Consider the following 144,179-nt stretch of genomic DNA (forward strand, 5'->3'; position numbering starts at 1 on the left):
TCCCAAATTTTGGCGAAATAGGAGAATAAATGCGGCTTTTATGGGCCCAAATCTTTAGATCGAGAGATCGGTCTATATGGCAGCTATATCCAAATCTGGACCGATCTGGGCCAAATTGAAGAAGAATCGGCGGATCGGTCTATATGGTGGCTATTGTATATCAAGATATAGTCCGATATAGTCCATCTTTGAACTTAACCTGCTTACGGACAAAAAAAGAATCTGTGCAAAATTTCACACTCGAACCTCGGTTTGCGAATTCTTCAGTGGTATTTGAAGATTTTATATGCGGTACTTACTGCCGGAAGGATAGTTATCACAACTACCGGTAATGGGAGTTAACACATCTACCGGTATGGCAGTTAACACATCTACCGGTAGGGTTAATATGCTGTAAGAGTGTTGTGCTAACTCTTTGGTGGTACTGCAGAAAATAAAACGTTGTTGATACAAATGGCAGAAGCAAAATGAATTCATTTTTTTATGGAAATGATTGATGGAACTGATATATCGCTAAGTAGCATCTTCTTTTTATCCTTTTTGTTGTATCGCGGTTAAGATAGCTACTGAACTATGAAAATAACCAAACTGTGGTTCAAACAATTGAAATTGTTTCGACATTATTATCTTTTTGTACTTATAATCGAATTCCAACCAATGATTTCTCTGGGTGTATCCGCCACTAAAGAATGGGGGTGATACCCAACCTGGGCAATATGGGTTTCAAATTAAAGTTGTTAGCTAGTAGGTCCCGTAGGAAGGACCTACGGGATCTTGAGAATTTTAGACCCTCTTTAACCCTAGGTAATATGGATACCAAATGAAAGGTTTTAAGAAGCGACTATGGCGCTTTTTTCTAATTTTTATTTTTATCCAAAATTTAGGATGAAAAGGAGGAGAATGATGATGAGTATGAATGCATCAAATCGTCGGTGTAAAGGGAGCCAACATTAAATTTTTATTCCTGAGGGCATTAAAATGTGATTGCCAAATTCACGCGGCAATCCCTTGGTAGCGCCGACGACAATGGGTCACGAGAGGATCGTGTGGGCTTTGCCCATTAAATGGACTTCAGAATCTCTTTCCTGTGCTCAGAACTAGGGGTGCGCCCTATAAAGTTATTTTTTCCCCAATTTCCTTCTATTTCATTTGTATCACATCGTAATATTTATAATAAACTAGCTGACCCGGGCCCGCTCCGCTGCTCCTTCTTTTACTTTATATAGAACAAAATTTTCCTTGGAATATTAATTTTCAACAATGAAAGAGCTTTTAGTGAAATACCATGCTACGAAAATAGTATATTGCTTGACTAACAGTTTAACAATATAAGTGCCTTTATCTGAAGCCCGTATGGTATTTATTGGTCTACGAATTTAAGTTTGGATATAAGGTGTACTCCATTCTTAAAATACTTCATTTCAGGGTGATATTCTCATGATATCTGATTTAGGGGTGTTTTCGGGGGATAGGTGGTCCCCCAGACACTTGGCCCTGAAAAAATATCAGCATCGTGCTCTTCTCTCAAATACCATTTATTTAAACCCCATTGGTTTAGGGGATTTTACACGATGAGGCGTCCACAAGCACCAGGCCCCAAAATAGGCTATTAAATTCGTTTTCTAATCTCAAATACCTTTCATTTGAGCCACATATTGGTATGGTCGAAAAATGTTTACACTTTGGGTGGTGTTTTGGGGAACACAAATACCTTCATTTGAGCCCCATATTGCAATGGTCAGGAAAAAATTTGCTGTTTGTCCGGTATTTCAAGAAAGGGGTAGACCCCTAGAAAATTGGTCCCGAAAGTGGGTATCAATTCTTGTTCTACCCCCCAATACCTTTCATTTAAGCTCCACATTGACATCGTCGGTAAATATGCCCGATTTGGGAGTGTTTTGCGGATTGGGTTGGTCCCCCAAACACTATTCCCGGAAAATATATCAGCAACGTATTCTATTCTCATATATCTATATACCATTATTTTGAACTCCATTTTGCCATTGGTCTCAAAATTGGATATCAAATTCGTTTTCTAATCTCATTTAAACTCCTTATTGCAAAAGTGAACAAATATGTCCGGTTTGGGGTATTGGGCCTAACAACTATAAATATTTAGTTCCACTCTCTTAAGACCCAAATTGACTTGGTGAGCAAATTCGTCTTATTTGGGGGTTGTTATGGTTGTGGGACGTCCCCTAAACAGTTGGTCCCTAATGTTGATATCAGATACGTGGTCTACTCCCAAATTTCTATTCGCGGCAAACATGACCAGCTTGAGGGTTGTTTTGGGGGGATGGGCGGCCACTCAGTGAGTTGGCCTTGTAAATATATTTCGGATACGTGTTCTACTTAAAAACCCTCTTGTTTGAGCCTCATATTGCAATAGTCAGCCAATACTTCCTTTTCGGGTGGTGTAGACACTTTTCCCGAATATTGATATCAGATTCGTGCTTTACTCCCAAAGACCTTTCATTTAAGCCCCATATTGCCATAGTCGTAAATTTGTCACCTTTGGTGGATGTTTTTGGAGAGAGGCGGCCCCCCAGAACACTTGGTCCCGTATTTCGATATCAAATTCTAATTCTACTCTCAAATACCTTTTATTTAAGCCCCATATTCCCATGATCAGTATATAAGTCCTGTTTGGGGGTGTTTTGGGGAAGGGGTCCACCCCTCAGAAACGTGGTCCAACATTTGAATATCATATTCGTATTCTACTCGCAAGTACCTTTCATTTGAGTCCCATATTGCCATGGTCGGTAAATATGTCCGATTTAGGGGTGTTTTGGGGTTTGGGGTGGTCCCCCTAGTACTTGGTTCGACAAATGGATATCAGATACGTTTTCTTATCCTAAATACCTTACATTTGAGTCCCATATTGTCATGATTGGTCTAAATATATGTTTGGTAGGGTGGGGCGGCCCCCCTAGGTACCCCATCCGAAATTTCGATACCAAATTTTTATTTTTAGGGTACTTTATGAGAGCACACAAAATTTCGCTTAAATCGCACCACCCATCTTTGAGATCTGGCGTTTTTGAAAATTAGGGTAAGGGGAGGGTCCGCTCCCCCTTCAGATATCAAAAAATGTAGTACCCTATTTTCACTACGGGATCATTATGCACCATCTGTGAAAATTGCAAGAAAATCGGTTCATCCGTTTCTGAGTCTATAGGAACACACAAACATACAAACAAACAAACAAACACAAATTGATTTTTATATATTGGGTTGCCCAAAAAGTAATTGCGGATTTTTTAGAAGTAAGTAAATGCATTTTTAATAAAACTTAGAATGAACTTTAATTAAATATACTTTTTTTACACTTTTTTTCTAAAGCAAGCTAAAAGTAACAGCTGATAACTGACAGAAGAAAGAATGCAATTACAGAGTCACAAGCTGTGAAAAAATTTTTCAACGCCGACTATATGAAAAATATAAGATATTCTCAATCGTCTGAGTACTCGAAGTCAACCTGGCAATATCCATCCGTTCAACAGGTAGACGACATCACGATACCGTCGCACAGTGGGCAAAAAAATTGGAAATGTGTCTACAACTTTTTATCTGTAGACCTAAGCGTATCAAAATGTTCTAGACATTTGTAGAAGAGGACAAAAGCTTTCAGGTACAGGGTGTCAAAGTTGACTAATTTGACTTCTCCGTCTTTCTGGGGGCTATGACTTTTGATCTACTGAATCGATTTGCACGATTTAGTACTCAAGATAAAGAGCTTGACGAGATCTACATAAATACGCATAATGTACCATGCTATCGTCTACCGTTAACGTGTTATGGGTTATATAATTTTAAAATATCAAAACTTCTACTTTGTTTTTTTTTTCGGTGTTTTTTAATAACTCCGTCAATCTTTAAACTATAAAGTTCAAATTTTATACAATTTGTGTACTGGCATATATGTATGCATAAAATAAAATCATAAAATCAATAATATCAATATTTTTAGTGGTTTAAAAACTGCATCGTTTTCAGTATGAACAAGTAAAAAGGCGTTAAGTTCGGCTGGGCCGAACTTTGGATACCCACCACCTCGGGTATATATTTAAACCATCTTTCATCAAAATTCGGTGAAAATTTCATACCTTATGCCCCATAGTAGTTGTATCGAAATATGTTCCGACAAATAAGTACAGTAGCTATATCTAAAAATAAACCGATCTGAACCATATACGACATGGATGTCGAACAGCCTAACGTAAGTCACTGTGTCAAATTTCAGTGAAATCGGATTATAAATGCGTCTTTTTTGGGGCCAAGACTTTAAATCGAGATATCAGTCTACATGGCAGCTATATCTGATCCGATTAAGGCCAAGTTGCAGAGAAATGTCGAAGAGCCTAACACAAAGCACTGTCTCAAATTTCAGCGACATTGGACATTAAATGCGCCTTTTATGCGCCCAAAACCTTAAATCGAGAAATCTGTCAATATGGCAGCTATATCCAAATTTCAACCGATTAGGGCCAAATTGAAGAAGGATGTCCAAGGGCCTAAGACAACTCACTGTCCCAAATTTCAGCAAAATCGGATAATAAATGTGGCTTTTATGGGCTGAAGACCCTAAATCGGAGGATCGGTCTATATGGCAGCTATATCCAAATCTAGACCGATGTGAGCCAAATTGACGAAGAATGTTGAAGGGCCTATCTCAACTCACAGTCCCAATTTTTAGCAAAATCGGATAATAAATGTGGCCTTTATGGGCCGAAGACCCTAAATCGGAGGATCGGTCTATATGGCAGCTATATCCAAATCTGGACCGATCTGGCCAAATTGAAAAAGGATATTGAAGGGCCTAAGACAACTCACTGTCCAAAATTTCGGCAAAATCGGATGTTAAATGTGGCTTTTATGAGCCTAATTCCTAAATCGGCGGATCGGTCTATATGGGGGCTATATCAAAATATAGTCCGATATAGCCCATCTTCGAACTTAACCTGCTTATGGACAAAAAAAGAATCTGTGCAAAATTTCAGCTCAATATCTCTATTTTTAAAGACTGAAGCGTGATTTCAACAGACAGACGGACGGACATGTCTAAAACTTGTTAGATGTTTATGCTGATCAAGAATATATATACTTTATATGGTCGGAAATGGATATTTCGATGTGTTGCAAACGGAATGACAAAATGAATATACCCCCATCCTTCGGTGGTGGGTATAAAAATATATATTTTGTCAAAAATTGCATTTTTGCTCAATTTCAGCGAAATCAGACAAAAATTGCGGCTTCCAGGGGCTCAAGAAGTCAAATCGGAAGATCGGTTTATATGGGAGCTATATCAGGCTTAGACCATACTCGCCACATTTGTTGATAGTCATAACAAAATTCTACGTGCCCAATTTCAGCCAAATCGAACAAACATTGAGGCTTATAAAGGCTCAAGAAATCAAATTGGGAGATCGATTTATATGGGAGCTTCATCAGGTTATAGACCGATTTGGACCATACTTGGCACATTTGTTGAAAATCATAATTGAAAACTACATGCTGAATTTCAGCCAAGTCGGACAAAAATTGCGGATTGTAAGGGCTAAAGAGAACATCGGACACGCTCTGATGGAGAAAATCAGCAAGGGCAAGATTCATATTGCCTTAATTCAGGAGCCATGGACGACCCGGAACAAAGTCTCTGGACTAAACCATATCAACTACCAATTATTCTATGCTAACACAGGTACTCAGCCGAGGACCTGCGTTATTTGTCATACAAATTTGAATTATATATTTTCCCCAGAGTTGCCAACGTCGGATGCAACAGTGGTGAGACAGTGAGACGGTGGAGCATACCTGGAATCACTTTATCTGCCTTTCGACTCTACGACACCTCCATCAACGTCGGAGCTGCAACTGCTGGTGAGGAAAGCGAAACAGACAGGAAACGAGGTGCTAATAGGGTGCGATGCGAACTCTCACCGCATTTCGTGGAGAAGCACCAACACTAATAAGCGGGGCCAAGCCCTGGCAGAGTTATTGAGTACTAGGTCGTTAATACTCTTAATACTATAACTTAATATTGGTAACACCTCTACCTTTGTTAATAGGATTAGGGAGGAGGTATTAGATGTGACGATATGTTCCGAAAATCTGATCGATGATGTTCAGGATTGGAGGGTCTCCATGGAATACACTTTCTCTGACCATCGCTACATTAGGTTTAGAATAGCACCGCCAGCGCCGAATCCGATAAGCTTCCGGAATAAGACCAACTGGACAAAATTCGGAAGGCTACTTAAAAGAAGACTTGGACAAGATAATTTAGATTGTCCAAGTATAGAAGAGATTAACGAGAAAGTCAGCAGGATTACGACTGCACTGGTGGAATCCTTCGAAGATAGTTGTGCTCTTCGGGAGAGGAAATCAGCCCAAGAAAAACCCTGGATGACCGGGGAGATTCGCAATATTGGGAAAGAGGTCCGCAGACTTTTTAACAGAGCACGTCGTAAAAAAGCGGAAATTTATTGGGATGTGTATTACACACGGCTCAAGGAATGCAATAAGATTACCAGAGCGGCAAAACGTGCCTCTTGTAAGCTTTTCTGCGAACAGGTCGATAGCGTTAATGATGCCGCCAAGATAAAAAAGTTTCTATCAAAAACCATGTCCAAACTGAATTTTTAGTAGACGATATGGGGGTGAGAGCAGAGACAACGGAGGAATGTTGACGCTTTTGATGAAAACCCATTTTCCACAGGATACGAAGGGACTCACGGAGACACCAGAATTTTGGAATAATGAACTTGATCGAAGGTTTATAATAACGGAATTTATGGAGAAGGAATCCTTGAGGAGCTTCAAACCATTTAAGTCACCCGGACCTGATGGGATATTTCCGGCGTTACTACAGAAAGAGGTAGACTATCTGGGGTCTCGTCTGGGCAAAATTTTCACAGCGTGCCTAGGACTTTCATATACTCCGAAAGCCTGGCAGGAGGCAAGGGTGGTGTTTATACCTAAGCCCGGCAAGGCAAGTTATGCGACACCAAAGGCATACAGACCCATAAGGCTTACGTCCTTTCTACACAAAACCATGGAACGTATTGTGGACACCATGATAAAGAGTATGACATCCAGTGAACTGCTCAAATACAAACAACATGCCTATGTCAAGGGAAGGTCGGTGGAGACTGCCCTGCAGTCTCCACCGACCTTGCCCGAGGTTGTGCCTAAAATAGAAAAATCGTTCGATGCCAAAACGTACACGCTGGCGGTATGCATTGACATCGAGGTGGCTTTTAACAATGAGCGGAGCGACACACTGATCCAATCCTTCGACCAGTACCGGGTGGACCAGGTCCTTAGGGACTGGATAAACCATATGCTAAGGAACAGGTGGATAAATTGTGTGTCCCTTGGCATAAATATAAGGGAGAAAGTGGTACAGGGCAATCCACAGACGGGCATTTTATCACCACTTCTATGGGTGACTACCATAAATGACCTATTACGGATGCTGACTGGGGAGGGATTTGAACCCGTCTGCTACGCAGACGATGTTATAATACTTCTAAGAGGTAAGGATCCGAACGAGCTATACAGAAGGGCCGAAAGGGTCTTGCATGTGGCATATGACTGGGCTAGACCCAGAGGTCTCATTGTTAACCCAGAGAATACTGAAATATGCCTGTTCACGAGGAAGACGAAGGTGGGCCAACTTAACGCGTTTCCTCAAGAAGACGATTTCGATATCTGACAAGGTCAAATACTTAGGTGTGATCTTGGACAGGAAACTGAATTGGAAGTGTCACATTCAGGAGCGTACTGAGAAGGCTCACAGATGTTGGGCACTATGTAGACGGGCCGTAGGCTCGAAATGGGGCCTGAATCCGAGGATAGTCCACTGGCTCTAGAGGAGCATGATTAGACCAATTCTTACTTACGCCTCAGTAGTTTGGTGGACTGCTATGGAGAAAAAGTGCAACATAAGGACCATACAACAGGTTCAGAGAACATGTTGTCTTGGCATAAGCGGAGCGATGAGGACCACACCCACTAGGGCACTGGAGACTATTCTAGATATCCGACCCATTTACATACAGATTAAGTGTGAGGCAGCCACTACGGCTATGAGACTCAAGGCGATGGGAGAATGGATTGAGGATGGGAGCAGCTCTTACCATCGCGGTATAATCGAGGCGACGATAGTAAACCTGGAAGGAAGTGAAAAGGTTTCCGAACCTTGAAATCGAGTGCGAGGCACTGCTGCCGTCTGCACAGTCTTGGATTGACAGAACCTAAGTATTGCCATTTGGAAGATCATGTTACACGGATGGATCAAAGCTAGAGGACAGAGTGGGCCTGGCGGTTTACATTAAAAACCGAGGGACTGAGATCTGTTTTAGACTGCCTGACCATAATACGGTCCTGCAGGCGGATATCCGGGAAATCACGGAATGCGTGAAGTGGTGTGGTGCTAACGCGAGGATGTCGAGTCTTAAAATCTTTACCAACAGTAAAATTGCCATAAGGGCAATAACAACCAGGACGGTAAGGTCACGAACAGTCTTGCAGTGTAAGAAGAAGATTAACGCCTTCTCTGAGGATGGGAAAATCCGCATCATTTGGGTGCCGGGCCATAACGGAGTAAGAGGAAATGAAAGGGCAGACGATTTGGCGGTGAAGGCCAGAGGACTGCCGTCAATAAACTTGGTTAACCCGAAGCCTTTCGGGTCGACGCAGTCCGAGTTAAGGGAGTGGGCGACGAACGCGCATGCAACATTGAGGAACAGCGAAACGGTCGGTAGGACGGCAAAAATCCTATGGGGGGATCCAGATCGCGAGAAGACGAGGCTATTACTGAAAGGAAGCAAGAGGAGGCTTTCGCGGCCAACAGATACAAGTACTTAGGTGGAGACACAATATCAAACATGAATCAACTTAGGGGAGTGGCATTGAAAACTATTAAGGATTTTGTAAGTAGCACGGAATTCCTAACTTAAAATGTTCTTTTTAAAGGTTACTTTATAGTTTGTAGAGCGCACAGCAAGCCGATTACTGGCTTAGGTGTATGTCCATAGTGGCATGGGGCGGATCAATATCTGCACCCTCTTTTCAACCTAACCTAATCTAAGGGCTCAAGAATTCAAATCGGGAGATCGTTTTAAGTGGGAGCTATATCAGATTATAGACCGATTTGGACCGTACTTAGCACAGTTGTTGAAAATCATAACGGAACACCAAACTCAAAATTTGTCATAACAAAACCCTACAGGCAATATTTCAGCCAATATATCAGGTTATAGACGGACTTGGCATAATTGTTGGAAGTCACAACAGAACACTTTGTGCAAAAATTTCAACCAAATCGGACAAAAATTGCGGTTTTCAAGGGTTCAAGAAGTCAATTCGGGAGACCCGTTAATATGGGAGCTATATCTGAATCTAAACCGATATCTAAATCTAAACCCATTTGCAATCCCCAACGACCTATATCAATACTATGCATCCGTGGAAAATTTCAAGCGGCTAGCATTACGCGCTCGACCTCTATCGTGATTTCGACAGACGGACGGACGGACGGACGGACATGAGTAGATCGATTCAGAGCGTTAATACTATCAAGAATATAAATACTCTATGGGGTATTAGACGAATATTTCGAGATGTTACGAACGGAATGACTAGATTAGTATACCCCCATCCTATAGTGGGTATAAAAAATCATCAGACAATATTTTTAAAGGCAATATTTCAAAGTAAAAAATTTACTGATATTTTCCCCAAAATGCCGATCAAATTTTCCTAAAAGAAAACAAGTAAAAGCGAGCTAAGTTCGGCCGGGCCGAATCTTGGGAACCCACCACCATGGATTTTGCTAAAAATGTATTCAAAATAAATTTTAGTTGAAGGGCAAAATTATATTCTACATATCAAACTTCTGTCAAACCAGCAAAATGTAAAGCTCTGGGAACCGAACAAGAATGATCGAGAGACCGGTTTACACAGGACAGATGTCAGGTTCTTGACCGATTTGGATCGTGGTAAACACATTTATTGGAAGTAACATAACAAACACTGTGTTTCAAATTTCAGCCAAGTCGGACAAAAATTGCGGCTTCCAGGCGCTCAAGAAGTCTAATCGGGAGGTTGGTTTATATGGGAGCTATACCAGGTTCTCGACCGATTTGGACCGTACTTGGGACACTTACTGGAAGTTGTAACAGAACAGTTTGTGCTCAAGAAGTCTAATCGGGAGATCGGTATATGTGGGAGCAATATCCAATGCAATGCCTGACGAACTACATCAATATTAAGTATCTGTGGAAAATTTCAAGCGGCTAGCTTTACGCATTCGAACGCCATCGTGATTTCGACAGACGGACGGACGGACATGGCTAGATCGGCTCAGAATGTCGAGAAGATCAAGAATATATATACTTTATGGGGTCCTGGATCAATATTTCGAGGTGTTACAAACAGAATGACTAGGTTAGTATACTCCCAATTTTGCATGTTGTGTTCTGTTATGACCTTCAATACACAGCATTGAACCTCCCATATAAACCGATCTCTAGATTTGACTTCTTCAGCCCCTGGAAGCCACAAATTTCGCCCAAGTGGGATAATTTTGCACATAGTGTTTTCTAATGACTTCTAACAACTGTGTTAAGTACAGTCTAAATCGGTCTTTACCCTGATATAGCTCCCATATAATCCGATCTCCCGATTTGACTTCTTGAGCCCTTAAATCTGTAATTTTTGTCCAATTTAGCTACAATTTGGCACATAGTGTATGACTTCCAAAAACTGCGCCAACTGTGATATAACCTGATATAGCTCCCATATAAACCGATCACCCAGTTTGACTTCTTAAACCCTTACTAGCCGCAATTTTTGTCCTATTTGGCTGAAATTTTGACTGCGGTGTTCTGTGACGACTTTCAACAACTATGCCATGTACGGTCCAAATTAGTCTATAACCTGATATAGCATATAAACTCAAGAAGTCAAATCGGGAGATCGGTTTATATGGGGGCTTACCATTTGAAAACACCAGAAAATGTTTCTCCCAAATTTTCAGTATACTTTCTGCTGTTACAGCAAACATTTTTGCTGGTTTTACAAACAAATTTCTTTTAGTGTACAGTATCAGGTTAGATGAGTTGCAGTCTGGAATCATTCTCAAACAACTTGCGAATGTTCACATCAGCTAATTCAGACATGTCTGCTAATAAATAATAAACCAAAGTGTTACTTTTCTGCTTTCAAATATCGGTTACTTCTTCCTCGTCACCCCTACATCTCTACGGACTGTAAATGGCCATAAGGGCAATAACAACAAGGAAGGTATGGTCACGAACAGTCTTCCAGTGTAAGAAGGAGATAAACGCCTTCTCTGAGGATGGCACAGTCAGCATCGTTTGGGTACCGGGTCATACCGGAGTAAGAGGGAACTAAAGAGCAGACGATTTGGCAGTAAATGTCAGAGGAGTGCCGTCAATAAACTTGATTAACCCGAAGCCTTCGGGTCGACGTAGTCCGAGTTAAGGGCATGGGCTACGAATGCGCTTGTAACACTGTGGAACAGCTTAGCGGTCGGTTGGACGGCGAAAATCCTATCGGGAAATCCGGGTTGTGAAAAGACCAGGCTATTACTAAAAGGAAGTAGAAAGGAGGTCAGTTTAGCTTTCAGAACCATAACGGGCACGTAGGACTACGAGCTCACTTATGCAAAATCGGAGCAGCTAGTGATAGCATGTGTAGGGTATGTGGGGAAGATGACGAGACGTTGGAGCTTTTCCTATATCATTGCTCGGCTTTCACCTAACCTATAGCTTTTGCAGAAATCGTTGCTTGCAACCTTAAGTCTAATAGCGTGTGAGCTATCAGGGCGGATATGAGGATGATGTAGAGGTAAACCTTTGAATGTTTAAATTAAGCCATATAACCTTCGAACGTTCCCAGCCCCCAATAGGTGACCATATGTCACCAGTTGCCCTTTGGGGCTTATATCTAAGAAACAGCTTACATGTCATTAGAGGCATACCCACAGATTGTTGTTTCCCTGGAATATCTAATATCGTACCTCGTAAGCCCATCCGCTCTGTAAACTTTTCTGATGTTAACGACGAAACTCTGGGTACCGATTAATCGATTTGCTTGCCTAGGCATCTTGGCCGCCCAACTCTTATCTGGTTTTGACAAAAATTTGGCATATTGCATTCCGTTATGACACTTATGTACTATTTATCCAAATATGGTCTAAATTTGACTTATTAAGCATTTACAGGGCGTAGAATAGACAAACGCGGTCCATAACATAGGGTAATTAGGATTTTGACCCGAACGTGTATGTTCTATTATTAAATGTCACAGTATTCGGTCTAAGATTGGTCCCCCACTCCCAGATAACATTCATTTGAGTAATATACATGTGCGTTTGGTTGGTGCGGCGGCCTTTGGGACATTTGGTTCAAAATATTAATATCAGATTCGTACTTTACTCTCGACGACCATTATTTAGAACCCTTCGAGCTACATGCCCAGTTTTTGGTTCTTAATAATAATACCAGATTGATATACTACTTCCAAAGACCATTCGTTTCATTTAATGTAGACCCATCCTTTACGGAGGTTTTTAGTTGTTGGGCGGCCTCCCACATACCTTGGAACAAATTTTATATGATATTCGCGCTATAAACCCAATCATCTTCCATTTGATACCCATGTATCCAAATGGGCTGTAAGGACCATTTTGGGTTATTGAAAAGAAGAGTAAAACTTATTTCTCCAAAAGCTCAATATTCAGATTGAGCAAACAGGTTGTTCGTATTAATGTACGGTCAGTGTCCAAGATACTTTTCCAATCAGCAATTACAATTTTAGAAAATAGTTCAGCAGAAAGTCACAAAAAAAGTTAACCTCCAACCAAAAATAAATTACTCTGATTGGAAGACTGATAAATCTTGGACAAAAACCAACTTTAAAAAGGTGGCAGCTTTGCTAATCACCTATATGATGTTTTTTCTCCAAATAGTTCAGATGAAATCAAACTCATCAGTTAGACTTGCCAATCAAAAAGTTTTCCAAATCGGAAGTCCTTTATTCTATAAAAGGTCTTAAACTAGGTAAGACCCTAGGGTATGACCTTATTACGACTTAAATACTAAAATAACTTCTTAAAGAAGCAATTGACTGCATAACGTTCATTTACATGGCTTATTTAGCAAGCAAGTTCATACCACCGCAATGGAAAGTGGCTCAAATTACAACGATCCAAACTCCAGCCAAAATCATGTCGAACCGATTATGTTGTAGAAACACTTTTTCTCAAAATATTATTGTCTCTGGTTGAGAAACGGACCCAAAGACCAAACCATTAATTCGGCTTCATATTCAAAACAGATTCTTCTATGTTCAAGAATCAGACGAAATGAGTGAAATAAATAGTATAAGAGCAGGTGTCTCCCAGGCTACTGTGATGGCCTATGTGCTGTATCTCTTATTCACATCCGACCTTCCTAAATCCAAGACTTCTGTGCTTGGAACATTTGGTGACGACAGAGCTGTGATGGCCGTGAAAAAATCCTCTTTAGGCAAGTAGTGACTTGCAAAGTTTTGAAACATTGGCGCGTAAAATTAAATAAGATGAAATCTGCCCAATGTCCCACTTACTCTAAACCAAGGAATCGGTCCACAAGTACAAAAGAATCAAATTGATCTTCCAAGTAGTGCCTTGCAAACTTTTTTAAACAATCTATGCATCTGGTTGAAACATTGGATCGTAAAATTAAATGAGACGAAATCTGCCCATGTCAAATTTACTCTAAACCAAGGAATCGGTCCATAAGTATAAAAGAACCAAACTGATCTTTTGTAAACCATCTTTCGTCAAAATCCGGTGCAACATTCATACCTTAAGCGCCATAGCAGATATATCACTATATGTTCCGATTTGAGCCAAATACTAATAAGTACAAGTCATTGTTCAATTGTATATAACAAAATATTGGTCTTTTTAGTAGTTATATCTAACAAGTAAAAGCGTGCTAAGTTCGGCCGGGCCGAGTCTTATATACCCTCCACCATGTATAACATTTGTAGAGTTCTTTTTCCGGCATCTCTTCTTGGGCAAAAAAAAGGATATAAGAAAAGATTTGCTCTGCTATTAGAGCGATATCAAGATATGGTCCGGTTTGGACCACAATTAAATTATATGTTGGAGACCCGCGTAAAATGTCAGCCAATTCGAATAAGAATTGCGCCCTTTGTGGGCTCAAGAAGTAAAATAGAGAGATCGATTTATATGGGAGCTGTATCGGCCTATAGACCCATTTAGACCATAATAAACACGTATGTTAATGGTCATGAGAGAATTCGTCGTACAAAATTTCATGCAAATCGGATAATAATTGCGACCTCTAGATGCTCAAGAAGTCAAGATCCCAGATCGGTTTATATGGCAGCTATATCAGGTTATGAACCGACTTGTACTTTATTTGACATAGTTGTTGAAAGTAACAATAAAAAACGTCTTGCGAAATTTCAGCCAAATCGGATAGAAATTGAGCCCTCTAGAAGCTCAAGAAGTCAAGTCCCCAGATCTGTTTATATGACAGCTATATCAGGTTGTGAACCGATTTGAACCATATTTGGCACAGTTGTTGGATATCACAACAAAATACTACGTGCAAAAACTCATTCAAATTGGATAAGAATTGCGCCCTCTAGAGGCTTAAGAAGTCAAGACCCAAGATCGGTTTATATGGCAGCTATATCAGGTTATGAACCGATTTAAACCATACTTGGCACAGTTGTTGGATATCATAGCAAAACACGTCGTGCAAAATTTCATTCTGATCGGATAAGAATTGCGCACTCTACAGGCTCGAGAAGTCAAGACCCAAGATCGGTTTATATGGCAGCTATATCAGGTTATGAACCGATTTGAACCATACTTGGCACAGTTGTTGGATATAATAACAAAACACGTCGTGCAAAATTTCATTCCAATCGGATAAGAATTGCGCACGCTAGAGGCTCAAGAATTCAAGACACCAGATCGGTTTATATGGCAACTATATCAAAACATGGACCGATATGGCCCATTTACAATACCAATCTACCTACACTAATAAGAAGTATTTGTGCAAAATTTCAAGCGGCTAGCTTTACTCCTTCGGAAGTTAGCGTGCTTTCGACAGACAGACGGACGAACGGACGGACGGACGGACGTACGAACGGACGGACGGACAGACGGACGGACATGGCTAGATAGACATAAAATTTCACGACGATCAAGAATATATATATTTTATGGGGTCTCAGACGAATATTTCGAGTAGTTACAATCAGAATGACGAAATTAGTATACCCCCCATCTTACGGTGGAGGGTATAAAAATTAACCGATCGGAACTATATACGACACGGATATCGAAAAGTATTACATAAGTCAGTATGTCAAATTTCAGTAAAGTCGGATTAAAAATGCGCCTTTTATGGGGCCAAGACTTTAAATCGAGAGATCGGTCTATATGGCAGCTATATGCAAATCTTGATCGATTTAGACCAAATTGCAGAAATATGAGGAGGGGCTTAACCTTACTCTTTGTCCCAAATTTCGGCAACATCGGACAATAAATGCGCTTTTTATTGTCCACAAAACCTAAAACCGAGAGATCGGTTTATACGGCAGCTATATCCAAATCTGGACCGATCTGTGCGATAATGCAGAACTATGTCAAAGGGCTTAATTTAACTGACTGTCCCTAATTTCAATAAATGCACAATAAATGCGCCTTTTATGGGCCTAAGACCCTAAAACGGATGATCGGTCTATATGGCAGCTATATCCAAATTTGGCCCGATCTGAGCCAAATTGATGGAGGATGTCGAAGGGCCTAAGAAAACTCACTGTCCCAAATTTCAGCAAAATCGGATACTAAATGTGGCCTAAATCGGAGGATCAGTCTATATGACAGCTATATTAAAATCTGTACCGATCTGAGCCAAATTAACGAAGGATGTCGAAGGGCCTAACATAACCCACTGTCCCAAATTTCAGCAAAATCGGATAATAAATCGGAAATTATTGACCTAAGACCCTAAATCGGCGGATCGGTTTATATGGGGGTTATATCAAGATATAGTCCGACTTAGCCCATCTTTGAACTTAACCAGCTTATGGACAAAAAAAAAAGATTCTGTGCAAAGTTTCACCTCAATATCTCTATTTGTTAAGACTGTAGCGTGATTTCAACAAACAGACGGACAGACGGACGGTCATGTCTAGATCGTCTTAGATTCTTACGCTGATCAAGAATATATATATATATATACTTTATAGGGTCGGAAATGGATATTTCGATGTGTTGCAAACGGAATGACAAAATGAATATACCCCCATCCTTCGGTGGTGGGTATAACAACAAGTTAAAGCGTGCTAAGTTCGGCCGGGCCGAATCTTGGGAACCCACCGCCATGGAATCTGCTAAACATTTATACAAAATTATTCAATTGAAGGGCGTTATTTTATTCTACATACCAAACTGCTGGCAAACTGGCAAAAATTAAAGTTTCTAGGAAACCAACAAGGATGAACGAGAGACCGGTTTATATGTGAGCTATTTTAGGTTAAAGATTGATTTGTACCGTGCTTAGCTCAGTTGTTGAAAGTCATAACAGAACACCGCATGCAAAATTTCAGCCAAATCAGACAAAAATTGCGACTTCCAGGGGCTCCAGGAATCAAATCGACAGATCGGTTTATATGGAATCTATATTAGCTTATAGACCGATTCGGACAGTACAGTTATTGGAAGTCATTCCAGAAAACCATCTGCAAAGTTTAAGCCAAATCGGACAAAAATTGTGGCTTCCAGGGGCTCAAGAATTCAAATTAGGGGAACGGTTTATATGGAAACTATATCAGGTTATAGACCTTCTTATACCGTACTGAGCATAGTTGTTTGAAGTCATAACAGAACACTATCTGCAAAATTTTAGCCAAATCAGACAAAATCTGAACCAATATGACCCATTTGCAATCCCTATTGACCTACATCAACTTTAAGTATCTGTGCAAAATTTCAAGCGGCTTTCTTTACGCGTTAGACCGGTATCATGATTTCGACAGACGGACGGACTTGGCTAGATCGACTTTGAATGTCGAGGCGATCAAGAATATAAATACTTTGTGGGTTCTTAGACAAATATTTCGAAGCGTTGCAATCATAATGACTATATTAGTATACCCCCATCTTATGGTGGTGCGTATAACAAGCGATTGCATGAAGAACTACACATAACAAGTAAAAAGGCGTAAAGTTCGGCCATACCGAACTTTGGATACCAACACCTCGGGTATATATGTAAACCACCTTTTGTCATAATCCGGTGAAAAATGCATAGTTTATGCCCCCATAGCAGCTGTATTGAAATTGTGTCCGATTTGGACCAAACTCGTTACCAACATTGAGTGGTCTAATAAGTACAAGTCATTGTTCAATTGTTCAATAACAAAATATTGGTCTTTTTGGTCGCCATATCCAAATATAGAGCGATCTGAATATATACGACACGGATGTGGAAAGGTCTAACATAAATCACTGCCACCGTAGCGCATAGGTTAGCGTGTCCGCCTATGATGCTGAACGCCTGGGTTCGAATCCTGGCGAGACCATCAGAAAAAATTTTCAGAGGTCGTTTTCCCCTCCTAATGCTGGCAACATTTGTGAGGTTCGCCGTTCGTACTCGGCTATAAAAAGGACGCCCCTTATTGAGCTTAAACTTAATTCGGACTGCACTCATTGATATGTGAGAAGTTTACCCCTGTTCCCTGTTCATGGGCAAAATTTATATTTTGTTGTAAAGTTTAAGTAAAATCGGATTAAGAATGTGCCTTTTATCGGGCCAATACTTTAAATCGAGATATCGGTCTATATGGCAGCTATATCCAAATCTGAACCGGGCCGAATTTCGAAATCGGACAATTAATGCGCCTTTTATGTGTCCAAAACCTTTAATCGAGAGATCGGTATATATGGCAACTACATCTAAATCTGGGCCAACTAGATGAAGAATGTTGAAGGGCCTAACACAACTCTCTGTCCCAAATTTCGGCGAAATCAGACAATAAATGCTCCTTTATGGACCCAACACCTTAAACCGAGGGATCGGTCTATATGGCAGCAATATCCAAATCTGGACCGATCTAGGCCATATTGCAGAAAGATGTCGAGGATCTTAACTTAACTTAACTCACTGTCCCAAATTTCGGCGGCTTCAGACAATAAGTGCGCCTTTTATGGGCCTAAAATCTTAAATCGAGAGTTCGGTCTGTATGGAAGCAATATCCAAATCTGGACCGATCCTCTAAAAAAAACCTCAGCATCATTAAGCAGATATCGCCGGAAAGTTAAAAAAAGTGAAAAATAGGTTTTTAAAAATGGTTTCATTGTATTGTTGTTGTAGTAGTATTTTACAATTTTCTTCAGACTACAATGACTCACTGGCTTTAAACCATAAAACTGGTCAAGACTGTTTGTTGACAAGAATTAAAGAACTACTTAATACGTATGCATGTATGGTACGTCTATTCGCTCTCTGTCACGAATGTAAGACATTCATTTTCTACATTTCCTTGCCATGGAGATTTATTGATCAATTAATCTGGGTGGGGGCTCCACAAATTCTTCATTTTTCGGCGTACAACGTTCCTCATATGATTCATTGGGTAGCACATCAGCGCTCAATTTTATAAGCCTATCCAGAGGGCATTTCCGATGACAATGGGGAACTCTCAATTGATGCAGGCAGCCCTTTTCATCGTTTCGCAAAAATATCTAAGGCAACATATATATACATATTAAAATTTTAAGAGATATGTATATTTATTCATTCTTACCTCCACATAGTATTCATTGGTGCCCTTGGATTTATGAAACTCTATTATGGTCATGACGGAGAAAAGAGGCATTTGTCTTTCCCATACCTTTAAAGCGGACAGAATACTGCCCACAGTCCAATCATGACCAGTATATATAAACATTTTCCTGTCACTGGGGCTCAGGGCATTGTTGCGTTTCTTTTCCATTTCGTCAAACATTTTCTTCAGAAACGGCCCTCCCTTGATTTTTTGCATTTCACTAGTATAGGCATTGTAGATGTAACTCATTTCGGCCATAAAACGCATTTTTTCGGGAAAATATTCTTTGGTCCACTCTGGCAAAGGCAATCCAAAGTCACGCTCGGCTTCTAAAGTTATATATAAGGAATTTATATGCTCTGCTTCGGTGATATTGAGACCAGTAAGAGCTGATAAATTCCTAAAAAGCTCTTTGTGCCGTGTATGCTCCAGCTTAACCTCTGGTAAATTCAAAACTTCTTGACGAGCCTCGAAATAACGAGGACAAGGCGTTCGCACTAAAAGTAACTAAAATATTCATAACATTATATTTTTTTTTTATTTCATTACATACTTCATTTCGGTCTTACAGAATCTTGGTCTAAAGGCTCGGAGAATATAGGTATGGGCTGCCAATTGAGCGATGAATGCCATGCCATAGGTGTATTTTTTGGTGGAAACATACTGGCCAATACCATTGCCAAGGTCATCATTGCTCTTGGTGAAGCTGTTGCTTGAGCATGGACTTTCTAAAAAAGATGATATAAAATAAAAATATTTTTATTTATACCCTACACAACTACTGTGGTACAGGGTATTATAAGTGCATTGGTTGCTAAAACCCAGAAGGAACAGAGATAGACACAATTATAAGCATACCGATCGATTCAGAATCACTTTCTGATTCGATTAGCTATGTCCGTCTGTCCATGTTAATTTCTGTAGAAACTACAACTCGCAATTTGCATCCAATCGTCTTCAAATTTGACACATAAATATTTTTGGCGTAGAGACAAAGCCTATTGAAATTGGAAGCAACTAAAAAGGCATTAAGTTCGGTCGGGCCGAACTGTGGATATTCACCAACTCCATTTCGTCACAATCCGGTGAAAATTGGATAACTTAAGCACCCAAATTCGGGACGGACATTGAGTGGCCTTATATATACATCCAATTATAAACCGATCTGAACCATATTAAGGTCGGATATCGTGAGGCTCAGAAAAACTCACTGTTTCAAATTTCAGCGCAATCTTGTATATAACATGTAAAAGCGTGCTAAGTTCGGCCGGGCCGAATCTTATATACCCTCCACCATGGGTCGCATTTGTCGAGTTCTTTTCGCGGCATCTCTTCTTAGGCAAAAAAAGGATATAAGAAAAGATTTGCTCTGATATTAGACTAATAAGAAGTATCTGTGCAAAATTTCAAGCGGCTAGCTTTACTCCTTCGGAAGTTAGCGTTGTTTCGACAGGCAGACGGACGGACGGTCGGACGGACTGACGGACGGACACGGGCAATTTTATACCCTCCCCATCCCATGGTGGAGGGTAAAGATCTCGGATATGGGTGGTGCCATTTAAGTGAAATTTTGTGTGCTCTCATAAAGTACCCTAAAAATAAAAATTTGGTATCCAAATTTCGGATGGGGTACCTAGGGGGGCTGCCCCACCCTAAAACCTACCAAACATATATTTAGACCAATCACGACAATATGGGACTCAAATGAAAGGTATTTAGAATAAGAAAACGTATCTGATATCCAATGGTTGGACCAAGTGCTAGGGGGACCACCCTAAGCCCCAAAACACCCCTTAATCGGACATATTTACCGATCATAGCAATATGAGTCTCAAATGAAAGGTAGTTGCGAATAGAATACGTATATGATATCCAAATGTGGTACCACGTTTCTGGGGGTCCACCCCTTTCCCAAAACACCCCCCAAACAGGACTTATTTGCTGACCATGGGAATATGGGGCTTAAATGAAAGGTGTTTGAATGTAGAATACGAATCTTATATCCAAATATGGGACCAAGTGTTTGGGGGCCGCCTCCCACCAAATCATCCCCCAAAGGGGAATAATTTACGACCATAGCAATATGGGGCTCAAATGAACGGTCTTTGGGAGTAAAGAACGAATTTGATATCAATATTCGGGAAAGGATCTACGGGCCACGCCACCCCCACAACGCCACACCCAATTATAAGTATTTCCTGACTATTGCAATATGAGGCTCAAATAAGAGGATTTTTAAGGTGGAACACGAATCCGGTATATATTTTCAAGGCCAACGCAGTGAGTGGCCGCCCATCACCCAAAACACCTCCCAAGCCGGTCATGTTTGCAGACTATGGAAATATGGGGTTCAAATTAAAGGTATGTGGGAGTAGACCATGTATCTGATATCAACATTAGGGGCCAACTTTCTAGCGGTCGTCCCACCAACCCCCAAATAGGACGTATTTGCGCACCAAGACAATTTCGGTCTTAAAGAGATTCATATGGGATTCTGATAAAGGCACTTATATTGTTTAACTGTTAATCTAGTTATCATGGTATTTCACTAAAAGATCTTTAATTGTCGAAAATAAGTATTCCAAGGAAACTTTTGTTCCACATAAAGTAAAAGAAGGCGCAGCGAAGCGGGCCCGGGTCAGCTAGTCGGGTTATAAATTAAGCTTTTATAGGCTTCAGTCCCCTTATCGGCAGATCGGTCTATATGGCAGCTATATCTAAATATAGTCCGATCAAAACCATATTTAGATCGGATGTTGGGAGGTCTTAACCTACTCACTGTTTCAAATTTCAGCAAAATCGGATAATAAATGAAGCTTATTTGGCCTTTAGACCCTTTATCGGGAGATTGGTCTATATGACAGCTATATCTAAATATAGTCCGATCTGAACCATATGTAGGGCAGATGTGGGAGGCTTAAACTAACCCACTGTTGCAAATTTCAGCGAAATCAGGTAATAGGCCTTCAGACCCTTTTTTGGGAGAACGGTCTATATTGTAGCTATATCTATATGTAGTCCGACGTGAACCATATTTGAGTCAGTTATCGGGAAGCCTTAAACTGCTCACTGTTTCAAATTTCAGCAAAATTCGATGAAAAATAAAGTTTTTATGGGCATTAGACCCTTTATCGGAAAATCGGTCTATATAGCAGCTATATCGAAATACGGTCCGCTTTGGCCCGTTCAAGAACTTAACCAGCGTGCATCAAAAAGAAGTATCTGTGCTTAATTTCAGCTCAATATCTCAATTTTTGAAGGCTCTATATAGCTCACATATATATGTTCGTGCAATTTGCAGAATTAATGCAATAAAATGATCATTTGTTAATATTACTGGTAAATTCCATAGGAATCGGCCCAGATTTAGATATAGCTGTCATATATGTATATTGCCCGATTTTCACTTCAAGAGCCACTGCAAGCGCATTTATTGACCAATCTTGCTAAAATTTCTTACACCGCTTTCCTCGACGACAACAACAATATCTGAGAAGTTTGCTCGAAATCGGTCCAGATTTAGATAAAGCTGCCATATATATGTTCGTCAGATTTTTGATCATTTGTAATAATGTTGTCATTTGTCAACCGTAGTTATTAAAGTTTGAACATACTTGCTCAAAATATGATACAGATTGTTTAATAACCCTAAGAGTTACAAAAAAGGAGATCAATGGAGCCGATTGTAAGAATGATGGTTTAATATTAATTATCTATAGTTATTTTCACGAGGTGTATTCCCCAGATATCCATTTTAATACCCACCAACATCGAATGGCGGCGTACTAGGACCCCATAAAGCATATATATTCTTGATCGTCTCGACAACATGAACCGATTTAGCCATATCCGCCCGTATATCCTTCTGTCGAAATCACGACAGCGGTCGAACGCATAAGGCTAGCCGCTTGAAATTTTGCACAAATACTTAATATTGATCTAGGTTGTTGGGGATTGCAAATGGGCCATAGATAGATTTAGATATAGCTCCCTTACAAACCGATCTCCCGATTTGACTTCTTGAGTACCTGGAAGCCGCAATTTTTGTCCGATTTGGCTGAAATTTTACATGTAGTGTTCTGTTATAACTTTCAATGACTGTGCTAAGTACGGTCCGAATAGGTCTGTAATCTGATATAGCTCTCATATAAACCGATCTCCCGATTTGACTTCTTAAGCACTTACAAGCCTCAATTTTTTTCCGATTTGGCTGAAATTTTGCATTTAGTGTTCTGTTATGACTTCCTACAACTTTGTCAATTACAGTCAAAATCGGCGTATAACCTGATATAGCTCCCAAATAAACCGATTTGACTTCCTGAGCCTTTACAAGCCTTAATTTTTATTCGATTTGGTCAAAATTTCGGTGTTCTGTTATGATTTCCAACAACTGTGCCAAATTCGGTTCAAATCGGTCTACAACCTGATATAGCTGCCGTATAAACCGATCTCCCGTTTTGACTCCTTCAGCCCCTGGAAGCCCTAATTTCTGTCCGGTTTGGCTTAAACTTTGCAGAAAGTGTTCTGTTATGACTTCCAACAAATTTGCTAAGTACAGTCCGAATCGGTTTATAACCTAATATAGCTCCAATATTATCCTTGTTGGGTTCCTAGAAGCTTTAATTTTTGCTAGTTTGACAGAAATTTGGTATGTAGAATAAAATAACGCAATTCAGCTGAATTTATTTTGTATAAATTTTTAGCAGAATCCATGGCGGTGGGTTCCCAAGATTCGCCCAGGCGAACTAAGCACACTTTTATTTGTTTATTCTAAAGATTAGTTGTCGGCTGTATCCACCCTTCTTAGTACTTTGTCATTTAAAACTTTTGCCGTCCACGGTATTTTCAGTACCTGGCGGAATATTCACATTTCGAAGGTCTCCAACTTCTTGATATCGCATTTTTTCAAATTTCGGCTCCATATAATAGTACAGACCATTCATAGCAATGTCGTGGCTTTTTAACACTTTTTATACCCACCACCGAAAGATGGTGGTATTCATTTTGTCATTCCGCTTGCAACACATCGAAATATCCATTTCCGACTTTTTAAAGTATATATATTCTCGATCGTCGACGATCTAGCCATGTCCGTCCATCTGTCTGTTGAAATCACGCTACAGTCTTTAAAAATAGAGTTATTGACCTGATACATTGCACAGATTCTTTTATTGTTCATAAGCAGGGTAAGTTCGAAGATGGGCTATACTAGGCTATATCTTGATATAGTCCCCATATAGACGGATCCGCCGATTTAGGGTCTTAGGCCCATAAAAGCCTCATTTATTATCCGATTTTGCTGAAATTTAAGATAATAAGTTGTGTTAGCCCCCTCGAAATGTTTTTACTAACGACCATGTATTTTGTCTCTTTTAAATCTATCTTTAGTCCATATGTCTCACTTGCTCGTGCAAGTTATTCTATTAGCTTTTGTAGTCCGGATATGTTACCGTCTAGTAGTATGACATCGTCTGCATAGCTTATGTATTTTTAAACTGGCCGTTTAGTTTAATGCCAATATTTTCGCCTACCCCGCTGCCTGACTCATTTTGAGATTTCGATTTCTCCGCTAACATTAGCTCGCGCCGACTGATTCCAGTACATGTTAATTAAAATTAAAAAGACTCTGCAGTATGACACTTGCTGATACGCGTGCCTCAGTAAAAATAGGAAAGCATCTCTCCGAACCATTCAATACCAAACGAGATTTCAAACGAGGAGATCACTCGATAGGTTGTGTGATCTCTTTAATATCCTGCTGGAGAAGATTATACGAGAGAAAGATGTGAATAGATATGGCACACTAATCACAAGAGAATACATGCTACTCGCGTTTGCCGACGACATCGACATCATAGGCCGGTCTGCCAGTAAATGGAGATAAGACGTAAGGGATGGTTTCAACTCCATAAACGCCTTGTAAAACCGATCAGATAAAGAAAATTGAGAAAGTTTGGACCCACAACTTTGAGATTGTCATCAACTTTATCTGCCTCGGCACCGCCATAACCGAAACGAATGACACCAGTTTTGAGATAAAGCGAAGAATAATTCTGGCAAACAGATCCTACTTTGAATTAAGTAAGCAGGTTAGAAACAAGTAAGAGCGTGCTAAATTCGGCCGGGCCGAATCTTATATACCCTCCACCATGGATCGCATTTGTAGAGTTCTATGCGCGGTATCTCATCAAGTTATAGTCTGATTCGGACCATAAATGAATGCTAAACATTGTAAAAGTCATTGTGTAATATTTCAGTTCATTCGGATAAGAATTGTGCCTTGTAAGGGCTCAAGGAGCAAAATCGGGATATAGGTTTATATGGGAGCTGTATAAAGCTATTGATCGATTCAGATCATATTAAAAACGTATGTTGAAGATCGCGAGAGAAACCGTTGTACAAAATTTCTGCCAAATCGGATAAGAATTTCGCCCTGTAGAGACTCTAGAAGTCAAGATCCCAGAACGGTTGATATGGCAGCTATATCAGGTTCTATACCGATTTAGGCCATATTTGGCACAATTATTGGAAGTCACAACAAAACACCTCATGCAAAATTTCAGCCAAATCGGATGAGAATTGCGTGCTCTATTGGCTCAAGAAATCAAGGTCCAAGATCGGTTTATATGACAGCTATACCAGATTATAAACCGATTTGAATCATACTTTGCACAGTCGAACGAGAATTGCGCACTGTAGAGACCCAAGAAGTCAAGACCCAAGATCTGTTTATATGGCAGCTATATCAAAATCGATTTGTCCCATTTACAATGCCAGCCGACCTACACTAATAAAAAGTATTTGTGCAAAATTTCAAGCGGCTAGCTTTACTCCTTCGGAAGTTAGCGTGGTTTCGACAGACAGACGGCTGGACGGACAGACGGACGGACATGGCTAGATCGACTTAAAATGACATGACGATCAAGAATATGTATGCTTTATGGGGTCTCAGACGCATATTTCGAGGTATTACAAACAGAATGGCGAAATTAGTATACCCCCATCCTATGGTGGAGGATATAACGCCACCTCTCGACAGACGAAGAGTTCTGAGGTATGGGTACTTGTGAAAACAGATGAGGCTGTATTTCAGCGAAAGATTCTTCGTAAAATACAATATATGTACCAGTTTGTGTGAATGAAGAATATAGGCGTCGTATGAACTACGAGCTGTATGACGACGATAGCATGGTTACACGTATCAAAATACAACGGCTGCGTTGGCTATGTCATGTTGTCAGAATGGATGAAGAAGCTTCAGCAAATAAATCTTTTGAAGGCATTACTTCCCGGTTTGCGTGGTGGTACCAAAAAGCCCGATGTAAAGATCAAGTGGTGGCAGACAGCTCGAAACTTGGTGTCAGAGATTTTAGAATGAGCACAGAAGATCGATGCGCTTGGAACGCTATTTTACGTTCGGCGAGTGGAACAAATGTACTGTCATAGCCAATCAAAGCAATGCAAAGCATATCCGGATATAGACCGATTTGAACCGCACCTAGCAAACTTGTTGAGAGTAATAACAACAAAATTTCAACCAAATCGGACAAAAATTGCGACTTCCAGGGGCTCAAGAAGAAAAATCAGGAGATCACCTTATACGGGAGCTGTATCAGGTTATAGATTGATTTGGACAGTACTTAGCACTGTAGTTGGGAGATATACCAGAACACCATGTCCAAAATTTCAGCCAAATGTGATGAAATTGTCTTTTCGAGGGGCTCAAGAAGTCAGATCGGGAGATCTATTTATATGGGAGCTATATCATGTTCTTGACCGATTTGAACCGTACTAAGCACAGTTGTTGGGAGTTATAACAGAACAAAATTTCAGTCAAATTGGATGAAAATTGCCTCTTCCAGGGGCTCAAGAAGTCAAATCGCGAGATCGGTTTGTACGAGAGCTATATCTAAATCCGAACCGATATGGTCCATTGGCAATCCCCGACCGCCTACATCAATAGCAAGTACCTGTGCAAAATTTAAAGTGGCTAGCCTTACGCGTTCGATCGCTATCGTGATTTCGTCAGACGGACGGACGAACATGGCTAGTTCGAATCAGAATTTCGAGAAGATCTCGAATATATATCGTTTACGGGGTCCTAGATCAATATGTCGAGGTGTTACAAATGGAATGACTAGATTAGTATGCCCCCATCCTATGGTTGTAGGTATAGCAAGTAAAAGCGTGCTAAGTTCGGCCGGGCCGAGTCTTGGGAACCCACCACCATGAATTCTGCTAAAATATGGAAGCTAAATCTGGTTATTGACGGACTTGGACCGTACTTGGCACAGTTGTTGAGAACACTATGTGCAAAATTTCAGCCAAATCGGATAAAAATTGCGGCTTCCAGGTGCTCATGAAGTCAAATCGGGAGATCGGTTTATATGGGAGCTATATCAGGTTATGGAGTGATTTGAACCATATTTGCCACATTTATTGGGAGTCATATCGTAACTCTTCATGATAAATTCCAGCCAAATCGGACAAGAAGTGCGCCCTCTTAAAGCTCAAGAAGTCAAGACCCAAGGTTGGTTTATATGACAGCTATATCGGGCTATCAACCGATTAAGGCCATACTTGGCACAGTTGGAAGTGATACCAAAACACCACATGCAAAATATTAGCCAAATCGGATAAGAATTGCGCCCTCTAGAAGCTCAAGAAGTCAAGACCCCAGATCTGTTTATATGGCCGCTATATCAAAATATGGGCCGATATGGCCCAGTTACAATCCCAACTGACCCGCACTAATAAGAAGTAAAGGGTGATTTTTTTGAGGTTAGGATTTTCATGCATTAGTATTTGACAGATCACGTGGGATTTCAGACATGGTGTCAAAGAGAAAGATGCTCAGTATGCTTTGACATTTCATCATGAATAGACTTACTAACGAGCAACGCTTGGAAATCATTGAATTTTATTACCAAAATCAGTGTTCGGTTCGAAATGTGTTCATTCACCGTAACGTTGCGTCCAACAGCATCTTTGAAAAAATACGGTCCAATGATTCCACCAGCGTACAAACCACACCAAACAGTGCATTTTTCGGGATGCATGGGCAGTTCTTGAACGACTTCTGGTTGCTCTTCACTCCAAATGCGGCAATTTTGCTTATTTACGTAGCCATTCAACCAGAAATGAGCCTCATCGCTGAACGGTGAATGAACACATTTCGAACCGAACACTGATTTTGGTAATAAAATTCAATGATTTGCAAGCGTTGCTCGTTAGTAAGTCTATTCATGATGAAATGTCAAAGCATACTGAGCATCTTTCTCTTTGACACCATGTCTGAAATCCCACGTGATCTGTCAAATACTAATGCATGAAAATCCTAACCTCAAAAAAATCACCCTTTATTTGTGCAAAATTTCAAGAGCCTAGCTTTACTCCTTCGAAAGTTAGCGTGCTTTCGGCAGACGGACGGACATGGCTAGATCGACTTAAATTATCATGACAATCAAGAATATATATACTTTATGAGGTCTTAGACACATATATTGAGGTGATACAAACGGAATGAAGAAATGCATACTCCCCATCCTTTGGTGGAGGGTATAAAAATGTGCGAAATAGGTGAACTTTGCATAGGGCGAACGGGTAGAGCTAGAACCTCGAAATTTGGCTTAAATATTTGTTGTTGGGAAATAAACGGTGTAGATAAAAAAAATTTTTAAAAATGTAATGGAAACGGAATGAACTTACGTATTTGATACAATTTCATACTTACTTTGCGGAGTGAACTAGAGTTCTGAAATGTAACACCTAGATTCTAATAAGAAATATACGTTGGCTGACTAAGTGACTTTCTAACAAATCATACATTTTGGTACCAAAAAGTACGAAATAGCTTATTTATTTTTACAGTGAACGGAGAAAGGTAAAATTAAAAACATGCTCAAAATGATTAATTCCTTGACAAATATACGATAAGTTGTACCAAATATGAAATGTTGAAGTCGTACCAGAAGTGGAATAAACAAGTAAAAGGGCGTTAAGTCTGTCTCTATGGGCGTTAAGTCTGTCTCTATATTCAAATCTAAACCGATCTGGGCCAAATTGAATAAGGACGTAGAAGCGCTTAACCTAACTTACTGTCCCAAATTTCGGCGACATCGGACAATAAATGAGCCTTTTATGGGCCTAGGACCCTAAATCGGCGGTTCGTCTATATGGGGGCTATATCAAGATATAGTCTGATATAGCCCATCTTCGAACTTAACCTGCTTATGGATCTTGACTTCTTGACCCCTAGAGGTCGCAATTATTATCCGATATGCCTGAAATTTTATACGATGGATCCTCTCGTGACCATCAACAAACGTGTTTATTATGGTCTGAATCGGTCTATAGCCCGATACAGATCCCATATAAATCGTTCTCTCTATTTTACTTCGTGAGCCCCAATGGGCGCAATTCTTATACGAATTGGCTGAAATTTTACACAGGTCTCCAACATATAATTTAATTGTGGTCCGAACCGGACCATATCTTGATATCGTTTTAATAGCAGAGCAACTCTTTTCTTATATCCTTTTTTGCCTAAGAAGAGATGCCGGGAAAAGAAGTCGACAAATGCGATCCATGGTGGAGGGTATACAAGATTCGGCCCGGCCGAACATAGCACGCTTTTACTTGTTTATTAATTGTTTTATAGTAAATTTTTCCAATATTTCGATTATCACCGGTAGTCTTCATCAGGGAATGGATAAATTTTAAAACAAGTGAAGTTATTTCTTACACCTCACAAAATTGACTGAATTTTAAATTTTTGGAAAAAAAAATTTTTGTTTCCTTAGCCCCTACAACAAAACAAATCCTTTTCTTAATATTTTATAACCATTTAGCGAAGAAAGCTGGATTAAATAATTTTGGCATAAAATAGTCAAAAGAAGTTTGGTTATTGGCATACAAAAATTTTAAGCGGCTAGCTTTATGCGGTCGACAGCTATTGTGATTTCGGCAGACGGACGGACATGGCTAGTACGATTCAGAATATCGAGACGATCAAGAATATATATACTTTATGGTGTCCTTGATCAATACAAACGGAGTGACTAGATTAGTATACCCCTTCGTATGTTGGTGGGCAGGGACATAGCCAGGATTTTAATTGTGACGGGGGGACCCACATTTTTAAAATCGAAAATTGCCTCACTTAAGGTGTGTCTTACAATAATAATATATTTTGAAGCAAAAAGGCTTTCTGATTTCATTGATTGTGGCATTCCCATTGTTAGGGATCAAATTTTAATAAAAGTGTTTTGTTATCAGTGATAATTTTGTAGTTTTACAAAAAAGGAAACACGACAAACATGGGTATTTCACTGTGAAACACGAAATTTTTGTAAACGTGCAATTTGACTCGTCGTGTTAGTTTTTCGTGCATAACACATACAGAAACCATTAGTCGCAAAATCTTTTCAGTAAAACGCTTTTCTTGGAAGAAAATCAAAAAATTAAAAAAATAAATTTTGAAATGTTTTAAATAATATTTCACTGTGCTCAAATCTACGGTCAAAGCCAACAAAAAAAGCAAATTTCTACTAGACTTTTCGTCCCTTAATCACTATGAGCTCCGTTTCAATTGCCTTATATACTGTATTGTAAATTACGGAATTCCAAGACAAAAACGAAATGGTTGCATTTGATATAATTATTTTATTAGAAATGTAAATTAAATTATGTGCCTCCGATTACTTAACATTTTTCCTTTCCATGCGGATGTTTTTTAAATAATGTATAATTAAATATTACAAATTATTTGCAAGTGTTTTTTGCCTGTTAAGGCCAAGATAATTTGATTTCACAATTTTTCGTTTTGTTTCTCTTTCGAGACTAGCTCAATGATTGGAGATTCGAATGTACAGGATTCAAAGTAGCAGCGAATCCGTTCGAAGTCATAAATACATCTTCCAAAGATGCACACAAATGACATGTGTATACCATGGAAGCTAAGTAGGCGTATAGAAAAAAGTCTATCAATACAAAGAAAATACATGCGATGGAAAAGAACAGCTAGTGTGAATGGTGTCACACTAGGGTTTGTATCGTGCTTACATAGTAGACACGTTTTCGCGGTATATTCGATATAAGTACGACCATTGAGGCCTATACACCTTATATGGCCGATAAGTTACTCTAACAAAATGACGAAACGCCTTCCATAGTGGTTGGTGTGTGTAGTGGTCTTTGGCTTTCCTTTTCTGTTACAAAAATCTTCGATCATTGAGCTCGTCTCAAAAGAGAAACAAAACGAAAACTACTAATTATTCTTTGGAAATGTTTTTCAGATTTACAAGCTAAATATTTCATTTAAATAAATTTTTTAAATAATAATTTTTCTAAAGATAAAACTTCAATTAAAATAATAAAAGGAGAATTAAGGGAAAATGTATATATTGGTTGCTCAAAAAGTAATTGCGGATTTTTTAAAAGAAAGTCAATGCATTTTTAATAAAACTTAGAATGAACTTTAATCAAATATACTTTTTTTACACTTTTTTCTAAAGAAAGCTAAAGGTAACAGCTGATAACTGACAGAAGAAAGAATGCAATTACAGAGTCACAAGCTGTGAAAAAATTTGTCAACGCCGACTATATGAAAAATCCGCAATTACTTTTTGGGCAACCCAATAGAATCAAAAGTGTTTGTTACATGTCTGTCTTTCGAAACAATTTTTATAAAAAAAATTATTGGCAAAAAAATTCCATGAAGATTTTGGGCTTAAAGAAACTTTTCATAATTTTCCTTTAAAACAATCACAAAAATTTAATCTCTTAAAAAAATTATATTGCGATTCCGTCTTTAAAAAAATTGCATTAACCCATTAACGACGAATAATATCGAACAACAGAGCTGCCTTAGAAAAATTCTAGCTCGAGTTAGGAAAGAGGTAACGTAATGAAATTTGGATTGGCGTAAATTGGACGACTGAAACCAGTTAAAACTACTTTTCCCGTCATGTTTTAAGGGGAAAATTATTTTTTTGTTGTAGTGGCTTAGGAAATAAAAAAAAATAATTCAAAATATTTAAAAAAATAGTTTCGCCAATATAAATTCTCTAAATTGAAAAATTTCATCGAAATCAGATAACGGAATAGAGGGTCAGGCGTAATGGGTTAAAATGTTGTCTTTTTAAATATTTATTGAAATTTGTCTATAGAAACAATTTTAGGAAAATATTCTTTGGGACAGATAAGCAAAATAAAGACTTTAAAAATGTTTATGCAAAATGTAATGTCGCAAAATTGATTTAAGTTTTGGCTTTAAAAAATATTCTCGAGGTTAGGCTGTCTTTAGAGTGCATTTCGCTGAATCTTTAATCCTTAATAAATCATTAAAATTTACTCTTTAGAAAAAATTTTATTGAAACTTTTTTTATAAATAAACAAGTAAAAGCGTGCTAAGTTCGGCCGGGCCGAATCTTATATACCCTCCACCATGGATCGCATTTGTCGAGCAAAATATAAGAAATTCTTAGGCAAAGTATAAGAAAAGATTTCCTTTGCTATTAGAGCGATATCAAGATATGGTCCGGTTTGTACCACAATTAAATTATATGTTGGAGACCTGTGTAAAATGTCAGTCAATTCGAATAAGAATTGCGCCTTTTGGGGGCTCAAGAAGTAAAATAGAAAGATCGATTTATACGGGAGCTATATTCAGACCATAATAAACACGTATGTTGATGGTCATGTGAGGATCCGTCGTACAAAATTTCAGGCAAATCGGATAAGAATTGCGCCCTCTAGAGGCTCAAGAAGTCAAGACCCAAGACCGGTTTATATGACAGCTATATCAGGTTATAGACCGATTTGGACCATACTTGGCACAGTTGTTGGATATCATAACAAAATACTTCGTGCAAAAATTCATTCAAATCGGATAAGAACTGCGCCCTCTATAGGCTCAAGAAGTCAAGACCCAAGATCGGTTTATATGGCAGCTATATCAGGTTATGAACCGATTTGAACTATACTTAACACAGTTGTTGGATATCATAACAAAACACTTCGTGCAAAAATTCATTCAAATCGGATAAGAATTGCGCCCTTTAGAAGCTTAAGAAGTCAAAACCCAAGATCGGTTTAAATGACAGCTATATCAGGTTATGAACCGATTTGAACCATACTTGGCACAGTTGTTGGATATCATAACAAAACACTTCGTGCAAAATTTCATTCCAATCGGATAAGAATTGCGCACTGTAGAGGCTCAAGAAGTCAAGACCCAAGATCGATTTATATGGCAGCTATATCAAAACATGGACCGATATGGCCCATTTACAATACCAACCGACCTACACTAATTAGAAGTATTTGTGCAAAATTTCAAGCGGCTAGCTTTACTCCTTCGGAAGTTAGCGTGCTTTAGACAGACAGACGGACGGACATAGCTAGATCGACATAAAATGTCGCGACGATCAAGAATATGTATACTTTATGGGGTCCCAGACGAATATTTAGAGTATTGTAGTTACAAACAGAATGACGAAATTAGTATACCCCCCATCCTATGGTGGAGGGTATAAAAAAATTGATTAAAATAAAATTTTGCCTTTAAAAATTAATTTCAAAGGGAGTCGGGTTTATGTGGGAATTATATCAGGTTATACACCGATTTGCACTGGACTCGGCTCAATTGTTAGAAATCATAATACAACACAGCATGCAAAATTTTAGTCAAATCGGATAAAAATTTCGGCTTCCAGGGGCTCAAGAAGTCAAATCGGAAGATCGATTTAAATGGGAGCTATATCTAAATTTGAACTGATATAGCCCATTTGCAATCCCCAACGACATACAGCAATATTAAGTATCGGTGTAAAATTTCAAGTGGCTAGCTTTACGCGTGCGACCGATATCGTGATTTCGTCAGACGGACGGACGGACATGGCTTGATCGACTCGGAGCGTCGAGACGATCAGGAATATATATACTTTATGGGGTCTTAGACGAATATTTCGAGGTGTTACAAACGGAATGACTAGATTAGTATAGTCATTCCATTCTATGGTGGTGGGTGTAAAGATAAACCGAGCAATAATTCTATCTAAATATGTGAAGTGCAAGGGCATAAAACCATAACATAACCCGGTCGTCTAGTTTTTTGTGATAACAAATCAAAGACAAGAAACAGAAACAATAACAACAATACCGCCCTTCAGCCTCATCAACTTCACTCGTTTAATAATACAGCCTAAACTACAACAACAACAACAACAAGAACAAGAAACCATGCATCTCTACCTGTGCCTTGGCAAACCGGTGGCACTCGTGCATTGTTGTTTTTTTTTCACCACACAAATTGTTTTACGTCTTCATGCTTGTGGTGTATTCGTTGCCACCCTTTCCTTTCCCGCTTCGTGAGCAGTTGTAGACGTTCTTGTTCTCTTGTCGCTGTCATCCCGCTGTTTAAGGCATAGGGGTATTCACTACGATAAGAGAACAAGTTTGAATGTACTATACACACTGATAACGTTTAATATTTCTGATTGGCACAATGTTTGGTGACTTTATTATTATATTTTGAAAACATACGAGGGTTACGAACTTTTTCGCGGTATATATATTCATTTTCATCGACCCGATGTCCTCGCTTTATGTGAAACCTAGGTGGATGAAGATTCTGATCCACAGGATTTTCACATTCCAGTGTATCACACTCTATCTCTTTTTATCCCCCACATAGGCCTTGTGCTATATTTACGTAATGATATAGTGTTCCATTGGCAGCATTCCGGAATTTAAGTCCATGTGGGTTAAATTTAGGATTGGAATACACGTACTTTACTTCAGATTTATATATAGAAGTCCAAACATGGAAAGGGAGGTTTCCTTAAGAGGCTTTGACTCCCTTTCTGAGTCAATTACAACAATCTAAGAGGATTTTCCGGACAGTCAAATCGTTGTTCCTGGCGATTTCAATGTCCACACCTCCTCTTGGCTTTCCCTTTCGGAACATACGAATCCGGACATAATATTCTTGACCTATTCTTAACTTCGAACCCTGAGAGGTATGAAGTCAATGTCCTTGCACCTCTTGGTAATTCCGATCACTGCACCATTTCAGCATCCTTTTCGTATTCTGCTCTTCGCGCCACGAATACGAAAGAGCATGTTGGGCTAAGCTCAACGAATTTTTCCAGCATTTTAATTGGAAACTTTGTTTTCTAAACGGTGATGTAAATGCTGCTGCCGAAATGGTGGAGGAAGCAATATTAACAGGAATGAATTCGTTCATTCCGACTAAGAATTTATCGGTTAATTAAATCTGAATCCAGTCTACTCATTTGCCGATGACAGTGGTCTGTGTCATTCATATTCATTCGACCATAGGCCCAGTCTTCAAGAATTGTGGACAGGAGGCGCATTATGGATGCGACGCTCTCCCAGGATTTGTTTGCCATTTCCGAGTGGGGTAAAATGAACAGAGCACACATTAACGCACAGAAGACGCAGTGCTTCTTGTCTCACAAGCGATTCACTGGCCCACTACAATCGTCGATATCTATCGACGGTGTAGATACTGAGCAGTCTTGATGTTCTGGGCATAAGATACAATGTGTGGTCCGTTGGTCAAAACACATATTCGAAGTGTGAAAAGAAGCATTCAATTGTTTGGGCTTTCTTAAGCGGTGCAGGAAAAATTTCTCCTCTTCTCAATATCTATACTACCTACATCAGGCCGAGGATGGAATATAACTGTCATATGTATGCGTGAGCTCCAAAATCATCCTTGGAGCTACTTGACCGGGTTAAACGGACAGCGATGGAGTTGATTGAGGACAGTAGAGTATCCAAATCTATTGTTTCTCTTCTCGTCAGAATGTGGGTTGCGTTGTATTGCTCTTTCGTTATTTTCATGGCTTAAAACTTACTCCTGACGTTAGGATGTTCACCAAAAATACAAAACTTGCCAGGAACTCACACCCGTTTGTAATTGATTGGCCAGTCTTCCCACGCATTACCGAGAAAATTCATTTTTCTCCCGAACCATTCGAATGTGGAAACGACTTGCCGCTAATGTCTTTCCCACCGACACAGACGTTCAGAAATTTAAGACGAATATCAATAAACACTACTCCCTCTTTCCCCCCTCCAACCCTGAACTTTCCTAATTGCCAACGCAATGCACTGCATATATAGGGACATCCCCTGAGTGTTGGTTACGTGAAAAAAAATCCGGTGGATACCTATAGATTTTTGTGAAGGTTAAAATCATTAACAATTTGTAAAAATTCTATTTCTTTATATTTTCGCTCTAGTAGATTGTATTTGTCAGTACGAACCGTTGATCGCATTTCCTTGTTCACTTCCGAACATTTTTCACAGTTTTTGTTATACCCACCACCATAGGTAGTAATTCCGTTTGTAATACCTCGAAATATTCGTCAAAAACCCCATATTCTTGATCGCCTCGAAGTTCTGGGTCGATCTCGCCATATCCGCCCATCCGTCTGTTGAAATCACGATAGTGGTCGGACGCGTAAAGCCAGCCGGTTGAAATTTTGCACATTTACTTAATATTGATGTAGGTCATTGGGGATTGCAAATGGGACATATCGGTTCAGATTTAGATATAGCACCCAAATAAATCGATTTCCCGATTTGGCTTCTTGAGCCCCAGGAAGCCGCACTTCTTGTCCGATTTGGCTGAAATCTTGCAGGTAATGTTCTGTTTTGACTGTGTCAAGTACTGCCCAAATCGTTTTATAACCTAGTATAGCTCCCATATAAACCGATTTCACGATTTGATTTCCTTACAAGCCGCATTTTTTGTCCGATTTTGCCGAAATTTTCAACGCAGTGTTCTGTTATGACTTCCAACTACTCTGTCACGTATGGTCCAAATCGGTTTATAACCTGATCTAGCTCCAATATAAACCGGTCTCCTAATTTGAATTATTGAGTTCAGTTCCTAGAAGCTTTAATTTTTGTTGTTTGACAGAAGTTTGGTATGTAGAATAAAATTATGCCCTTCAACTAAATATATTTTGTATAAATTTTTAGCAGAATCCATGGTGGTGGGTTCCCAAGATTCGGCCCGGCCGAACTGAGCATACTTTTGCTTGTTATTCCTGACTTAAGAAAAAAAAAAACAATTAAAAGCGTGCTAAGTTTGGCCGGGCCGAGTCTTGGGAACCCACTGCCATGGATTGTGCTAAAATATGGGAGCTATATCTAGTTAAAGACCTAATTCGACAGTACTTGGCGCAGTTGTTGAGAGTCTTATCAAAATACTATGTACAAAATTTATTTTGCAGAAATTTTCAGCAGAATCCATGGTAGTGGGTTCACAAGATTCGGCCCGGCCGAACTTAGTAAGCTTTTACTTGTTTTAAAATGTACAAGTAAAAGCGTACTATTTTACGCCAAAAAACTGAAACCATGAAGCATCAATAATTGTTAAATATGTCCAAAAATAAATTTGGACCAATTTTTATCATGAACCATCTACATTCTGCTTAAATGATGTCGCTTATTTCTTCTTCGAACTTAATTAAAATTGATTAAAAAGACGTTTTTGATGGAAAAGATTTTTGCTTATAATTTCCATCATGTCTATATAATTCCTAAAATCCTAAATACTTCTTAATTTATTGGAGATATCATAAGAAAAGGTGGTAGAACCAAAAATCTGAACCACGAGGAGATTTATACGTTATTGTAGTTGTTCTTTTTTCTTTCCTTGCCCCATAATGGCAAACGTAAGTGTGATATAAAACTTGCTCTAAGAAAATCATGATTCGCAAAATCTTTTCATGTAAAAAGATTTTCTTTAAAGAAAGTCTAAAATTCAAAAATTAAATTTTAAAATATTTTAAATAATATTTCACTATGCTCAAATCTATGGTCAAAGCTGACAGAGCAAATAAAATTCTACTAGAATATTCGTCCCTTAAACACTATGAGCAACATATCAATTGCCGTTCAATTGGAATTCCAAGAGAAAAACGAAATATTTTATTTAAAATAATTATTTTAAAATGTAAATTAATCTGCGGGATCATTTTGGGGCTTTAAATTGTGTTTCTGAGTCCTTAAATTTTTCATTTTACTTCTGATGTAATTCAAATAATTTATATTTAAATATTACTAATTATTCTTTGGAAAAATTTTTCAAAATAATAAGCAAAAAATTTCATTTAAAGACATTTTTTTAATAATATTTTTTTTAGAGCTGAAATTATAATTAAAATAATATAACGAGAATTAAGATAAAATTCATATAGAATTATGTCTTAGAAACAAAAACTTGTTATATGTTTGTCTTTCGGAACAATTTTTATAAAAAACAAGTAAAAGCGTGCTAAGTTCGGCCGGGCCGAATCCTACATACCCCCACCATGGATCGCATTTGCCAAGTTCTTCTCCCGGCATCTCTTCTTAGGCAAAAAAGGATAAAAGAAAAGATTTGCTCTGCTATTATTATATTATTACATGTTGGAGACCTGTGTAAAATGTCAGCCAATTCGAATAAGAATTGCGCCCTTTGGGGGCTCAAGAAGTAAAATAGAGAGATCGATTTATATGGGAGCTGTATCGGGCCATAGACCGATTCAGATCATAATAAACACGTATGTTGAAGGTCATGAGAAGATCCGTAGTACATAATTTCAGACAAATCGGATAATAATTGCGACCTCTAGAGGCTCAAGAAGTCAAGACCCAAGATCGGTTTATATGGCAGCTATATCAAACCATGGACCGATTTGAACCATACTTGGCACAGTTGTTGGATATCATAACAAAACACGTCGTGCAAAATTTCATTCCAATTGGATAAGAATTGCGCTCTCTAGAGGCTCAAGAAGTCAAGACACAAGATCGGTTTATATGGCAGCTATATTAGGTTATGGACCGATTTGAACCATACTTGGCACAGTTGTTGGATATCATAACAAAACACGTCGTGCCAAAATTTATTCAAATCGAATAAGAATTGCGCCCTCTAGAGGCTCAAGAAGTCAAGACCCAAGATCGGTTTATATGGCAGTTATATCAAAACATGTACCGATTTGAACCATACTTGGCACAGTTATTGGATATCATAACAAAACACGTCGTGCAAAATTTCATTCCAATCGGATAAGAATTGCGCAATCTAGAGTCTCAAGAAGTCAAGACCCAAGATCGGTTTATATGGCAGCTATATCAAAACACGGACCGATATGGCCCATTTACAATACCAACCAACCTACACAAATAAGAAGTATTTGTGCAAAATTTCACAAAATTTACTCCTTCGGAAGTTAGCGTGCTTTCGACAGACAGACGGACGGACGGACGGACGGACATGGCTAGATCGACATAAAATGTCGCGACGATCAAGAATATATATACTTTATGGGGTCTCAGACGAATATTTCGAGTAGTTACAAACAGAATGACGAAATTAGTATACCCCCCATCTTATGGTGGAGGGTATAACAAGTAACAAGTAAAAGCGTGCTAAGTTCGGACGGGCCGAATCTTACATACCCTCCACCATGGATCGCATTTGTCGAGTTCTTTTCCCGGCATCTCTTCTTAGGCAAAAAAGGATATAGGAAAAGGTTTGCTCTGGTGTTAGAAAGATATCAAGATATGGTCCGGTTTGGACCACAATTAAACTATATGTTGGAGACCTGTGTAAAATGTCAGCCAATTCGAATAAGAATTGCGACCTTTGGGGGCTTAAGAAGTAAAATAGAGAGATCGATTTATATGGGACCTGTATCGGGCTATAGACCGATTCAGACCATAATAAACACGTATGTTGATGGTCAAGAGAGGATCCGTGGTACAAATTTTCAGGCAAATCGGATAATAATTGCGACCTCTAGAGGCTCAAGAAGTCAAGATCCCAGATCGGTTTTTATGGCAGCTATATCAGGTTATGAACCGATTTGAACCTTACTTGGCACAGTTGTTGGATATCATAACAAAATACTACGTGCCAAAATTCATTCAAATTGGATAAGAATTGCGCCCTCTAGAGGCTTAAGAAGTCAAGACCCAAGATCGGTTTATATGGCAGCTATATCAGGTTATGGACCGATTTGAACCATACTTGGCACAGTTGTTGGATATCATAACAAAACACGTCGTGCAAAATTTCATCCCAATCGAATAAAAATTGCGCACTCTAGAGGCTCAAGAAGTCAAGACCCAAGATCGGTTTATATGGCAGCTATATCAAAACATGGACCGATATGGCCCATTTACAATACCAACCGACCTACACTAATAAGAAGTATTTGTGCAAAATTTCAAGCGGCTAGCTTTACTCCTTCGGAAGTTAGCGTGCTTTCGACAGACAGACGGACGGACGGACGGACAGACGGACGGACATGGCTAGATCGACATAAAATTTCACGACGATCAAGAATATATATACTTTATGGGGTCTCAGACGAATATTTCGAGTAGTTACAATCAGAATGACGAAATTAGTATACCCCCCATCTTATGGTGGAGGGTATAAAAAGGCGTTAAGTTCGGTGGTTTACATATACACCACCTCGGGTATATATGTAAACCACCTTTCCACATTTATTATTCGATTTTGCTGAAATTTGCGACAGTGAGTTGTGTTGGGCCCTTCGACATCCTTCCTCAATTTGGCCCAGATCGGTCCAGATTTGGATACAGCTGTTATATAGACCGAACTTCCGATTTAGGGTCTTAGGCCCATAAAAGCCACATTTATTATCCGATTTTGCTGAAATTTGGGACAGTGAGTTGTGTTATGCCGTTCGACATTTTTCTTCAAAATCGGTTCAGATTTGGATATAGCTGCCATATAGACCGAACTCTCGATTTAAGGTTTTGGGCCCATGAAAGGCGCATTTATTGCCCGATGTCGCCGAAATTTGGGACAGTGAGTTAAGTTATGCCCCTTGACATTCTTTTGCAATATGGTACAGATCAGTCCGGATTTGGTTATAGCTGCTATATAGACTGATGTCTCGTTTTTGTGTGTTTGGGGCCATAAAAGGCGCATTTATTGTCCGATTTCGCTAATATTTGGGACAGTGCGTTGTGTTAGACTCTTCGACATTTTTCTGCAACTTAACTCAAATCGGTGCAGATTTGGATATAGCTGCCAGGTAGACCGATCTCTCGATTTAAAGTCTTGGCCCCATAAAAGGCGCATTTATAATCCGATTTCACTGAAATTTGACACTGAGACTTATGTTAGGCTTTTCGACATCTGTGTCGTATATGGTTCAGATCGGTTTATTTTTAGACATAGCTACTAAAAAGACCAATATTTTGTTACACACTATTGAACAATAACTTGTACTTATTAGTATTTGGTCCAAATCGGAACATATTTCGATGTAACTGCTATGGGATATAAGGTATGCAAGTTTCACCGGATTTTGATGGAAGGTGGTTTACATATATACCCGAGGTGGTGGGTATCCAAAGTTCGGCCCGGCCGAACTTAACGCCTTTTTAGTTGTTCCTGTCATGTTTTGGAGAAAGTTGGTTTGTCGAAAGTCGGCAATTTTTTATATCTCAAATATCAAACGAAAATATTTCTCAAAATTCTTAGGAGTGAGATTTCTGGAATCCGTTTTAATGTCTTATTGCATTTGACGGTTTCTATAAAAAAGTAATAAAAAAATTATAGCTTCTAGAAACCGAACAAAGATAATCGAGAGACCGGTTTCTATGGGAGCTATACTAGGTTATACACCGATTTGAACCGTACTTGGCACAGTTGTTGGAAGTCATAACGAAACACCACATGGAAGACATGGAATAGAACACTATGTGCAAAATTTCAACCAAATCGGCCAAATTGCGGCTTCTAAGGGTTCAAGAAGTCAAATCGGTTAGATCGTTTATATGGGAGCTATATTAGGTTATAGACTGATCTTGACCGTACTAAGCACAGTTGTTGGAAGTCAAAACAAAACACTACATGCAAAATGTCATCCAAATCGGACCAAAATTGTGGCTTCCAGGGGCTCAAGAAATCAAATCAGGAGATCGGTTTATATTGGAGCTATATCAGGTTATAGGCCGATTTGAACCATATTCGGCACAGATGTTAGAAGTCATAACAGAACATTATATGCATATTCAGCCAAATCGGGCAAAAATTGCGGTTTCCAGGGGCTCAAGGAGTCACATCGGGAGATCGGCTTATATGGGAGCTATATCCAAATCTGAACCGATATGGCTCATTTGCAATCCCCAACGACATAAATAAGAAGTATATGTGCAAAATGTTATTCGTCTAGCTTTACGCGTTCGACCGCTATCGTGATTTCGAAAGACGGACGGACTAATGGACATGGCTAGATCTAATCAGAATATCGAGACGATCCGGAATATATATACTTTATGGGGTCTCAGATCAATATTTCGAGGTGTTACAAATGGAATGACTAGATTAGTATACCCCCATCCTATGGTGGTGGGTATGAAAAGAATATGCATATACAAAAGCATGACGTTAAATTAATTTATAAGTGAAACCCCGAATAAAATTTTATATATCAGGAATGGAAGGTATTGTCAGGGTTAGAAAAAACTTTACGTTTGTAACAATTTCTTGCTAAAATTTTTAGCAAACAAACGTGTATTTTTATCGTAAGCAAAATCCAACGTTTTTGGAAAAAAAGTTTACTTGGCGAAAAGTATGGGTGGGTCATCCGGTATAATCGGGCTTAAGGGTTGCGCCAATGGGGAAGGATGTAATTCAAAAAGTACTTCGACATCTAAGGAGGAATCGTCCACACCTCAAGAGCCCAGTTTCCTGAGGAAGGGTAGCTTTCTCAACTGCCCCTGGAAACTCATCACGAAAGATCGAACGAATCTTGTGAGGATATACTCCTGGAGGACTCAGAAGGCAAGGCTAACACAACAGTGGTGGAAATTCTGAATCCTCGCCTTGGACCGGTTTCTGCAGATAAATCTCCATCATCGTAAGGCCGTTCGGGCGGCCCTATAAGTCCCTTTGATGGCAGGAAGATTTGACGTGGTTCTTTTCCAGGAGCCTTGTGTGTACGGAGGAATAATTCGTGGGCTAAGAATTCCTGGACTTAAATTACTCAAGGCTACGTGGAATGTGAGACACAGAGCCTGTATTCTCGGAAAGAGCAGTTTATCTTCTGCCGTCGATACGCAGTGAAGATTCTGTAGTAGACAGACTTGAAATTATTGTATAGTAAGTCCCATTACTTGCTGGTTTCCCCATATATGGTACACGATTCAGCCTTAAGTTGCGGGTTGAAGCCGCTTCTGCAGAGAAAAAGTGCCTCGTTGTTGGAAGTGATGCTTATGCACATCACCCGATAAGGGGAAGGTCGGATATCAACGAAATGGGTGGGTATGCGGTGTAATCGAATATATAACTTGCAATCTGGCGATTTGTTATATAGGGAATAAACCTTTGTATAGGAGTATATAAGCGGAAGGAAATGCGAATGGGAAGTTTTAGACCACATCTTCTCTGATCATCATATATTATTTTCAGGCTTGGAGAAAATACTGCAGAAAGGGTTCCTCGGCTACGCTGAAAAAAATGTGGCCAAAAATTTAAGATATTTCCTTGTTCGTGGGATTTTAGCAATGAAAACGATCCAAAGAAGCCAACCTAAAAAAATAAACTTTAAAGAGGGACAATGTGAAGAGGTTGTCACTGATATGCATTCGTCGGAGGTTATTGCAGCAATTGTGTCTGAGAAGTTTCGAACCCATTAAATAGCCAGACCTCGAAGATGTATCACCTATTGAATTACAAGCTGTCCGATATACTTGTCCTTGGCTTAAGGAAATATGCTGTGCTTATATCACCATGACTTTTATACCTGTTGAATGGAAAACACAAAGGTTATTTTCATTCTGAAAGCAAGAAAATCTTGCCACACGAAGGCGAAAGATTTTCATCCTATTAGTCTATCATCCTTTATGCTGAAGATTCTAGAAAGGTTGATAAAAACTTATCTTAGGGCTGAACTCTTCATGTATGAGACGATTGAGAACTGAGTTAAACAGATAACAAGACAGGAAGACAACAAGATGAGTAAATGTAAAGAGAGAGATCGGTTCAGATATTTGTTGTACAATGCATGTATTTGTGTACATTTTGCTTCAGACAAAGTATTTCTCTTGTCGTATGCTTTCGTAGTACGAAATTCGTACGAATGCAACTTGGTTGATTTGACAAAAGCATGGGAAAATACACACACACAAGCCTAGGTTTTTTATATGCGACGATTTGTGTGATCAGTTTACTGCAGCGGCGATGAATTCGAGATAAAAATACTACCAAGCACTGAATGGGGGTTGTTATTCAAAATTATCTACTCAACAGCAACCTGTGCGTTTTATTCTGTCTTCACTATCTCGCTCTTCAGTAGACTTCAGCTCAGCAAAAACAGTCTCCAATAAATGGTCTTGTGCAGGCCTTTGATGCTTATACAGAGGGTTCTCTCATTGTCAAGCAATATACAATGGTAGCATTTCTTGACATTGAGTATGCTTTCAGATATGTAAATTCGACTTCAATTATGAATGTCGTGGAGATTCTAAGCATCAACAGTATCGTAAGAAAGTTTATTCATAACTTGCTTACTAAAAGATGCATTCCGGTAGGCTTGGGAACGGTTGATCTAAAAAGATGGGTTAACAAAGGAACATTTCAGCGAGATGTACTGACTCCTCTTCTTTGAAATATAGCCATTAACAATATATTATTGTCTCTTGAAGAAAAAGGTGTAAAAGTGGTTGCGTATGCTGATGACGTGGCTATTGCTGTTAAAGGTTTGCGGTTAAGTTTCCCAACACTATTAGCGATATAATTCAGGAATGTCGATAGATAAGTGGGACACCAAGGGGTGGATGTTGATAGAAATTTAAACAAAACAAGTAAAAGCGTGCTAAGTTCGGCCGGGCCGAATCTTATATACCCTCCACCATGGATCGCATTTGTCGAGTTTTTTTCCCGGCATCTCTTCTAAGGCAAAAAAGGATATAAGACAAGAGTTGCTCTGCTATTAAAATGATATCAAGATATTTTCCGGTTCGGACCACAATTAAATTATATGTTGGAGACCTGTGTAAAATTTCAGCCAATTCGTATTAGAATTGCGTCCATTGGGGCTCACGAAGTAAAATAGAGAGATCGATTTATATGGGACGTATGTTAATGGTCATGAGAGAATCCATCGTACAAAATTTCAGGCAAATCGGATAATAATTGCGGCCTCTAGAGGCTCAAGAAGTCAAGATCCCAGATCGGTTTATATGCCAGCTATATCAGGTCATGAACCGACTTGTACTTTATTTGACATAGTTGTTGAAAGTAACAATAAAAAACGTCTTGCGAAATTTCAGCCAAATCGGATAGAAATTGAGCACTCTAGAAGCTCAAGAAGTCAAGTCCCCAGATCTGTTTATATGACAGCTATATCAGTTATGAACCGATTTGAACCATATTTGGCACAGTTGTTGGATATCATAACAAAATACTACGTGCCAAAATTCATTCCAATCGGATAAGAATTGCGCACTCTAGAGGCTCAAGAAGTCAAGACCCAAGATCGGTTTATATGACAGCTATATAAGATTATGGACCGATTTGAACCATACTTGGCACAGTTGTTGGATATCGTAACAAAACACGTCGTGCAAAATTTCATTCCAATCGGATAAGAATTGCGCACTCTAGAGGCTCAAGAAGTCAAGAACCCTGACCGGTTTATATGGCAGCTATATCAGGTTATGAACCGATTTGAACCATACTTGGCACAGTTGTTGGATATAATAACAAAACACGTTGTGCAAAATTACATTCCAATCGGATAAGAATTGCGCACTCTAGAGGCTCAAGAAGTCAAGACCCAAGATCGGTTTATATGGCAGCTATATCAGGTTATGGACCGATGTGAACCATACTTGGCACAGTTCTTGGGTATCATAACAAAACACGTTGTGCAAAATTTCATCCCAATCGGATAAGAATTGCGCACTCTAGAGGCTCAAGAAGTCAAGACCCAAGATCGGTTTATATGGCAGCTATATCAAAACATGGACCGATATGGCCCATTTACAATACCAACCGACCTACACTAATAAGAAGTATTTGTGCAAAATTTCAAGCGGCTAGCTTAACTCCTTCGAAAGTTAGCGTGCTTTCGACAGACAGACGGACGGACGGACGGACGGACGGACGGACGGACGGACGGACGGACAGACGGACGGACATGGCTAGATCGACATAAAATTTCACGACGATCAAGAATATATATACTTTATGGGGTCTCAGACGAATATTTCGAGTAGTTACAATCAGAATGACGAAATTAGTATACCCCCCATCTTATGGTGGAGGGTATAAAAAGATTAATACATCTTGACAAAATACTTGAATATATAATTATTAAAAAATTTTAATTTTTAGTATAAAATTTTAATGAAACCAAAAGAAAAGAAAAATTAAGATCTAAGAACCCAAAACAACTGAAATAAAAAAAATAACAGAATTAAATTAAAACTTAAACCCTAAAACCATAACGCACATCCTTTTAACAATAATAAAATAAATGTTTACTAGCTAACCCGGGCCCGTTCTGCTGCGCCTTCTTTTATTTTATATGGAACAAAAGTTTCCTTGGAATATTTATTTTCGACAATTAAAGATCTTTTAGTAAAATACCATGCAAACTTTACTAACAGTTTAACAATATAAGTGCCCTTATCTGAATCCCACATGATCTATATTGGTTCACGAATTTAAGTTTGGATGTAAGGTGTACTCCATTCTTAAAATACTTCATTTCAGCCCGATATTCTCATGAAGTCTGATTTAGTGATGTTTTCGGGGAAGAGGTGGTCCCCAAATACTTGGCCCTGAAAAATATCAGCATCATGCTCTTCTTCTTAAAAGGTGTTTACACGATCAGGCGTCCCCCAAACACATGGCCCCAAAATAGGTTATCAAATTCGTTTTCTAATCTCAAATACCTTTCAATTGAGCCGCATATTGGCATAGTCGAAAAATTTTTTCCCTTTGGGGATGTTTTGAGAAAGGGGTGATGTCCTAAATACATGGTCCTACATATGGATATCAAATTCGTATTCTACTCCCAAATACCTTTATTTGAGCCCCATATTGCGATAGTCACTAAAAAATTGCTGTTTATGGGGTATTTTGGAAAAGGGGTACACCCCCATTAAATTGGTCCCTAAAATGGGTATCAATTCTTGCTCTACCCCCCAATTCCTTTCATTTAAGCTCCACATTGACACATTAGTGATGTTTTTGGTGAGAGACGGCCCCCAAACACTTGGTCGCAATCTACATTCAAATACCTTTAATTTAAGCCCCATATTCCCCTGGTCAGTAAATAAGTCCTGTTTGGGGGGTGTTTTGGGGAAGGGTTGGATCCCCAGAAACGTGGTCCCACATATGGATATCAGATTCGTATTGTACTCGAAAATACCTTTCATTTGAGTCCCATATTGCCATGGTCGGGAAATATGTCCGATTTAGGGGTGTTTTGGGGCTTGGGGTGATCCCCCTAGCATTTGGTTCGACAATTGGATATCAGATACGTTTTCTTATCCCAAAGACTTTTCATTTGAGTCCCATATTGTCGTGATTGGTATAAATATATGTTTGGTAGGTTTTAGGATGGGGCAGCCCCCTAGGTACCCCATTCGAAATTTGGATACCAAATTTTTATTTTTAGGGTACTATATGAGAGCACACAAAATTTCGTCATAATCGCACCTCCCATTTCCGAGATCTGGCGTTTATGAAAATTAGGGTAAGGGTGAGGGTCCGCCCCCCCTTCAGATATCAAAAAATGTAGTACCATTTTTTTTACCACCACTGTGAAAATTTCAAGAAAATCGGTTCAGCCGTTTCTGAGTATATGAGGAACCCACAAACATACAAACAAAGAAACAGAAATTGATTTTTATATACCAGCTGACCCGAGCCCGCTCCGCTGCGCCTTCTTTTACTTTATATGGAACAAAAGTTTCCTTGGAATATTTATTTTCGACAAATAAAAAGCTTTTAGTGAAATACCATGCTACGAAAACAGTATATCGCTGGACTAACAGTTTAACAATGTAAGTGCCTTTATCTGAGTCCCATATGGTCTTAATTGGTCTACGAATTTAAGTTTGGATATAAGGTGCACTCCATTCTTAAAATACTTCACTACAGCACGTCTACTCATGATTTCTGATTTAGTGGTGTTTTCGGGGGAGAGGTAGTCCAAGAGATACTTGGCCCTGAAAAAATATCAGAATCGTGCTCTTCTCTCAAATACCAATTATTTAAACCCCATATTGCCATTGGCTTAAGAGGAGTTAACAGGATGAGGCGTCCCCCAAACACATGGCTCCAAAATAGGTTATCAAATTCGTTTTCTAATCTTAAAAACCTTTCATTTGAGGCACATAGTGGCATGGTCGAAAATTTTTTTTCCTTTGGAGGTGTTTTGGGAAAGGGGTGATCCTAAATACATGGTCCAAAATTTGGATATCAAATACGTTTTCTACTCCCAAATACCTTTATTTGAGCCCCATATTTCGATGGTCACTAAAAAATTGCTGTTTGTAGGGTATTTTGGGAAAGGGGTAGACCCCCAGAAAATTGGTTCCGAAAATGAGTATCAAGTATCAGCAAGCTCTACCCCAAATTCCTTTCATTTAAGCTCCACGTTGACATCGTCGGTAAATATGGCCGATTAAGGGGTGTTTTGGGGATTGGGGTGGTCACCCAAACACTTAGCCCAGAAAAATATCAGCAACGTGCTCTACTCTCATATATCTATAGGGTGATTTTTTTGAGGTTAGGATTTTCATGCATTAGTATTTGACAGATCACGTGGGATTTCAGACATGGTGTCAAAGAGAAAGATGCTCAGTATGCTTTGACATTTCATCATGAATAGACTTACTAACGAGCAACGCTTGCAAATCATTGAATTTTATTACCGAAATCAGTGTTCGGTTCGAAATGTGTTCATTCACCGTAAAGTTGCGTCCAACAGCATCTTTGAAAAAATACGGTCCAATGATTCCACCAGCGTACAAACCACACCAAACAGTGCATTTTTCGGGATGCATGGGCAGTTCTTGAACGGCTTCTGGTTGCTTTTCACTCCAAATGCGGCAATTTTGCTTATTTACGTAGCCATTCAACCAGAAATGAGCCTCATCGCTGAACAAAATTTGTCAAAATTTGAACACATTTCGAACCGAACACTGATTTTGGTAATAATATTCAATGATTTGCAAGCGTTGCTCGTTAGTAAGTCTATTCATGATGAAATGTCAAAGCATACTGAGCATCTTTCTCTTTGACACCATGTCTGAAATCCCACGTGATCTGTCAAATACTAATGCATGAAAATCCTAACCTCAAAAAAATCACCCTATAGATATATGAGAGTAGAGCACGTTGCTGATACTTGAGGTTTGTTATGGTAGTGGGACGTCCGCTAGACAGTTGGCCGCTAATGTCGATATCAGATACGTGGTCTACTCCCTAATACCTTTAATTTGAGCCCCATATTTCCATAGTCGGCAAACATGACCAGCTTGGGGGTGTTTTGTGGGATGGGCGGCCACTCAGTGAGTTGGCCTTGAAAATATATATCGGATTCGTGTTCCACTTTAAAAACCCTCTTATTTGAACCTCATATTGCAATTGTCAACAAATACTTACTATTTGGGTGGTGTTGTGGGGGTGAAGTGGCCCCATAGACACTTTCCCGAATTTTAATATCAAATTCGTGCTTTATTCACGAAGATCTTTTATTTGAGCCCCATATTGCTATGGTCGTAAATTTGTCTCCTTCGGGTGATGTTTTTGGGGAGAGACAGACCCCAAACACTTGGTCCCATATTTGGATATCAGATTCGTATTCTACATTCAAATACCTTTAACTTAAGTTCCATGGTAACTTATGGTCACTAAATAAGTCCTGTTTGGGGGGTGTTTTGGGAAAGGGGTGGAACCCCAGAAACGTGGTCCCACTTTTGGATTTCAGATTCGTATTCTACACGCAAATACCTTTCATTTTAGTTCCATATTGACATGGTCAATAAATATGTCCAATTTAGGGGTGTTTTGGGGCTTGGGGTGGTCCCCCTAGCACTAGCTCCGACAATTGGATATCAGATACGTTTTCTTATCCTCAATACCTTTCATTTGAGTCCCATCTTGTCGTGATTGGTCTAAATATATGTTCGGTAGGTATTAAGGTTAGGCAGCACCCCTAGGTACCCCATCCGAAATTTGGATACCAAATTTTTATTTTTAGGGTACTATATGAGAGCACACAAAATTTCGCTTAAATCGCACCACCCATCTCCGAGATCTGGCGTTTCTGAAAATTAGGGTAAGGGTGAGGGTCCGCCCCCCTTTAAATATCAAAAAATATAGTACCCTATTTTCATCACGGGGTCATTATGCACCATCTATGAAAATTTCAAGAAAATCGGTTCAGCCGTTTCTGAGTCTATAAGGAACACACAAACATACAACCAAACACAAAATGATTTTTATACCCTCCACCATAGGATGGGGGGTATACTAATTTCGTCATTCTGATTGTAACTACTCGAAATATTCGTCTGAGACCCCATAAAGTATATATATTCTTGATCGTCGTGAAATTTAATGTCGATCTAGCCATGTCCGTCCGTTTGTCCGTCCGCCCGTCCGTCCGTCTGTCTGTCGAAAGCACGCTAACTTCCGAAGGAGTAAAGCTAGCCGCTTGAAATTTTGCACAAATACTTCTTATTAGTGTAGGTCGGTTGGTATTGTAAAAGCGCCATATCGACCCATGTTTTGATATAGCTGCCATATAAACCGATCTTGGGTCTTGACTTCTTGAGCCTCTAGAGTGCGCAATTCTTATCCGATTGGAATGAAATTTTGCACGACGTGTTTTATTATGATATCCAACAACTGTGCTAAGTATGGTTCAAATCGGTCCATAACCTTATATAGCTGTCATATAAACCGATCTTGGGTCTTGAATTCTTGAGCCTCTAGAGGGCGCAATTCCTATCCGATTTGAATGAATTTTGGCACGTAGTATTTCGTTATGATATACAACAACTGTGCCAAATATGGTTCAAATCGGTTCATAACCTGATATAGCTGTCATATAAACAGATCTGGGGACTTGACTTCTTGAGCTTCTAGAGGGCGCAATTCCTATCCGATTTGGCTGAAATTTCGCAAGACGTTTTTTATTGGTAATTTCAACAACTATGTCAAATAAAGTACAAATCGGTTCATAACCTGATATAGCTGCCATATAAACCGATCTGGGATCTTGACTTCTTGAGCCTCTAGAGGTCGCAATTATTATCCGATTTGCCTGAAATTTTGTACGACGGATTCTCTCATGACCATTAACATACGTGTTTATTATGGTCTGAATCGGTCTATAGTCTGATACAGCTCCCATATAAATCGATCTCTCTATTTTACTTCTTAAGGCAACAAAAGACGCAATTCTTATTCGAATTGGCTGACATTTTACACAGGTCTCCAACATATAATTTAATTGTGGTCCAAACCGGACTATTTCTTGATATCGCTCCAATGGCAGAGCAAATCTTTTCTTATATCCTGTTTTGTCAAAAAGAGATGACGGGAAAAGAACTCGACAAATGCGATGGTGGAGGGTATATAAGATTCGGCCCGGCCGAACTTAGGATAGGAATTGCGCCCTCTAAAAGCCAAATCGGATAGGAATTGCGCCCTCTAGAAGCTCAAGAAGTCAAGTCCCCAGATCTGTTTATATGGCAGCCATATCAGGTTATGAACGGATTTGAACCATATTTGGCACAGTTGTTGTATATCATAACATAACATAACATTAATACTACGTGCCAAAATTCATTCAAATCGGATAGTAATTGCGCCCTCTAGAGGCTCAAGAAGTCAAGACCCAAGATCGGTTTATATGACAGCTATATAAGGTTATGGACCGATTTGAACTATACTTGGCACAGTTGTTTGACATAATAACGAAACACGTCGTGCAAAATTTCATTCCAATCGGATAAGAATTGCGCCTTCTAGAGGCTCAAGAAGTCAAGACCCAAGATCGGTTTATATGTCAGCTATATCAGGTTATGAACCGATTTGAACCTTATTTGACACAGTTGTTGAAAGTAAGAATAAAATACGTCGTGCAAAATTTCAGCCAAATCGGATAGGAATTGCGCTATAGAAGCTCAAGAAATCAAGACCCAAGATCGGTTTATATGGCAGCTATATCAAAACATGGACCGATATGGCCCATTAACAATACCAACCGACCTACACTAATAAAAAGTATTTGTGCAAAATTTTAAGTGGCCAGCTTTACTCCTTCGGAAGTTAGCGTGCTTTCGACAGGCAGACGGACGGACGGGCGGACGGACAGACGGACGGACGGACAGACGGACAGATGGACGGACGTGGCTAGATCGACATAAAATTTCACGACGATCAAGAATATATATACTTTATGGGGTCTCAGACGAATATTTCGAGTAGTTACAATCAGAATGACGAAATTAGTATACCCCCCATCTTATGGTGGAGGGTATTAAAAGGATGTAATAAAAGATTTGCTCTGCTATTAGAACGTTATCAAGATATGGTCCGGTTTGGACCACAATTAAATATATGTTGGAGACCTGTATAAAATGTAAGCCAATTCGAATAAGAATTGCGCGCTTTGGGGGCTCAAGAAGTAAAATAGAGAAATCGATTTATTGGGTTGCCTAAAAAGTAGTTTCGGATTTTTTAAAAGAAAATAAATTCATTTTTAATAAAACTTAGAATGAACTTTAATCAAATATATAATTGCCATTTTGTTCGATAACCTTTTGCCATCTTCCTGGCAAATTTAGTATTCCACGCTCATAGAACTTCTGGCCTTTATCTGCAAAAAACTGAACCAAGTGCGATTTTATACCCTCATCATTGATCGAAATAAATGGTAGTCTGATGGTGCAAGGTCAGGGCTATATGGTGGATGCATCAAAAGTTCCCAGCCAAGCTCACTCAGTTTTTGGCGAGTGACCAAAGATATGTGCGGTCTAGCGTTGCCCTGGCGGAATATGACACCTTTACGATTGACCAATTCTGGTCGCTTCTCCTTGATGGCTGTATTCAATTTGTCCAATTGTTGACAGTAAGCATCCGAATTAATCGTTTGGTTCCTTGGAAGCAGCTCAAAATATACCACACTCTTCCAATCCCACCAAACAGACAGCATAACCTTCTTTTGGTGGATATCAGCGTTTGAAGTGGTTTGAGCTGGTTCACCATGCTTGGACCATGATCGTTTTCGACTAACGTTTTTGTAAACAATCCATTTTTCATCTCCAGTTATGAGTCGGTTTAAAAACGGATCGAATTCATTGCGTTTAAGGTGCATATCACAAGCGTTGATTCGGTTTGTTAAATGAATTTCTTTCAATACATGTGGTACCCATATTAAAATTGACGCCAAACGAACAAATGTAAACAAAATTTTGCGCACTTTTTTTCTAAAGCAAGCTAAAAGTAACAGCTGATAACTGACAGAAGAAAGAATGCAATTACAGAGTCACAAGCCGTTGAAAAAATTTGTCAACGCCGACTACATTATTACTATATTACCGACAATTACTTTTTGGGCAACCCAATATATGGGAGCTGTATCGGGCTATAGACCGATTCAGACCATAATAAACACGTATGTTGATGGTCATGAGAGAATCTGTCGTACAAAATTTCATTCCAATCGGATAAGAATTGCGCACTCTAGAGGCTCAAGAAGTCAAGACCCAAGATCGGTTTATGTGGCAGCTATATCAAAACATGGACCGATATGGCCCATTAGCAATACCAACTGACCTACACTAATAAGAAGTATTTGTGCAAATTTTCAAGCGGCTAGCTTTACTCATATGGAAGTTAGCGTGCTTTCGACAGACAGACGGACGGAAATGGCTAGATCGACATAAAATGTCGCGACGATCAAGAATATATATACTTTATGGGGTCTCAGATGAATATTTCGAGTAGTTACAAACAGAATGATGAAATTAGTATACCCCCCATGCTATGGTGGAGGGAATAAAAATGTTTATATAGAGAGATCAGATTAGTCTCAAAGACAGAATTAACCCGATTCTAACCCACCTACTCAACCGTATAAAGGAAGAGATTTTATGTAATAGCTTGATATCTAGGTGAATGATATATATCCTAACACCCGTCCACCTTATCTAGATTCAATTTGCTATAATGTAAAAATCAATTTGCTGCAGACGTTCCAAATCGTGGCGTCCCCATCACAGCTGACTGAGGTGCAGTGCTTCGTCGACCAGGGCGACGATGAATCATTAGACCTCCTTCTCCACATTCAAGGGCAAATGTGGAGAGTTGTGATATATTATAGAATGATTTGGAACCATTATTATGTGTATTTTTGGCAGATGGCACAGAAGAAATAAGACGATAGTCCTTGATATGTTTTTGTTTTTGCAAGCTTCTGCATATATTTTTCTCTTTTGCAGCAGCAGGGGCTAGATATTCATTGAATTCTAGATTCGATGTTAGTTGGGACTACTTGGTTTAGCTTAAGGTTTTTCTTCGCCAAGTATTTGCTCATAACCTCGTCCCGTTTTATGACCGAGCAAAATTTTATCAACATCGTTTTCTTGGATTTGCCTAGCCAAAAACAACAACTAAGGTCATCCATCTTCAAATTGACACCAACAGCATTACCAATGTTTAATGCCATTTGCGCCGGTTCAGTGTTGGGTGGAAGACCATAGACTAAGACACCATTCCTGCATTGCTGTTGACGAATTTTGAGGGTCTCACGCTCGATTACTTCTAATCTGGAAATAACTAAGCTTTGATGCTCGTTGCTCTTTATTCTTTCCTCATCAATTGACCTTTTAATAACCGAAAGCATCGATTTCGTTTTTAAAATAAGCAAGGCTTTTATCTATCTCCTTCATGGCGGTAGACGACAAGGTCTGGGTTAAGTGATCAAGTTTTGATGTTAATATGTCCAGAGCTTTCTATACTTTTTCATCGTCATGAAATATACTCAAAGAAGAACATTCCTGACACCTTCATCGTATAACTTTATTTTTTGCCAGAAGGTTGTAAGTATTTTCCGTAATTTGTGAGCAGTTTTTAAGATGAAACCAGTTGCAGCATATATAACAGGAGACACCGCCAGACGTTTTAGTGACGTTTTCATTACATATAGGGCAAGCAGTATGTGTTGTTGCAGACGCCATTTGAGGCTCTCAAATGAGGCAAGAAAACAGCAAAAATGCAAAACTAAACTTATAATATGTTTGTTAGTTTATCTGGAAATAGATGAACGGTTGTGAGAAGCTTGTTAAATTATTTGAAATACTCAGAAAAGTCAGCAGTTGCGAAAATTTTACTCTTGCATATTGCAGAGTAGCCAGAAAAAGAGTTGTTACAACTTATGCCTCTGAACCTTTGTGGCTAGACAAATTGCTGCGACCACTGCTGTTGGGCTAAGAGCCCTTTCTCTTTGGTCATGCGGTGGATACGGACACTGTGTAATCTTTGTCAGTGTGTATAACATATTGCATGAGCCGCTTTTTGATAAAGAGTACTGTTTTTGTTCCTGATAGAACCGATTGGAACTACGATATCCCTGGTAGTAGAAGTTACACAAACTTCTATACGGATGGTTCCAAATTAGACAACCAGGTGGGCATTAGGGTGTACTTTGAAGAACTACGACTGGCCATATTGAGAAGGTTACCCGACCACTGTGGTGTGTATCAAGCAGAGATCCTTGCAAATAAAGATGGGGTGGAATGGAATATACATAATGTCACAACGACCATTGGCATTCTTCTGAATTCAAAAACCGCACTCGACTGCCCAAAGGAAGACTGAACAGTTCAAAGTTCACCTGTTCTAGGTGCCGGGGCACAGAGATATCCCAAAGGATTGTAAAGCGGACGAGCTTGCGAGAGTAGGAACTACCTTACACATTCCAGGGGTACTGGAATCTGTGGGTGCGCTGCTAGCAAGATGTAAGCCTGGTCTTGAGGATCAGACCCCAAGAAAAACAAAATTATGTGGCCTAATCTGGACTTTAAGAGTTCGACCACTCTGCTCTCAATGGATAGATTAGACATCTCAGTCATTGTTTCCGTCATAGTAGGTTTTGTAGGAAGATTGCAAGTAACGACTTTTGCAAAAGCTGTGAGGACATCGAGGAAGAAGAAACTATATAATATCTGCTGTGTGTGCGTCACGCATTGGCAGTCAGATGTAGTTCCACTTTGAGTTCTCATTTCTTTGAGAAATTGTCTGATTTAGCGAATGTGTATATACGCAATTTGTTGGGCTATGTGAGTCTGATGGCAGACTGCCACTTAAACTTTACCTATATCATTCAACCGCACTTGCCACGGTTGTTAGAAGCCATAACAAAACACTGCGTGCAAAATTTCAGCCAATTCGGTTAATAATTGTGGCGTCCAGGGGCTCAAGAAGTCAAATCGAGAGATCGGTTTATATGGGACGTATATTCAAATCTGAACTGATATGCAATCCATTTGCAATCCGACCTAATATCGTGATTTTCACAGACTATCGGAAGGACGGACACGGCTAGATCGACTCAGAATGTCGTGACGGCTAAGAATATATATACTTTATAGGGTCTCCGATCAATATTTCGAAGTGTTACAACGGAATGATTATATTAGAAGCCTAAAATCCTATGGTGGTGGGTAAAGAAAACAAGTAAAAGCGTGCTAAGTTCGACCGTGCCGAATCTTATATACCCTCCACCATGGATCGCATTTGTCGAGTTCTTTTCCCGGCATCTCTTCTTAGGCAAAACAGGATATAAGAAAAGATTTGCTCTGCTATTAGAGCGATATCAAGATATGGTCCGGTTTGGACCACAATTAAATTATATGTTGGAGACCAGTGTAAAATGTCAGCCAATTCGAATAAGAATTGCGCTCTTTGTGAGCTCAAAAAGTAAAATAGAGAGATTGATTCTTATGGCAGCTGTATCGGGCTATAGACCGATTCAGACCATAATAAACACGTATGTTGATGGTCATGAGAGAATCCGTCGTACAAAATTTCAGGCAAATCGGATAATAATTGCGACCTCTAGAGGCTCAAGAAGTCAAGATCCCAGATCGGTTTATATGGCAGCTATATCAGGTTATGAACCGACTTGTACTTTATTTGACATAGTTGTTGAAAGTAACAACAAAAAACGTCTTGCGAAATTTCAGCCAAATCGGATAGGAATTGCGCCCTCTAGAAGCTCAAGAAGTCAAGTCCCCAGATCTGTTTATATGACAGCTATATCAGGTTATGAACCGATTTGAACCATATTTGGCACAGTTGTTGGATATCATAACAAAATACTACGTGCCAAAACTCTTTCAAATCGGATAGGAATTGCGCCCTCTAGAGGCTCAAGAAGTCAAGACCCAAGATCGGTTTATATAACAGCTATATAAGGTTATGGACCGATTTGAACCATACTTAGCACAGTTATTGGATATCGTAACAAAACACGTCGTGCAAAATTTCATTCCAATCGGATAAGAATTGTGCACTCTAGAGGCTCAAGAAGTCAATACCCCAGATCGGTTTATATGACAGCTATATCAAAACATGGACCGATATGGCCCATTTACAATACCAACCGACCTACACTAATAAGAAGTATTTGTGCAAAATTTCAAGTGGCTAGCTTTACTCCTTCGGAAGTTAGCGTGCTTTCGACAGACAGACGGACGCACGGACGGACATGGCTAGATCGACATAAAATTTCACGACGATCAAGAATATATATACTTTATGGGGTCTCAGACGAATATTTCGAGTAGTTACAATCAGAATGACGAAATTAGTATACCCCCCATCTTATGGTGGAGGGTATAAAAATTAATTTAGTTTCTTTCTGAATTCTAGTGGCCACTAAGAATTTAAAGCTAATTTTTCTTATTTTGTCAATTAGATTTTTTTTAATTCATATTGTTTTCTATTTGTTTGTCTCATAACTTACATTTGGTGTATAATATGGCTCCATAAATTTCCCATAACGCTTATTTAATAATTGGCCCAACTCGTATAGTTCACGTTTTCCTTTCTATTGAAAAAGTAGTATTAAAATCAATGCCCATAAACTTTAAAGCACTTATGCATACTTACATTTGTAACATGACCCCATCCAGTGGGTTCAAATCCAGAGTGTAAGTATGGATCATTGGGGTAAGTATCTACAGGAGTACGAGGGCCATGGCGAAGAACCTTTAAAGAAATTCGATTATATTTATCAACAATATTATTTTATTCTTAAAGTTACAGTTTCGCACAAACAAGGTCTTATAAAAAAAAACCTTTATTTTATTTTTGCTTTTTTCAAAAAGTATTTATTTATTCATCAATAACTATCTGGTCCCTTCAAAGTAATTTCCCTCAAATATTTTCTCCCCTTTTTCCTTTTTTTATCTTAGAAAAACTTGTGAAGCAAGCTTTTTGGTTACACAAAACTTAATACAATTTCTTTAATCCATTTTTTTTTTTGAATAATACGACTAACCAAAACGCTACTAACGTTTTTATCTGTCTAGAACAAACTGACAATCCAAAATGGCTGATATTACCTACATATATAAAATAGGTAAGGTTAGATTGAAAAGGGAGTGTGTATATTAATCCGCCCCATGCCACTATGAACATACACCTAAGCCAGTAATCGTCTTGTTGTGCGCTCTAAAAACTAAAAAGTAACCTCGAAAAAGAAAATTTAAAGTTAGGAATTCCATGCTACTTACAAGATCCTTTATTGTTTTTCATACCACTTGCCTAAGTTGGTTCATAGGAAATGCTCCAACGTCTCATCATCTTCCCAGCATGACCTACATATGCTATCATTTCCAGCACCGATTTTGCAGAAGTGACCACGTATTTCTATGTGTACCGTTATGATACGAAAAGCAATACTGACCTCCTTCTTACTTCCTTTCAGTAATAACGTCGTCCTCCCACGATCCAGATCACCCCATAGGATTTTCGCCGTCCTACCGACCGTTTCTCTGTTCCATTGTGTTACATGCGCATTCGTCGCCCACGGACTACGTCGACCCTAAAGGCTTCGTGTTAACCAAGTTTATTGACGGCAGTCCTCTGGCCTTCACCGCCAAATCGACCGCCATTTTATTCCCCCTTACTCCGTTATGGCCCGCCAAACGATGCGGATTGTGCCATCCTCAGAGAGGGCGTTAATCTCCTACCTACACCGCAAGACTGTTCGTGACCTTACCGTCCTGGTTGTTTTTGCCCTTTTGGCCATTTTTCTGTTCATAAAGATGTTCACACTCGAAGTTTTTGCGTTAGCACCACACCACCTCACTCATTCCGTGATAGCTCGGATCTCCGCCTGCAGGACCGTATTATGGTCAGGCAGCCTAAAACAGATCTCAATCCCTGGGTTCTCAATGTAGACTCCCTGGCCTACTCTGTGCTCTAGCTTTGATCTATCCGTGTAACATAATCTTCCAGATGGCAATACTAGGATTCCGTCAGTCCAAGACTGCGCAGCTAGCCACCTTGCACTCGACCTCAAGTGTCGTCTCAGGTATCCGATCGGAAACCTCTTCCCCTCCATCCAGGTTTCCTATCGCATCCTCGATTATACCGCGATGGTATGAGCTGCTCCCATCCTCAAACCATTCTCCCATCGCCATAAGTCTCATAGCCGCAGTGGCTGACTCACATTTAATCTGTATGTCCATGGGTTGGATATCTAGAATAATCTCTAGTGGCGTAGTGGGCGTTGTCCTAATCGCTCCGCCTATGCCAAGATAACATGTTCTTTGAACCTGTTGTATGGCCCTTATGATGCACTTTTTCTCCATAGCAGTGCACTACACTACAGAGGCGTAAGTAAGTATTGGTCTAATCACGCTCCTGTAGAGCCAGTGGACTATCCTAGGATTCAGGCCCCATTTCGAGCCTACAGCCCGTCTACATAGTGCCCAACATCTGTGAGCCCACTCAATACGCTCCTGAATGTGAAATTTCCAATTAAGTTTTCCATCCTAAGTATTTGAGCTTATTAGATATCGTATTTGAGCTTATTAGATATCGAAGTCGTTTTATTGAAATGGTGCGTCAATCTGGCCCACCTCCGTCTTCCTCGTGAACAGGCATATTTCAGTCTTCCCTTGATCTAGCCCAGTCATATGCCATATGAAAGACCCTTTGGTCCTTCTGCATGGCTGGCACCGATCCATACCCCTTATAAGTATTATAACATCGTCTGCGTAGCAGACAGGTTGAAATCCCTCTTCAGTCAGCATCCGTAATAGGTTATTCGTGCCCTGTACCACTTTCTCCCTTATACTTATGTTATGGGACCCGCAATTTATCCACCTGTTGCTTGGATTCCTTAGCAAATGGTTCATCCAGTCTGTAAGATCCCGGTCCATCCGGTACTGGTGTAAGGATTGGATCAATATGTCGGTCCGCACATTGTTAAACGCCAATGTGTACGTCTTGGCATCGAATAATTCTTTTATTTTATGCGCAACCTCGTGCAGGCAGTCTCCACCGATCTTCCCTTTACAAACGCATGCTGTTTGTATTTGAGCAGTTCACTGGATGTCCTACTCTTTATCATGGTATCCACAATACGTTCCGTGGTTTTGCGTAAAAAGGACATAAGACGTATAAACCTTTGGTGTCGCATAACATGCCTTGCCGGGCTAGGGTATAATTACCACCCTGCCTCCTGCAAGGCTTTCGGAGTACATGCAAGTTCTAGGCACGCTATGTAAATAGTTGCCAGATATATAACATAACAGAAAACAAGTAAAAGCAAAATAAATTCGGCCGGGCCGAATGTTATTTATCCTCCACCATGGATCGCATTTGTCAAGTTTTTTGAATTTTTTCAAAAAGAAAAACACCAGTCATAAAAAAACACCACCTCCAAAATTTCCAAAATCCAGAAATAATTCGCCCTCCAGAGGATTAAAAAGTCTAACTGGGAGATCGGTTTATATGGCAACTATATAAGGTTATATACCGATTTAGACCATACTTGGAACACATGTTGGAAGTCAAACCAAAATGACGTATGCAAAATTTCAACCATACTTTACACAGTTGTTAGTCAAAATAAAACACTTCGTGCAAAATTTCGATTAAATCGGATAAGAATTGCGCCCTCTAGCAACTCAAGAAATCAGGACCAAGATCGGCTTATATGGCAGTTATATCAGGTTATGGACCAATTTGAACTAACTTAGCAAAGTTGTTGGAAGTCATATCGGAACACGTCATGTAAAATATCAGCCAAATGTGATAGAAATTTAATTGCGCCGTCTAGATGCTAATGACACCCAAGGTCGGTTTATATGGTAACTATATCAGGTTATCAAACGATTTAGACCATATTTGGCACAGTTGTTAAAAAAGATACCACATATAAAAAGAAGGAAAAAAAAAAACAAGTAAAAGCGAGCTAAGTTCGGCTGGGCCGAATCTTATATACCCTCCACCATGGATCGCATTTGTCGAGTTCTTTTCCCGGCATCTCTTCTTAGGCAAAAAAAAAAGGATATAAGAAAAGATTTGCTCTGCTATTAGAGCGATATCAAGATATGGTCCGGTTTGGACCACAATTAAATTATATGTTCGAGACCTGTGTAAAATGTCATCCAATTCGAATAAGATTTGCGCCCTTTGGGGGCTCAAATAGTAAAATAGAGAGATCGATTTATATCGGAGCTGCATCGGCCTATAGACCGATTCAGACCATAATTAACACGTATGTTAATGGTCATGAGAGAATCCGTCGTACAAAATTTCAGGCAAATCGGATAGAAATTGCGCCCTTTAGAAGCTCAAGAAGTCAAGTCCCCAGATCTGTTTATATGGCAGCTATATCAGGTTATGAACCGATTTGAACCATATTTGGCACAGTTGTTGAATATCATAACAAAATACTACGTGCCAAAATTCATTCAAATTGGATAGGAATTGCGCCCTCTAGAGGCTCAAGAAGTCAAGACCCAAGATCAGTTTATATGACAGCTATATAAGGTTATAAACCGATTTGAACCATACTTGGCACAGTTGTTGGATATTGTAAAAAAACACGTCGTGCAAAATTTCATTCCAATCGGATAAGAATAGCGCACACTAGAGGCTCAAGAAGTCAAGACCCCAGATCGGTTTATATGGCAGCTATATCAGGTTATGAACCAATTTGAACCATACTTGGCACAGTTGTTGGATATCACAACAAAACACGTCGTGCGAAATTTCATTCCAATCGGATAAGAATTGCGCACTCTACAGGCTCAAGAAGTCAAGACCCAAGATCGGTTTATATGGCAGCTATATCAGGTTATAAACCGATTTGAACCATACTTAGCACAGTTTTTGGATATCATAACAAAACATGTCGTGCAAAATTTCATTCCAATCGGATAAGAATTGCGCACTCTAGAGGCTCAAGAAGTCAAGACCCAAGATCGGTTTATATGGCAGCTATATCAAAACATGGACCGATATGGCCCATTTACAATACCAACTGACCTACACTAATAAGAAGTATTTGTGCAAAATTTCAAGCGGCTAGCTTTACTCCTTCGGAAGTTAGCGTGCTTTCGACAGACAGACGGACGGACGGACAGACGGACGGACGGACAGACGGACGGACGTGGCTAGATCGACATAAAATTTCACGACGATCAAGAATATATATACTTTATGGGGTCTCAGACGAATATTTCGAGTAGTTACAATCAGAATGACGAAATTAGTATACCCCCCATCTTATGGTGGAGGGTATATAAAACAAGTAAAAGCGTGCTAAGTTCGGCCGGGCCGAATCTTATATACCCTCCACCATGGATCGCATTTGTCGAGTTCTTTTCCCGGCATCTCTTCTTAGGCAAAAAAGGATATAAGAAAAGAGTTGCTTTGCTATTAAAACGATATCAAGATATGGTCCGGTTCGGACCACAATTAAATTATATGTTGGAGACCTGTGTAAAATTTCAGCCAATTCGAATAAGAATTGCGCCCATTGGGGCTCACGAAGTAAAATAGAGAGAACGATTTATATGGGAGCTTTATCGGGCTATAGACCGATTCAGACCATAATAAACACGTTTGTTGATGGTCATGAGAGGATCCATCGTACAAAATTTCATAATAATTGCGACCTCTAGGGGTCAAGAAGTCAAGATCCCAGATCGGTTTATATGGCAGCTATATCAGGTTATGAACCGATTTGAACCTTATTTGACACAGTTGTTGAAAGTAAAAATAAAATACGCCATGCAAAATTTTAGCCAAATCGGATAGGAATTGCGCCCTCTAGAAGCTCAAGAAGTCAAATTCCCAGATCTGTTTATATGACAGCTATATCAGGTGATTGACCGATTTCAACCATACTTAGCACAGTTGTTGGATATAACAACAAAACACGTCGTGCAAAATTTCATTTCAATCGGATAAGAATTGCGCACTCTACAGGCTCAAGAAGTCAAGACCCAAGATCGGTTTATATGGCAGCTATATCAGGTTATGAACCAATTTGAACCATACTTGGCACAGTTGTTGGATATCACAACAAAACACGTCGTGCGAAATTTCATTCCAATCGGATAAGAATTGCGCACTCTACAGGCTCAAGAAGTCAAGACCCAAGATCGGTTTATATGGCAGCTATATCAGGTTATAAACCGATTTGAACCATACTTAGCACAGTTGTTGGATATCATAACAAAACACATTGTGCAAAATTTCATCCCAATCGGATAAGAATTGCGCACTCTAGAGGCTCAAGAAGTCAAGACCCAAGATCGGTTTATATGGCAGCTATATCAAAACATGGACCGATATGGCCCATTTACAATACCAACTGACCTACACTAATAAGAAGTATTTGTGCAAAATTTCAAGCGGCTAGCTTTACTCCTTCGGAAGTTAGCGTGCTTTCGACAGACAGACGGACGGACGGACGGACGGACGGACGGACGGACGGACAGACGGACGGACATGGCTAGATCGACATAAAATGTCGCGACGATCAAGAATATATATACTTTATGGGGTCTCAGACGAATATTTCGAGTAGTTACAAACAGAATGACGAAATTAGTATACCCCCCATCTAATGGTGGAGGGTATAAAAAACAAGTAAAAGCGTGCTAAGTTCGGCCGGGCCGAATCCTATATACCCTCCACCATGGATCGCATTTGTCGAGTTCTTTTCCCGGCATCTCTTCTTAGGCAAAACAGGATATAAGAAAAGATTTGCTCCTCTATTAGAGCGATATCAAGATATGGTCCGCTTTGGACCACAATTAAATTATATGTTGGAGACCTGTGTAAAATGTCAGCCAATTCGAATAAGAATTGCGCGCTTTGTGAGCTCAAAAAGTAAAATAGAGAGATCGATTTATATGGGAGCTGCATCGGGCTATGGACCGATTCAGACCATAATAAACGTCGTACAAAATTTCAGGCAAATCGGATAATAATTGCGACCCCTAGAGGTTCAAGAAGTCAAGATCCCAGATCGGTTTATATGGCAGCTATATCAGGTTATGAACCGACTTGTACTTTATTTGACATAGTTGTTGAAAGTAACAATAAAAAACGTCTTGCGAAATTTCAGCCAAATCGGATAGGAACTGCGCCCTCAAGAAGCTCAAGAGGTCAAGTCCCCAGATCTGTTTATATGACAGCTTTATAAGGTTATAAACCGATTTGAACCATATTTGGCACAGTTGTTGGATATCATAACAAAACACGTCGTGCAAAAATTCATTCAAATCGGATAAGAATTGTGCCCTCTAGAGGCTCAAGAAGTCAAGACCCAAGATCGGTTTATATGGCAGCTATATCAAGTTACGGACCGATTTAAACCATACTTGGCACAGTTGTTGGGTATCGTAACAAAACACGTCGTGCGAAATTCCATTCCATTCGGATAAGAATTGCGCCCTCTAGAGGCTCAAGAAGTCAAGACCCAAGATCGGTTTATATGGCAGCTATATCAGGTTATGGACCGATTTGAACCATATTTGGCACAGTTGTTGGACATAATAACAAAACACGTCGTGCAAAATTTCATTCCAATCGGGTAAGAATTGCGCACTCTAGAGGCTCAAGAAATCAAGACCCAAGATCGGTTTATATGGCAGCTATATCAGGTTATAGACCGATTTAAACCATACTTGGCACAGTTGTTGGATATCATAACAAAACATGTCGTGCAAAATTTCATTCTGATCGGATAAGAATTGCGCACGCTAGAGGCTCAAGAAGTCAAGACCCAAGATCGGTTTATATGGCAGCTATATCAGGTTATGGACCGATGTGATCCATACTTGGCACAGTTGTTGGATATAATAACAAAACACGTCGTGCAAAATTTCATTCCAATCGGATAAGAAATGCGCACACTAGAGGCTCAAGAATTCAAGACCCAAGATCGGTTTATATGGCAGCTATATCAAAACATGGACCGATATGGCCCATTTACAATACCAACCGACCTACACTAATAAGAAGTATTTCAAGCGGCTAGCTTTACTCCTTCGGAAGTTAGCGTGCTTTCGACAGACAGACGGACGGACGGACGGACGGACGGACGGACGGACAGACGGACAGACGGACGGACATGGCTAGATCGACACAAAATTTCACGACGATCAAGAATATATATACTTTATGGGGTCTCAGACGAATATTTCGAGTAGTTACAAACAGAATGACGAAATTAGTATACCCCCCATCTTATGGTGGTGGGTATAAAAATATATATATATATATATATATATATATATATATATATATATATATATATATATATATATATATATATATATATATATATTTAGACGGATATTTCGAGGTATTACAAACAGAATGACGAAATTAGTATACCTCCCATCCTATCGTTAAGGGTATACAAGTTCTAAAACCGAATATAAATAACTCAAGGAATTTGAAATTAACGGTTATGTTTGATTAGACCGCATATGTCCTTTTGGTAAAAAAAACAGATAATAATTTTTTTGGAAATGACCAAAAATCAATTAGTAATCGAAACTTTCCTTTTTTTAAGACGTTAGGTCTGTATCCACAAACGGAATGCCTAGATTAGTACACCCCAATCCTTTGGTGGTGGGTATAAAACAAAGTTGGGAGTCGAATATTCTTATAAAAATTGGTGCCACGTTCTTTCTTTGATTCTTTTTATTCACACCACCATAAGATGGGGGTATACTAATCTAGTCATTCCGTTTGTAACACCTCGATATATTCGTCTAAGACCCAATAAAGAATATATGGGGTCAGTTAGTCCGTCTGTTTAAATCACGATAGCGGTCGATCCCACCCTAGGTTGGGGGTATACTAATTTCGCCATTCTGTTTGTAACACCTCGAAATATGCGTCTGAGACCCCATAGAGTATATATATTCTTGGTCGTCATGTCATTTTAAGTCGATCTAGCCATGTCCGTCCGTCCGTCTGTCTGTCGAAAGCACGCTAACTTTCGAAGGATTAAAGGTAGCCGCTTGAAATTTTGCACAAATACTTCTTTTTAGTGAAGGTCGGTTGGGATTGTTAATGGGTCTAATCGGTCCATGTTTAGATATCTGCCATATAAACCGATCATGGGTCTTGACTTCTTGAGCTTCTAGTGCGCAATTCTCGTCCGATTTAACTGAAATTTTGAACGTAGTGTTTTGGTATTACTTCCAACCACTGTGCTAAGTATGATTCAAATCGGTTCATAATCTGGTATAGCTGTAATATAAACCGATCTTGGACCTTGACTTCTTGAGCTAATAGAGGACGCAATTCCTATCCGATTTGGCTGAAATCCATGAGGTGCTTTGTTATGACTTCCAATAACTGTGCCAAGCATGGCGTAAATTGGTATAGAACCTGATATAGCTGCCATATAAACCGATTTGGTATCTTGACTTCTTGAACCTCTAGAGAGCGCAATTCTCATCCGATTTTGCTGAAATTTCGTACAACGGCTTCTCTCATGACCTTCAACTTACGTGTCTAATATGGATCCCATAAAAACCTATATCCCGATTTGGCTTCTTGAGCCCCTACAAGGCGCAATTCTTATCCGAATGAACTGAAATATTACGCAATGACTTTTACAATGTTCAGCATTCATTTATGTTCCGAATCGGACAATAACTTGATACAGTTCCAATAGCATAACAGTTCTTATTCGATATTCTTTATTTGCCTAAAATGCGGTACCGCGCATAGAACTCGACAAATGCGATCCATGGTGGAGGCTATATAAGATTCGACCCGGCCGAACGTAGCACGCTCTAACTGGTTTTTATTTGATTTGCTTTCACATAATTTTTAAGTGCCGTTATACACCGTTGACACATCCTTCAATACAAATAGTCGCGATTCTGACGATGCAAAAATAGTTTGTCAATAAAGTTTATATAAATTGTTTGCAAAATAATTAAACTTTTTTTTTTAATCAATATTTTGGCACAGCCAAGTTAAATTAAAATTTTCATTTTGAAAATAATAGGTCAGCTAATTTGTACAAATAAATTTTTATACCCTCCACCATAGGATGAGGATACACTAATTTCGTCATTCTGATCGTAACTCCTCGAAATATTCGTCTAATACCCTATAAAGTTTATATATTTTTGATCGTCAAAACATTTTAAGTCGATCTAGCCATGTCTGTCAATCGAAAGCACGCAAACTTTTGAAGGAGCGAATCTAGCAAACTTGAAATTTTGCACAAATATTTCTTATTAGTGTTAGTCGGTTGGGATTGTAAATGGGCCATATTTTGATATAACTGCGATATAAATCTTGATTTCTTGAGCCACTAGAGGGCGTAATTCTTATCCGTTTTAGCTGCTAGAGGACGCAATTATTATCAGATGTGACTGAAATTTTTTACAACTGGTTCTCCCTCGACTTTCAAAATACGTGTCAATTAAGGACTGAGTAGGTGTATAGCCTGATACAGCTCCCATATAAACCGATCTCCCGATTTGACTTCTTGATTTGGCTGAAATTTTGTATGAAGTGCTCTGTTATGAATTCCAACAACTGTGCGGTCCAAATCGGTCTATAACCTGGTATAGCTCTCATATAAACCGGTCTCTCGATTACCCTAGAAGCTTTAATTTTTCCTAGTTTGACAGAAGTTTGGTATGTAGAATAAAATTATGACCGTCAAATAAATATATTTTGTATAAATTTTTAGCAGAATCCATGGTGGTGGGTTCCCAAGATTCGGCCCGGGCGAACTTAGTACGTTTTTACTTGTTTTTATTAAGTTTTGTGAAAATTATGTGATTTCAGATAAGAATTTAAACAACTTAAGGGTGAAGCGCGATCTGCTATTGTAAATTTATGTAATGAAGGTAATATCAAAGTTTAAAGCTGAACGCTGAGTTTGTATAAAAATTCGCCCTGGACGTCCAAGAATAACCAATAGAAGAATTTTGAAGATTTCTAAAGCTGATCCGCTAAAATCAGCGCCATTGTAAAAGTCATTGTGTAAAATATCAGCCAATTCGAATAAGAATTCTGGCATATAGGGGCTCAAAATAGTGATCGGTTCATATGGGAGCTGTATCAGGCTATAGACCGCTTCAGACCATATTTAACACATATGTTGAAGGACATGGTTGAAGCCGTTGTACAAAATTTCAGCCAAATCAGATAATAATTGCGCACTCTAGAGACTCAAGAAATCAAGATCCCAGAACGGGTCTTGCGCCGATTTGATCCATACTCAGCACAGTTGTTGGAAGTCATAGCGTGCAAAGTTTCAGCCAAAGTGGATTGGAGTTGCGCCCTCTAGAGGCTCAGGAAGTCAATTAAGTCGATTAATATGACAGATATTCAGGTTATAGAACGATTTGAACCACACTTAGCAAAGTTATTGGAAGGCGTTACGGCACACCTCATGCAAAATTTCAACACAATCGGTAGTGGCTCAAGAAGTGAAGATCCAAGATCGCTTTATATGACAGATGATCCCAACTGATCTGCACTAATAAGAAGTATTTGTGCAAAATATCAAGTTGCTAGCTTTACTCCTTCGAAAGTTAGCGTGCTTTCGACAGCAAGACGGCCGGACATGGCTAGATCGACTTTAAATGTCATGACGATCAAGAATATATATACTTTAAGGGGCCTTAGACGAATATGTCGAGGAGTTACAAACAGAATGAGGAAATAAGTATACCCTCATCCTATGGTGGAGGGTATAAAAAGAAGAGAATTTTATTAAGAACACTTTTAAAACCTCAAAATTTTAGGAATAAAGTTCATTGGATAGATGAAATGAATTTTGATGTAATAATTCAATTTATTTTCCTTAACTGAATTAATATTTTTTTATGTGAAATGTATGTTACTTGAATAACACAACACTACAAAAGTTATACGTGTATACTTTTTTAATAAAATAGCTTTTGACAACTTTTTTTTTTTTTCCACCTACTGTATTTTCATAAATTTTAAACATATTTCACTGCGTAAAAAGTCCCAATAGGTGTGGAATTTTTTTGGGGCTTATTTCCCTTTTTTTTGGGATACATTAGGGTTTATATCGTCTAACTTAATTGTATTCTAAACAGCAAAAATATTTTTTCTGTTTTCAGATGACTGAATCCTACAAATGTCTTAAATTCCTGAAAAACTTATATATTTTACCTTATTTCTGACTTTTAAATGTAGGTTTATAGCGTAAAAAAATTTTATACTTTTCTAAAATGACAATTATAAATAACAGCAGACAAATACTGAACTCATATTTATGCTTTAAACTAAAAATTTACGGACAAAATTGCCAAAGATGTGTATTAATAAAAAGTAAAAGAGGCAAACATTTAATTTAACGTTAGCAGACAGGGTCAGAAAAATATTTTATTTTGGTATATTGGAAGGATGAAGTTTACACACTGCCAGAAAAACACTGACGGATTAGAGGCTAGCTGCAATGAAATTATATACAGTATCAGACTTAACTGTAATCATCTAGGTCACTTATATATACAACTAGCTGACCCAAACCCGCTTCGCTGCGCCTTCTTTTACTTTATATGGAACAAAAGTTTCCTTGGAAAATTTATTTTTATAACTAAAGATCTTTTAGTGAAATACCATGCAAACTTTATTAACAGTTTAACAATATAAGTGCCTTTATCTGAATCCACACGATCTTTATTGGTCTACGAATTGAAGTTTGGATGTAAGGTGTACTCCATTCTTAAAATAATTAATTTCAACCCGGTCTTCTCATTAAGTCTGATTTAGTGGTGTTTTCGGGGGAGAGGTGGTACCCCAGATACTTGGACCTGAAAAAATATAAGCATATAAGGAACCCACAAATATACAATCAAACAAACAAATAAACCTACAAACAAACACAAATTGATTTTTTTTTATAAGACTAGCTGACCCAGGCCCACTCCGCTGCGCCTTCTTTTACTTTATATGGAACAAAAGTTTCCGTGGAATATTTATTTTCGACAATTAAAGATCTTTTAGTGAAATACCATGCTACGAAAATAGTATATCGCTTGACTAACAGTTTAACAATATTAGTGCCTTTATCTGAATCCCATATGATCTTTATTGGTCTACGAATTTAAGTTTGGATGTAAGGTGTACTACATATATAAATATACTTAATTTCAGCCCGATATTCTCATGATGTCTGATTTAGTGGTAATTTAGGGGGAGAGGCGGTCCCCCAGTTACTTGGCCCTGAAAAAATATCAGCATCGTGCTTTTCTTTCAAATACCATTTATTTAAACCCCATTTTGACACATGGGCTTAAAAGGAGTTTACAGGATGAGGCGTCCCCCAAACACATGGCTCCAAAATAGGTTATCAAATTCGTATTCTAATCTCAAATACCTTTTATTTGAGCCACATATTGGCATGGTTGAAAACATTTTTTTCTTGTAAGGGTGTTTTGGGAAAGGGGTGATGCCCAAAATACATTTGGATATCAAATTCGTATTCTACTCCCAAAAACCTTTATTTGAGCCCCATATTGCGATGGTCGGTAAAAAATTGCTGTTTGTGGAGTATTTTGGGTATCAATTCTTGCGGAAATAGGTATCAATTTTTGCTCTACCCCCCCCCTATACCTTTCATTTAAGCTCCACATTGACATTGTGGGTAAATATGGCCTTTTTAGGGGTGTTTTGGCGATTGAACCATATTGCCATTCATTTGAACCATATTGCCATTGCCCTCAAAATTGGATATCACATTCGTTTTCTAATCTCATTAAAACTCCTTATTGCAAAAGTCAGCAAATATGTCCGGCTTGGGGTATTGGCCCGAAAAACTATGAATATTTAGTTCCACTCTCTTTAAGACCCAAATTGTCTTGGTGAGCAAATACGTCGTATTTGGGGGTTTTTTTTTGGTTGTGGGACGTCCGCTAGACAGTTGGCCCCTAATGTTGATATCAGAGACGTAGTCTACTCCCACATACTTTTAATTTGAGCCCCATATTTCTATAGTCGGCAAACATGACCGGCTTGGGGGGTGTTTTAGTGGATGGGCGGCCACTCAGTGAATTGGCCTTGAAAATATATATCGGATTCGTGTTCCACTTTAAAAATCGTTTTATTTGAGCCTCATATTGCAATAGTCAGAAAATATTTACTATTTGGGTGGTGTTGTGGGGTGGCCCCATAAACACTTTTCCCGAATATTGATATCAAATTCGTGCTTCACTCCCAAAGACCTTTCATTTGAGCCCCATATTGCTATGGTCGTAAATTTGTCCCCTTTGGGGCATGTTTTTGGTGAGAGTCGGCCCCTAAACCCTTGATCCTATATTTGTATATCAGATTCGTATTCTACATGAAAACACCTTTTATTTAAGCCCCAGGGGTGATTTGGGGAAGGGGTGGACCCACAGAAACATGGTCCCACATTTGGATATCAGATTCGCATTCTCCTCGCAAATTCCTTTCATTTTAGTCCCATATTGCCATGGTCGGTAAATATGTCCAATTAGGGGTGTTTTGGGGCTTGGGGTGGTCCCCCTAGCACATATCCTAAATACCGTTCAATTGAGTCCCATATTGTCGTGATTGGTCTAAATATATGTTCGGTAGGTTTTAGGGTGGGGCAGCACCCCTAGGTACCTCATCCGAAATTTGGATACCAAATTTTTATTTTTAGGGTACTATATGAGAGCACACAAAATGTCGCTTAAATCGCACCACCCATCTCCGAGATATGGCGTTTCTGAAAATTAGGGTAAGGGAGAGGGTCCGCCCCCCTTTCAGATATCAAAAAATGTAGTACCCAATTTTCACCACGGGGTCATTATGCACCATCTGTGAAAATTTCAAGAAATTCGGTTCCGCCGTTTCTGAGTCTTTAAGGAACACACAAACATACAAACAAACAAACAAACCTACAAACAAACACAAAATGATTTTTATACCCTCCACCATAGGATGGGGGTATACTAATTTCGTCATTCTGTTTGTAACTACTCGAAATATTCGTCTGAGACCCCATAAAGTATATATATTCTTGATCGACGCGACATTTTATGTCGATCTAGCCATGTCCGTCCGTCCGTCTGTCCGTCCGTCCGTCTGTCTGTCGAAAGCACGCTAACTTCCGAAGGAGTAAAGCTAGCTGCTTGAAATTTTGCACAAATACTTCTTATTACTTTAGGTCGATTGGTATTACAAATGGGCCATATCGGTCCATGTTTTGATATATCTGCCATATAAGCCGATCTTGGGTCTTGACTTCTTGAGCCTCTAGAGTGAGCACGACGTGCTTTGTTATGATATCCAACAACTGTGCCAAGTATGGTTCAAATCCGTCCATAACATGATATAGCTGTCATATAAACCGATCTTGGGTCTTGACTTCTTGAGCCTCTAGAGTGCGCAATTCTTATCCGTTTGGAATGAAATTTTGCACGACATGTTTTGTTATGATATCCAACAAGTGTGCCAAGTATGGTTCAAATCGGTTCATAACCTGATATAGCTGCCATATGAACCGATCTGGGATCTTGACTTCTTGAGTCTCTAGAGGGCGCAATTCTTATCCGATTTAAATGAATTTTTGCACGAAGTATTTTGTTATGATATCCAACATCTGCGCCAAGTATGGTTCAAATCGGTTCATAACCTGATATAGCTGTCATATATAAACAGATCTGGGGACTTGACTTCTTGAGCTTCTAGAGGGCGCAATTCCTATCTGATTTGGCTGAAATTTTGCATGACGTTTTTTCTTTTTTCTTTCAACAACTGTGTCAAATAAGGTTTAAATCGGTTCATATCCTGATATAGCTGCCATATAAACCGATCTGGGATCTTGACTTCTTGCGACCTCAAGGTCGCAATTATTATCCGATTTGCCTGCAATTTTGTACGACGGATCGTCTCTTGACCATCAAAATACGTGTTTATAATGGTCTGAATCAGTCTATAGCCCGATACACCTCCCATATAAATCGATCTCTCTATTTTACTTCTTGAGCCCCCAAATGGCGCAATTCTTATTCGAATTGGCTGGCATTTTACACAGGTCTCCAACATATAATTTAATTGTGGTCCAAACCGGACCCTATCTTGGTATCGCTCTAATAGCAGAGCAAATCTTTTCTTATATCCTTTTTTGCCTAAGGAGAGATGCCGGGAAAAGAACTCGACCTCCATGGTGGAGGGTATATAATATTCGGCCCGGCCGAACTTAGCACGCTTTTACTTGTTATATATAAGATTATAATCTAAACTTTTGGGAATCATGTGTGTATCTTGACTTCAAATATCCTCCATATTGTTGGCATACATAAGTCGCAAATACCTTTCGGTTGAATTCCGTGCATATTTCACAAAGTTAAGATTGTGCAGCCGCACAGGCACTTAGCCCAAAATATTTTTTTTATGCCCACCACCATAGGATGGGAGTTACTAATCTAGTCATTTGTTTGTAACAAATCGAAATATTGACCTAAGACCATATAAAATATAAATGCTCTTGATCGTCTCGACATTCTAAGTCGATCTAGCCATGTCCGTCCGTCCGTCTGTCGAAGTCACGATAGCGGTCGAACGCGTAAAGCTAGACGCTTGAAATTTTGCACAGATACCAGAACACGTTTTTACACCCACCACCATGGGATGGGGGTATACCAATCTACTCATTCCGTTTGTAACACCTTTAAATATTGAGTCGATCCAGCCATGTCCGTTTATCGAAATCACGATAGCGGTCGAACGCGTAAAGCTAGCCTCTTGAAAATTTGCTCAGATATATAATATTGATATATTAATTGATTGAAAATGGGCCATATCGGTTCAGATTTAGACATAGCTACCATATAAACTGATCTCTTGATTTGACTTCTTGAGCCCAATTGGCTGATATTTTACATATAGTGTTCTGTTATGTTTCCAACAACCGTACGAAGTACGGTTTAAATCGGTCTGTAACCTGATATAGGCTCCATATAAACTGATCTCCCGAATTGACTTCTTTCACATCTTTTTCAAAGGCTGCAGTAATTACTCGCTTTGACCAACCCATAAGTCGATGTTGTCGTCATATACACAGAGAGTCAGCCTCTGATGTAAAATCAGTCCCAAATATTGGCCATAAAGGCAAAACTTTCGGTATGGTCCCCATATAGAACAGAGCATATTTTGGCAGACATGACTTCCAACACCTGTCTATAGGCCTGATAAAGCTCCCATAAAAAACAATCTCCCTCCCTCAATTATTATTCGATGGAATTTTGACTTCAATAAATCATGGCAAGTAAGGTCAATACCTCCAAAATTAAATCGCCCAATTTGACTATATAAATTTGTTCAAAGAATTTGACAAATGAAATCAGTGGAAGGGGGAATACAAGATGCGGCCTGCTCAATTAAAACGTTCTGTTCCTTTTTTAAATAAAAATTAAATTTTGACTTATGTTCTATTTTTTTGCGAATCCCGATTTATAGTATTGACTTTCTCAAATTTTAACCTTGACGACATGGTAAAACTACTTTCATAGTAATTAGTGTAGAACGATTAAAGTTTTTGATCGTAGCAAGTAGTGTCTAGGTCTAGGTTTAAGCGGCAGTCTGTCATCAGACTCACTTGGACGTTTTCGTTCATTGTGACACCATAGGGACAGGAGTAGGAAGATGCCTTCTAGTTTATACCGCTGAACCATCTAGATCGCTTTAAAACGCCCGACAACTTGTGAATGTTCACATCCGCTAAATTAGACAAGTTCTCAAAGAAATGAGAAATTAAAGTGGAATTCCTTCTGACTGTCTTCTTCAATGACTGAGATTTCTGTTCTAGCCAGTGTTTGTAACACCACCCCTTCCCTAAACAGGACTTATTTACTGACCATAGGAATATGGGGCTTAAATACAAGGTATTTAAGTATAGAATTCCAATCTGATATCCAAATATGGGACCGCCTTTCCCCAAAAACATCCCCAAGGGAACAAATTTACGAGCATAGCAATATGGGGCTCAAATGAAAGATCTTTGGGAGTAAAGCACGAATCTGATATCGGACGTATTTGCTCACCAAGACAATTGGGGTCTTAAAGAGAGTGGAATGAAATATTTATAGATTTTAGGCCCAATACCCCAAACCGGACATATTTTTTGACTTTTGTAATAATGAGATTAGAAAACGAATTTTATATCCAATTTTGAGGCCAATTGCAATATGGGGTTCAAATAAATGATATATAGTTATATGAGAATAGCGCACGTTGCTGATATATTTTCCGGGCTTATTGTTTGGGGGACCACCCTAATCCCCAAAACACCCCTAAATCGGGCATATTTACCGACCATGTCAATGTGGAGCTTAATTGAAAGGTATTGGGGGGTAGAGCAAGAATTGATCAATTGACCAGGACCAATTTTCTGGTTGTCTACCCCTTTCCGAAAATACCCCACAAACAGCAATTTTTTAGTGACCATCGCAATATGGGGCTCAAATAAATGTATTTGGGAGTAGAATACGAATTCGATATCCAAATGTAGGACTATGTATTTAGGACATCACCCCTTCCCCAAAACACCAACCAAAGGGTACACCAAGGGGACCGCCTCACCCTCGAAAACACCCCTAAATCAGATATCATGAAAACATCGGGCTGAAATAGAGCACGAACTTTGTATAAAAATTTCGCTCAAAGCGTTCGGGGGGGTCCACCACCCCCAAAAAACCCCCAACAGGACTCTTTCACCGCTTTGAGCAATATGGGAATCAAATGAAGGATATTTAAAAGCCGAGTATACATCTGCAATAAAAATGTATTCCTTGGTGTCTGAAGGGCCTCCTTTCCCCTAAAACCCTCCCGCACGGACATGTTTACCGATTGGGACAATATGGGTATCAAACGAAAGGTATTTAAGAGTAGAGTAGGAACTTGGTATACAAATTTCGCTCAAAGTGTTCGGTTGAGTCCCACGCCCCTAAAAATTCCCCCAACAAGTCTCTTTCACCGCTTTGGGCAATATACTGACACATATATACTGACTATAGCAATATGTAGCTCAAATGTGTTGTATGAGTTTGATGTTCACTTTCGGGGCAGAGGGTTTGGCTACTCTAATTCACCACCAAAAGTAAGAGAATGAAGTAGTTCTAACATCCAAACTTAAATGTGCGGACCTCCCCTTACCTTTTTTCAAAAACGCCAGATTGATACCCACATTGGGGCGAAATATCTGAAAGGCCGTACCAGTACCCTCAAACAGGATTTTTTTCCTGACCATGCCAGTTTAGGGCTCATTTAAAATAAGAGAGTGAGAGAAGGCGCAGTGGAGCGGGCCCTGTCCAGCTAGTAGCTCCCATATAAACCGATCTCCCGACTTGATTTCTTGAGCCCAATGGAAGCCAAAATTTTTGTCCGATTTGACCGAAGATTTACACATAGTATTCTGTTGTGACTTTCAACAACTGTGCTAAGTACGATCCAAATCTGTCTAGAACCAGATATAGCTCCCATATAAACCGATCTCCCGATTTGACTTTTTGAGCCTTTGGAAGCCGCAATACTTTGTGCAAAATTTTGATTTGGCTGAAATTTTGCACAAAGTATTCTGTTATGACTTCCAACAATGGAGCCAAGTATGGTCCAAATCGGTCTATAACCTGATATAGCTCCCATATAAACCAGCAATTGTAGTCCGATTTGGCTGAAACTTTGCACTTCTTGTATAAAGACGAAGAAAATAGCTTATTTTAGTCGTAAATTTCAAGAGGCATTGAACACGAAAGATACTTGGAGACATATTTAGTCAATTGGAATAGGAAGTGATAATGCATCAATTGATAGACATGTTGATTTAGATGAGATTAATAGGAGTTTCTTGAACATATCTTTTCCTGAGCCAAACGTACATTTCTACGTAAGTGAATTTACTAACGTAAACCATAGTAGTAACAACACCTCACCAGACCTACGTTTTGATCTTGAGCGTTTTGAACAAAGCGATATCGTTAGCGCTGTAGAATCGATTAAGTCTAATGCCATTGGTTCTGATGGTATTGACCCAAGATTTTTTAGGATAATTCTACCCTTTATTCTTCCGTATATGTGTCATCTTTTTAACAATATTATTTTAAGGAGTTGCTATCCACAGTCTTGGAAACGGGCAAGGATAGTCCCAATACCAAATAATAACCAGGAATTTAGGCCAATAGCAATACTTCCATACGTCTCTAAGATATTTGAGACTCTAGTCAACCGGCAAATATCTGAATATGTTGCGAATAATTCGCTGCTAACAGATTTTCAATCTGGTTTCCGGCCAAAGCACAGTTGCACTACTGCACTTTTGAAAGTAGTTGAAGATGTAAGGAGTGATATTGACAGCGATAAAGTTACCTTTCTTGTTCTTTTAGATCATTCGAAAGCATTTGATTCCGTTGATCCCAATATACTTTGCCTTAAACTGAAACATTTATTTAAATTTTCTGAAAGAACAACGGATCTTATATATTCCTATCTTACGAATAGAAGCCAATCGGTATGTGTTGATAGCCGCGGTGAACCGTCATATCTGGCTTCTGTATTGCGTTTTGCCAACTCTACAAGAGGTAAACAAGTAATACAAATACGTCATTAATATCGTGTATCTGAACAACAGTTATTTGTTAATGCTATACGTCTCTGGAATAATCTTCTCAATAGTATTCAAATTATAAGTAATGAACGACAGTTCAAATCTTTGATTTATAATCATTTTAATTAATTATGTGTTTTGTTTTTTTTATAACTATTTATTAATTTATTTTATTAGTAGCTTTGATTAAGTTGTTAAATTTTCTTTAAAGTTTCTTTTTCTTCTTTTTTTATTTTGTTAAATCGTTAAATATTTTGTACCAGTTATTGTTCTATTTAATTGAAAACTTGTTGAACTCATTGTATTTATCAATTTACTAACCCATGCTTTATATAAGACACTGTCTTTTGCATGGGTTTTATCATAATAAAATACAAATACAATACAATACAATACTTCCATCAACTGTGCCAAGTACGGTTCAAATCTGTGTATAACCTGATATAGATCCCATATAAACCGATCTCCCAATATGACTTCTTGAACCACTGGAAGAGGCAATTTTCATCCGATTCGGCTGAAATTTTGTACATGGTGTTCTGTTATGACTCTTAACAACTGCGGCTAGTACGCTCCAATTCGGTCTATATCTAGATATAGCTCCCATATTTTAGCACCATGGTGGTGGGTTCCCAAGATTCGCCCCGGCAGTACTTAGCACGATCTTAAATGTTTTTTTGGGGGTATACTAATTTCGTATAAAGAATTAATATTATTGATCGTCATGATATTTTAAGTCCATTTAGCCATGTCCGTCTGTCGAAAGCACGCTAACTTGCAAAGGAGTAAGACTAGGATCTTGAAAATTTGCACAAAACTTCTTAGTGGTGTAAGCCCGTTTGGATTGTAAATGGGTCAAATCGGTCCATGTTTTTATATAGCTGTCATATAAACCGACCATAGGTCTTGACTTCTTAAGCTTCTATAAGGCGCAATTCTTATCCGATTTGGCTGATATATTGCACGTGAAGTTTTGTTATGACTTCCAACAACTGTGCCAAATATGGTCTAAATCAGTCTGTAACCTGATAAAGCCGCCATATAAACCGAACTTCCGATTAGAGTTATTGACACTCCTTTCCTTTAATTGGCTATGACAGAACATTTGTTCCACTAGCCGAATGTAGAATAGCGTTCCAAGCGCCTTGATCTTCTGCGCTCATTCTAAAATCTCTGAAACCATATTTCGAGGTGTCTCCCACATCTTGATTCTTCCATCGGGCTTTTGGTCTTCCCGGTTTGCGTGTACCACCGTGTTGCCTTCAAAAGACTTCTTTGGTATGGTCTTAACCGGTATATAACCTGATATAGGTTAGGTTGGGTTAGGTTAGATATTAGGTGCAGATATTAATCCGCCCCGTGCCACTATGGCCATACACCTAAGCCAGTAATCGGCTTGCTGTGCGCTCTAAAAACTATAAAGTAACCTCTAAAAAGAAAATTTTAAGTTAGAAATTCCGTGCTACTTACAAAATCCTTAATTGTTTTCAATGCCACTCCCCTAAGTTGGTTCATATCTGATATTGTGTCTCCACCTAAGTACCGGTATCTGTTGGACGCGAAAGCCGGGCAATCACAAAGGATATGCTCCAATGTCTCATCATCCTCCCTGCATGCCCTACACATGCTATCCCTGTCGCATCGATTTTACATAAGTGAGCTCGTAGTCCTATGTGTCCCGTTATGATACTAATAACTATAGGTAAGTTGTAAAAAATAAATAGTCCCCGACCAAGAACGGCGAAGACCGAGCACATGCTATAAAAGGCATTTATACCCGTCGATGTCTTTGGGACATGGTGAATTGATGAAGCCAGTTGCCTAAGTATTCATCCACAGGGGTGCTCTACAGTATCGGGAGTGATGCCCCGTGGAAGCCCTAATCAAGTGAACCTTGACCCTAGCACGCACAATGGAAGATATCAAGGTTTGGAGAAAGCACTGTTCCTCGTAACCATTGGCGTAGCTAGACATTTTCCCTGCGCGGCTAAGACCCAACCAAAAATATAAAAAAACTTGTTTGCTTTCTTATATGAATGAAATAATTCATATACTTATATTCTTAAACTCAAATCAATGGGGTCGGTTTTTATCACATAAAAGATCCCGATTTGCACATCGTTAGGACGGGTGGCGTATTTAAAATCATTTCTGCACCCACCACGATGGATTCTGCTAAAATATGGGAGCTATATCTAGTTTTAGACCGAAATGGACCGTACTTGGCGCAGTTATTGAGAGTCATAACAGAACATTATATGCAAAATTTTCGCCAAAAAAAAAGTTGCCGCTTGTCAGGGCTTAATAAGTCAAGTCGGGAGATCGGATTATATGGGAGCCACATCATGTTCTCGACCGATTTGAGCCGTACTTAGCACAATTGTTGGGAGTCATACCAGAGCACCATTTACAAAATTCCAGCCAATTCGGATAAAAATTGCGCCTTCCATGGGCTTAAGAAGTCAAATCGGGAGATTGGTTTATGAGCTACATCAGGTTATACACAGATTTGCACCGTACTTGACACAGTTGTTAAAAGTCAAAATAGAACACTATGTGCAATATTTCAACCAAATCGGACAATAATGGCGGCTTCCAGGGGCGTGCGCTACACAGATTTCATACATGGGCCCGACCTAACGTCAGCTATGATGGAATACACATTTCTGGTCTGATAAGCGGATGACTTTTTTTATGGAAGCGAGATTTGGGGTAGATCACTGCAGACCAGATGCAGGGTTTAGGAGCTGCTTTCGGTACAAAGGACGGCCGATCTAAGAGTTACATTATCTTTCCGAATAGTATCTTAACTCGCAATTTTCGTCATTGCCGGTATGGACCCAATAGCCTTAAAGGCCCTAGGTTGGATAAAAATAATTGACTCCATACTGAACCCTCAACAGGAATTCGTATTGGAAGATATATGACAAGATACGCTGAGCATTTGGCAGTCAAGATGAATAATGGCACTCGAGGCAAATGGACCTTTAAGCATATCCTCGAGATACGTCAATGGATTGGTAGAAAGAAAGGCGACGTTAACTTCTACGTGACTCACGGTTACTTACGCAAATATCTATGCAGAATAAGAAAATGCAGCTCACAAAGAAGAAGAGGTAGTGGATGATGTAGAGCACACGGTCTTCCACTGTCACAGCTGACGCGACAGCGTCTCGAAAAGCAGATGGGTAAAATAAGAGCAGAAAACCTAACAACGAATATGTGCAGCAGAAAGGATAGCTTGAAAAGAGACCTTGACGCGGCATCAATGATATAAAAACTGCTATATGGAGAGGGCACCTGGACGCAGGAATACTGAAACGTATGACAAGGGGATCCACCTCGAAATAATGCGAGAGATGGGGTTTTTGCCGATAGATGCTAAGCCCATCATACGGCGAGAGCCAACGGTCATCGGTAGATGCGTAAAAGATTTTCCCACTTTATGGCAAAAATAATTTCAAGAAATAAACATTGTAGCACTTCTTAATAACTTACTTATTAAAAGATGTATTACGGCAGCCTGCGATCTGTAGAAAGATGGGTCAGCAGAGGAACGTCTCGAGGAGGAGTACTGTCTCTTCTACTTTAAAATATACCCAGTAGCAAACTATGGGCTACCGAAAGTGGTCTAGGCATAAATCCGTGCAAGACGGAAGAAGTTCTTTTCAGCAAGTTACCTACAGGGGAACCTGTCTCCTTGGGAGCAGAGAATGTTTGTGAACCCAATTTATACCTAAATAGGTCTGTCGCTGCCTATAACAGACGTCACAGCCTTTGTGCCTGTCATGACAGGTCACTGTCTGATCGGGAACCTGCTGACAGACTGAAAGTTGCAAGTAACGACTTTTGCAGAAGCTGTGAGGACGTCGAGGAAAAAAAGACTATAGAACATCTGCTGTGAGGACGTCGAGGAAAAAAAGACTATAGAACATATGCTGTGAGGACGTCGAGGAAAAAAAGACTATAGAACATCTGCTGTGTATATGTCCCGCACAGACAGTCAGAAGGAGTTTCACTTTGGGTTCTCATTTCTTTGAGAACTTGTCTGATTTAGCAGATTGGAACATTCGCAAAAGTAGAAACTAGAAGGCATCTTTCTTATTCTTTTCCCGTGGTACAATGAACGAAAAGGTCTAATTGAGTCTGATGGCAGATTGCCAGTTAAACCTAGACGTAAACACTTATTGCTATGGGCTTAAACTTTAATCGCTCTAAGTTAAGGATTTATTAACCTACCATTTAAAATAAAAATCCTCAATAGGAAGGAAAACAGTTTTCACCAAATAGAATGTAAGGTGGAAAATTGATCATCTTTAAATTAAGTTTGCTTATCTTTCGCTTGAATCTCAAAATTAAGATACAATTTTTGGCAGCATAATAAATTATCTGCTCCAACAAGAATAAAAGAGATCAATCTCATGTAAGTGCTTGCATTTTAAGGTATTGCTTGGCTAGTTGTATGCGGTATGTTTTCCAACAAAAATATGCTGGCACGTTTAGTAAGCACACTTATTTTCACTTACAATATGAACTAATTCTAAAGTTGAATTCTCCGTATCCACTTCTGTGCTAAAGCATTTCTCCATTGCCAAGGGTGTGGTGTTTGCGGTTGAGCACAAAACAATGATTGCAACCACCAAACTAGTGAATCCCAATATGATGAGAAAGCCTTTGCGTGTCATCTTAAAAAGCATGTTATCACAGGAAATTATTTTTTTGTTTGACCGTTTATTTAGTTTTCAATAATATTATTTATTAATTTTAGTTTTTTTTTCTTTTTTCTTGAAAAATCAACTTTCTAGCCTTTCTTTATTATTTTTAATGAATTCGTTTAAGTTTTTGCAGTTATGTTTTTTTCAACTCTTAACTTTTAAGGATCACTTAAATGTTTTTATTTTATTTTCTTTTATTTATTTCACAATCACTCCATTATCATTTTTTGAAACAACGTCTGTTGTAGTTTATTGCCACATTCGAAATGAAAGCGTTACCTGTTAGCACTGATTTTTAAGGCGTTTTTATGTGAATTTTCATTTACGAAAAATCAACAAACGTTGTTGTTACAGCCATGCTATTTATCTTAACTTGATTTAGATTATGATTGGTTTTGCTTGTATTGACTTACATTAGTAAAGTTTTAGTTTTGAGAAACCTACTGAAAGGAAATAAAAAAAGACAGTATGCACAATTCTAAAAATTTTTAAATCGTAGAAATAAAAGCTATCACTATCGAAATCGCTATGCAAATTCTTCAACCCTTGGAAGCATAAATTTCCGGCCCGTTTGTCTAAATATGAAGTAAGGCTTCAAAAGCATTACCAAAAAGAAGTGTATACCCGTGCAGAGATTTCGTGATTTAACTTCTGGGGCCCCACCGATCTCTGGATTTGGCTTCTGGTATCAAAAGGGGGTTCCATATCCATAAGATTTAGCTTTGTTTAAATGTGAAAAATACTTCAATGTCGTTCAATACATATGAACTAGCTAACTTAACATTTAGTTGCCACATATAAACTGAAAAAGAAAACCAGTAAAACAATAACATCATAATTAAAAAGCCGTTATTGTTGAAAAACTCATTAAACAAAAACATTAAAATCCAAGCTGTCTATTTAAATTTTCAGTTCCGTTACAAACTTGAGTGTTGTATTTAAGATTCTTAAATATAATTGGGGAAGTTCTTAGAGGAATTATGAATATTATAAGAATCGCTCATAATTAAATAACAATATTGCATACACAATAAATTTATTTTTTTATGGATGGAAGATCAGGATCGTGAAAAGACGAGGCTTTTACTGAAAGGAAGTAAGATGGAGGTCAATATAGCTTTTGATATCATAGCATGACATATAGGACTGAGAGCTCATTTATGCAAAATCGGTGCGGCAAGTGATAGAATGTCTAGAGCATGTGGGGAAACTGATGAGATGTTGTAGCATTTCCTATGTCATTCGCGGTCAACAGACACCGGTACTTAGTTCGGCCGGGCCGAATCTTTGGAACCCACCACCATGGATTCTGCAAAAAATGTATACAAAATAAATTTTTTTGTGAGGCATAGTTTTATTCCACATACCCAACTTTTGTCAAACCAGCAAATATTAAAGCTTCTAGAAACCGAACAAGGATCAAATCAGGATCCGATTCGGACCGTACTTGGCACAGTTGTTGGAAGTTATGACGAAACATTGCGGGTTGAAAGGGCCCAAGAATTCAAATCGGAAGATCGGTTTATATTGGACCTATATCAGGTTATAGACCGATTCGGACTGTACTTGGCACAGTTGTTGGAAGCCATATCAAAATACTTGTGCAAAATTGTAGCCAAATTAGACAAAAATTGCGAGTGGTAAAGGCTCAAGAAAATTGCCAAAATTCGTGTTACTGTGAAATTGGCAAAGATACGTAATTTTTTTTGCTTGTCAAAAGTCAGCAATTTTTTATATCCCAAAAATCAAACAAAAAAAAATTCTCCAAATCCTTAGGAGTGAGATTTCTGGAATCCGTTTTAATGTCTTGTTGCATTTGATTGTTTCTATTTTATGCCAAAATCATTAAATGGAGCTTTCTTCGCTAAATGGTTATAAAATATTAAGAAAATGTTTTTTTTTTTTTTTTTGTTGTAGAGGGTTAGGAAATAAAAATATATTTTTTTTTAATTTTTAAATATATTTTAAAAAATTGCTCATAAATATAAATTCTTTAAATTATGAATATACAAGCATATGGCCGGTCGCCCCGATGGTAACCCAATATCAAGGTGTAACTGCATCGCAATTTTAGTAGATGCTGTCAAGGTGTAACTGTATCGCAATTTTAAGATCACTAGCTCAATCTTTATAGAAAGTTCTAAATATTACCAATTACAGCAATTAAGTACTTTTTATTCCACTCCTTATACGATTTCATATTTGGTACAACTTGTCGTTTATTTGTCAAGATTTCGATAATTTTCAGCAAATTTTTTTATTTTACCCTTCCCCGTTCACTTTTATACCAAAAAAGCTTATTCGTACTTTTTGATACCAAAATGTTTGAATTGTTAAAAATTACTTAGTCTGCCAACATATATTTCTTATAAGAATCTACATGTTAAATTTCAGAGCTCTAGTTCAATCCGTAAAGAAAGTATGAAATGATACCAAATACGGTACTAAACATACGTTTCTGCCGCTTCCATTACTATTTTTCACATTTCCTTTCTATCTACCCCCTTTATTTCGTAACAACAACCAAACAAATCAATACCCATTCGCCCTATGCAAAGTTCACCTATTTCGTACCATTTTTGGTACTTTTTTGTTTCTAAATGTCCGAGAAATGTAGTGTAACTAAATTCAAAGCTCTAGCTCAATAAACAAACAAGGTACCAAAAAGTACCAATTGCGGTTCTAAACGTACCAACTTTTCCCACTTCCGGTACTATTTTTGAAAATTTTTGTCACCAAATCTTATTTTTTCGGAAAATCATAATTCTAGCGCCATCCGTTCGCGTTGGGTAAAAAGTCAACATTTCGTACTTTTTAGTACCTTAACGTATCAATATCAAAAAACCCCGTCTTATCGCGCGCCTACGACCCAAGAGACACATTCGTGCGAAATTTCATGACTCTTAGCTTTAGCCATTTGGGCTGGGCGTTGATCAGGCATTTAGTCAATCAGTAAATCACCCTTCTCTTTTATAAATAGAGTTAAAATATCATCATAATTGGACATCGGAATCGAGAGTCAGTCGTTTTTTTTTTGTCTTTAAAAATATTTATTGAAATTTGTCTATGGGATAAATTTTAGGAAAATGTTGTTTGGGACAGATAAGCATAATAAAAATACTTTAAAAATGTCAATCCAAATCTAAATTTTGGTTTAATCTTGAGGTTGGGTTGTCTGAGTTTTTCGCTAAAAGTTAGTCCTTTAAAAAATTCATTTAAATATAGTCTTTAGAAACTATTTAATATATCTCTTTCATAAAAATGTTGCCTTAAGAAAGAAATTAAAAGAATTTTTTTCTAAAAAAATTAGAAAAATATCATTAAAATTTAAAAAAAAAAAAATGGCATTAAATTTTTGTTTTTATTAAGAATTTTACTACAATTTTGTTCTTAAGAAAAATAATTTTAAGGCTGCCCTGGTCTCAGCCAAAAGTTGTCTTTGTAGAATATTATAAACATAAAATTTTATCATTACAAAACATGAAACTTTTGTTTAAAATAAATTTAATTTAAGCTGAATCGGTTTTAAATTGCGGCTTCCACGGGCTCAAGAAGTCAAATCGGGAGATAGGATTATATGGGAGCTATATCCAAATCTGAACCGCTATGGCCCATCTCCAATGACCTACATCAATATAAAGTATCTGTGCAAAATTTCAAGAGGCTAGCTTTACGCCTTGGACCGCTATCGTGATTTCGACAGACGGAAGGACTGACGGACGGACACGGCTAGATCGTATCAGAATGTCGAGACGATCCAGAATAGATATACTTTATGGGATCGCAGATCATTATTTCGAAGTGTTACAAACGAAATGTCTAGGTTAGTATACCCCCATCCTACGGAGGTGGGTAAAAAAATTATAAATTTAATAAGTTTTCCACTAAAACAACAAATCAACCATTTTTATACCCACCACCGAAGGACCGGGCTATATTCATTTTGTCATTCCGTTTGCAACACATCGAAATATCCATTTCCGACCCTATAAAGTATATATTGTATATTCTTGATCAGCGTAAAAATCTAAGACGATCTAGACATGTCCGTCCGTCTGTCCGTCGTTCTGTTGAAATCACGCTACAGTCTTCAAAAATATAGATATTGATCTGAAACTTTGCACAGATTCTTTTTTTGTCCATAAGCAGGTTAAGTTCGAAGATGGGCTATGTCGGACTATATCTTGATATAGCCCCCATATTGACCGATCCGCCGATTTAGGGTCTTAGGCCAATAAAAGCCACATTTATTATCCGATTTTGCTGAAATTTGGGACAGTGAGTTGTGTTAGGCCCTTAGACATCCTTTGTCAATTTTGCCCAGATCGGTCCAGAGTTAAATATAGCAGCCATATAGACCGATCCTTCGATTTAGGGTCTTAGGCCCATAAAAGCCACATTTATTTTCCGATTTTGCTGAAATTTGGGACAGTGAGTTGTGTTAGGCCCTTCGACATATTTCGTCAATTTGGCTAAAATCGGTTCAGATTTGGATATAGCTACCATATAGACCGATCCTCCGATTTAGGGTCTTAGGCCCATAAAAGCCACATTTATTGTCCAATTTCGCTAAAATTTGGGACAGTGAGTTGTGTTAGGCCCTTCGACATCCTTCGTCAATTTGGTTCAGATCGGTCCAGATGTGGATATAGCTGCCATATAGACTGATCCTTCGATTTAGTGTCTTAGGTCCATAGAAGGCGCATTTATTGTCCGATGTCGCCCAAATTTGGGACAGTGAGTTAAGTTAAGCCCGTTGACATACTTCTGCATTATGGCACAGATCAGGGCCTATTTGGATATAGCTGCCATATAGACCGATCTCTCGGTTAGGTTTTGGGCCCATAAAAGTCGCATTTATTGTCCGAATTCGCCGCAATTTGGGACAGTGAGTCCCAAATCAGATCGGTCCAGATTTGGACAATGCTGCCATATAGACCGATCTCTCGATTTAATATTTTGGGCCCATAAAAAGCGCATTTATTGTCCGATGTTGCCGAAATTTGGGACAGAGTGTTAAGTTAAGCCCCTCCACATATTTCTGCAATTTCGTCTAGATCGATCAAGATTTGCATAAAGCTGCCATATAAACCGATATCTCGATTTAAAGTCTTGGCCCCAAAAAAAGGAGCATTTATAATCTGAAATTTGACACATTGACTCATGTTAAACTTTTCGACATCCATGTTGTATATGGTTCAGATCGGTTTAGATATAGCTACAAAGCTACAAATATTTTGCTATACACAATTGAACAATGACTTGTACTTATTAGTATTTGGTCCAAATCGGATCATTTTTCGATATAACTGCTATGGGACATAAGGTATGCAATTTTCACCGGATTTTGATGAAAGGTGGTTTAAATATATACCCGAGGTGGTGGGTATCCAAAGTTCGGCCCGGCCGAACTTAACGCCTTTTTACTTGTTTGTGAATAAGGCTAAAAAATGTGTACGAAATTCTTGGTATTTTTATACCCTCCACCATAGAATGCGGGGTATACTAATTTCGTCATTCTGTTTGTAACTACTCGAAATATTCGTCTGAGACCCCATAAAGTATATATATTCTTGATCGACGCGACATTTTATGTCGATCTAGCCATGTCCGTCCGTCCGTCTGTCCCTCCGTCCGGCCGTCTGTCCGTCCGACTGTCTGTCCGTCCGTCCGTCTGTCTGTCGAAAGCACGCTAACTTCCGAAGGAGTGAAGCTAGCCGCTTGAAATTTTGCACAAATACTTCTTATTAGTGTAAGTCGGTTGGTATTATAAATGGGCCATATCGGTCCATGTTTTGACCGATCGGTCAATGGGCCATATCGGTTTGCCATATAAACCGATCATGGGTCCTGACTTCTTGAGCCTCTAGAGTGCGCAATTTTTATCCAATTTGGCTGAAATTTTGCACAAAGTGTTTTGTTATGATATCCAACAACTGTGTTAAGTATAGTTAAAATCGGTTTATAACCTGATATAGCTGCCATATAAACCGATCTTGGGTCTTGACTTCTTGAGCCTCTATAGTGCGCAAGTCTTATCCGATTGGAATGAAATTTTGCACGAAGTGTTTTGTTATGATATCCAACAAGTGTGCCAAGTATGGTTCAAATCGGTTCATAACCTGCTATAGCTGTCATATAAACCCATCTTGGGTCTTGACTTCTTGACTTTGAGCCTCTAAAGGTCGCAATTCTTATCCGATTTGAATGAAATTTCGCACGACGTGTTTTGTTTTGATGTCCAACAAGCGTGCCAAGTATAGTTCAAATCGGTTCATAACCTGTTATAGCTGTCATATAAACCGATCTTGGGTCTTGACTTCTTGAGTCTCTAGAGGGCGCAATTCTTATCCCATTTAAATGAATTTTTTCACGAAGTATTTTTTTGTGATGTCCAACAACTGTGCCAAGTATGGTTCAAATCAGTCATAACCTGATATAGCTGTCATATAAACAGATCTGGGGAATTGACTTCTTGAGCTTCTAGAGGGCGCAATTCCTATCCGATTTGGCTGAAATTTTGCATCACGTATTTTATTTTTACTTTCAACAACTGTGGCAAATATGGTTTGAATCGGTTCATGACCTGATATAACTGCCATATAAACCGATCTGGGATCTATCTGTCTATAGTCAGATACAGCTCCCATATAAATCGATCTCTCTATTTTACTTCTTGAGCCCCCAAAGGGCGCAATTCTTAATCGAGTTGGCTGACATTTTACACAGGTCTCCAACTTATAATTTAAATGTGGTCCAAACCGGACCATATCTTGATATCAGTCTAATAGCAGAGAAAATCTTTTCTTATATCCTTTTTGTGCCTAAGAAGAAATGCCGACCTGGACGTCTGAGAAGCAAAGAATCTCCTCCTGATGCACACCACGCAGATCATTTAGATCCAGCTGTAGTTGGTTTTTTGAAATGCCCCCGGACTTCAATGCCGTATAACATTAAAAATCTAGACAAACAAACAAATATTATCAAGGCCGGTTTCTCGTAGAAAAAATAAAGTTTGTGATAACTAACCTGTTCGTATATTTATCGAGGGGACAAATCTACTGTTAACAAATTTGGTTTTCTCGTTTACTTTTAAGGATCAGTTCTTATCTGAAGTTCTTATGTAAAGTTAACCCTGAACGAACTTTAAATAGAAAGTCATCCTATCAGGAGCTTCAAAACATGTCCAGTTTCATTTTATATTTTCTGGTAGACATCAAATAGCAAATAGGTAAGGTTAAAGTGGCAGTCTGCCATCAGACTCACTTAGACATTTTCGTACATTGTGATACCACAGGAACAGAAGAAGGAAGATGCCTTCTAGTTCCTACCGTTGAACAATCCAGATAGCTTTAAAAAGCCCAACAACTTGCGAATCTTCACATCCGATGAATCAGACAGGTTCTCAAAGACATGAGAACCTAAAGTGCAACTCCTTCTGACTGTTAGTGCGGGACACACACACAGAAAGTGTTCTATAGTCTCTTCTTCTTCGATGTCCTCACAGCTTTTGCAAAAGTCGGTGCTGGTAACTTTCAATCTTCACATCCGATGAATCAGACAGGTTCTCAAAGACATGAGAACCTAAAGTGCAACTCCTTCTGACTGTTAGTGCGGGACACACACACAGAAAGTGTTCTATAGTCTCTTCTTCTTCGATGTCCTCACAGCTTTTGCAAAAGTCGGTGCTGGTAACTTTCAGTCTGTCAGCATGTTTTCCGATTAGACACTGACCTGTAATGACGGACACAATGACTGAGACATCTTTTCTTGCCAATGACAGCAAAGCAGTAGACCTCTTCAAGTCTAGATTAGGCCATATAGTTTTGAAATGCTCACAGTCCGCTCTTAGTGACCATCTATCATTCGTTGTCCTTCGAGCCTGGTCCTGAAAACTTAGCTTACATATCGCTAGAGGCATACCCACGGATTCCAGTTTCTCTGGAATGTGTAAAGTAGTTCCTATTCTCGCAAGCTCGTCTGCTTTAGAATTTCCTGGGATATCTCTGTGGCCCGGCATGCAGTACAGGTGAATTTTGAACTTTTCAGCCACCTCGTTGAGACAGTCGAGCGCGGTTTTTGTGTTTAGAACTACGTTCTCTAGGGATTCAATGGCTACCTAGCTGTCTGAGAAGATATTTATAACAATCTTCGTATTGACAGTATATCTTAGCCATTCCACCACTTCCTTAATTGCAAGGATCTCCGCTTGATACACCCTGCAGTGGGTAACCTATTCGATATGACCGGGTAACCTATTCGATATGACCAGTTCTAGATCTTTAAAGTACACAACAAAGTCCACCTGGTCGTTTAGTTTTGAACCATCTGTATAGAAGTCTATGTAACTTCTGTTACCAGGGATATTGTAGTTCCAATCAGTTCTATGAGGAATTGTGGTACAAGACTTTTTTATCAAAAAACGGCTCAGATAAGGTGTAATCCACACTGCCTGGAACATCGGATATTGTATCAAGGAAACACAGTATCCGTGGCCGCCGCATGACCAATGAGAAAGCTTCCTTAACCTCACGGCAGTGGTCGCAGCAATTTGTCTAACCTCAATGTCCAGAGACATAAGATGTAGCATTAAATTCAGTGCATCAGATGGCGTCGCCCTCAGTGCGGCTGTGATGCACAAATAAACCATCTTTTGGACCCGGTTAAGTATTGAGCAGTAGGTGGATTTTTGGAGCGCCGCCCACCAGACCACAACACCACATAGCATTTAAGGTCCGAGAACTGCAGTATATACCCAATGCATGACACGCGGTCTAAACCCCCAACTTTGCCAATGGCTCTCTTGCAGGTGTATAGGGCAAGAATTGCCTTTCTTGCCCTTTCAAAAATGTTGGATTTGAAGTTCAATTTCCTGTCCAGCAAAACACCCAGCTTTATTGCGCTTCCTGTAAATGGAATATTCTCTCCTTCCACGGAGACAGGTTCCACTGTAGGCAACTTGTATCTTCTGCTGAAACCAACTACTTCTGTCTTGCACGGATTTATACCTAGACCACTTTCGGTAGCCCACTTTGCTGTTGCATGTAGAGTTTCCTGCAGTATATCTCTTAGAGTGCTGGGAAACTTTCCCCTAACAGCAATAGCCACGTCATCAGCGACAATAATATATTGTTAATGGCTATTTTCCAAAGTAGAGAAGACAGTACACCTCCTTGAGGTGTTCCTCTGCTGACCCATCTTTTTAGATCCGCAGATTCCAAGCCGGCCGTGATGCATTTTTTAGTAACTTAGTTATTAATAAACTTTTTTACGTTAGAATTGATGCCTAGAAACTCCAACTCCTTTATGATTGACATCGGTTTTGCATTATTGAAAGCACCTTCAATGTCAAGAAATGCTACCATTGTATATTCCTTGACAGCAAGAGAAGCCTCTATGTAGCCGACTAGGTCGTGATGGCTGTTTCAGTGGATTTGCACTTACTAAAGGGTGATTTTTTTGAGGTTAGGATTTTCATGCATTAGTATTTGACAGATCACGTGGGATTTCAGACATGGTGTCAAAGAGAAAGATGCTCAGTATGCTTTGACATTTCATCATGAATGGACTTACTAACGAGCAACGCTTGCAAATCATTGAATTTTATTACCAAAATCAGTGTTCGGTTCGAAATGTGTTCATTCACCGTAACGTTGCGTCCAACAGCATCTTTGAAAAAATACGGTCCAATGATTCCACCAGCGTACAAACCACACCAAACAGTGCATTTTTCGGGATGCATGGGCAGTTCTTGAACGGCTTCTGGTTGCTCTTCACTCCAAATGCGGCAATTTTGCTTATTTACGTAGCCATTCAACCAGAAATGTGCCTCATCGCTGAACAAAATTTGTCAAAATTTGAACACATTTCGAACCGAACACCGATTTTGGTAATAAAATTCAATGATTTGCAAGCGTTGCTCGTTAGTAAGTCTATTCATGATGAAATGTCAAAGCATACTGAGCATCTTTCTCTTTGACTCCATGTCTGAAATCCCACGTGATCTGTCAAATACTAATGCATGAAAATCCTAACCTCAAAAAAATCACCCTTTATATGAATGCCGCTGCCGCGACAGGCGATCTCCTGGGAATTTTTGCGCGAAGATATGTTCCTATCAACCTCTCAACAGTCTTCAGCATAAAGGATGACAGACTAAGAGAACGAAAATCTTTCGCCTTCGTGTGGTAGGGTTTTCCTGCTTTCGGAATGAAAATGACCTTCGTGTCCTTCCATCCCACAGGTATATAGACATTCTGATACAAGCAGAGAACATCTCCCTAAGCCAGGGAGCCAGTCTATCAGACACCGCTTACCATTCAACCGGTGATAGATCATCAGGGCCTGGCGACTTAAAGCAGTCCAAACTTCTTATCGCCCAAAGGATTTTCGGCTCAGATACAATTTGCCAATAGCGTCCGACGAATGCATACCAGTGACAACCTGTTCTGGCGCCACGATGTCGGTTGGCGAATTTCCCGGGAAATGTGTATCAACGAGTAGTTCTAGTGTTTCCTCACTAAACATTGTCCATACATTCTCTGACATCTGAATAAACCTCACCGTAAAAGGTCTCGAGGACAGGATCTTCCTTAGCCTAGAGGCCTCAGATATATCCTCCGCGGAGATGCGGAATTCTACCCAGGATTTGTTCTGAGCCTTTCTAAGCTCGCCCTTATATTTTCTTAGCTCAGCTTTATAGATGTCCCAATCGTGTGGTGCTCTTGTGGCTTTTGCTCTGTTGAAGAGTTTTCTGCAGTTCTTCCTTAGACCAACCAGCTTTGGGGTACACCATGGCGGTCGCTGTTTTCCCCTTGGCTTGGCACTAGGACATGCTGACACAAGCGAGTTGTTCAGGGCCTTCGTGATTCGCTTGACCACTTTGTCTATATACTCCGCAGTTTCCACTTCCTTTTCTGGTCTAGAAGGGATAGACGCATAGAAATTGAGCTGAAATTTATCCCAGTCCGCCTTTCTTCTGTTTTGCCGAGGGATCACTTTTGCAGTATTTTCTCCAAGGCTGAGACTAATACAACGACGATCAGAGAAGCGTTGGTCAACCAACACATCCCACTCGCATATTCTTATCACTTATTTCTTCCGATACAAAGGTAATATCTAGTACCTCCTGTCTGTTCCTGGTAATAAAGGTCGGTGTATCCCCTTTATTACAAATCACCGGATTGCAACGTATAAACCAATTGATAAGCAACTCACCTTTTTCGTTCACATCCGAAAACCCCAATGTCTGGTGATGTGCATTAGCATCACTTCCTACAATGAGGCTCTTCTTCCCTACAGAAGCGGCTTCAACCAGCGACTTAAGGTTTGAAGGCGGCATCTCTGAATCGTGTGCCATATATAAGGAAGCCAGTCAGTAATGAGACTTATTTACAAGTATCCAGCAACAACTGCTGAGACGTCTCTTGATTCCCCAACCCCACCGCTTCTATAGACCTTCAGTTTCAACTCGTTGAATCCGTAGGATGCAACCCCTTCAGATTTCACTCAATTAGTCTTCTAATTATGGATTCAGGATCTGAGGGAATCCTTGGTATCCAAGCATGCACCATTGGTCGAGAAGGAATGCCTTCCTTTTGCTACGGCCTGATACATGCTAGGGCCTGATACCACCACCGCAGCTGTAAGGTCTTTGGAGTCTATTCTAAGCCTTCTCCCGGGCTCTAGATCTGCAGCTCCACTGGAAACAGACGCAGAGAATCAACCGCCTAATGGGTACTTCTATTGCGCTATCCTTGAGTGACTTAAATTTTTTTTCCAAAAATAATGACCAATTACGAGTTACAGGAAAATTCTTGCGGAGTGCAATAACAGAACTTCCGCTCCACTCAACGTTTCAAACAATACAATAGCAAATAAAAATGTGTCAAATTTGGCCGGGCCGATTTCTACGTACCAAATTTCTACCAAATCAGGCAAAACTTTAAGCTTCTAGGGGCCGTAGAAGGCTCTCCCAACTCGTCTCGGTTTATGTGGGAGCTATACCGAGTTAATGACTGATTTGGACCATACTACCCATGGACCGATTTGGGCCTAATTAGCACGATTGTTGTCGTAACGGAGAATAATTTCAATTCAATCGAATAACAATTGTGGCTGCTGAAAGCAAAAGATATTAAATCGGTAGATCGGTTTATATAAGACTCGGACCATTGTTACTATTGTTGGAAGACGAAAGAGAACACTTCATGCTAAATACTACAATTTTCTAGGGTCTTAAGAAGTCATTTCGAAGGCTCACTTTATATGGGAGCTATATTCAAATATCATCCCATTTAGCAATCCCCAACGTCATACATCAACAAGTAAAAAGGCGTTAAGTTCGGCCGGGCCGAACTTTGGATACCCACCACCTCGGGTATATATTAAACCACCTTTCATCAAAATCCGGTGAAAATTGCATACCTTATGTTCCATAGCAGTTATATCGATATATGATCCAATTTGGACCAAATATTAATAAGTACAAATCACTGTTCAGTTGTGTATAGCAAAATATTGAACTTTTTAGTAGCGACATCTAAAAATAAACCGATCTGAACCATATACAACATGGATGTCGAAAAGCCTAACATGAGTTAATGTGTCAAATTTCAGTTATATCGGATTATAAATGCGCTTTTTTGGGGCCAAGACTTTAAATCGAGATATCGGTTTATATGGCAGCTTTATGCAAATCTTGCTCGATCTTGACGAAATTGCAGAAATATGTGGAGGGGCTTAACTTAACTCTCTGTCCTAAATTTCGGCAACATCGGACAATAAATGCGCCTTTTATGGGCCCAAAACATTAAATCGAAAGATCGGTCTATATGGTAGCATTGTGCAAATCTGGACCGATCTGAGTGAAATTAAAGAATGATGTCCAAGGGCCTAACACAACTCACTGTCACTAATTGCGGCGAATTCGGACAACAAATGCGACTTTTATGGGCCCAAAACCTAGCCGAGAGATCGGTCTTTATGGCAGCTATATCCAAATAGGGACCGATCTGTGCCATAATGCAGAAGTATGTCAACGGGCTTAACTTAACTCACTGTCCCAAATTTGGGCGACTTCGGACAATAAATGCGCCTTTTATGGACCTAAGACCGGATAATCGGTCTATATGGCAGCTATATCCAAATCTGAACCGATCTAAGCCAAATTGACGAAGGATGTTGAAGGGCCTAACAAAACTCACTTTTCCAAATTTAAGCAAAATCGGATAATAAATGTGGCTTTTATTGGCCTAAGACCCTAAATCGGAGTATCGGTCTATATGGCAGCTATATCCAAATCTGGACCGATCTTAACCAAATTGACGAAGGATGTCGAAGGGCCTAACGCAACTCACTGTCTCAAATTTCAGCAAAATCGGATAATTAATGTGGCTTTAATGGGCATAAGACCCTAAATCGGCGGATCGGTCTATATGGCAGCTATATTTAAATCTTGACCAATCTCAGCCAAATTGACGAAGGATGTCGAAGGGCCTTACACAACTCATTGTTCCAATTTTCACCAAAATCGGATAATAAATGTGACTTTTATGGTTCTAAGACCCTAAATCGGCCGATCGGCCTATATGGGGGCTATATCAAGATATAGTCCGATATAGCTCATCTTCGAACTTAACCTGCTTATGGACGAAAAAAGAATCTGTGCAAAGTTTAAGCTCAATATCTCTATTTTTGAAGACTGTAGCGTGGTTTCAACAGACAGACGGACGGACATGTCTAGATCGTCTTAGATTTTTACGCTGATCAAGAATATATATACTTTATAAGGTCGAAAATGGATATTACGATGTGTTGCAAACGGAATGACAAAATGAATATACCCCCATCCTTCGGTGGTGGGTATAAAAAGAAGTATCTGTGTAAAATTTTACGCGTTCGACCGCTATCATAATTTCCACAGACCGACTTATAATATCATGACGATCAAGAATATATATATTTTATGGGGTCGCAAATCAATATCTCGAGGTGTTACGAACGGAGTGACTAAATACGTATACCCCCATTCAACGGTGGAGGGTATACAAAATACGCAAGTGCTTTCAATAGTTGTACTAATGCTTTTGTTTAAAACAGTACTACTTTTCTAGAAACTAGTTCACATCTGTTTGATGGAGTTTTCTCCAATTGTTCATTTATAATTTATTTCTTTCCTCAATTATTGCGAATGTAATATGTTTAAATAATTACATCATACATAATTATATGTAAGTATCGCCAGTGGTAAGTTTCAATAATTGCATTCCACACTGATTTAAAGAGCAAAAGGAAAACATTAATGTGTTCGGTAAGTAATACTTTGAAATAACGAATGCAGTTCTAAGTCGAATTTACCATGTCGCACAATGGGATAGAATCAAAAAAACTAGTAATAAATCTGCCGTTTAAGAACGGGTAGACATAACTCTTTGAAATTTTGAATTGTTTGAGCTAAGGTGTTAACGATTCAAGGCCCTAGGTGGCTCTGGCGTGTCTTTTTTAGCCCACCAAATCTTGTGGTCCTATTTCCAATATTTTGCAATTTGCTAGAAACGAAAACTCAAACATAACAAGTAAAAGCGTGCTAAGTTCGGCCGGGCCGAATCTTATATACCCTCCACCATGGATCGCATTTGTCGAGTTCTTTTCCCCGGCATCTCTTCTTAGGCAAAAAAGGATATAAGAAAAGAGTTGCTCTGCTATTAAAACGATATCAAGATATGGTCCGGTTCGGACCACAATTAAATTATATATTGGAGACCTGTGTAAAATTTCAGCCAATTCGTATAAGAATTGCGCCCATTGGGGCTCACGCAGTAAAATAGAGAGAACGATTTATATGGGATCTGTATCGGGCTATAGACCGATTCAGACCATAATAAACACGTTTGTTGATGGTCATGAGAGGATCCGTCGTACAAAATTTCAGGCATATCGGATAATAATTGCGACCTCTAGGGGTCAAGAAGTCAAGATCCCAGATCGGTTTATATGGCAGCTATATCAGGTTATGAACCGATTTGAACCTTATTTGACACAGATGTTGAAAGTAAAAATAAAATACGTCATGCAAAATTTCAGCCAAATCGGATAGGAATTGCGCCCTCTAGAAGCTCAAGAAGTCAAATCCCCAGATCCGTTTATATGACAGCTATATCAGGTTATGCACCGATTTCAACCATACTTGGCACAGTTGTTGGATATCATAACGAAATACTTCGTGCAAAAATTCATTCAAATTGGATAAGAATTGTGCCCTCTAGAGGCTCAAGAAGTCAAGACCCAAGATCGGTTTACATGGCAGCTATATCAGGTTATGAACCGATTTGAACCATACTTGGCACAGTTGTTGGATATCATAACAAAACACGTCGTGCAAAATTTCATTCAAATCGGATAAGAATTGCGCACTGTAGAGGCTCAAGAAGTCAAGACCCAAGATCGGTTTATATGGCAGCTATATCAGGTTATGGACCGATTTGAACCATACTTTTCACAGTTGTTGGATATAATAACAAAACACGTCGTGCAAAATTTCATTTCAATCGGATAAGAATTGCGCCCTCTAGAGGCTCAAGAAGTCAAGACCTAAGATCGGTTTATATGGCAGCTATATCAGGTTATGGACCGATTTTAACCATACTTAACACAGTTGTTGGATATCATTCTTACCGATCATTCTGATCGGATAAGAATTGCGCACACTAGAGGCTCAAGAAGTCAAGACCCAAGATCGGTTTATATGGCAGCTATATCAGGTTATGGACCGATTTAAACCATACTTGGCACAGTTGTTGGATATCATAACAAAACACGTCGTGCAAAATTTCATTCAAATCGGATAAGAATTGCGCACTCTAGAGGCTCAAGAAGTCAAGACCCAAGATCGGTTTATATGGCAGCTATATCAAAACATGGACCGATATGGCCCATTTACAATACCAACCGACCTACACTAATAAGAAGTATTTGTGCAAAATTTCAAGTGGCTAGCTTTACTCCTTCGGAAGTTAGCGTGCTTTCGACAGACAGACGGACGGACGGACGGACGGACAGACGGACGGACATTGCTAGATCGACATAAAATGTCACGACGATCAAGAATATATATACTTTTTGGGGTCTCAGACGAATATTTCGAGTAGTTACAAACAGAATGACGAAATTAGTATACCCCCCATCTTATGGTGGAGGGTATAAAAAGAAGAAAAATACCAATAGAGGTATGTTAACAATTATTTTTGCATTTTGCAGACAAAAATGTCCTTAAAAACTAAAAATATAAATTGCCCGAGTTTTTTTTTTAAATCACAACCCATTTTGGAAAGAGATGGTTTCAAATCGGAATTTTTAATAAACTAGCTGAAACGGGCCCGTCCGATGCGCCTTCTTTTACTTTATATGGTACAAAATTATCCTTTAAATATTTTTTTTTTCGACAATTAAAGAGCTTTTAATGAAATACCATGCTACGAAAATAATGTATATATATCGCAAATTATCTATATCAGATAAACGCCTTTATCTGAATCCCATATGATCTTTACTGCCTTATGAATTCGATCGCAGTGCTTAGGGTCTTTAACGTTTGGGTGTTAGATATACTAGATTATTAAATCTCTTTATTTCAGCACGATATTGTCATGATGTCCGATTTAGGGGTGTTTTCGGGGGTGAGGTGGTCCCTTAGACTCTTGGCCCTGAAAACAATACCAGCATCATGCTCTTCTCACAAATACCATTTATTTAAACCCCATAATGTCATTAGTTTAAGGGGAGTTTATGGGATGAGGCGTCCTCAAACATTTGGCCCCAAAATTTGTACTCTTTAGAAGATGTTTCGGGAAAGGGGCGGTGCCCCAAATACATGGTCACATTTTTGGATATCATACTCGTATTCCACTCTCAAATACCTTTATTTGAGCCCCATATTGTGATGGTCAGTAAATAATTGTTGCTTGTGGGGTGTTTTAGGGAAAAGTAGGTAGACCCCAATACCTTTCATTTGAGCCCCACATTGATGTGGTTGGTAAAAATACTCGATTTAGGGGTGTTTTGGGGAGAGGGGTGGTGTCCCGAACACTTAGCCCTGAAAATATATCAGCATGGTGCTCTATACTTAAATGTCATTCCTTTGAACCGCATATTGCCATTGGCCTCAAAGTTGTATATCAAATTAGTTTTCTAATCTCAAATACCTTTCCTTTAAACCCCTTATTGCAAAAGTCAGCAAATATGTCCGGTTTAGGGTATGGGCGCTTAAAACTATCAATATCGAGATCCACTCCCTTTAAAACCCAAAATTGTCATGGTGAGCAAATACGTCCTATTTTGGCGTTGTTATGGGGGTGGGACGTCCCCTAGGGAGTTGGTCCCAAATGTTGATATCAGATTCGTGGTCTACTCCCAAATACCTTTCATTTGAGCCCCATTTTTCCATAGTCGGCAAACATGAATTGTCTCGGGAGTGTTTTGGGGGATAGGGCGGCCGTTCAGTGACTTTACCCTGAAAATATATGTGAGATTCTTGTTCTACTCTAAAATATTTCTTATTACTGCCCCATATTGGAATGGTCAGAAAATACGTCTTATATGGGTGGTGTTATGGAGGTGGGCTGGCCCCATACACACTTTTCCCGAATATTGGTTTCCGATATTGTCATGATTGGTGTATATAAATATTTGGTAGGATTTGGGGGTGGGGCTGCCCCCCTAAACACTCCATACCAAGGGGGGAGGGTCCGCCGCCTCTTCAGATATCAAAATATGTAGTACTCTATTTTTACCATGGGATCATTATGCACCATCTGTGAAAATTTCGAGAAAATCGGTTCAGCCGTTTTTGAGTCTATAAGGAACACACAAACAAACAAACATAAATTGATTTTCATATGTAAGACTAGCTGACCCGGGCCTGCTCCGCTGCGCCTTCTTTGACTTTATATGGAACAAAAGTTTCTTTGGGATATTTATTTTCGACAATTAAAAAGCTTTTAGTGAAATACCATGCTACGACAATAGTATATCGGTGGACAAACAGTTTACCAATATAAGTGCCTTATCTGAATCTCATATGATCTTTATTGGTCTACGAATTTAAATTTGGATGTAAGGTGTACTTCATTCTTAACATACTTCATTTCAGCCCGATATTCCCATGATGTCTGATTTAGTGGTGTTTTCGGGGGAGAGGTGGTCCCCCAGATACTTGGCCCTGAATAAATATCAGCATCGTGCTCTTGTCTCAAATACCATTTATTTAAACCCCATATTGCCATTGGCTTAAGAGGAGTTTATAGGATGAGGCGTCCCCCAAACACATGACCCCAAAATAGGTTATCAAATTCGTTTTCTAATCCCAAATACCTTTTATTTGAGCCACATATTGGCATGGTCGAAAAATTTTTACCCTTTGTGGGGTGTTTTGGGGAAGGGGTTTTGCCTAAAATACATAGTCCTATATTTGGATATCAAATACGTATTCTACTCCCAAATACCTTTAGTTGAGCCCCATATGGCGATGGTCACTAAAAAATTGCTGTTTGTGGGGTATTTTGGGAAAGGGGTAGACCGCTAGAAAATTGGTCCCGAAGCTTTGAATATTTAGTTCCTGACATTTTACACAGGTCTCCAACATATAATTTAATTGTGGTCCAAACCGGACCATATCTTGATATCGCTCTAAAAGCAAAGCAAATCTAATCTTTTTTATATCCTTTTTTGCGTAAGAAGAGATGCCGGGAAAAAAACTCTACAAATGCGGTCCATGGTGGAGGGTATATAAGATTCGGCCCGGCCGAACTTAGCACGCTTTTTTTAAATTTGACCAAAATTGTGGCTACGACAGCCTTAAAGGGCCAAATCGGATGAAAGATATGCACGGTTGCTATATCTTAATCCGATCCAATTTCATTCGAAATCAATAGCGTTCGTTCTTGCGCAATATTTTACCCATATGACAACAAATGCGACTTGTATCGTAATCACTAGAATACATGGACAGACAGACAGACGGACAAAGCAAAATCGAATCAGACAATGATTCTAAGCCAATCGATAAACTTATCAATGGGTATAGACCCATTTCTCCTTCTTAACGTTGCAAACAGTAATGGTGTAAGATATAAATATGTTCTAAATGTGGTTAATTTAATTTGCTTTCAACAACAGTTACTTAATTCATTTATTTCACTTTACCTATTCCAGTAAAGACAAAACTAAAATATCCGTAGTAATGAAACTACTGTGTGAACAAGAAATTTATTTCCCATTTGTTTCTCTTATTTTTCATTATACCAATGATAGTTATTTGCACAGTTTTAGTTTTAATCACCTTGACCGTGGTGTCATTGATGATTACTTGGCTAATTGCATAGCAAATGTGGTGGAAAAACTAGCATGATTTCAGAAAGAATGTTTATGTATGACACTTGACAAACCAGAACCAGATAGTATTGAAGTCTTTCTTGACTTTTATTGTGACAAAATATATTGACACAATATTTTGGCATAAGAATATTATTTCTCGTTCGTAAATTTGAAAGCTTTTATTTACTTCCCTTACTTATGCAGTTCACAACACAAGGTGTGATAGTTGTCATACGTCAAACAAGACACTTAAAATCTGTCAACCGGTAGAATTTTCCGGCTTCCGTTTGGGTTAGTAAACAAAGTATTGATCTTGCACATATGGCACAGTCCACGAAAAAAGTCCCAAATACCACTTTTGAATCTTATGTGGTAACAATATGCGGTCAACTATAAAAACAAGTAAGCGGAGGCAAAAAGCGGAAGGCATCGCACAGTGGGATAGCATTGATGAAAACTTGTCAAAATTATGCCATTTGAGAACGGATAGAGATAACTCTTTGAAGTTTGAAATCGATAGAGCTAAGGTGTATTCATTTGCAACATATGCAAGGCAGTAGGATTGAATTGGTGGTAAAATTCCAATAACTTTGTTCTAGTATGCGTCAGCATTCGATAATTCAGTTAGAATTTATGCAGTTTGGGAGTCAAAAAAAGCGAATGAAGTGTTTTTTTCGGTCAAAAAAAGATTTTTATTGAAAAAAATTGATTTGATTTTTTAAAATGTTCTTTCTCTTTTGCAAAGAGGACATTTTAGATGCGTTTTAAATGAAGTTTGGACAATATATGTCTACTTAAACGGGTACAATATGAACTTCAAAATAGGCAATTGTTTTAATACCCACCACCATAGGATGGGGGTATACTAATCTAGTCATTCCGTTTGTAATACCTCGAAATATTCGTCTAAGACTTAATTGAAAATGTATATTTATGATCGTCTCAACGTTCTGAGTCGATCTAGCCATGTCCGTCCGCCAATCTGTCGAAATCTGGATAGAGACCGAACGCTTAAAGCCATCCGCATGAAATTTTGCACAGATATGTCCTTGGGGATTGCGATGTAGGTCTTTGGGGATTGCAAATGAGTCATACCGGTTCAGATTTTGTTATAGCTCCCGATTTCATTTCTTGAGCTGGAAGCCGCAATTTTCATCCGATTTGGCTTAAATTGGAGATAGTGTTCTGTTATAACTTCAAACAACTGTGTTAAGTACGGTCCACATCAGTCTATAACCTGATATAGCTCGCATACAAACCAATCTCCCGATTTGAAGTCTTATTTTTTTCCGTTTTGGCTCATATTTTGCAGATAGTGTTTTGTTATGATTTCCAATAACTACACCAAGTGCGGTTCAAGTCGGTCTATAACCTGGTATAGCTTCCATATATACCGATCTTCCGATTTGACTTCTTGAGTCCTTACAAACCGCAATTTCCGTCCGATCAGGCTAAAATTTTGCATGTAATGTTCTGTTACGACTTTTAATAACTGTGCTAAATACGGCCAAAATCAGTCTATAACTTTATATAGCTTCATTGTAATCCGGTCTCTCGATTATCCTTGTTCGGTTCCCAGAAACTTTAATATTTGCTGATTTGACGGAAGTTTGGTATGAGGAATAAAATTATGCCCCACAACAAAATACATCTTATATAAATTTTTTGCAGAATCCATGATTGTGGGTTCCCAAGATTCGGCCCGGCTGAACTTAACACACTTTTACTTTTTTTTTCTTTAATTGGGAAAACTCCTTAAGTCCTGAAAATACAAAACCTAGATCTCCCTTATATGTCCCCTAACCACATGCGAACAACTTTTTGCACCAACCGATATTCGTATCCTCCACAGCAAATTTACAATAAATTGCCTTTTACGAAATTATCTTTGCCCGAAATGTGTATTTCGCGGATTTTTGTAAAAAATTCGGCAGAATTTTATTTTTGTTGTTTAAAGACCCGCAAATTTGAAAAAGGATTATTGAGATATCAAGTAAAAATGTGCTCAGTTTGGCAGGGCCGAATCTTGGGAACCCACCACTATGGATTCTGATAAAAATTTATACAAAATAAATCTAGTTGAAGGGCATTATTTTATTCTACAAATCATACTTCTGTTAAACCAGCAAAAATTAAGGCTTCTAGAAATCTATTTAGGATAATCCAGAGAAAAGTTTATATGGGAGCTGTATCAGGTAACAAATCGACTTCGAGCGTATTTGGCACAATTTTTGAAAGTCGTAACAGAATACCATATGCAAAATTTCAGCGAAATCGGACAAATATTACGGCTTGTAAGGACTTTAGAAGTCAAATTGGAAGATGGGCTTGTATTGGAGCTATATCTGGTTATGGACCGTAGTTGGAAGTCATAACAGAACACCGCATGCAAAATTTCAGCCAAATCGGACAGTTGTTGGAAGTCATAACAGAACACCGCATGCAAAATTTCAGCCAAATCGGACAAAACTTGTGGCTTCCAGGAGCTCAAGAAATCAAATCGGGAGATCAGTTTATATGGGAGCTACATTAGGTTATAGGCCGATTTGGACCGTTCCTAACACAGTTGTTGGAAGTCATAGCATAACACTACATGCAAGGGTTCAGCCAAATCAGACAAAAATTGCAGCGTCCAGGGGCTTTAAAATCAAATTGGAAGGTCTCAAAATTATTATATGTATTTATATGGGAGCTATATCAGGTTATAATCCCATTCGCATCTTACTTGACACAATTGTTGGAAGTGATAACAGAACACTACGTGCAAAATTTCAGCAAAATCGGATAGATATCAGTTTATTTGGGAGCTATATCTAAATCTGAACCGATATTGCCCATTTGCAATCCCCAACGACCTACATCAATAATAAGTATCTGTGCAAAATTTCAAACGGTTGGCTTTCCTCTTTCGACTGCTATCGTGATGTCGACAGACGGACGGACGGTCGAGACTATCAAGAATATATATACTTTATGGGGTCGTAGACGAATATTTCGAGGTGTTACAAACTGAATGATTAGATAAGTATACCCCCATCCTATGGTGGTGGGTATTATGATAAGAGATATCCCTCTAATATTTGTAACTTTGAATATGACTTTAAAAGTGTCCTTAAGAAACCAAAAATTTCTGCCCGAATTTTTCACAAAAATACCAAAAATACAAAATTTGGACAAAGATGGTTTTAAGAATCTGCTAAAAACTTATACAAAATTTTATTCAACATACTAAACTTCTGTCAAACAAGCAAAAATTGAAGCTTCTTGAAACCGAACAAGGATGATCAAGAGACCGGTTGACATGGGAGCTATATCAGGTTAAAGACCAATTGGAACCGTACTTAGCACAGTTGTTGGATTGTTGGAAAACATAACAGAATGCTACATGCAAATTTTCAGTCAAATCGGACAAAATTTACGACTTCCAGGGACTCAAGAAGTCAAATCGGGAGATCGGTTTATATGGGAGCTTTATCTAAATCTGAACCGATATGGCCCATTTGCAATTCCCAAAGTCCTACATTAAGTATCTGTGCAAAATTCCAAAGGCTAGCTTTACTCGTTCGTCCACTATCGTGATTTGGACAGACGGATGGAAGGACATGGCTAGATCGACACATGACGTCAAGTCGATCAAGAATATTTATACTTTATGGGGTCTTAGGCGAATATTTCGAGGTGTTACAAACGGAATGGTTAGATTGGTATACCCCATCCTTTGGTGCTGGGTTTAAAGAATATAAGCTCAAATGGGATATCTGGGTTTTGCATTTTGAGAACTCGATGGGTTTTCCTTAAAACAAGTATAAAGGCATTAAGTTCGGCCGGGCCATATTAACCAAATTTCGTCATAATACCGTGAAAAATTCATCATTTTTGAACCCAATTCAGATATGTCTAAATATAGTCCGATAGGCTATGTTATGGTCAAACACAAATTATTGTACCCAATTCGTCGGTTAAAACATGCACCTTTTATGGGTCTAAGGACAGCTATATCCAAATATAGACCCATCTGAACCATACTGATTACGAATATTGAAGAACCTTACACAGCCCTTTGTAAACGTATTTTTATTGTATTAAGAAATTAATTCGGAAATCGGCAAATATGGCAGCTATATCCAAATAAAGCCCGATCTTGCTATTATTGGTATAAATATCGAAGGGTCTAACAGAACTCATTATGCTAAATTTCAAGGAAATCGGTTAATAAATTCACCTTTTATGGGCCCAAAACTTTAAATCAGTAGATCAGTATATTAGGCACGTACATCCAAATATGGACCAATCTGACCCTTATTAAACAGGAATGTTGAGGAGCTCTATAAAACTCCCTATGCCAAATTTTAAAAGGACAATGAACACTCCTGTTAGATTTAGAGATCGGTCTTTATGGTAGTTGTACATACTTGGTACGAATATTGAGGGGCCTAACGCAACTCATTGTACCTAATTTCAGCAAAATCGGTTAATACATTCGCCTTTTATGAGTCTAAAACCTTAAATCCGGAGATCGGTAAATATGGCACCTACATCGAAATCTGGACCGATCTGGGCCGTTTTGATTATGGATGTTGAGGAGCCTAACACATCTCGCTATACCAAATTTCTGTAAAATCGAACAATAAATGCTCTATTATAGGCCCAAGACTAGCAATCGATAGATCGGTCTATATGACAGCTATATCCCAATCTCGACCGATCTGGGCCGTATACAACAAGGATGTCAAGAGGCTTAACACAACTCAATGTCCCAAATTTCAGCGAAATCGAATAGTAAATGTGCCTTTAATAGGCCTTAGACCTCAAATCGGCAGATCGGTCTATATGAGCTATATCAAGATACACTCCGATATACCCCATTTTTAACTTAACCTGCCTATGGACAAAAAAAAGAATCTGTGCAAAGTTTTGGCTCAATAACTCTATTTTTAAAGATTGAAGCATGATTTCAAACAGACAGACGGACGGACGGACGGACATGGCTAGATCGTCTTAGAATTTTACGATGATCAGAAAAATATATATATACTTTATAGGGTCGGAAATAGATATTTCGACCCTTCAGTGGTGGGTACAAAAACGAAAGTTCCAAGCTCCTTAAATATTGTCACTTGGCATTATTGTCTGCAATTTTTCCTTAATTTAATTTCATTTTATTGGTTCTATAACCAAATCATAACTTTGTGATCTTTTTAAACTTTACTCGACTCGGTCTCTTCAATCAACTACAGCCGTGCAAACTACATCAAAGGAAGGTGACAATAAAATTACTCGTCTCAAATATAAGTTGGTCGTCTTTTTATTTTTATACCCTCCACCATAAGATGGGGGGTATACTAATTTCGTCATTCTGTTTGTAACTACTCGAAATATTCGTCTGAGACCCCATAACATTTTATGTCGATCTAGCCATGTCCGTCCGTCTGTCCATCCGTCCGTCCGTCTGTCTGTCGAAAGCACGCTAACTTCCGAAGGAGTAAAGCTAGCCGCTTGAAATTTTGTACAAATACTTCTTATTAGTGTAGGTCGGTTGGTATTGTAAATGGGCCATATCGGTCCATGTTTTGATATAGCTGCCATATAAACCGATCTTGGGTCTTGACTTCTTGAGACCCTAGAGTGCGCAATTCTTATCCGATTGGAATGAAATATGCACGACGTGGTTTGCTATGATATCCAACAACTGCGTCAAGTATGGTTCAAATCGGTCCATAACCTAGTATAGCTGCCATATAAACCGATCTTGGGTCTTGACTTCTTGAGCCTCTAGCGTGCGCAATTCTTATCCGATCAGAATGAAATTTTGCACGACGTGTTTTGTTATGACGTCCAACAACTGCGCCAAGTATGGTTCAAATCGGTTTATAACCTGATATAGCTGCCATATAAACCGATCTTGGGTCTTGACTTCTTGAGCCTCTAGAGGGCGCAATTCTTATCCGATTGGATTGGAATTTCGCACGACTTGTTTTGTTATGATATCCAACAACTGTGCCAAGTACGGTTCAAATCGGTTTATAACCTGATATAGCTGCCATATAAACCGATCTTGGGTCTTGACTTTTTGAGCCTCTAGAGGGCACAATTCTTATCCGATTTGAATAAATTTTTGCACGAAGTATTTCGTTATGATATCCAAAAACTGTGCCAAGTATGGTTGAAATCGGTCTATAGCCTAATAGCTGTCATATAAACAGATCTGGGGATTTGACTTCTTGAGCTTCTAGAGGGCGCAATTCCTATCCGATTTGGCTGAAATTTTGCATGACGTATTTTATTTTTACTTTCAACAACTGTGTCAAATAAGGTTCAAATCGGTTCATAACCTGATATAGCTGCCATATAAACCGATCTGGCATCTTGACTTCTTGAGCCTCTAGAGGTCGCTATTATTATCCGATTTGCCTGAAATTTTGTACTACGGATCCTCTCACGACCATCAACATACGTGTTTATTATGGTCTGAATCGGTCTATAGCCCGATACAGCTCCCATATAAATCGATCTCTCTATTTTACTTCGTGAGCCCCAATGGGCGCAATTCTTATACGAATTGGCTGAAATCTTACACAGGTCTCCAACATATAATTAAATTGTGGTCCGAACCGGACCATATCTTGATATCGTTTTAATAGCAGAGCAACTCTTTTCTTATATCCTTTTTTGTTTTGCCTAAGAAGAGATGCCGGGAAAAGAACTCGACAAATGCGATGGTGGAGGGTATATAAGATTCGGCCCGGCCGAACTTAGCACGCTTTTACTTGTCTTTTCTCTCCCCTCTCTAGGTCGAAGACAACCATTTCCTACATTAGTCGTTAGTATTTGTACCCTCAGAAACTATACGTCTTTGCACCGCTCTGACTTTGTCTCTCCCAGGCAAGGTTTTATTTAGACTGAAAGTTTCCACACAAATATCATCATTGTTCTTTGAACCGGACTTGATATTTAGATAGAAAAATTCCGCACTTTCTTCGATTTGTCATAGAAACTTGCAAGAATTTGGTAGCAAAAACCATGTATTTTCATCGTAAACAAAGTCCAAAGTTTTTTACAAAAGAAGTGTACTTGCCCAAAATTTCTTTTTATGTGCAACGAATTATTGTTTTTCGTGTAAACCGATTCTTCATATTTAAATAGGCGTCTCTCTCTCTTTTTCTCAAAGTCCTCATCTTTAGGTTGTTACAACTCCTCATCTTTAGGTTGTTACAAACGAATTCATTTAATTATACTATCCTACACCACATTAGTGACGTAAGGTATTACAACGATGATCTTCAATCCCTGGTAATAGAAAGAACGTATATTTCTATAGGGATGGTTCAAGACTGAATAACCATATGGACTTCAAGGTACACTGAAGAACTGGAACAAGATATTGGGTTGCCCAAAAAGTAATTTCGGATTTTTTAAAAGAAAGTAAATGCATTTTTAATAAAACTTAGAATGAACTTTAATCAAATATACTTTTTTTACACTTTTTTTCTAAAGCAAGCTAAAATTAACAGCTGATAACTGACAGAAGAAAGAATGCAATTACAGGGTCACAAGCCGTTGAAAAAATTTGTCAACGCCGACTACATGAAAAAACCGCAATTACTTTTTGGGCAACCCAATATATCAAGCGGCCATCCCCGCAATAAATAACAAGTAAAATCGTGCTAAGTTCCGCCGGGCCGAATCTTATATACCCTCCACCATTGATCGCATTTGTCGAGTTCTATCTCGCGGTATCTCTTTTTAGACGAACATAGAATATTATCCTATTGGAGCTATATCAAGTTATAGTCCGATTCGGACCATAATTGAATGCTGATTGACATTGTAGAAGTCATTGTGTAATATTTCAGTTCATTCGGATAAGAATTGCGCCTTGTAGGGGCTCAAGAAACAAAATCGGGAGATAGGTTTATATAAGAGCTGTATCAAGCTATTGATCGATTCAGACCATACTAGACACGTATGTTGAAGGTCATGAGAGAAGCCCTTGTACCAAATCGGATGAGAATTGCGCCCTCTAGAGGTTCAAGAAGTCAAGATCCCAGATTGGTTTATATGGCAGCTATATCAGGTTCTATATCGATTTACACCATACTTAGCACAGTTATTGGAAGTCATAACAAAACACCTCATGCAAAATTTCAGCCAAATCGGATGAGAATTGCGCCCTCAATTGGCTCAAGAAGTCAAGATCCAAGATCGGTTTATATGACAGCTATATCAAAACATGGACTGATATGACCCATTTACAATACCAACCGACCTACACTAATAAGAAGTATTTGTGCAAAATTTGAAGCGGCTAGCTCTACTCCTTCGGAAGTTAGCGTGCTTTCGACAGACAGACGGACGGACGGACGAACAGACGGACGGACATGGCTAGATCGACATAAAATTTCGGGACGATCAAGAATATATATACTTTATGGGGCCTCAGACGAATATTTCGAGTAGTTACAAACAGAATGACGAAATTAGTATACCCCCCATCCTATGGTGGAGGGTATAAAAATGGTGGAATGGCTATGCTATAATGTATTAAAGAGATTTGGCATTTATATCTTCACAAACAGCCAGGCAGCCATTAAATTTCTGGAGAAAGTGCTTCAGAATTCAAAAGCCGCTATTTGTCTCACAGACGATACATCTGAATAATTTCAAATTCACCTGTTTGGATGGTGGGACACAGAAATATCCCACAAGAAAAAGATAATTCGTTTTTTCGCAAAAGAATTTTTTGGCAAGAAATCTTCTTTTGTGAAAATCGTGGACTTTGTTTAGGATGAAAGGAGAAGTTTTTTTTCCTGATAAATTCTTGGTGGGACACAGAAATATCCCACAAGAAAAAAATAATTAGTTTGTCACAAAAGAATTTTTTGGCAAGAAATCTTCTTTTGTGAAAATCGTGGACTTTGTTTACGATGAAAGGTGAAGTTTTTTTCCTGATAAATTCTTGCAAGAATTTGGACCAATTTGAAGTATTTTACCATGTGAATACCTTTCATTCTTTATATATAGAACATATTTTTCGGGGCTTCAGCAAGTTTTTCTTTATATACTACTAATTTTACTTTATATGGAAGAAAATTATACTTTGAATATTTATTTTCGACAATTAAAGAGCTTTTAGTGATATACCATGCTACAAAAATAATATATGTATATCGCAAAAGCATAATAATATAAATGCCTTTATCTGAATCCCATATAATCTTTACTTGTCTATGAATTCGCTCTCAAGGTTTAGGGTCATTAACGTTTGGGTGTTAGATATACTCCATTAATAAAACTCTTTATTTCAGCTCGATATTGTCATGAAGTCCGATTTAGGGGTCTTTCCGGGGATGAGGTAGTCCCTTAGACTCTTGGCCCTGAAAACAATACCAACATCGTGCTCTTCTCACAAATATCAATAATTTAAACCCCATATTGCTCCTTAGTTTATGGAATGAGGCGTCCTAATTTAATAGGTATTTTCGCTGTGAATGATGTCAGTACTAGGCTTTAGAAAAAATATCTTTAAAATTTTTTCTTTATCTTTGCCCTTGTTCCTTAGTGGAATGTTCATGGGCAAAATTTGTTTGTTTTGTTTTGTACTTAAAGAAAATATCTCGGGCCCGAGGAACCCCCCCTGTCTACGCCCCTGTTGCAGCAATATCTAAATCTGGACCGATTTCTATCAAATGCACCAGAGTTGAGAGTCACAAGAATATCTTTCTTGCCGAATTTCTAGAGAATCAGTTAACAAATGAGCACTTTATTGCAATATAAGTCCAAATCTGACAAACATAAAAATGTACCAGTAATGTCGAGAGACATAAGAAAATCCTTCCTGCCAAATTTCTAGAGAATCGGGTAACAAATTACCGTTTTATTGTATTATTACTGCCAATCGGACGAACATACATATGGAAGCTATATCTAAATCTGAACCGATTTATTACTATTTTAATAGGCTTCTTCTCTAGGCCGGACATAGCTAAATCGAATCAGAAAGTAATTCTAAGTCGATCGGTATACTTATAAATGGGTCTAGCTCTCTTTCTTCTGGGTATAACAAACAAATGCACTAAGTTATAATACCCTATACCACAGTAGTGGTGTAGTTTATAAAGAGATTGTGCAATGTGCTTATTAAAAAGATGCCAAGTTTGATTTTATGTTGTAACATAATTTAAACTCAAAATTTTACTAATTAAATGCAGATCTCAGTTGATAATTCGAACTCATCCAGAATTTGGAATTATTTTAATGTTATGATACACAATAATATTTAAAGCCAGTCCCGCACAACTCGATCATCGTTTTGTATATTGAATACTGTATTCGTTACTCAATAAATAAAACAGAAAATTACTTAAGGGAGTACACAAATAACAATGATGAAATAACAATTTTTTTGGGTTGCCCAAAAAGTAATTGCGGATTTTTCATATAGTCGGCGTTGTCAAATTTTTTCACAGCTTGTGACTCTGTAATTGCATTCTTTCTTCTTTCAGTAATCAGCTGTTACTTTTAGCTTGCTTTAGAAAAAAAGTGTAAAAAATTATATTTGATTAAAGTTCATTCTAAGTTTTATTAAAAACGCATTTACTTTCTTTTAAAAAATCCGCAATTACTTTTTGGGCAACCCAATATTAAAATTTTACCATAAGTAATGAGGGAAGGTCCTACTGAATGAAATATGCATGTTGGTTTGGTGTAAAATCTACTATCTGAAATAGTAATCGGCGAAAAATATCGCGAAAAGCGAATATAGTACCAGCCGAAATATTCGTCTGAGACCCCATAAAGTATATATATTCTTGATCGTCGCAACATTTTATCTCGATCTAGCCATGTCCGTCCGTCTGTCTGTCGAAAGCACGCTAACTTCTACACTTCTTATTAGTGTAGGTCGGATGGTATTGTAAATGGGCCAAATCGGTAAATGTTTTGATATAGCTGCCATATAAACCGATTTTGGGTCTTGACTTCTTAAGCGTCTAGAGTGCGCAATTCTTATCCGATTAGAATGAAATTTTGCAAGACGTATCTTATTACTACTTTCAGCAACTGTGTCAAATAAGGTTCAAATCGGTTCATAACCTGATATAGCTGCCATCTCATGACCATTGAGGCCACAAAGGGCGCAATTCTTATTCGAATTGGCTGACATTTTACACAGGTCTCCAACAATCCCAAGGCAGCCGGTTGTACGTACCGGATTGACCCGATGAAGGCCTTCATCGGCAAGGGCTGCCGTCTCAGTGTACAACACAACACACTGCTACAACAACAACAACAACAGGTCTCCAACATATAATTGAATTGTTGACCAAACCGGACCATATCTTGATATCGCTCTAATAGCAGAGCAAATCTTTTCTTATATCCTTTTTTTGCCTAAGAAGAAATGCCTGGAAAAGGACTCGATAAATGCGATCCATGGTGTAGGGTATATAGGATTCGGCCCGGCCGAACTTAGCACGCTTATACTTGTTTGTGATAAATTCTTGCAAATTTGTGACAAATATAAAGTTTTTTACCCTTACAAAAACCTTTCATTCTTGATATATAGAACATGTTATTTGGGGTTTCAACTATTTCTATACCCACCAGCGAAGGATGCCATTCCGTTTGCAACACATAATAGAACACGAATATGGTATTAAAATTTCTGTTTAAGTACCCATCGCGCCGCGTCAATCCCAAAATTCCCCCAAACAAACATATTGGACGTTCATGTCAATATGGGCCTCAAATGATAGGTATTCGGGAGTAGATTACGAATATGACATTAAAATTTGTGCTCAAGTCTATGTGGCGTTTTCTTTCCAAAAATAAGTCAAATAGGTTGATTGACTCAAATAAAACGTATTTGAGAGTAGAAAACGAATTTGACATCCCATTTTGGAGGCAAGTGTTTAGGAGCACGCCCTAAAGAACTCTCTGAACTGATTATGGCAATATGGAGCTTAAATAAATAGTAGTTGCGAGTAAAAAACGAATTTGGTATCTATTTTCTGGGCAAACTAACGGTGGCCGCCCCAGCCCCAAAATGCCCTGCAAACATTTCAAACCGACCATATTTGAGTCTAAATGTCTAAGTGCCATCCCTCCCCTAAAACGCACTACTCATTACCCTAATTTTTAAAAACACTCGGATCTCGGAGATTGGTAGTGCGATTCGTTCGAAATTTTTTTTGCACACTCAAAGCCAAAACAAAATATGGTTGCTATTGTTGGGGTCGGGTGCTTCGGGGGACGCCCAAAACCCGCAAAATGGGTATATAGACCAATCGCGACAGTACAGAGCTCAAACGAAAGGGGCTTGAGTGATATAAATGAATTTGATATCCAATTGAAGAGCCATGTGTTTGGGGAACGGCTCTACCCCAAAATACCTCCATATTATATAAAAGCTGTTTGATGTTTAAATTGGTTAATTTTCGGGAAATTGATACTCATTTTCGACACAAAGTCCCTGGGCTCCACCCCACCCTCAAACAGAATTTATTTACCGATCATGCCATTATGGGACTCATATAAAATGCATTTGAAAGTAGAGCACGAAGCGTATATTTACATTAAGAGCCAAGTGTCTCTCTAAACGGGAAATATTTACCAATACGATAATATAGGACCCAAAAGAAAGGTATTTGGGAGTGAAGTAAAAATTTACCCATAACCAAGAAGGGGCACATTTCTCACACATCAATGAAGGCTTTCCGATTCAAGTTTGAACTCAATGAAAAAGTACTTTTTTTTTAGCCGAGTCTGAATAGTGTGCCGCAGTGCGACACCTCTTTTGGAAGAATTTTTTACATGACCATGTATGGCAAATGTCGCCTCTTTAAATTTAGTCCGATGTTATCGCCAGGATTTGAACTCAAAAATGGCTGAACCGATTTTCTTGAAATTTTCACAGATGGTGCACAATGATACCGTATTGAAAATAGGGCACTACATTTTCTGATATCTGAAGGGGGGCGGACCGCTATATCCAAATCTTGACCGATCTGAGCCAAATTGACGAAGGATGTCGAAGGGCCTAACACAACTCACTTCTCAAATTTTAACAAAATCGAATAATAAATGTGGCTTTTATTGACCTAAGACCCTAAATCGGAGGATCAGTCTATATGGCAGCTAAATCCAAATCTGGACCGATCTAGGCCAAATTGACGAAGGATGTCGAAGGGCCTAACACAACTCACTGTCCCAAATTTCAGCAAAATCGGATAATAAATGTGGCTTTTATTGGTCTAAGACCCAAAATCGCGGATCGGTCTAAATGGGGGCTATATCAAGATATAGTCCGATATAGCCTATCTTCGAACTTAACGTGCTTATGGACAAAAAAACGAATCTGTGCAATATCTCTAGTTTTGAAGACTGTTGTGTGATTTCAACAGACAGACGGACAGACATGTCTAGAATGACAAAACGGAATGACAAAATGAATATGTCCACATCCTTCGGTGGTGGGTATAAAAATGAAATTGTTGCGCTTTGATTGTTTGTCTGTTCCGTATAGACTCACAAACGGCAGAACCGGTTTTCATGAAATTTTTACAGAGGGTTGAGTTTGGGCCCCCAGTGAAAATTGGGTACTACATTTTTTGATATCCGAAGGGGGGGGGGGGGACCCTCCCCCATACCCCAATTTTCAAAAACGCCAGTTCTTGGAGATGAGTGCAATGATTTAAGCGAAATTTTTTATGCCACCTAATGGTAGCCCAAAAACACGAATTTGATCAAAAATATGGATATCAAATTAAAGATATTTAAGAGTAGAGTACGAATTTGGTATACAAATTTCACTCTTAATTTTCGGGGGTCCCACACCCATAAAAAAGCTCCAAGAGGACACTTTCACCGCCTTGGAGAATATGGGTATCATATGAAATGGATTTAAGATTAGAGTACGAACATGGCATTAAAATTTTAACCCTAAGTGTCGGGGGCCCTCCACCCCCCAAAAACACCACCCAACAGGGCACTTTAACCACTTTGAGTAATATGGGTATCAAATGAAAGGTATTTAAAAGTAGAATACAAATCTGACAAAAAAAAATATATTTTGGTGCCCGAGGGCCTTCCCCACCCCCCAAGAAGGACAAATTTACCGAATCGGACAATATGGATACCAAATGAAAGCTAATTAAAGGTAGAGTGAAAGGCTGACATTAAAAATGTATTGCTTGGTGTCTGAGGCGCCTCCCCACCTCCCAAAACCCCTCAACAGGACATAGTTACCGATTGAGACAATATGGGCATCAAACGAAAGATATTTGGAATTTGTTATAAGAATTTGGTCCAAGGGGTCTACCCCCAAAACGGCCATAAGTGTCCAACGTCAGAAAATGGTTATCGAATGAAACGTCTTTGGAAGTTGACTACGAATCTGGTATGCAGAATTAGGACAGAGTCTGGGACCGGTCCACCCACTAAATATTCTTCAATAGGGCATGTAGTTCGATCGGGATAATATGACAATTAAAAGAAAGATCTATGACAGAATAATTTGAATCAAATGTTGGTCTAAGGATTCAAGTATCTGGATGACGTCCTACCAAATAAATTGTCGTTTGGTCTATAGCGTGGGGAGGAGCGACCCTCTCCTCCCAATAACAGCAACGCCAAACTGTCAAGTGGGAGGACCAAGAATATATTGTACTCAAATGAAAGGACGTGTCAGAGGGCAATCCCCCTCCCCTATCCTACCAAAAAAAAAAAAAAAGAATTAAGAATAATATATGAATAATATGATATAATATATGAAGGCCGATCTGGATAGAATAGGACAGAAATAAAAGGTCTTTGGTTGTAGGATACACTTTTTACCCTCAAATTGGGATGGACACAGGAGGACCTGCAGATCTTTAAGAATGTAGTATCCCAAGTGGTCGCTTTGGAATATGATTTTGAATGTAGATAACCAAAACAAAAAATTAATTAGTGTGAATCTGAACGAGACGCCCTAGCTCTGAATATCTGTATAACCTCTTTCAAAATGATTGAAATTATGGGGCTCAAACACGATGCTCTAGCACGATGCTGATTTTACTTCAGAGTCCGCCTCTAAACTCCCTCCAAACCGATCATGATTGCCTACTATGGTGATAAATAATATCCAAGTTTGAGGCCAAATGTATGGGGTTCGTGCCAACCCATAGACTCCCCCTAAACCAATGGCAATTGGGACTCAAATAAAAGAAATTTGAGAGTAGAGCACGATGCTGATATTTTTTCAGGGCTAATGCTGGCAACATTTGTGAGATAATATGCCATGCAAAACTTCTCTCCAAAGAGGTGTCGTATTGCGCCACGGCGTTCAGACTCGGCTATAAATAGGAGGCCCCTTATCATTGAGCTTAAATCTTAAATCCTACTGCAATCATTGATATGTGAGAAGTTTGCAACTTTTCCATAGTGGAATGGCCATGGGAAAAATTTTTTGTTTGTTTGTAAGTACGTGGGTGGCCGCCCCACCATGCATACCCCTAAAACTGGAAATATTTGTGGATTTTGCCAAAAAGGGCACAAATCTGTATCTGTTTCATGGCAAGTGATTCAGGGACGCCTCACCGCATAAACTACACCTAAACTACACATATATACCAACTATAGCAATGTGTAGCTCAAATCTGATTTTCGGGAATGGAGTATACATCAGATATCAACTTTTGGGGCAAAGAGTTTGGCTACTCAAGTCCACCACCAAATCCAAGAGAATGAATTTGATCTAATATCCATTCTTTAATGGGCGGACCCTCTCCTTACCCTATTTCCAAAAACGCCAGATCTCGGAGATGGGTGGGATATCTATGGGGCCGCCCCACCTTCAAAGCCACCAGCCAAATAGAATATAAACCAATAATGGCAATATGGGACTCAAATGAAAGGTATTTCAGACCAGAGCACGAATCTGATATATGGGTATTCGCCTCACTCCCTAATATCCACATTGCGCAATATTTGAAAGGCCGTACCAGCACCCCCAAACAGGATTTATTTTCTAACGTGGCCGTATAGGGCTCAGATATAATAAGAGAGTGAAAAATGGCGCTAAGGAGCGAGCCCTGTCCAGCTAGTTTTATTTTATATATACAATTCAATTTGCGTTTGTTTATTTGTTTGTCGGTTTGTTTGTTTGTTCCGTATAGACTCAATAACGGCTAGGTTGGTCTGGAAGGAAACATGGGCTATATAATTTTTGGATATCGGGAGGGGCGGACCCTCCCCCTTAATCCAAAATTACTAGCCAAAAATAAAAGTGGGCCGATCGGGACAATATGGGATTCAATTGAAAGATATTCAAGAGTAGAGTAGGAATTTCATAATAAAAGTTGGGTGCAAGTAACTGGGGGGCCGCCCCAGCTCCAAACCCCCTTCAAATAGGTTTATTTGACGAAAGGTATTCGGGAATAGATTACGAATATGGTCAGGAAGTAGGAACAGCCTTTATAATTTATTGATAACGGAAAGGGGCGGACCCTCCCTCTAATGTCAAAAACACAACCCAAAATCAAAAGTGGACCGATCGGGATAATATGGTATCAAATGAATGGTATTGGAGAGTAGAGTACGAATATGGTGTTAAAATTTGAGTCCAAGCACCCACCGGCCCCAACCCCAAAACTCCCCCTAACAGACATATTGGACGTTCATTTCAATTGGGGCTCAAAGTAAAGGTATTCTAGAGTAGATTTTAAATCTGATATAGAAAATCATATCGATGTATAGGGGGTCACGCCACCCCTCAAAAACGCCATTAGACCCATTATGACTATATGATACTTGGCCGAACCGATTTTCTTAAATTTTTCATAGATTGTGTACGTTTGTTTGGAAGGGAACATAGGCTATATAATTTTTAGATATCAGATGGAGGACCCTCACCCTTACCCCAAAAACGTCACCCACATCTGAAAGTGGTCCGATGGGCACAATAAGGGTATCAAATGAAAGGTATTGGAGACCAGAAAACGAATATGATATTAAAATTTGGGTCCAAGTACCCAGCGGGTCCCCCCAACCCCAAAACTCCTCTAAACAGATATATTCGAAGTTCATGTCAATATGGGACTAAAATGAAAAGTATTAGACAGTAGATTACAAATATGGCATAAAACATTAGGTCCAAATAACGGGAGGTCGCCCACCCGCAAATAGCCCCAAATGGGCATGTTAGCCGACCATGGCTATATGGGACTCAAATTAAGGGTATTAAAGAGTAGATGACGAATATTACATTAAAATTTAAGTTCAAATCTAGGTGGCGCTTTTCCTCCTAAAGATGCGCCAAATGGGTTATTTGACCCATTATGACAATATGGGATTCAAATGAAAGGCATTTGAGAGTAGAGAACTAATTTGATATCCAATTTTGGAGCCAAGTGTTTTGGGGTACGCCCTAAAGCACCCCCTAAACTGAACTTCATTTCCGTTGGGAATAGAGAACGAATTTGATATCTTTTTTCAGTGCAAAGTGCCGGTGGCCGCTCCAGCCCCAAAACAACATATTGCCATGGTAAATATGAACAGTTTGGCGGTTCATATTTACCATGGCAATATGGGGCTCAAATTAAAGGGATTTGGAAGCGCAGCACGATATTATCCATATTTGAGTCAAAATGCCTGAGGTGTCATCCCTCCCCTAATGAAAACATTACCCTCAAGAAGAACATTACCACCAGGAACCGAGAATGGGCAAATTCTCACCAATCAATGAGTGCTTTCCGATTCAAGTTTAAACTCAATGATAAGGGACCATTTTTTTATAGCCGAGTTCGAACGGCGTCCCGCAATGCGACACCTCAATTATTTACTGACCATCGCAATATTGGGCTCAAATAAAGGTATTTGGGAGTAGGTATTTGGGAGTACGAACTTGATATCTAAATGTGGGACCATGTATTTGGGGCACCACCCCATTCCTAAAACACACCCCATAGAGTACAAATTTTGTGGCTAAATGTATACGCCAATATGGGGTTTAAATAAATGGTATTTGAGGGAAGAGGACAAGGGAGATATTTTTTTTCTGGGCAAAGAGTCGAAGGGACCACCTCACCCCCGAAAACACCCCTAAATCGGACACCATGACAATATGCTGTAATAAAGACTTTTGTTAATTGGATGCCCCCGTAGCGCAGAGGTTAACATGTCCGCCTATGACGCTGAACGCCTGGGTTCGAATCCTGGCGAGACCATCAGAAAACATTTTCAGCGGTGGTTTTCCCCTCCTAATGCTGGCAACATTTGTGAGGTATTATGCCATTTAAAACTTCTCTCCAAAGAGGTGTCGCACTGCGGCACGTCGTTTGAACTCGGCTATAAAAAGGAGGTAACTTATCATTGAGCTTAAAAACTTGAATTGGACGGCATTCATTGATATGTGAGAAGTTTGCCCCTGTTTCTTAGTGGAATGTTCATGGGCAAAATTTGCAATTTTGTTAATTGAGTATATCTAACACCCAAACGTTAATGACCCTAAACCCTTCGAGCGAATTCATAGACCAGTGAAGATTACATGGGTTTCAGATTAAGGCATTTATATTGTTATGCTTTTGCGATATACATATATTATTTTCGTAGCATGGTATTTCACTAAAAGCTCTTTAATTGTGGAAAATAAATATTCAAATGGATGATTTTGTTCCATATAAAGTATACGAAGACGCAACGGAGCGAGCCCGGTTCATGAGGTGGGTCTATAAACTGATCGTGCACCCGATGTCGATACGGGAGATATACTTGTTTTTGATGATTTTTGCCATAGAAAGGACAGAAATGGGTTTCCCCCGCCTAATGCTGGCAACATTTGTGAGGTACCATGCCATGTTAAACTTCTCTCTGCGCACTACGGCACGCCATTCGGACTCAGCTTAAGAACTTGAATCGGACTGCACTCATTGATATGTTGGAAGTTTGCCCCCATGAACATTCCACTAAGGGACACTTAGTGGAATGTTCATGGGCAAAATTTGCAAGGACAGAAATCTTGTTGGATATTTCATATAAAATGCACCGCAATTACTTTGGTTAGAGCACCAATCAATAACACCTAATTAATCGCTTTAAAATTCAGTTGTCGCATAATTTATACTAATGGGTATTTTATTTGTTTTTAAATAGAAATAAATCAGCGGTATGCACATATTTTAATTTGCAGGGGAATGAATGTACGAGTAACAAGTACAGGGTACGAATTTCAATGAGCTAAAAATTAAATCTTCCCAAATATTGATAGTATGGAATTGGAGGAATAGTTTTCTTATATAATATTATTTCTAACAAAAGTGAAATACGATGAGGAGCTTAATCCCAAAGTTTTATGAGGCAACTAATCATTCATCCACATATACCATGTTTAAAATTAATTTATGCAAAACTAATTCAATTGAGTTTAAATGCGTACCCTATTATTTTCCGTTCGCAACCATTCGACATCACTTTGCAACAAGTTCATTAAGTGCAGCAATATAATCGCACAAAAATGAGGGGCTCGTTTTAGGCACCAACATTAGACAGACCTCAAAAACAAACTACAAAATTATTACTATAATCACGTGTAAGTTTGCTTTAGGCTTTAACATTGCAAATTCTAACAACGAACGGCAAATAAAACAAGACACAATAATTGGTAGTTGTAAAAATAAAATAATAGCAAATGCATTAATGCATTGTGCCCACATTTAATCAGTTCATATGTTAACTGTAACACTCTTGGAGTCACAGCACTTACTAATGTCCAATTGTACTGCCAGCGATTGGGGTCATGAATGTAATCCATTATCTGAATTTATTTCGTTTGATTAAGTTAACCGATATCTTACATGGACTTTCTGAAGAATAGGAAATTTGTATCCGATTTTGCTGATATTGTGTATGAGAAGTACACTCATGTAATCCATTGTATGAACTTATTCCGATGTTTGATACAATAGTTCCCCTACAAAGACCTCAATCTGGCTCATTGTAAAATCAATATAGTTTTAATTTGTTGGAATCTCGCTCTACCTTTGCAATTAGAATGTATTGGGCAGAATTTTAATGAGTACTCCCAGAGGTTCAAGGAGAGTATACACCTGAATGGCTTAATTTGGCATAAGGTTAGCTCAGGTACAAATTTCAGGATCAGTTTATGTGGGGGGATAGAACACTAATAAGTGTAGTTAAGGCTAGAGGCATTCTGTGGGAGATTGAGATCTTCCCTTCAAATTCTATGTGCGCGAAGTGTTAAATGCGCTTAATGTTGAATATATCGCTATCCATTTATGTAGAGCTAAATATAATTTAATTTGTGCTAGAATTGATGAAAGATCACATGCAATGTTACAAGCTAAAAAAAGAGGAAACAGATGAATCTTTACTGTAACGGGTAAACTTTAAATTTTGAGTCTCTGTTTGTTTTGCTAACAATATCTTGGATCCGAATCTCTGGCCCATGGACATTAAGCTTCGCCCTTTCGTAAATATTCGAATGAATCCAACACAAAATCAGAAAATTTAGCTAACAACAGTCATGGGTTGACAATTTACTACTAACATTTTTTTCTCAAAATGATTATGATGTCATTATTTTGGCGGAAACATGGCTAAATGCAGACTTATATAGTGCCGAATTTTTGATGCCAATTTATACAGCGTTTACAAAATTTTTTTTATAACTGGGTGTGCTCGATTTGGTGGAGTCCGATAGCTGTAAAACAGCAATATATTGGGTTGACAAAAAGTAATTGCGGACTTTTAAAAGAAAGTAAATGCATTTTTAATGAAACTTAGAATGAACTTTAATCAAATATACTTTTTTTACGCTTTTTTTCTAAAGCAAGCTAAAGAAACAGCTGATAACTGACAGAAGAAAGAATGCAATTACAGAATCACAAGCTGTGAAAAAATTTGTCAACGCCAACTATATGAAATCATAGCTGCCATGTAGACCGTTCTCTCGATTTAAGGTCTTATGCTCATAAAAGGCCCATTTATTGTCCGATGTCGCAAACATTTGGGACAGAGAATAAAGTTAAGCCCCTCGACATACTTCTGCAATGTGGCTCAGATCGGTCCAGATTTCGATATATCTGTCATATAGACCGATCTCTCGATTTGAGGTTTAGGGCCCATAAAAGGCGCATTTATTGTCCGATGAGGCCGAATTTTGGGACAGTGAAATGTGTTAGGACCTTGGATATCCTTCTTCAATTTGGTCTGGATCGAACCAGATTTAAATATAGCTGCAATATAGACCGATCTCTCGATTTAAGGTTTTGGGGCCATAAAAGGCCGATTTAGCCAAAATTTGGAACAGTGAGTTGTGTTAGGATCTTCGAAATTTGTTGAAACTTGGCCCAAAACGGTCCAGATTTGGATATGGCAGCCATATAGATCGATCTCTCGATTTAAGGTTTTGGGCCCATAAAAGGCGCATTTATAATCCTACTAGCTAAAACGGTCCCTCTCCGCTGAGCCTTATTTTACTTTGGTACAAAATTGTCTTTTGAATATTTGTTTTCGACAATTAAAGAGCTTTTATTGAAATACCATGCTACGAAAATAATATATGTATATCGCAAAAGCCTAACAATATAAATGCCTTTATCTGAATCACATAAATACCATTTATTTAAACCCCATATTGCCATTGCTTTGAGGGGAGTTTATGGGATGAGGCATCCTCAAACCTCTATCCCCAACATTTGTACTCTTTGGGGGGTGTTTTGGGAAAGGGACGCTGCCCCAAATACATTGTCCCACATTTGGATATCAGAATCGTATTTTACACTTAAATAAATTTTATTTGAGCCCCATGTTGCCATGATCAGTAAATAAGTCGAGTTTGGGGATGTTTTGCGGAAGAGGTGCACCCCCAGAAACTTGATCCAGCCCTCGGATACCAAACTCCTATTCTACTCGCAAATACCTTTCATTTGAGTTCCATATTGCCAAGGTCGGTAATAAGCCCGATTTAAGGGTATTTTTGGGGTTGGGTTGGTCCCCCAAACACTTAGTCCGACAATTAGATATCTATAGATTACTTTAAGAGAGCACACAAAATTTCGCTTAAATCGCACGATTCATCACCGAGATGTGGCGTTTCTGAAATAAGGGTAAGGGGGAGGGTCCGCTCCCCCATCAGATATCAAAAAATGTAGTACCCTATTTTCACCACGGGATCGTTAAGCACCATCTGTGAAAATTTCAAGAAAATCGGTTCAGCCGTTTTTGAGTCTATAAGGAACACACGAGCAAACAAACACAAATTCATTTTAATATATACATTAAATATATATCTGAACCCGCCCCGCCTCGCAGCGCATTCTTTTACACCATATGAATTATAACTTTATTTTCAATTACTCTACTTTGCATTCACTAAGTTACGTATATATTTTGTGGCCATGTTTTTATAAAACTTTTGGACTATTGTGGAAGCTTGTCCCGGGGTAGGAGGGTTAAACAAAAAATACCGAAAACAGTCAAAGGTTAGTTCCTTTATTACATTTTTTTAAAGGACAGACAACTTGTCAAAACAGTTGTGAAAAGCATATGATCAACTTTGAACACACTCTCCTGTACCTCTCGCTCTCTTTTTCTTTGTTCGGGTTTTCTTGGCTATTCAAATAATTTCTATCTTCTAATAGATGGCGCTGAATTGTTGTTGTTGGTGATGCTCACAGTTAGTTTCAATCACATTGTCATTATTTTGTCTATTTTTAAATTCAATTGAATTCCCAATGTTTTCAGCCTATCTTATGTCACCGTTGCGCATGGGTAAGCATCTCCGGCTTACCCATGGCAGAAACAATTTGAGCAGATATTTCTTCAATAACAGTTGTGACAATAATCATTATCCATTTATGACGTCGGTACAAAAACTTACGGCCTAGACCACTAAAATTGTTTTATGCCCTCCACCATAAGATGGGGGTATACTAATTTCGCCATTCTGTTTGTAACACCTCGAAATATGCGTCTGAGACCCCATAAAGTATATATATTCTTGATCATCATGTCACTTTAAGTCGATTTAGCCATGCCCGTCCGTCTGTCCATCTGTCTATCCATCCGTCTGTCTGTCGAAAGCACGCTTACCTTCGAAGGAGTAAAGCTGACCGCTTGAAATTCTGCACAAATACTTTTAATTAGTGTAGGTAAGTTACGATTGTAAATGGGCCAAATCGGTCCATGTTTTTTCTTTATAGCTGTCTTTTACACCGATCTTATGTCTTGACTTCTTGAGCTTATAGAGGGCGAAATTCTTATCCGAGTTTCCACCTAGTGTTTTCGTTTCACTTCCAACAACTGTGTTAAGTATAATTCAAATCGGTTCATAATCTGGTATAGCTGTCATATAAACCGATCTTGAATCTTGAAATTTTGTACAACGGCTTCTCTCACGACCTTCAACATACGTGTATTATATGGTCTGAATCGATCAATAGCTTGATACAGCTCCCAAATAAACCGATCTCCGGATTTTGCTTCTTGAGCCCCTACAAGGCGCAATCCTTATCCGAATGAACTGAAATATTACACAATGACTTCTACAATGTTCAGCATTCATTTATGGTCCGAATCGGACAATACCTTGATAAAGCTCCAATAGCATAACAGATCTTATCCAATATTCTTTGTTTACCTAAAAAGAGATACCGCGCATAGAACTCCACACATGCGATCCATGGTGGAGGGTATATAAGATTAGGCCCGGCCGAACTTAGACGCTTTTACTTGTTTCTTTTTATACCATCCATCACAATCTAATTTCGTCATTACGTTTGTAATTCATCAAAATATTCAGCTGAGACCCAAGAAAGTATATATGTACATTTTTGATCGTCTTGACACTCTAAGTCGATTTAGCCATGTCGGTCCGTCCATCTTTCGAAAGCACTCTAACTTTCGAAGGAATAAAGCTAGACGCATGAAATTTTGCACAAATAGTTCCTATTAGTGTAGGTCGGTTGGGATATTAAATGGGTCATATTGGTCTATGTTTTGATATAGCTGCCATATAAACCGTATTGGGATCTTGACCTCTTGAGCCCCTAAACGCCGCAATTCTTATACGATTTGTCTCTAATTTAGTAAAAGATATTTTGTTATGACTTCCAACATCTGTGCTAAGTATGCTTCAAACCGGTTTAAAACTTGATGTAGCTCCCATATAAACCGATATCTTAATTTCAATCTCTTTGCCTCTAGAGGACGCAATTCTTATGCGATTTGGCTAAATACTATATCAACGACGTCGCTTATGACCTTCGGTCTGAATTGGTCCATAACCTGATATAGCTCCCATATGAACCGATCTTCCGATTTTAATTCTTAAGCCACTATAGGGCTCAATTCTAATCCAACATTCTGCGCAATAACATCTACTATGGTCTTCAACAGCCAAACCAAGCGTGTTTCGATTTGGTTGATAACCATGAAATAGCTCCAATAGCTTTGCAATTTATATTAATTACCCTTTGTTTGCCTATAAAGAGATATCGGGCAAAAATATGACAAATGAGATCCATGGTAGAGGGTATGTATGATTTGGCCGCTTGTAGCGGCTTAGCGCCTATAACATTGATCATGATGTGGTAGTTGTCTATGACTTACTATCCGGCAACCTGTTGAATGGTCATAATTTTGTTTTTATACCCTTTACCATAGGATGGGAGTATACTAATTTCGTTATTCTGTTTGTAACACCCCGAAATATGCGTCTTAGACCCCATAAAGTATATATATTCTTGATCGTCGTAACATTTTAAGTCGAACTAGCCATGTCCGTCCGTCTGTCTGTCGAAAGCACGCTAACTTTTGAAGGAGTAAAGCTAGTCGATTAAAATATTGCACAAATACTTCTTATAGGTGTAGGTCAGTTGGGATTGTAAATGGGCCAAATCGGTCCATACCCTGACATAGCTGCCATATAAACCGATCTGGGATTAGTGTTCTTGAGCTTCTAGAGAGCGCAATTCTCATCCGACTTGGCACAAATTTTGTACAACGGTTTCTCCCATGGCCTTCAACATACGTGTGCAATATGGTCTGAATCGATATATAGCTTGACACAGCTCCCATATAATCCGATCTCCAAATTTTGCTTCTTGACCCCGAATCCTGCTCCGTCCATATTCATTATTCTCTGTTTGCCTAAAAAGAGATACTGCCCAAAGAACTCGACAGATGCGATCCATGGTGGAGGGTGTATAAGATTCGGTCCGGCCGAACTCAGCACGCTCTTACATGTTTTTAAATCAAATCAAATTGCCATATTAAACGATTCTCAGTGGTAGAGAACTAATTTGCCGGTCTTTATATTAGGTGCGGTGGCGACAGTTCTTGGTAATTAACCATGTCAGACTTTTGAATGTGTTGCCCAGCAGCACGTTGTTTGGACTTGTCTAGGAAAAGAAGGCTCCTTGTCGATGAGCTAAAAATGGCGCCAACCTTGACGTTACGGTTTGCAACTGCTCCTATCACAATGAACGTCGTAACTTTGGAGGTACGGCGGAAGTGTCCTGTTAGGTCATTATAATTAATCAACTGTTTTGAGGTGAGATGATCCGTTAGATATATAACCAGAATAAAGATATTATATTCGCAGTCTACAACCCTATGCTTTAAATTTAACCCCATATTGTCATAATTGGTGTGTACAGCCGTTTGGTGGGGAGCGCCTCACTCCCTCTGCCACTTAAGCCCCATTGTTTTAATGGGGAGGTAAAGCACCACCTATTGGGTTGCCCAAAAAGTAATTGTCGGTAATATAGTAGTAATATAGTCGGCGTTGACAAATTTTTTCAACGGCTTATGACTCTGTAATTGCATTCTTTCTTCTGTCAGTTATCAGCTGTTACTTTTAGCTTGCTTTAGAAAAAACGTGCGCGAAATTTTGTTTACATTTGTTTGTTTGGCGTCAATTTTAATATGGGTACCACATGTATTGAAAGAAATTCATTTAACAAACCGAATCAACGCTTGTGATATGCACCTTAAACGCAATGAATTCGATCCGTTTTTAAACCGACTCATAACTGGAGATGAAAAATGGATTGTTTACAACAACGTTAGTCGAAAACGATCATGGTCCAAGCATGGTGAACCAGCTCAAACCACTTCAAAGGCTGTTATCCGCCAAAAGAAGGTTATGCTGTCTGTTTGGTGGGATTGGAAGGGTGTGGTATATTTTGAGCTGCTTCCAAGGAACCAAACGATTAATTCGAATCTTTACTGTCAACAATTTGACAAATTGAATACAGCCATCAAGGAGAAGCGACCAGAATTGGTCAATCGTAAAGGTGTCATATTCCACCAGGACAACGCTAGACCGCACACATCTTTGGTCACTCGCCAAAAACTGAGTGAGCTTGGCTGGGAACTTGTGATGCATCCACCATATAGCCCTGACCTTGCACCATCAGACTACCATTTATTTCGATCTTTGCAGAACTCCTTAAATGGTAAAACTTTCGGCAATGATGAGGCTATAAAATCGCACTTGGTTCAGTTTTTTGCAGATAAAGGCCAGAAGTTCTATGAGCGTGGAATACTAAATTTGCCAGGAAAATGGCAAAAGGTTATCGAACAAAATGGCAATTATATATTTGATTAAAGTTCATTCTAAGTTTTATTAAAAATGAATTTACTTTCTTTTAAAAAATCCGAAACTACTTTTTAGGAAACCCAATATATTTTCAAGGCCAACTCACTGAGTGGCCGCCAATCGCACAAAACACCCCCCAAGCCGGTAATGTTTGCCGATTATGGAAATATGGGGCTCAAATTAAAGATATGTGGGTGTAGACCATGTATCTGATATCAACATTAGGGGCCAACTGCCTAGCGGACGTCCCACCACCATAACAACCCCCAAATAGGACATATTTGCTCACCAAGACAATTTGGGTCTTAAAGAGAGTGGGACTAAATATTCATAGTTTTATGGCCAATACCCCAAACCGAACATATTTGCTGACTTTTGCAATAAGGAGTTTAAATGAGATTAGAAAACGAATTTGATATCCAATATTGAGGGCAACGGCAATATGGGGTTCATAAAAATGATACATAGATATATGAGAATAGAGCACGTTGCTGATATATTTTCAGGGGTTAGAATTTGGGGGACCACCCCACTCCGCAAAACACCCCCAAATCGGGCATATTTACCGACCATTACAATGTGGGGCTTAAATGAAAGGTATTGGGGGGTAGAGCAAGAATTGATACCCATTTTCGGGACCAATTTTCTGGGGGTTTACCCCTTTCCCAAAATACCCCACCAACAGCAATTTTTTAGTGACCATCGAATACGAATACAAATGTAGGACCATATATTAAGGACTTCACCCCTTTCCCAAAACACCCCCAAAGGGAAAACAATTTTTGACAATCCCAATATGTGGCTCAAATAAAAGGTATTTGAGATTAGTAAACGAATTTTATAACCTATTTTGGGGCCATGTTTGGGGGGCGCCTCATCCTATAAACTTTTCTTCAGCCAATGGCAATATGGGGTTTAAATAAATGGTACTTGAGACAAGAGCACGATGCTGATATATTTTCAGGACAAAGCATCTGTGGGACCATCTCTCCCCCGAAAACACCTCCAAATCAGACAACATGAGAACATCGGGCTGAAATGAAGTATTTTAAGAATGGAGTACACCTTACATCTAAACTTCAATTCGTATACCAATAAAGATCATATGGGATTTAGATAAAGGCACTCATATTGTTAAACTGTTAGTCAAGCGATATACTATTTTCGTAGCATGGTATTTCACTAAAAGATCTTTAATTGTCGAAAATCAATATTCCAAGGAAACTTTTGTTCCATATAAAGTAAAAGAAGGCGCAGCGGAGCGGGCCCGGGTCAGCTAGTCTTCTTATATATAACAAGTAAAAGCGTGCTAAGTTCGGGCCGAATCTTATATACCCTCCACCATGGATCACATTTGTCGAGTTCTTCTTAGGCAAAAAAGGATATAAGAAAAGATTTGCTCTGCTATTAGAGCGATATCAAGATACGGTCCGGTCTGGACCACAATTAAATTTTATGCTGGAGACCTGTGTAAAATGTCAGCCAATTCGAATAAGAATTGCGTCCTTTGGGAGCTCATAAAATAAAATAGAGAGAACGATTTATATGGGAGCTGTATCCGGCTATAGACCGATTCAGACCATAATAAACACGTATGTCGACGGCAATGAGAGGATCCGTCGTACAAAATTTCAGGCAAATCGGATAATAATTGTCACCCTAGAGGGTAATTGTCCCAGATCGGTTTATATGGCAGCTATATCAGGTTATGAACCGATTTAAACCTTATTTGACACAGTTCTTGAAAGTCATAATAAAATACGTCATGCAAAATTTCAGCCAAATCGGATAAGAATTGCGCCCTCTAGACACTCAAGAAGTCAAGACCCAAGATCGGTTTATATGGCAGCTATATCAGGTTATAAACCGATTTGAACCATACTTGGCACAATTGTTAGATATCATAACAAAACAGGTCGTGCAAAATTTCATTCTAATCGGATAATAATTGCGTACTCTAGAGGCTCAAGAAGTCAAGACCCAAGATCGGTTTATATGGCAGCTATATCAAAACACTTACCGATATGGCCCATTTACAATACCAATCAACCTACACTACTAAGAAGAATTTGTGCAAAATTTCAAGCGGCTGGCTTTACTCCTACGGAAGTTAGCGTTCTATGTTCGACAGACAGACGGTCGGACAAGGCTAGATTGACAAAACATCGCGACGATCAAGAATATACAAACTTTATGGGGTCTCAGGCGAATATTTCGAGTAGTGACAAACAGAATGACGAAATAAGTATACCCCCCATCCTATGGTGGAGGGTATAAAAATCAATTTGTGTTTGCTTGAAGGTTTGTTTGTTTGTGTGTTCCTTATACACTCAGAAACGCCAGAACCGATTTTCTTGATATTTTTACAGATGGTTCATAATGATCCCGTGGTGAAAATAGGGTACCACATTTTGGATATCTGAAGGGGAGGGCGGACCCTTCCATTTACCCTTATTTTCAGAAACGTCAGATCTCGGAAAAAAATTTCGCAATTTAAGCGAAATTTTGTGTGCTCTCATATAGAACCCTAAAAATAAAAATTTGGTTTCCAAATTTCGGATGGGGTACCTAGGGGGGCCGCCAAACCAAACATACATTTGGACCAATCACGACAATATGGGGCTCAAATGAAAGGTATTTAGGATAAGAAAATGAATCTGATATCCATTTGTCGAACCAAGTGCTAGGGGGACCACCCCGAGCCCCAAAACACCGCTAAATCGGACATATTTACCGACCATGGCAATATGGGAAAGGTATTTGTGAGTTGAATACCCACCCACGTTTCTGGGTGTCCACCCCTTTCCCAAAACACCCCCCAAAAAGGACTTATTTACTCACCATGGGAATATGGGGCTTAAATAAAAGGTATTTGAGTGCAGAATGAGAATTCTATATCCAAATATGAGACCAAGTGATTGGGGGCCGCCTCTTCCCAAAAACATTCCCCAAAGGGGACAAATTTACGACCATAGCCATAAGAGCTGTATGACGACGATAGCATAGTTACACGCAACAAAATACAACGGCTGCGTTGGCTAGGTCGTGTTGTCAGAATGGATGAAAAAGCTCCAGCAAAGAAGTCTTTTGAAGCAAATACGGTGGTACACGCAGACCGGGAAGACCAAAAGCCCGATGGAAAGATCAAGTTGTGGGAGACACCTCGAAACTTAGTGTCAGAGATTTTAAAATGAGCGCAGAAGATCGAGGCGCTTGGAACGCTATTCTATTGTACGTTCGGCTAGTGGAACAAATATTCTGGTTGGTCCTATATTGACTCTATTCTAGACACTTTTCCTGAATATTGATACCAGATTCGTGCTTTACTTCCAAAGACCTTTCATTTGAGCCCCGAATTGCTATGGTCGTAAATTTGTCCCCTTTGGGGGGGATTCGGATATCAGATTCGAATTCTACACTAAAATAGCTTTTTTTAAGCCCCATATTCCCATGGTCAGTAAATAAGTCCTTTTTGGGTGGTGTTTTGGGAAAGGGGTGGACACCCAGAAACGTGGTCCCACATTTGGATATCATATTCGTATTTTACTCGCAAATACCTTTCATTTGAGTCCCTTATTGCCATGGTCGGTAAATATATCCGATTTAGGGGTGTTTTGGGGCTTGGGGTGGTCCTTCTAGAACTTGGTCCGACAATTCGATATCAGATACGTTTTCTTATCCTAAATACCACGGGGTCATTATGCTCCATCTGTGGAAATTTCAACAAAATCGGTTCAGCCGTTTCTGAGTCAATAAGGAACACACAAACATACAAACAAACACAAATTGATTTTTATGTATAAGATTTGTGTTTGTTTGTCGGTTTGTTTGTATGTTTGTTTGTGTGTTCCTTATAGACTCAACAAGTAAAAGCGTGCTAAGTTCGGCTGGGCCGAGTTCTTTTCCCGGCATCTCTTCTTAGGCAAAAAAGGATATAAGAAAAGAGTTGCTCTGCTATTAAAACGATATCAAGATATGGTCCGGTTCGGACCACAATTAAATTATATGTTGGAGACCTGTGTAAAATTTCAGCCAATTCGTATAAGAATTGCGCCCATTGGAGCTCACGAATTAAAAAAGAGAGAACGATTTATATAGGATCTGTATCGGGCTATAGACCGATTCAGACCATAATAAACACGTTTGTTGATGGTCATGAGAGGATCCGTCATACAAAATTACAGGCATATCGGATAATAATTGCGACCTCTAGGGGTCAAGAAGTCAAGATCCCAGATCGGTTTATATGGCAGCTATATCAGGTTATAAACCGATTTGAACCTTATTTGACACAGTTGTTGAAAGTAAAAATAAAATACGTCATGCAAAATTTCAGCCAAATCGGATAGGAATTGCGCCCTCTAGAAGCTCAAGAAGTCAAATGCCCAGAACTGTTTATATGACAGCTATATCAGGTTATGGACCGATTTCAACCATACTTGGCACAGTTGTTGGATATCATAACGAAATACTTCGTGCAAAAATTCATTCACATTGGATAAGATTTGTGCCCTCTAGAGGCTCAAGAAGTCAAGACCCAAGATCGGTTTATATGGCAGCTATATCAGGTTATGAACCGAGTTGAACCATACTTGGAACAGTTTTTGGATATCATAACAAAACACGTCGTGCAAAATTTCATTCCAATCGGATAAGAATTGCGCACTCTAGAGGCTCAAGAAGTCAAGACCCAAGATCGGTTTATATGGCAGCTATATCAAAACATGGACCGATATGGCCCATTTACAATACCAACCGACCTACACTAATAAGAAGTATTTGTGCAAAATTTCAAGCGGCTAGCTTTACTCCTTCGGAAGTTAGCGTGCTTTCGACAGACAGACGGACGGACGGACGGACTGACGGACGGACGGACGGACGGACAGACGGACGGACATGGCTAGATCGACATAAAATGTCGCGACGATCAAGAATATATATACTTTATGGGGTCTCAGACGAATATTTCGAGTAGTTACAAACAGAATGACGAAATTAGTATACCCCCCATCTTGTGGTGGAGGGTATAAAAACGGCTGAACCGATTTTCTTGAAATTTATACATATGGGGCATAATGATCTCGTGGTGAAATTAGGGTACTATATTTTTTGATATCTTAAGGGGGTGGCGGATCCTCCCCCTTACCCTAATTTTCAAAAACGCCAGATCTCGGTGATGGGTGGTGCGATTTAAGCGAAATTTTGTGTGCTCTCTTAAAGTAACCTAAAAATAAAAATTTGATATCCAAATTTTGGATGGGGTACCTTGGCGGGCAGCCCCACCCCCAAAAGCTACCAATTATATACATAGACCAATCATGACAATATGGGACTCAAATGAAAGGTATTCAAGAGTAGAAAACGTATATGCTATTTACTTGTCGCACTAAGTGTTTACGGACCATCCCAACCCCTAAAACACCCCTAAATAGGACATATTTACCGACCTTGGCTATATGGGACTCAAATGAGATTTATTTGCGAGTAGAATACGAATTTGGCATCCAAATGTGGGACCAAGTTTCTGGGGGTGCACCCCTTCCGCAAAGCACCCCCCAAACAGGACTTGTTTACTGATCATGGCAATATGGGGCTCAAATAAAAGTATTTAAGTGAAAAATACGAATCTGATATCTAACTGTTAGACCAAGTGTATGGGGGCTGCCCCTTCCAAAAACAACCCCCAAAGAGGACAAATTTACTACAATAGCAATACGGGGCTCAAGTGAAAGGTATTTGGGGGTAAAGCACGAATCTGATTTCAATATTCGGAAAAAGTGTGTATGGGGCCACCCCACCCCGATAACACCACACACATAGGACGCATTTGCTGACCATTCCAATATGTGGCTCCAATAAGAAGTATTTTAAAGTGGAACACGAATCTGATATATATTTTCAGGGCCAAGTCACTGAACGGCCACCCCATCCCCCAAAATACACACGAAATCGGGGGTTTACTGACTATGGAAATATTGGGGCTCAATATAGCCATAACAACGCCCAAATACAACGTATTGCCTCACCATGACAATTTTGGGTCTTAAAGGGAGTGGATCTCGATATTGATAGTTGTTAGGCCCCATACCCTAAATCGGACATATTTGCTGAATTTTCCAATAAGGGGTTTAAATGAAAGGTATTTGAGGTTAGAAAACGAATTTGATATCCAATTTTAAGGCCAATGGCAATTTGGGGTTCAAATAAATGATATTTGAGAGTAGAGCACGATGCTGATATATTTTCCGGGCTATGTTTGGGAGAGTGAGGTTGTCCTCAATCGGGTATATTAACTAACCACGTCAATGTGGGGCTCAAATGAAAGGTATTGGGGGTCTACCCCTTCCCTAAAACACCCCACAAACAACAATTATTTACTGACCATCGCAATATGGGGCTCAAATAAAGGTATTTGGGAGTATAGGACGAATCTGATATGCAGATATGGGACCATCTATTTGAGCCACCGCCCCTTTCCCAAAATACCCCCAAAGAGTAATGTTTGAGGACGCCTCTTCCCATAAACTTCCCTTAAACCAATGACAATATGGGGTTTAAATAAATGGTATTTGATACTAATATTTTTTTCTGGGACAAGAGTCTAAGGGACCAGCGCACCCCCGAAATCACCCCTAAATTGGACATCATGACAATATCGAGCTGAAAAAAAGACTTAATAATGGAGTATATCTAAAACCCAAATGTTAATCACCCTAAGCCCAGCGAGCGAATTCATAGAGCAGTAAAGATCATATTGGATTCAGATAAATTCCTTTATATTGTTATGCTTTTGCGATATACATATATTATTTTCGTAGCATGGTATTTCACTAAAAGCTCTTCAATTGTCGAAAATAAATATTCAAGAGATAATTTTGTTCCATATCAAGTAAAAGAAGGAGCAGCGGAGCGGGCCCATTTAAGCTAGTTTAATGTAAAATAAACAAGATTGTATTTGACTGCTTGTAGACCGGCGGTATAAGTAATTTTATTCATTTTATGATTTAACATTTAACTATTTTTATACCCACCACCGAAGGATGGGGGTATATTCATTTTGTCATTCCGTTTGCAACACATCGAAATATCCATTTCCGACCCTATAAAGCATATATATTCTTGATCAGCGTGAAAATCTAAGACGATCTAGCCATGTCCGTCCGTCTGTCCGTCTGTCTGTTGAAATCACGCTACAGTCTTTAAAAATAGAGATATTGAGCTGAAATTTTGCACAGATTCTTTTTTTGTTCATAAGCAGGTTAAGTTCGAAGATGGGCAATATCGGACTATATCTTGATATAGCCCCCATATAGACCGATCCGCCGATTTAGGGTCTTAGGCCCATAAAAGCTACATTTATTATCCGATTTTGTTGAAATTTGGGACAGTGAGTTGTGTTAGGCCCTTCGACATCCTTTGTCAATTTGGCTCAGATCGGTCCAGATTTGGATATAGCTGCCATATAGACCGATCCTCCGATTTATGGTCTAAGGCCCATAAAAGCCACATTTATTATCCGATTTCGCTGAAATTTGGGACAGTGAGTTGTGTTAGGCCCTTTGACATATTTCTTTAATTTGGTCCAGATCGGTTCAGATTTGGATATAGCTGCCTATAGACCGATCTTCCGATTTATGGTGTAAGGCCCATAATAGCCACATTCATTATCCGATTTTGATGAAATTCGGGACAGTGAGTTGTGTTAGGCCCTTTGACATATTTCTTCAGTTTGGTCCAGATCGGTTCAAATTTGGATATAGCTGCCATATAGACCGATTTCTTGATTTATGGTTTTGGGCCCACAAAATGCTCATTTATTGCCCGATGTCGCCGAAATTTGGAACAGTGAGTTATGTTAAGCCCCTTGACATACTTCTGCAATATTGCACAGATCGGTCCAGATTTGGATATAGCTGCCATATAGACCGATATCTAGGTTTTAGGTTTTGGGGCCGTAAAAGACGCATTTATTGTCCGATGTCGCTGAAATTTGAGACAGTGAGTTTGGTTAGGCTCTTCGACGTCCTTCGTCAATTTTGCCCAGATCGGTCCAGATTTGAATATAGCTGCCATATAGACCGATCTCTGGATTTAAGGTTTAGGGCCCATAAAAGAGGCATTTATTGTCCGATTTCGCCGAAATTTGGGACAGTGCTTAGTGTTAGGCTCTTCGACATGTTTATGCAACTTGGCCCAAATCGGTCCAGATTTGGATATAGCTGCCATGTAGGCCGATAGCTCGATTTAAAGTCTTGTTTTTATATTTTCTTGTTTCATACGAAGTTATAAATTTTCATCCGTGAACCATTCTTCCGATTTTTCGCCTCCCTCTTACAAAGCTTTCCAGAGGCTTAGTAAGTCAAATAAGACGAATCGTGCATAAGGGTTCTTTATATAAATATGAACTGATATTGGCCCTATAAAATCCCCAAACGATCTGCATGAGGCTAATTAAACAATTAGACAGACATGATTCTACTCACTAAAAAGTATCGTGTTGTTTCGTAAAGTATGAACTACTTGCCAATTAACATAATAAAAGCTCGAAAAACATCCGAATTGTTCGTAAAGATCTTAGTGCATGAAAAGGTACCTCTCCTCTCGACTAATTTTAAAAAACGCTATATCTCGAAGATGGTTGCACCGATTTAAGCGAAATGGTTTTTGACAGTAGAGAAAAAAATTTGATATTAGCATGTGGATCGACTACCGCATTGAAAATAACTCCAATCCATAAATATTGTACTACCTTGAGCCTATTGAAATAAAATGAAATGTATGGGAGTCGAGTATGAATCTGATATCACAATAATGGACAATTGTCTGGGAATGTTGGTTGATTGGAACAAATAAAGTCAATGGAGGCCGCACACTAAAAAAAAAAACCTTAAACGTATATGTAGGCCGTTCCCACAAAATAAAACTCCGATAGATGTCTTAATGATCTGAGAGGAAACTTCAAAATATGTGTTTACAAAAGCTACTAATTACTGAATTGCCCATGAACATTCCATTAGGGAACAAGAGATTTTCAAACGCAATCTCTTTTATAGCCACCGCCATAGGATGGGGATATACTAATCCAGTCGTTCCGTTCGTAACACCTTAAAATATTGATATGCGACCACATAAAGTATATATCTTCTTAATCATCTTGACGTATTGAGTCGATCTAACTATATCCGTCTGTAGAAATCATGATAGCGGTCTAGAGGTTCGACCGCTAGCTAGGTGCTAGGTTATGCACAGATACTTCTTATTGATTTAGGACGTAGGGGTTTGCAAATAGCCATATAGGTTCAGATTTGAGTAAAGGTCCTATATAAAGTATCATACGACTTGACTTTTTGAGCCCCCGAGAAATTTTAGAAATTTTGTTATGTTATGACTACATTTTGCACTGATTGCCAACACACAAATTATAGGCAACGTCTTTGCTGCTACTCAGTGTGCCCAGTGTCGAATCCCAGCCGTTTGAATCTCCAAACGTTGAGCTTGTCTCGAAAGACAAACAATTCGAAAAAAAACTGTGAAATTATATGTTCTTAGCCTTAACAGGCCAAAACAAGAAATCGAGAATAAAAATTCGGCACAGCCCGGCAGGGATTCGAACCTGGCCGCATGGAGCAGCAGCGAGAGGCGTTTCCATTGTCTAGCGTTGGAAGCCAATAATACAACTTTCAAAAGATGCACACAAATGACATGTGTATGCCATGGAAGTTAAGTAGTCGTAAGGCAAAAAAGTCTATCACTACAAAGAAAATATATGCGGTGAAAAAAATAGCTAGTGTGTTTAGTGCCGTGCTAACATTGAAGACACGTTCTTCCTGTAAATTCGGTATAAGTTCGGCCTATCAATGTATGGCGCTTGAAGACTCCACACCATATATGGCCGATGAGTTATTCTAACCAAATTACGAAACGCGTCCCATAGTGGTTGGTGTGTGTTGTGATCTCTGGCTTTCCTTTTCCATTCCAAAAATCTTTGATCATTGGCTTCGTCTCGAAAGTGAAACAAAACAAAAAACTGCTTATTATTCTTTGGAAAAAATTTTCAGACTAACAAGCAAATAATTCAATTAAACACATTTTAAAATAAAATGTTTTCTACAGATAAAATTTCAATTAAAATTATAAAACGATAATTAAGAGAAAATTCATATAAAATTATGTCTTTTGAAAATTTTTCCGAAAGACAAACATTTAGTCTTTCGGAACAATTTTTATAAAAAATTTTTTGGCAAGAAAATTCCATGAAGATTTTGGCTTTAAGAAACTTTTAATAACTTTTCGTTTAAAACAATAACACAAATGTTATCTTTTGAAGAAATTACATTGCGATTCGGTCTTTAAAAAAATTGCACTAACCCATTAACGACGAAAAATACCTTTGAATGCCTTAGAAAAATTCTAGCTCAAGTTAGGAAAGAGGTAATGAAATTTGGATTTGCCTAAAGTAGACGACTGAAACCAGTTACAACAATTTTTCCCTTCATGTTTTCGGGGAAAATTGGCTTGTCGAAAGTCCTATATGTTTTATATCCCAAAAATCAAGCGAACAAATATCTCCAATTTGTTAGGAATGAGGTTTCTGGAAACCGTTTTTGTTGCATTTGATAGTTTCTATATTAAAACAAGTAAAAGCGTGCTAAGTTCGGCCGGGCCGAATCTTATATACCCTCCACCATGGATCGCATTTGTCGAGTTCTTTTCCCGGCATCTCTTCTTAGGCAAAAAAGGATATAAGAAAAGGGTTGCTCTGCTATTAAAACGATATAAAGATATGGTCCGGTTCGGACCACAATTAAATCATATGTTGGAGACCTGTGTAAAATGTCAGCCAATTCGAATAAGAATTGCGCCCTTTGTGGGCTCAAGAATAAAATAGAGAGATCGATTTATATGGGAGCTGTATCGGCCTATAGACCAATTCAGACCATAATAAACACGTATGTTAATGGTCATGAGAGAATCCGTCGTACAAAATTTCAGGCAAATCGGATAATAATTGCGACCTCTAGAGGCTCAAGAAGTCAAGATCCCAGATCGGTTTATATGGCAGCTATATCAGGTTATGAACCGACTTGTACTATATTTGACATAGTTGTTGAAAGTAACAATAAAAAACGTCTTGCGAAATTTCAGCCAAATCGGATAGAAATTGAGCCCTCTAGAAGCTCAAGAAGTCAAGTCCCCAGATCTGTTTATATGACAGCTATATAAGGTTATGAACCGATTTGAACCATACTTGGCACAGTTGTTGGATATCATAACCAAATACTTCGTGCAAAACTTCATTCCAATCGGATAAGAATTGCGCACTCTAGAGGCTCAAGAAGTCAAGACCCAAGATCGGTTTATATGGCAGCTATATCAGGTTATGGACCGATTTGAACCATACTTGACACAGTTGTTGGATATCATAACAGAACACGTCGCGCAAAATTTCATTCCAATCGGATAAGAATTGCGCACTCTAGAGGCTCAAGAAGTCAAGACCCAAGATCGGTTTATATGGCAGCTATATCAGGTTATGAACCGATTTGAACCATACTTAGCACAGTTGTTGGATATCATAGCAAAACACGTCGTGCAAAATTTCAGCCAAATCGGATAAGAATTGCGCACTCTAGAGGCTCAAGAAGTCAAGACCCAAGATCGGTTTATATGGCAGCTATATCAAAACATGGACCGATATGGCCCATTTACAATACCAACCGACCTACACTAATAAGAAGTATTTGTGCAAAATTTCAAGCGGCTAGCTTTACTCCTTCGGAAGTTAGCGTGCTTTCGACAGACAGACGGACGGACGGACGGACAGACGGACGGACATGGCTAGATCGACATAAAATTTCACGACGATCAAAAATATATATACTTTATGGGGTCTCAGACGAATATTTCGAGTAGTTACAATCAGAATGACGAAATTAGTATACCCCCCATCTTATGGTGGAGGGTATAAAAATAAGTTTACGGCAATAATCCTATTTCTTTCTACAGCAGGTGCTGTTTTATGCCAAAATTACTAAATCCATCTTTTTTTGCTAAATGTTCATGAAATATTAAGAAATGTTCATAAAACATTAACAACAAGGCTTAGGAAATAAAAACATTTATTTTCAAAAATTTTTGAAATTCAAAATATTTAAAAAAAATTGCTACGTCAATATAATTCTATAAATTATGAATACATAAAATGTCATCAAAATCGGACGTGGGAATCGAGGGTAGACGTATGGGTTAAAATTTTGTCTTTAAAGCTATTTATTAAAACTAGTATACCGAAAAAATTTTAGGAAAATATTGTTTGGTACAGATAAGCATAATTAAACTACTTTTATGCAAAATGTAGTGCAGCACAATGCAAAATTTTTTGCAATTTTGGTTTTAAAAAATAATCTCGAGGTTAAGTTGTCTTCAGAGAATATTTCGCTGAAATGTAGCCCTTAAAAAAATTAATTTAAATTTAGTCTTTAGAAAAATCTTTATTAAAATTTGTTTTTTATAAAAATTTTGTCTTTAGAAAAAATTTGATGACGAAAACATTTTTATACCCACCACCGAAGGATGGGGGTATATTCATTTTGTCATTCCGTTTGCAACGCATCGAAATATCCATTTCCGACCCTATAAAGTATAAATATTCTTGATCAGCGTAAAAATCTAAGACGATCTAGACATGTCCGTCCGTCTGTCTGTTGAAATTACGCTACAGTCTTCCAAAATAGAGATATTGAGCTGAAATTTTGCACAGATTCTTTTTTTGTCCATAAGCAGGTTAAGTTCGAAGATGGGCTATATCGGACTATATCTTGATATAGCCCCCATATAGACAGATCCGCCGATTAAGGGTCTTAGGCCAATAAAAGCAACATTTATTATCCGATTTTGCTGAAATTTTGGACAGTGAGTTGTGTTAGGCCCTTCGACATCCTTCGTCAGTTTTGCCCAGATCGGTTCAGATTTGGATATAGCTGCCATATAGACCGATCTTCCTATTTAGGGTCTTAGGCCAATAAAAGCCACATTTATTATCCAATTTTGCTGAAATTTGGGACAGTGAGTTGTGTTAGGTCCTTCAACATCTTTCGTCAATTTGGCCCAGATCGGTCCAGATTTGGATATAGCTGCCATATAGACGGATCCTCCGATTTAGGGTCTAAGGCCCATAAAAGCCACATTTATTATCGAATTTTGCTGAAATTCGGGACAGTGGGTGACCCAGATCACTTTAGATTTGGATATAGCTGCCATATAGACCGATCCCCCGGTTTAGGGTCTTAGGCCCACAAAAGCCACATATATTATCCGATCTTGATGAAATTCGGGACAGTGAGTTTTGCTAGGCCCTTCGACATCTTTCTTCAATTTGGTCCAGATCAGTTCAGATTAGGATATAGCTGCCATATAGACCGATTTGTTGATTTATGGTTTTGGGCCCATAAAATGCTCATTTATTGTCCGATGTCGCCGAAATTTGGGACAGCGAGTTAAGTTAAGCTCCTTGACATACTTCTTCCGAAATTTGGGACATTGCTTTGTGTTAGGCTCTTGGACATTTTTATGCAACTTGGCCCAAATCGGTCCAGATTTGGATATAGCTGCCATGTAGACCGATATCTCGATTTAAAGTCTTGGCCCCATTAAAGGCGCATTTATAACCCGATTTCACTGAAATTAGACACAGTAACTTATGTTAGCCTTTTCGACATCCGTGTCGTATATAGTTCAGATCGGTTAGTATATGGTCCAAATCGGAACTTATTTTGATATAACTGATATGGGACATAAGGTATGAAATTTTCACCGAATTTTGATGAATGATGGTTTACATATATACCCGAGGTGGTGGGTATCCAAAGTTCGGCCCGGCCGAACTTAACGCCTTTTTACTTGTTTTATACCCTCCACCATAAGATGGGGGGTATACTAATTTCGTCATTCTGTTTGTAACTACTCGAAATATTCGTCTGAGACCCCATAAAGTATATATATTCTTGATCGTCGTGAAATTTTATGTCGATCTAGCCATGTCCGTCCGTCTGTCCGTCCGTCCGTCCGTCTGTCTGTCGAAAGCACGCTAACTTCCGAAGGAGTAAAGCTAGCCGCTTGAAATTTTGCACAAATACTTCTTATTAGTGTAGGTCGGTTGGTATTGTAAATGTTTTGATATAGCTGCCATATAAACCGATCTTGGGTCTTGACTTCTTGAGCCTCTAGAGTGCGCAATTCTTATCCGATTGGAATGAAATTTTGCACGACATGTTTTGTTATGATATTCAACAACCGTGCCAAGTATGGTTCAAATCGGTCCATAACCTGATATAGCTGCCATATAAACCGATCTTGGGTCTTGACTTCTTGAGCCTCTAGCGTACGCAATTCTTATCCGATCAGAATGAAATTTTGCACGACGTGTTTTGTTATGATATCCAACAACTGTGCCAAGTATGGTTTAAATCGGTTCATAACCTGATATAGCTGCCATATAACCCGATCTTGGGTCTTGACTTCGTGAGCCTCTAGAGTGCGCAATTCTTATCCGATTGGAATGCAATTTTTCACGACGTGTTTTGTTATTATATCCAACAACTGTGCCAAGTATGGTTTAAATCGGTCCATAACCTGATATAGCTGCCATAAAAACCGATCTTGGGTCTTGACTTCTTGAGCCTCTAGAGTGCGCAATTCCTATCCGATTTGGCTGAAATTTCGTATGACGTATTTTGTCAAACAACTGTGTCAAATAAGGTTCAAATCGGTTCATAACCTGATATAGCTGCCATATAATCCGATCTGGGATCTTGATTTCTTGACCCCTAGAGGTCGCAATTATTATCCGATATGCCTGAAATTTTGTACGACGGATCCTCTCATGACCATCAACAATCGTGTTTATTATGGTCTGAATCGGTCTATAGCCCGATACAGATCCCATATAAATCGTTCTCTCAATTTTATTTCGTGAGCCCCAATGGGCGCAATTCTTATACGAATTGGCTGACATTTTACACATATAATTTTATTGTGGTCCGTATTGTAGCAGAGCAACTCTTTTCTTATATCCTTTTTTTCCTAAGAAGAGATGCCGGGAAAAGAACTCGACAAATGCGAACCATGGTGGAGGGTATATAAGATTCGGTCCGGCCGAACTTAGCACGCTTTTACTTGTTTTTATCTATTTAGAGATTATGGCAATGAAAAGGTGTAATCTTTTTGGAATTTTAAATACACAAGAACTCGTCTGTACAAAACTTGTTCTGATCAAATGAGTTATTGCTAAAAATTTCCCTAGAAAAACATACATTATGTGAATTATTTTCTAAAATGCCCTAAAGCTAATACAATGCCTTGAAGATAATTGGTATTCCTTTCTAT

At 38.9% G+C, this 144,179-nt stretch overlaps 1 protein-coding gene across 1 annotated transcript; it reads right to left on the reverse strand.

The window, feature by feature from the left end:
- Positions 1–18,622: 18,622 nt before the first annotated feature.
- LOC106095263 (prostatic acid phosphatase) lies at positions 18,623–82,807 on the reverse strand. Its single transcript, XM_059366234.1, has 6 exons — positions 82,637–82,807; positions 58,115–58,213; positions 57,969–58,052; positions 19,464–19,622; positions 18,874–19,401; positions 18,623–18,811 (listed from the first exon to the last, which is right to left on the reverse strand). The coding sequence occupies exons 1-6, from the start codon at positions 82,805–82,807 to the stop codon at positions 18,623–18,625; spliced, it is 1,230 nt and encodes a 409-aa protein (XP_059222217.1).
- Between the last annotated feature and the right edge of the window lie 61,372 nt (positions 82,808–144,179).

This window comes from Stomoxys calcitrans, chromosome 1 (genome assembly GCF_963082655.1).
Source record: "Stomoxys calcitrans chromosome 1, idStoCalc2.1, whole genome shotgun sequence".
NCBI classification, from domain to species: domain Eukaryota; kingdom Metazoa; phylum Arthropoda; class Insecta; order Diptera; family Muscidae; genus Stomoxys; species Stomoxys calcitrans.

Coding starts and splice junctions, on each gene's coding strand:
- LOC106095263 (XM_059366234.1), bottom strand. CDS start 82,807: ATGCTTTTTAAGATGACACGCAAAGGCTTTCTCATCATATTGGGATTC. Junction 58,053..58,114: donor GATGGGGTCATGTTACAAAT/GTAAGTATGCAT, acceptor CTTTTTCAATAG/AAAGGAAAACGTGAACTATA. Junction 19,623..57,968: donor AGCCATATTATACACCAAAT/GTAAGTTATGAG, acceptor CATCTTTTTTAG/AAAGTCCATGCTCAAGCAAC.